This window comes from Tenrec ecaudatus, chromosome 1, assembly GCF_050624435.1.
Source record: "Tenrec ecaudatus isolate mTenEca1 chromosome 1, mTenEca1.hap1, whole genome shotgun sequence".
NCBI lineage: Eukaryota > Metazoa > Chordata > Mammalia > Afrosoricida > Tenrecidae > Tenrec > Tenrec ecaudatus.
The window spans coordinates 220,392,321-220,536,162 of record NC_134530.1 but is presented as its reverse complement, the minus strand read 5'-3'; the positions used below and the strand labels follow the sequence as shown (position 1 = coordinate 220,536,162).

The following is a 143,842-nucleotide window of genomic DNA, read 5'->3' as shown; positions in this document are numbered from 1 at the left end:
ACCATGTGCAGCAACAAGACCCTGGGGAGCGGGGATGACTCCTTCAACACCTTCTTCAGCGAGACGGGTGCCGGCAAGCACGTGCCACGGGCTGTCTTTGTGGACCTGGAGCCTGCTGTCATAGGTAAGTGGGGGTGGGGTGACGTAGGATCAGGTTTCCCTCTCCTGGCCACGCCCAGATTTCCTCCCAAGGCCACCCAGTGGAAGGACATGGAATGCTGGGAGCAGTGCCTGCCAAGGACTACACCGGGCCACTGCTTTTGTTTAGATTCGTCTTCAGGAGGGGTCCTGGGGACATCCTGTGAGAGGGGAGGTGATTCATCAAACCGCTCTGCAGGGTCTGGAGTCGGAGTGGAGGCTGCAGAGAGGGCCTGTCAGGGACAAAACGTCAGACTTCCCCCTCCCTGTCCCCAGGCCCTGAGGGTGACATGGCCTAAGGACCTGGGGGCTGTGCATAATGGCCCCTGCTCGGGCTTCACGCAGGGAGGCGCCCTGATAGGCTGTGAGCTTGGCCTTCCATTCCTGGCTCCCAGGGGGCGTTTCTTCCCTTCTGCCACTGGCTGGTCTCAGTTTTCGGCCTTCTGAAATGGCTGCCCCTCCCCAATCTTTCTAAAGCCCTGGTTGTAATGGGGAAAGAATGGGTTGAATTTGCCATTTTCTAACTCCATTTGAATTTGCTGAGTTCTAACTCCAGTCAACAGCTGCTGCGATTATCTTGGTCTTCCACTCCGATACTTCCACTAAGCAGAATGAGAAGGTTTTCCCCCTGACCTTGCCCCTCCCACCCAGGCCGAGGGGGAAGGGGACCAGACTTTCCACTGGGGCCTTTGAATGTCCCGTGTCCACGTGGGGAGGCTTGGCACTGATGATGCCTTGGGTCCCCTGGGGTGGGGAGACCAGCCTCGCTTACCTCTGCCTTCTTCTTTCCCCTCAAGATGGGGTGAGAACGGGCATTTATAGGCAGCTCTTCCACCCCGAGCAGCTGATCAATGGCAAGGAAGACGCTGCCAACAACTATGCCCGTGGCCACTACACTGTGGGGAAGGAGATCATCGACCTGGTGCTGGAGCGGATCCGAAAACTGGTGAGCAGGACCAGGTGATCTTGGCACCTGCACAAGGCCCTAACCTCCCTCCCTGCCTGGCTTGGGTGGCTCAACGCAGCTGCCTAGAAAGGGAAAGCACCGCCCTTGCTGACCCAGTTGTTGCAGGCGCTTCCTCTAGGGGGCGCTGTGTGTCCTGGGTGTGAGTTAGACATCCCAGTGACCTGACCCAACCCGCAGCTTATGGGCTCTTGAGACATCGGCACTACCTGATCCTCATGTTTTGTCAAGCCTGACAGTCCAAAGCAGGCCACCTCTCTAACTTTTATCCATCTCTGATCTCAGCGAGTAGTAGGCAAGCTGCCTTGGCAGAACTTTCCAGCTGAGTGAGCTTCCTGCTTAGCTCTTCAGGTTTCTCCAGTGTAGCCCGAGGCCCTAAGAGCCAGGAAAGTGGCCAAGCAGGAGAGAGGGCTTTGGCATTGCTCCTCCAGGATTGCCCAGAGCAAGTAAACACTCTGAGCACCCACGAGGGGCCCTTGGAGTGGGATTCAGTGCTCCTCACCTCAAGGATAAAAGGAGGATCCCGTAGGGCTAGACCGAAATCAAACGCACTGCCATCGAGTCAATTCTGACTCACTAGGACCCTGGAGGACAGGGTGGAATGAACCCTGTGAGTTTCCGAGACTGTGACTCTTCTGGGGAGTAGAAATCCTCATCTTCCTCCCAAAGAGCAGCTGGTGGTTTCAAACTGCCAACCTTGTAGTAGGCAGACCACTTCGTAACCCATGACCCTTGAGACCAGGGCCCCTTTGAGACAGGGTTTGGGTCCATGTGTTGGAGTGTGCCTTGAGGCACTTCTGAGCCAAGGCACAGCTAGAGAAGACTGGGGTGCTGGTTGGACCCATAGTTTCTAAGGATCCAACCTGAGTTGGACCTGACGTTCTGGAGGTTCAAGAGGACACCGCCACCATTCCTGCCACTAAGTAACAAACCAGGAGAGCTGGGAGGGCCCAGTCTGTGCCCATTGGTGCAGTCGCACCCCAATCAGTCACTTCCCACATTGTCGAAAACCATCACACTATGCCTAAGATGAATTGTACTTATTCATCCAGTGAGTTACACTTCAGAGTGTGTTTTTGTTTTAATGCCAAGGTGAATACAATGAGAGTGAAGTCACGTGCTTAACGCTGTGTGTCACCTCCCACCACAGACAGACCAGTGCACCGGGCTTCAGGGCTTCCTGATCTTCCACAGCTTTGGGGGCGGCACTGGCTCAGGCTTCACATCCCTGCTGATGGAGCGGCTCTCGGTGGACTACGGCAAGAAGTCCAAGCTGGAGTTTGCCATCTACCCCGCCCCGCAAGTGTCCACAGCCGTGGTCGAGCCCTACAACTCCATCCTGACCACCCACACCACCCTGGAGCACTCGGACTGCGCCTTCATGGTGGACAACGAGGCCATCTATGACATCTGCCGGCGCAACCTGGACATCGAGCGCCCCACGTACACCAACCTCAACCGGCTCATCGGCCAGATCGTGTCCTCCATCACCGCCTCCCTGCGCTTCGATGGCGCGCTCAACGTGGACCTGACCGAGTTCCAGACCAACCTGGTGCCCTACCCGCGCATCCACTTCCCCTTGGTGACCTACTCGCCCATCGTCTCGGCCGAGAAGGCCTACCACGAGCAGCTCTCCGTGGCCGAGATCACCAATGCCTGCTTTGAACCTGCCAACCAGATGGTCAAGTGTGACCCTCGCCACGGCAAGTACATGGCCTGCTGCATGCTCTACCGTGGAGATGTGGTGCCCAAGGACGTGAACGCGGCCATCGCCACCATCAAGAACAAGCGCACCATCCAGTTTGTGGACTGGTGCCCCACAGGTTTCAAGGCAAGTTGTGGCAAGGGGGAGGGATCCACCTGTGGCTTGTGCCCTTGTTAAGAAGGTGGGGGGAAGAACAAGCGGGCTGTGGGGTGGGGGAGCAGCTTTGCTACTGTCCATTGCTGCCAGCTCCGACTTGTGACAGAACAAATGGTCGCCCAGTCCTGTGTCACCCTTTGTGGCAGTTGGTGTGCTCTGCATGCATCGTCATCCTTGTGGCTGGTGTGGCAGGCCATCTCTCGGAGTCTCCTGCCACCAAACATCATGTCCTGCTCTAGCGCTTGTCTTCCCTGAGCTGGAGCCATGGTGGTGCACGGGGGGCAAGAGGGGCGTCTGACCTCATGGTCAGCAGTTTGAGACCACCAGCTGCTCGTGGGGAGAAAGACAAGGCTTGCTTCTCCTGTGAAGAGTGACCGCCTCAGAAACCCACAGGGGCCGTTCGGCCCGGTCCTGTAGGCCGCCACCCGTCGCTATTGACTCCAGGGCAGGCAGGGCATTGGTGGTTCGATTTTGGTGGTGCATCTCCCGAGGACGACATACCTAGGCGGTCTCACCCACCTCTCTCCTGAGGAGCGCCCTGGTTGTGCCTCCTCTACGACTTCGCAGGCTTGCTGTCAGTGTTCTGTGCCAGCGCCATCCACTCTTCTTGGAGGCTGTAGGAGATTTCAGAGGTTTCTAACTGGGTAGATCTGAGCCTGTCTAGACTGCTGGCTCTCTGCCAGGGTTCTTTCTACTTGAAAGCTTGCCTTTCTGAAAGAGAAAGCGTCCGGGCCATGTCACTTCGCCTGGCAAACAGGCATTCCTGGACTTGCCAGTCAAGTGAGGGGCCGGGCGGGGAGATCCAATGCACGTGTGCCAAGGGCTCCTGGGCACAGTAGGACTCCATCCCACAGTAGGACTCCTCCTCAGAAAGGAGGACTGTGGGGAGCACGGTGGGCTGCATGCCCCGCCCACTCGGATAATGGAGGAAGCATTCAGGTCCGGGACTCCTTGTGTGGGTGTCTCTCTGAATGCAGTCTCTCCCTTGTGAAGTCCTGCGGAAGACCCGGCCGCCCCCACCCTTTTACCCGCCCGCCTGCTTTCCCAGAGGGTGCTGGCGGCCGATCTCTTGCTTTAGGTTTTATGGGTTTTCTTCCAGGCCAAGACTCGGGAAGATGAAAGGTGATTGTGGTGGCATTTAGGAACCCTCTGGCTTCTCTTGCCTTGTTAGCCGGCCGTGGATGAGTGGCCACAAAGGGAGGGGAAGCAGGGACGCCTGTGGTCTGAAAGATAATAGCCGCTTGCTGGTATTGAGTTGTCCGCCGGGAGCCAGGGACACCCGCTCGCTTCCTTCTCCATATTAGGAGAGTTTCGCTGGCCCACCAGTAGGGCCTCTCCTCTCAGGCGGTAGTCAGCTTGCCTTCTCTCCCTTGAGGCGGTAGGACGCAGCAGGATGGTATTTTTTTTTAAATCACAAACCACTGACACTAAAGTGCATTCTGGTTTTCTTTGATGCTGGCTGGATTAAGGTTGATAGTGGGTGGGATTTTGATCCGGTTGAAGTTCTTCACCAGAAGTTTGATCATTGTTTACATGATTGCTTTTCTAAACCAGCGCAGGGTAGGGAGGGAGACCTTGCTGGGGTCCCCGTCACCTGTGGATTGAAGTTATTTCTACCGATTTTTCCTGCACTTTTGTTTTTCCAGTTCATTTCAGCTCACAAATAGCTCCCATGTCCCTGACATCTGAATGTCTCCCGGGGTGGGGGGGTGGGCCCTCTTCTCCAAGACAGACAGACACACACACACAGACACACCCTTCGTCCTGTTTAAAACTCTTTGTTGTGATGTGAGTGCACAATCAAGTGTGCATGCCTGAAAGCTTAGTGTTGCTGTCGAGTGACTCACAGCAGCCGTATGTGAGAACAGGAGGGGCATGGCCGGTCCTGCCTTCCCCAGAGTGAGCACACCTCCTCCTCCTCAGTCTTCAAGGAGCCCTGGTGGTGTCGGGGTTACGCGCCAGGCTGCTAACTTCAAGGTCAGCAGTTCAAACTCAGGAGGGGAAAAACTGAAGCCTTTCGGTCCTGTGAAGACGGACGGCCTTAGCAACCCAGAGGCCCCTTCTCCCATCCTGTCCTGTAGGGCCGCCAGACCTTGGTGGGTGTGCGTCACAGTTCAAACGGTCTCACTTGCCCCATGGGTTTTTTTATCCCCGAATCTAATCAAGGACCAGGCGTTTTACAAAGAGGCTCCAGAAAGTCTGTGGAAAGTGGAATGAAAGATAATGGATTTTTTCCCCACGACCATTTTGAAGCCCCATAGTATTTGTCTCTGAAGTCTCTAGTCTCTTCACGGAAAGCAGCCCCCCTTTCCTTGAGAGGTACGTTTTCTTAAGGTACAAACATGAATATTTATTTGGAACGAGAAAAAGTGTCACTGGAGAAATTCCAGCTATTTGAACAGCCAACATTCCCAGCCAACCTGATTCTGGGCTTGTTGAAGGGGGATCCAGTCTTCTGTGTCCTGGAAGGGCTGAGTTCTGGCTTCCTCTGTCTCCATGTGGTGGTTTACATGTTTGTGCCTGGGCTTCTTAGAGGGGAGCAAATGCCTTCCCAAGGTGACTGCCCCTTCTCCGGTGATGAGGGTCCTCCGCACCGGAACAGAGGACCGGGTGCCAACATTACTTTCTGTGTCTCCTCAGGTGGGCATCAACTACCAGCCCCCGACAGTGGTACCAGGGGGAGACCTGGCCAAGGTGCAGCGGGCCGTCTGCATGCTAAGCAATACCACCGCCATCGCCGAGGCCTGGGCCCGCCTCGACCACAAGTTTGACTTGATGTATGCCAAACGGGCATTTGTGCACTGGTACGTGGGCGAGGGCATGGAGGAAGGAGAGTTCTCCGAGGCCCGAGAGGACCTGGCCGCCCTTGAGAAGGATTACGAAGAAGTGGGCACAGAGTCTGTAGACGGCGAGGATGAGAGTGAGGAGTTCTAGGGGTCCCGGTCTGGGGTCCCCCCCAGTTGCGGGCCTGTCATCCCTGTGTCCTCACCCTTGCTCCACAAATACAGTCGCTGTGAAAAGCAATATGGGACTCTGTGTGTGTGTGTGGCCCAGGCAGGGCCTTCTCTAACCTTCTCAACTCCATTTCTACTGAGTTCAGGGCCAGGGTGGCTTCTGTCCCTTGCCTTTCCGGCTTCAGGGGTGGGGTGGGTTGCTTAGTGGAGGGTGGACCCTGCTGTCCTTGTGTGTTGTTGTGCAGTCTCCATGGACCCTCTTATCCCCAGGACACCTCCAGGAAAGATAAGCCTTCTGGGGGTTGCCCTGAAGGCCAAGCTGCCCCTGACAGCTAGACCAGGAAGTCTGTCTCAGCTGCAGAGCCTGAAAACTGGGCGGGGCCACTTGACCCACTGCTGAAAGCACTTCTGTCCCAGCTGTGTGAGGTCCAGATCTATCATTTGGGGATCCCATCACAGTGCAGTTAGATTGCTTCCACTTAGAATGGAAATACAAGAGCTCCGAAAGGGTTGTGGGCAGAATGGACGGGTAAGAAGCCCTGCCTGGAAGAATGGAGCATGTTTAGGTCCCGGCCAACAGAGGGTGCTGGAGGCTGAGGTCCCAGGTCCCCCTGCAGCAGCCATCTTACAGTGTGGACCCCCTGAGAAAGGCACGGGGCCTAAGAACTAGGGTTCCCTTGGGCGGGGTCTTTCTCCTGGGGCAGTGAAGAGCTGAAATTACTTTCCAAGGTACACATGTGCCGTTGGGGATTCGAATGAGAACGTTCTCAGAACCGGCCACCGACATCTTAGAGATCAGTGTATTAGCAAAATGTCCTGGCCATCCGTAACTAAGTGCTAAACAATGCCCCTTTTAGCTTAACTTGGGTTCTTTTAAAGCTCTTGGAAGGGCTCCTCAGTCGGGCAAGAGTGGCAGGTTTGTGGTCTCTGAAGAGAAGGGAAACCAACACAGGACCAGGTCCTGCCCCGGCAAGGCGTTGTAGCAGCCCGCCCGCCCGCCCAGCCCAGTGTGTCGCCCTCCTCCGGAAGCCAGCAGGCTGCAGTGACTTTTCCTCTCCTCCTTTCCTTCAGCCTCGCAGTTCAGCCTCTAGGTCGAGAAGCAATGCCTCCCTCACAGGTGCACGTTCCAAACAGGAAGAAGAAGACTGTCCAGTGAGGGTTGGGGCATCGTCTTGTCCCCACGCCCGGGACCCTCTCCTCTACTTAGATACTTAATACAGCGGATCAGTTACAAATGGGGGAACAGGGCAAGTCGTTTGTTAGGCCGTGGTAGCAATCTTCTTTCCCGTAGCCCCCAACAAAAGCAGGATGTAGGTCCCGTCACACACTCCAGTTTGGCATCCCCCCTGGCTGTTGACAAAATGGAGGAAGCCCAGAGGAGCGCTCGCCGTGCTGTTCTGGTCTGACACTGGAGCCCCCGGAGTCTGGACAAGTGTCCGACTTAGCAGTGAGCACAAAGCCAGCGTTGTGGGCCATTTCTGGGCTGGGATCCTTTTGCAGATGAAGTTACTGCAGCTGGCAGCAGATGGACTCACGTTCCAGCCCCCGTCTGAACCTAAATGACTCCAGCAGGACACCATCCTCCTCCTATTTATAACCACCGAGGACCCAGTAGCCCGGGGAAGCAAGCTCCGGACCTTGGTCACAGCCTCTACCCGCCGATGACAGGCTTAGATTATTTATAGGCAGAGGGGTTCTCAGGCTGGTAATCCGGGGAGGGACGCAGAAGGGAGTGGCCTAATGAGGGAGCGCTAGAGTCTTTCTGAGGAGTTGGCCTGTGTTAAAGGTGCACTGCCATCATGTCAGTCCCAGCTTATTTTAACCCCTTATGCCAGAGGGGGCCAGCCTCCCCACAACCGAGTGGGTCTTTGGGGCGGTTTTGTAATTGAGGGGCAAATTAAAGAAACATCAGACAAGGGAAAGCACGCAAGGGCTTTCCTCTCAGTCATGACTTCAAGAGCCAGTCCCGAGCAGCAAGAGAGGCCGTAATGTAATCTCAAGTTTCTGTGATCTGGAGCACGCAGGCCACGCTAAGTACATACGTAACAGGAAGGGGTTGTACAATAGGCATGCTCGCAACAGGAACGCACATACGTGTCAGGACAGGCGCTCATTAGAGTCAAGCTGGCAGCCTAAACTTGGGCCTCTGCGTTGGCTTGACCTTAGGTGTCTGAGCTCTGTCCTCCAGGGGAACAAGCCATGATCTTTATCAGAAGGGAGTGGGCCCTACTTAGGGTGGGACAGAATAGGGTCTGATTGCCTTGGATGGCTGACTAACTTCAGATAGATCATCTTCAAGTTATTGTCAGTGACCATGTGTTTGCAAATAGCACCTCAGAGATGGCACTACTGTGGGGGGACATCGAGGGGAACACATTTTACTTAGGAGAATGTGAGTGGGACCTATCTCCAACCCACTAACGTGAAGGTTTCCTGCACGGGAGTCTTGGCCTCCCAGACTCCTTAACGGATTAATGTTGAGAGTTTTTCCCCATACGCTCTTCCCGGTTCTGTTTTCCATACGCTGTAGGATTTTCATTGGCTAGTTTCCAGCAGTGGGTTACCAGGCTGCTCTTCTGAGGCACAAGTGGGTGGTATTGAACTGCAAGCCTCTTGGCTAGTGTCTGAGTGCTTTGACCATTTGTATCATCCAGGGGTTTCTATCTGGTCTGTATCAGAATCCACGGGCACTTTGGGGGAAACCTTAATTGTCCCCTTCTCTTTATGGTGCGGGCCTCCCACTGGTGCCCGGTTTTCAGCCTGGTTCCTCACCTGCACTCTGAGCTGTGCACCACAGACCAGATTTGCTCTGCTCTAGAGACTGAACCTCTTTAGAGATATCTCTGTCAGTTATGTTTGGTTGTCTGCCTCTTTAAGGTCAAAGTTAGGCTCTTGGGCTTTAACTTATCTTTCCTGAAGATTTTTAGTGAATCATCCTGTTCGCAGTTTTACCTCCCAGACTTCCAAGACTTCCATTCCCTCAGTCTGTTGGAGATTCTAAGATACGGACCCCTTGTGCTCGTAGGCGAGTCTTGGCTTGCGGGTGCAAGGAACCCGTCTGCTCTCCAGCTTCCAACGCCTCCCTTGTCGCTAATCTGCCATCTCCTCCTCCTCCTCTGCCGACCTTCATCCTTACTGGAGGGGGGCAGGCACTTGGTGTGACACAGAGGAAACCCCAGCTGGGGGTTTCCAGAAGGACGGGCACATGCACCAAATCCAGATGGTGGGTAGGGTAAGGACAGGACGCCTGGGTAGAGTCTGGTACAGGCAAAGGTATGGAAACTATGGGTACCGTCACCACACTATGGGTCGTCCGTAGAGCCCCTGGGGAGGCCAACAGTTTATGTGCTCCATTGCTAACTAAAAGGTTGGAGGTTTGAGCCCACTGATGCCTGGAGCCCTGGTGTTGTACTGGTTGTCCATTGTGCTACTAACTGCAGGGTCGGCAGTTAGAAACCACCACCCACTCTGTGGGAGAAAGATGAGGCTCTACTCCCCAAAAGAATGACTCTTGGAAGCCCACAGGGCAGTTCTACTCTGTCTGATAGAGTCGCTGTGAGTCAGCATCCACTGGCTTGATGGCAATGAGCGTAAAGCATGGTGCCTAAGAAGAATGGCCTGGTGGCAGTCAGCTTTTGTAAACTGGGCCACAGAAAGCATGTGGCGCCCCGTTCTCACCTGACGCACATGGAACACCATGCCTCAATTGACCTGAGTGGCTGTGAGTTGCTTACAGCTGAAATTTAGGAGCAGGGAATGAGAGAAAATTACAACATTGAATAACCTTGGTTTCTCATTTCTTCTTCAACTATTTATTGAGCGCTCCTGTGTTCCATGGATTATTGTAGCTGCTAGGGAGTCCATGGGGAGCCAGGCGTTGAACTTCCTCCTGCATAAAATCCTCGTGCCTCTATTCAGAGAGTAAGCTGTACCGAAAGCAGTGGTTCTCAAGCTGTGAGTGCTGGGGAACTTCGGGGATCATAAGCAAAGTGGCGAGGCTACCATCAGGGAAGGGGTTGAGACCAGGCCTCCTCAGCATCCTGCACAAGACCCCCAAAACCAAACTCTCAGCCACCGAGTCGATGCCGGCTCATAGCAACCCTGTAAAACTGGGGGGCTGCCCTGTGAGTTCCTGAGGCTGTGGGAGTAGAGAGCTCTGTCTTTCACTTCGGAGGGGCTGCTGGTTTTGACCTTCAGACCTTGCTCATCTCCCAGGCCAACTCTTAACCACGGAGCCACCTCACAATAAGGAAATGTCCCACCCAAGAATGTACTGGTGCTGAGTTTGAGGAACTTTGCCCTCAGGAGGGCATGATAGTTGCTAGAAGGGTAGGTTTGGGAGTAGGGGCGGAGTCTAGTAGAGAGGTAGAGGGTATTGGAGGATGCCAGGTGAGGAGCAGTCTTAAGCTGATGGCTTTCTGGTGTGATGGTTGGTTAGATCAGTCAGTCACAGTATTGACCTCTTTAACAAATGATCATGTCCTCAATTCTCTGGTGAACATTTTAGAACATGTCCTTAGTTTATACAAACAATTTCTAAGTCTCCCACACTTTTACTTTCATTTTGCTCAGTTCATCTCTTTTCTCTCCCATTTACTATAATAACCAGGGGAAAACACGCGCTCCTTTACGATCTTGCTTGGGCATCTCAGCCACATCACAAATCCTTCCAGGAAGCTTTTGGACATAGTCAGAAAGGTTCATTGCCACTGCATCGAACGTGGCGCCTTTCCTCCCCTGCCCATTTGTACGGTCATCATTTTCTTTTAAAGGAATTGCCAGAAGCACATTTAATGTCCACATTTCTAGCAAGCTTCTCGTGCTGGGGCCATAAGGAGTCTTTAAGAGAGTGGATCTCAACCTTCCTAATGCCTCCACCCTTTAATACAGCTCCTCATGTCACCACCAACCATAAAATTGTTTTTGTTGCTACTTCATAACTAATTTTTCTACTGTTTTGAATTGGGCAACCCCCAAAGGGGTCGCAACCCACAGGTTGGGAACCACTGGTTTAAGGCAATAGTTTCTCTAACTCCTTTTTGAGCCCCCACTGGGATTTCTTTGGATGGCCATAATTCTATCAAGAGCCTCTCCAGGGCAATTTAGGCTATTTCTGTCGGGCACCCGAACACGATTCCATCCTCCATCCATCTCGCAGTTCCAGATGGTTTCCACGTTTTGAGGTGTCTGTTAGAGCTGGCCCCCTGCTGCTCTGCACCAAGGACCCCCTCAGTTATCCAGGCTACTTGGACATGAGAGCCATGAGTGAATGGCTTTAACGAACAAGTCAATTTTCTTACGTGCAGGAGGCTAGAAGTCCAAATTCATGCTGTCGGCTCAAGGCCATGGCCAAGGTTATAGGTCTGCTAGCACGGCAGGGAAAGTCTTTCCTGCTCCTGGGTGCTGTCTTCATGTAGCCCGGCACCTCTTGCCCCATCTCTGCTCGGTTGCTTAAGCTCATTCTGTTTCTAAAGAGTTTGTCTCAGGATACACTTTGTACTGATCCTGCCTCATTAGCATAACGTGTCCATACTATTCCCAAATTGGATTTTAACCACAGGCATAAAGGTTAGGGTTTACCGCACTGTTGGGGAGTGCACAGTTCAGTCAACAAGTACCTGCCTCAGGACTGGTGAGGCGTGGACCCATGGTCCTTAGGCTAACGGCTGGCGTACACTGTGAGTGCTCGTTAGCGTTAGGCGTTGCCATCCCCATTTTCACCATATGTGCCACCTTACCAATATCATTACCGTACCCCACCATTGAGGGGGAGGGCTTTCTGTAGTGAGCGGTTTGCTCTGCACGGCTGTTCTCCCAATAATCGTCCTCTGTTTTTCTCCTAAGTAATCACTTCTCTGTATTTCCCTGTAGCTCTTGGTGTCCTCAAAATTACACAAGCTCTTTGGAAGATAACTCGTTCTCCGTAGTTAAGGATTCCAATTTTACCCTCAGCCAAGGCCTCTCGCTCCTTGGGCTCCTCCTCCCCACCCACCCCCACCCCCAAGTCCCCAGTATTTTGGAACCCACACAATTGGCTCGGAGCACCCGCCCTCTGGCAGGACGCCCACCGGCACAAAGCGCCCCTCAGTACCTCTCACCGACTCCCCTGCTCGCAGCTGCTCGCAGCCAGAGCCTCAGCTTCGCACCCGCTGGCTCCGAAGCTTCTAGGTAGGTCAGAGGGTGTCATTCATTACATGCAAGCCACTCAGCCGGCAGGGAGGCCCAAGTGTTTGAGTGACAGCCAGGCATGGCGCGCTGGCAGAGACACTCCCCGCCGAAAGATCTTTCGGGGGCTAATTGTGAAGGCCATGGGGGGCGGGAGGCTTGCGTCAGTTCATCCATTGCTCCGTAACTGCCAGCTGTGTCCAGTTGCCGTGCAGCGGATTCCCGGCTCCTGGAAGCCCACGGTCTCCGGGTAGCGAACTGCCCCAGAGGGCTTCCAGTGCCTTCGTTCTCGGACGCAGGTCACCAGCTGGACCCAGGGACTCTGCGTCGGAAGCAAGCGGCCCAGACTTCCTGGCTTGAAACTAGCTTGTCATCTGCCCCTTGGGCAGAGCTTTGGGAGGTGGACTTCACACACACAGCTCACCCCCCAGCTGGGCTCCTGGAGAGCCCGGGAGCGGCTGGGCCCCCCTGCCTGGTCTCTCATCCCCAGTTGTGCAGTGGGCCTTCTTCATCTGTACATACTGGTCGGACGCAAGTCTGTGAGGCCCCTTCATGCCCAGATTCAATGGGAAGAGGAAAGAAGCCACCTCGACGGGAAGGCCACAGCGTGCTTGCGCAAGGGCGCGAGGAATTGTTGGTGGCTGTCCACGCTGGCCATCTCTCCAGGGCCACCCAAGAGTGGCCAGGACAGCAGAGAGGAGAGAACTAGGACCAGGAAGGCAGAACCCAGGTTCTAGGCCGTTTGAGGCTCCCTCCATTTCCCAAGACACAGAAGGATAAGTGAAGTGTCTGTCCAGGTAAGCACACTGGAAAGGCTTGTCGGCAGATTCTGGAGTAACCGGGAGAAGGAGCCTTTCCAACAAGCTGTGAGAGGAGCCCTGTGCTGTAATGGGTTCTCTGTTGGGCTCCTAAGGTCAGCAAATTGAACCCACCAGTCCCTCCATGGGAGAAAGATGGAGACCTTCTGTTCCCATACATGTACAGCTTCAGCAACCCACAAGAACAGTTCTGCCCTGTCCTAAAAGGTCGCTGTGAGTTGGGATCAACTTGATGGTGGTAAGCTTAGTTTGCTTTGGTTAGAACAAGTTCCAAAGTGCTGCTGCTACCGCCAGCGGGTCAAGACTGCTTTGTGAAAGCACTGGTGGTAGGGCAATGTTCTCCAGCTTGCCTGCACATTAGAATTACAAGGTATCCAAATTGCTCTAGGGTGTCAAGCTATTTTATTTTTTAAGATAATTTTCTTGGGGGATTCTCATAGCTCTTGTAACAATCCCTACATCAATTGTATCGAGCATCTTTGTACATATGTTGCCATCATTATTTTCTAAACATTTACTTTCTATTTGAGCCCTTGGTATCAGTTTCTCTTTTTACCCTACCTCTCCCCCTCTCCCCCTCTCTCCCTCTCCCCCTCTCTCCCTCTCCCCCTCATGACCCCTTGATAGACTACAAATAATTATTATTTTCATAGTTTACACCCACCATTGCCTCCCTTCCCCCATGTTTTCTTCCCCTGTCCTCTCCCCACCTTCCCCCGCCCTCCTGGTATCGCTACTCCCATTTCTGTTCCTGACCTGGATTCCATGTGTCCTGCGCTTTATTTATTTATTCATTTAAACATTTTACTGGGAACTCTAACAGTTCTTATAACAATCCATATTTATCAATTGTGTCAAGCACATTTTTACATTCGTTGCCATCATTTTCAAAACATTTTCTTTACATCCATTTCAGTTAACTTTTTTTTTTAACTGGTCTTTTTTAAGATCGTTTTATTGGGGCTCTTATAACAATCCATCAATTGTATTAAGCATATTTGTACATATGTTACCATCGTTATTTCCTGAGATCTGTTATTTTTTTGTTTCTTAATCTCCCTCTTGGAATGAAATGTACTGTCAGAGTTGAGAAATCACCACTGTAGGGACATTTGAAGATAAAACTATACTGCTCCATTCTTTAAAAGAAACTGCCCACCCCCATCCCCACCCCCATCCTCAAATAACAAACAACAACAAAAAAACAACTTTAAAAAGTTTGTAGGAGGAATGGAACTTTTTTAAGCACCCCCCACCATAGCTTTAAAAGACAAACAAACCAAAAACACAGTGTTCTCTAACTTGATGTCGGGTACACTGAGCCTTTCAGCTTCTAGTCATTCTGTGGTCACTTTGTAATTGTTTCCCTTGTCCCTGTCACTGTGCACAAAGACTGCCCTGGAAAGAGGTGGCAATCACCCCTTAAAAGGAGGGGAATGCAGATCTAATGCTTTTAGGTCTCTCGGACATTGTCACAGACTTGAACAAGCACTACGAGACACAGCTCCCCAGCTGCCTCCCCCAGCTTGGTGGGTTTGGCATTGGCCACCCCTGAGCACCTGGTCTGCATCTGACATTAGTTTTCCGAGCGAGATGGCAGTTAGGAAAGAGTCCAAACCACTTGTGGTTTGTCAGCCAGGCCTCTGTGGACGCCTGTGCTTCACCAGCCCTCGGTCAAGGCCTGCAGAGTTCTCAGCTGTGTCTGATGCAGTCATGTGGATGCCTCACAGATGCAGCACCACCAGGGCTGCACCCTGTGAGCCGTCTCCCTATCTGATAGATGAGAAAGCTGGTGCCCAAGTGGTGTGTCCCATGTGGCAAGGGCTTGGGCAGGACCCAGCAGAGGATACACACTTGAGTCTGCTTGCTGTGTGCAAGGCTCTGCTCCTTGGTTAGCAGGGCGGGGGGGGGGGGGTGGGGGGGGAGGAGCAGTCTTAGGAGGGCCAAGGAGGGAAGAGGCCACAGAACAGCCCCAAACCAGCACCGAAGGAGCGGATCAGCAGAGTGCTTTTCTGGGGCCATGGGCAGGAGTAGAGAGAAAATGCCAAGTGACCCGGATTTCGCGTTTGGGCCAGAGTGGGGTGAAAGGGCAGCCCTTGCAAAGGCAGACTGCCAACAAGGGGCAGGCGCCCGGAGCTGGGGGGAGGGGCGAGGGGCAGGGGCGGCTGGTTATTCTTCCTTCAGGCTGCTGGAAAGGGGATGGGAAGTTGCCTTCTGACTCGTTTTTCTTGTTGGCATTTCTTCCACAAAGCATCAGGTGCCTTCTATGTGCCAGGTCCCCTGGCCAGGTGAACCAAACAGGTAGGCATAGTGCCTGCCCTTGGGAAAGGTACGTTCCAGTTGGGGTGACAGACCTCAAAGCAGTTGCACAACTCCTTAGCTTGTGTTGTGCAAAGGAGACGAAGAGAGTGTGGCAGGAGCAAGCAACAACCAGGAGGCAGAAGTGCTCGGGGCAGGCTGGTTGACTTCACTCAGGAGGGTAGGCCAGAGTGTGCCCTGGGCCAGAAACAGCATGGGCCAAAGCCCCAGTCTAAAGTGAAGATGGCCCAGTCCCCCTGGGAAGATCGCAGGAGCCGTGTGTCTGGGGTGGAAGGGGGTGCGGTTACCAGGTGGGGTTGCTAGCGGCTCGTTCCAACTCCTGGTGTCCAGATGTGCTTCATGTTGCGCAGTTCTGAGCTCCAACGTGGTCATCTCCATGTGATGCCCGCAGCCACCTGTGAAGACTCCTCCTGCAGCTGTGACTTTGACACATGACAGCACCCGGAGTCACAGGTGCTTGGTTTTCCAGATTCCCAAGTCTAGACCACAAACCCAGCCCCCTGCACACATGAGTGGAGGGAGGGAAAGGCAGGAGCTCAGCTCAACCTCATCCATCTTCTCGCAGTCCCCATGGTGAGTCTCTGGGGATGCCCGAGGCTCTTGAAGCAGCTCAACCAGAAAGTGGAGTGTCTCCACCTGGGAGAATTTGGGGTGAGAGAATCTGCCCCTCCCACCCACCTGGGGGAGGGCTGGGAACTCTGTGGAAGGGCCTACCTGCCTGGGCCTGCCCAAGGCTCCCTTGGAAAGAAGACAGCGGGCGGGTGCTCAGGCTCTGGGTGAGGCTGCTGGGCTGTCGGCTTCAAAGGCAGAGCCCTGCGGAGGGGGCCAGCCTGCCCTCCTCCAAGGGTTGGCCGGATGGGCTGCAGCCCATGCTCCTCCACAGGTGGGGTGGGATGGGTAGACTTGCCAGGCCCCTCCATGTCCTGAAGAGAGGGGAGTGAGGGGCTGGTGTACTGTCCCTGCAACTAATGTGTGTGATTTCATTCGACCTACATGCCAGCCCTGTGTGGGCGATGGACTCATTGTGGGGGTACAGGTTCAGAGAGAAACAGCATTCCAGGTCTCAGCTGGGGGTGAGACTCAAACCCAGGCGTGATTGAGACCAGCAGTTACAAACTTGGAACAGGGTGGGGGGACACAAGTGTTACTGTCTTGGAATTTGGGTCCGTTTACTCCCTGAGAATCTCTGAGGCTTCAGGGGAAGGTGACTTTGACACTGAGATACTCTGCTCACAGTGCTTAGAACTCAGGAGGGACTTAGTAAAGGTGGGAGCGATTGATGGCTGCTGGGGGGCCCTGGCACCGGGGGCTGGAGAAGCACTTCAGCAGTGGCATCCCTGTGGACTTTCCCCCAACTCCACAGGGGTGATGGGCTGACAGAACCGCTCCAGCCCCATCTGGGAAGCCAGCCCCTGTTTCACCGGGTGAGGGTCAAGAGACTTAAATGCCAGTGTGCCAAGAGGCAGTCGAGGACAACACAAAGCAGCTGCTTGTAAGGATAGGTGTGGCTGCATCCAGCGGAGGGGATCAGGGCCAGGCTCCCACCACCCCACCACCCACTGTTTCCTCTTCCCCCCAGTGAGGCCCCTGCTCTCTACTCTCACCAAACTGAGACCTGGCATCCCCTGAAGGGCAGGTCTAGGGACACGCTGGGTGAGAGTCCAGTGATTTGTTTTCTCTGGTTCCTGGGCTGGGGGGCACCGCCCATGAGGACTGCTAGGGGTGCAGCCTGCTGCTTCCTGGTGACTTCAGTGAGGTTTCTCAGCAGCCACCTCCGCTGGCAGACACCTCCCTTCCCCATGGCACCCGCATTTGACTAAAGGGTAGTGCCAGGAGACCTGGGGGTGTGGCAACCTCTTCTATACATATAAGATTTACTTAAACATACTGTGTTTTACAAATCTGATCTGTAGACCAGACCAAGGATCTCCTTAGCAGGGTCCTTCTGAGGAGTAAATTGGATCAGGTGCTCCTGTGAGCTTTACAGCAAGCAGGGGATTGTTTCCTCATGGGACAACCATCCACTGAGTCTGGGCAATGGAGTTCAGGGTAAAAGAGGAACCCACTGTCCAGACATCCAGTTCCACATGTCCTGAGAGCTCCGAGGAGCTGCCGTGGAGCTGGATCGGACAGAAGGCACAGGAGTGGCGACACTGTAAAGAGCCAGCAGGTTCTTGCCAGGGTGAGGAGGAAGTGGAAAGAGAGGTGGGTGGGTGTCAGAGCCATGACACCCTTGATGGGAATAACATCTTTTCCCTTTATTATTACTGTTAAGGGTGGTGGCTAACATTTAGTAAGGGCTCTACATTTTCACCAGCATCCGGTACTGTTACCCCCATTTTACCTGAGGTCCAGAGGGTTAAAGTTACCTTCCAAGGCCACTCTGGTAATAAATGACGGCTTTGAACCCTGCACCTGATTCTCAGAGCCAAAGTTTTAGCAACACGCCCTATGCCCGCTGTCCCTTGTTAGAAAGTGTCCATCCTTTTGTTCAACTGTCCCAAGCCCTCCTCCTAAAGTAAAACAAGGTTGTCTTCAATAAGGCCATCTCTCGGCTGTCAATCAAAATCCCAGTCCCTTTAGCTTTCTTTAAAAGTGTCTGACTTGACAGGGTGCGGTGTAGCACCGTTGAAACATACAACTTTCCTCTAGTTCTTAATGCTTCCTCTCCCCACCACCCCACTATCAGGATCCCAATTCTACCTTACAAATCCGGCTAGACCAGAACTTGTACATGGGTACAGATCAGAGCTGGAAACACAGGGAACTCAGGACAGATAATGTGAGACCAGGAGGGGAAAGGGAAAGGTGGGGGCAGAAAGGGGGCACCAATAACAATGACTTACCTATAACCCCCTCCCAGGTGGACAGACAACAGAGAAGTGGGTGAGGGGAGACATCGGTCAGTGTAAGACATGAAAAAATAATTTATAAGTTATCAAGGGTTCATGAGGTGGGGAGGGAGGGAAAAAATGAGAAGCTGATACCAAGGGCTCAAGTAGAAAATGTTTTGAAAATGATGGCAACAAATGTACAAATGTGCTTGACACAATGGATGGATTGTGATAAGAGCTGTACAAGCCCCCAATAAAATGATTAAATAAAAGACAAACCTTTAAATAGAAAGTGTCTGACCTGAAAGGACATTACGGTCAGCAGGGCATGAAAAGATATGGGGCATTGGAGATGGGGTGTTTATGAAAGGACCCTAGAAAGAGGGAACTGGAAAATTGACCAGAGGCCCCTGATCTCTATCTCAATGGACAAAGGATTGGAGAGGTCAAGAGGAGAATCTGTATTCAGAAAAGCCTCTTATGCCCTGATAGCCAAGGCTGCTCTTGTAGGATTCACTCCCCACAGGAAAATTAAGGCAACTTTTCATCAAACCATGACTTGTCTATCTTTTCATTGGCCCTCATCTGGAACAGGGCAAGATATCCACTTCAGAGGACAAGAGGAGGAGGTTGTGGCTCAGGTAGACCAGTCAGGACCAGTCTGTCCCTTGGTAAAGACTCTGGACCTGTCGCCATAAGCCCCTTCCCCTGGGCTTCACCTGTCTCGAGAAGAGGTGTCACTACTGGTTATCACAGTCACTGTCACCCTCCTTCTGTAATGACCTGGCTCACTAACTGCCAACCCCGAATCTGACCTCACTGTCAGCCATTCAGCTGCTTCTTCCAGGTGAGACTCTGGCTCACATGGCAGGAGACCAGCCAGCCTGCTGTGTGTATCAGCCTCTGTTCTGATTTCCATACTGCCCTCCGCAGGAGGCTGGAGTTCTCTCTTTGACCTGAGTTCCATCCTACATACTGAACTTCAATCATCTCTTTCAGGCCCTGTGAGGGATTGAAATGTGTTCCCTGCCTAATTTATCATTTTTTTAATTCCTTTTTAAAAAAAATGTATTTTAACTCCTCTCTCTGTCTTGTCGTTATAATCCCCGTTGGGGAGGGGCTGTCTTTGTTCTGTAGAAAGAGGCAAGATATGTGTAAGGTGTATCCCAAGTCAGTCTCTGGAGAGATAAGCGAGATCAAAACAAGGGTATCGAGGAGACCTGGTGTGAAATGAATGCCCACATGCATGGATCTCTCCAGAACCTGGAAACAGGAGCCTTCCCTGCAAAGCTAGAACTTGAATACAAACTCTGACCTGGGGGGGGGGAGGGGATAAGTTTCTGTCGGTGAAAGGCACCTGCTTGTAGTGTTTCTGTGAGCGCAGCCCTGGTGATACAGTGGTGACGTGCTCAGGGTCTGCAATTCTAAACCACCAGCCACTCCGGGGAGAAAGACTAGGCATTCGACTCCTATAAAGTTTGTCTTGAGAGCCCACAGGGGCAGCTCTAGCCTGGCCTATACGGTCGGCCATGAGTCAGAACACACCTAGCAGCAGAGAGTGAGTTAAGATAGACCCCTTAACCTTCAGTAATACACCCCAACCCACAGTGGCAGGGCATTCATGAATCACAGCATCCGCTGTCCGTGATTCGAGAATTAAACAGCTCAGAGGAACCAGTTCTCTAGGGAGACACTGAGCCCGCTGAGGAAGAGGAAGACCTTTAAGGAGCTGGGATGGCAACCAGGGTGTCAGGCACTGTTGCGGTGTCTGCACCGGTGGCTTCAACTGGGGAGGGTGGCACAGGATAGGCAGCGTTTATTGTTGCACTTGGGTGGCTGTGCGTCAGACCCCACTGGGAGGCACGCGACCAGACCAGCCCCTCAGCGGGTAGCTCCATAACAGGAAAGTGTAAGCACAATGGGTAGCGTCCACAACAAACTGTCCCAGCACCTGCTGAGACTTCCCTGTTCAGGAAAGGTTTGTGTTTGTGTTACCGACACAGGGTGTGTCCCAGTAATCCAGCGGAGTGACCAGGACTTCTGACGCTAAAAATGGTTGCCTGCAAGTGTCTCCAGGAAGTTTTAGCCTGAGCTAGGACTCGGTGGAATCCACGATAAAACTATCAACTTGGAAGGCCTACCCCGGCAGAGCAGCACCCGTCTCGAGCCCCAACCTGGGCAAATGTGTTTTTAAGCAGTGTGTTTGCTTTTTGTTGTGTTTTTTACACCAAGTTAGTGGTTGGTTTCAGAAAGTTGGGAGCGTGAACATAAAAACTGGGATTGTCAACTTCTCTTGGAAAACCTACAGATCTGGCCGTAGGCTCCAGCATGGCCACCATCCAGGAAAGCTGAGTGCAGCTGTGCCCGTACGACAGGGAAGCCTGCTACTAGGCTCCAACAGCAGCGGGCGTGGTTTACTCGCCGGTGTTACCTGCTGTAGGGTACAAAAGAGACCCCAAACCTCAAATGTAATTTACAGAGAACACTCATTAAGTCTTAAACAGGACAAAGATATGCAGATGAGCAAGATATGACCATGAGCAAGAGGTCATAATGGCAGCCAAGGACTGACAGAGAACCCAAGGCTTGAATACGACATCAAAGAACAGAGAGCCCATGGACATATGATTGGTGGCAGATCAATACATCAGAATTGTGGGCAGGACTATAGGAATGGGACATGATTGGGACAGAAGATTGACAAGATTGACCCCATGTCTTCTGACCTAGACTGATAAGACAGTGTCCATCAAAGACACGCCCAGGCAAGCCCCTGAAGGAGATTGCCACTCCCTGGGCTGCTTAGGGGAGTGGTGATTCTCCACTTCCTAATGAACTGAGGGCCATTTCCTATGCCTAGTTCATGGTCAGAAGGAATTCAATAAGATTTTTTTTTCAATATGTATTTTCTTTTTTATTAATTGGGAGTTAATACATATATCATTCTATTGTTCAATCACGTCGAACAGAATTGTACAATTGCTACCAAAATTAGTTTCCAAACATCCTTTTTCTTCCTGGACCCCTTGACATCGTCTCCATTTTACCCCACTACCCCCACTCCTTTAGTCCCCACCCCAAAACTCTTGTTCTATCTGCTGCCCCTCAAGGTTCTCAATCCTGGGTTTCACATACAGAAACACAGAAAAACATACAACACAGCTTCATGAAGGTGACCTCCAATGACAACACCTCTGAGATACACCCTAGGAATTCAGTAGGATTTAATCCATGTGGGAGACTCATAAATGGATTTTGGCTTTCGCAGTAAATGAGAGCCCTCTTCAAACTCAGTGCTCAGAAATGTAAACTAACCCATACGCCAGGGCCTCTATAGACACGTGAACCAAGTCTCCATGCTGGCCTACCGTAGAGGAGACGCTGATGGGACCTCAGTGTCCACACCTGCACTGTTTGCTCACACTTTGCCTGGAATCCTCTTCCCTGCCAGATTTCTACTTTGAGAGCATGTGTGTTGACTATCAAACATGTGAGGAGGTAAAGCCTGCCCTGCGACTCTGGACACCTCCTCCCTCTTCTCAACCAAAAACCCGAAGCCAATTCACTGCCCTCCAGTTGCTGCTGACTGCACATTACCTTATAGGACAGAAACTCCTTAGGGTTCCCTTTATTCCAGGGAGCAACTGGGGGGTTTGAACTGCTGACCTTGAGGTTAGCAGCCCAATGCCTAACCCACTAAGCCACCAGAGCTCTGAGCCCAAGAGGCCTATCTGTATGAAAATCCAGTGGAAATCCGAGCAGATGAAACCTTGATTATTGAGTGAGCAAGATGTAGCCAAAGCATTTTAAACAAGCATTTCCAAGGAACTCTGTTGCAAGTGCTTCACAGACTACTCTAAAAAATGTCAAGATCCTCCTCCCCCGAAAAGAATTTGTTCCAAAGGACGACATTGACTCTGCAGCTATGGGAGATGGACATATTTGATCAGAGCACACGGGAGCAGATGAAGGGGCAGGAGGAGAGAGTGGAGCACAGCCTGGCCCACCAGGCCGTGATGATGATGTTCCTGAGTAGAGCAGCCAGTCCACAGAGAGAACAACATGACTGGCCCTACTATGAGACATGATGCCCCTCAGTGACTAAGGGCGATACAGGGGACAGCACCGGAGACACAGTGTGGGAATTGCACCTCACCTGATCCCACCACACCGAGGCAAATCACTGGGGGAGTGCAGCGGAACAGCAAGGGAATGGAGTGGTAAGGTCCCCAGGGAATGCTGAAAGTGGACTTTGGGGCCAGGGCATGGTGCCCCAACAGACTGGACTGGAAAACGCTCCTAAGGGCCAGCAAATGATCCCTGAACTAACTACAAGCTTTTCTCTTGTGAACAAAAAAAAAAAAAATGTCAAGATCTTGAGTTCATGGCCGAGATCCAAAAGGTTAGCAGTTCAAAAGCACCAGCCTGATCCGTGGGAGAAAGATGGGGCGTTCTGCCCCCGTAAATAGCGAGTCTCGGAAACCCACTGGGGCAGCTCTACCCTGTCCTGTAGGGTCGCTGCGATCACCTTGGCATCAACTTGGGCTTATCTGACAGAAGCAGACCCTTTAACTGGCTCTTTTAGTGCTGTGGGTGCGTGATTCAAGCCCTCCAGCTACTCTGAAGGAGAATGATGAGGCAATTTGCTCCCATAAAGATTTACAGCCCGAGAAGCCCTACCTGAGGTGGCCGTGAGAGAGAATGGACTTGACAGTGAGTTTCCCATTTGCGCTGTGGAGATATCATGTACACGCCACAACATTCGCTCAAAGTGTTCAAGTCAAGGGTGTATAAGTACATTCACAAAGTTGTACAAACACCACAATTCATTTTACAGCAGTGGTTCTCAACCTGTGGGTCGTGACTCCTTTGGGGGCTGGAAAAACTTTTTCACAGGGGTCGCCCGATTCATAACAGTAACAAAATTACAGTGATGAAGTAGCAACAAAAATATTATGGTTGGGGGGTACGGTCACCACACCATGAGGCACTGTGCTCAGGGGTCGCGGCCTGAGGAAGGTTGAGAACCGCTGGTTTAGTGTCCATCCATTTCGAGATGGACCCGGCACCCATTAGCAGTCACTGTTCTCCCTTCCCCCATGCCCTTGGCCACTATTTCTGTGGCAAAGCCAGTTTTCCAAAGGGGCTAGACCATTTTACAATTCTACCCTGTGTGAGACAAGATCCAATTCTCCACATCCTCACTTACTGCCTCCCCACCCCCTGCCCCTGCCCCACCGTTTTAGATAGCCTATGTGGTAGTTAGATAATTTCGTGTCAGCATAATAAAGTGAAGGGGTGGAGTCTAGCCTGTCAATCAGGTGCCAGCTTGGTGACCTCATTTGGAGGTGCAACCCAGGTAAATGGCTTGCTGGAGGCTGGCCCCTCTCTTTCCTCACCCCTCCCACCTGCCTGCCTTGACCTTCCTGCTGTCGAGTAATTGGAGAGCTGCCCAAGCCACTGCCATTGCACCCATGGGACTCTGAGGCCACTGGCCAGTGGTGTTCCTGCATTCTGCATCATTGCGTGTGGCTTCGTGAGTCTGAAGAGGGACTTAGAGGCTGGTATCGGATATAGGGGCTAATATTGGACTTACAGAGTTGAGTTGGTCTGGGCTGGGATGTTTTCCTGATATACAATTACTTCTTGGTATAAAGCTCTTTCTTTTTTTTATTATATGACTATATTTTTATTGACAAGAATATTTTAAAGGCCTATGAGAAGGCTTACAATGTCCATGATATTGATCTATTGGTGATGGTACCCTCCACGGACGATCATCACTATCTAGATCCGTTATTTCATTTAGGGAGTTCATGAGATGATTCAGGAACCAGTAGGGTGGTTCAATAGGGTAATTGTATTAGGGCTCGTATTTTTTTTTCTCAACTATTTTTTTTAACAATTTATTGGGGCTTAGACAATTCTTATCACAGTTCATACATATACATACATCAATTTTATAAAGCACATCTGTACAGTCTTTGCCCTAATCATTTTTTTCTCCTATAAAGCTCTTTCTTACACACAGATGAGTGTCTCTGATTTGTTTCCCTGGTCAACCCGGCCTAACACAGCCTAGTTGGTTTGCAGTAGCTTTTGTGGTTTCGATTGTATTTCCCTGATGACTAATGCTGAGCATCCGCTTCTGGGCCCCGTGGTCAGTTGAATGTCTTCTTTGGAGAAATGTCTACCTGCTCAAAGTCTCTGTCCTTTTAAAAATATATATTTATATTAAAAGATCATTTTATTGGGGACTCCTATACCTCTTAACATTCCATACACCAATTATATTAACCATATTTGTACATAGGTTGCCGTCATTCTTTTCTAAACATTTGCTTTCTATTTGAGCCCTAGCTATCAGCTCCTCCTTTTCCCCTCCCTCCCCTCCTCTTACCCTTGTGACCCTTTGATAAATTATAAATTTTTTTTTGGCCTTTTAAAAAGAGATTATTTGTCTTTTTATTATTGAGCTTTAAGAGCTCTGTAAGTATTCTGGGCACCAGTCCCTTGTATTTCCAGATTCCTGTGAGGTATCACTATGCTTTCTTGATATTCTCTGACTTCTCTTTCTTGATCATGTCCCTTGAAGCACAAATGCTGTAAAACTTTAAGTTCAGTTTATCTTTTATAACTTTTGATATGATATGTAAGAAACCATTGCCTAATCTAAGATCATGATGATTAGCTCTTATATTTAGACTCGTGATCTATTTGGAGGTTAATTTTTACATAGGATGAAGGCCCAACTTTATTCTTTTTTTGTTTGTTTGTATTTATTTATTTAAAAACAATTTATTAGGGGCTCATACAACTCTTATCACAGTCCATACATATACATACATCAATTGTATAAAGCACATCTGTACATTCTTTGCCCTGATCATTTTCTTTTTTTTCCTCCTCTCTTCTTTTTTTACATTTTATTAGGGACTCATACAACTCTTATCACAATCCATACATATACATACATCAATTGTATAAAGCACATCCATACATTCCCTGCCCCAATCATTCTCAAAGCATTTGCTCTCCACTTAAGCCCTTTGCATTAGGTCCTCTTTTTTTTCCCCCTCCCTTCCCGCTCCCCCCTCCCTCATGTGCCCTTGGTAATTTATACCTCGTTATTTTGTCATATCTTGCCCTATCTGGAGTCTTCCTTCCCCCCCTTCTCCGCCGTCCCTCCCCCAGGGAGGAGGTCACATGTGGATCCTTATAATCAGTTCCCCCTTTCTAACCCACTCGCCCTCCACTCTCCCAGCATCACCCCTCACACCCTTGGTCCTGAAGGTATCATCTACCCTGGATTGCCTGTGCCTCCAGCCCTCATATGTACCAGTGTGCAACCTCTGCCCTATCCAGCCCTGCAAGGTAGAATTCGGATCATGGTAGTTGGGGGGAGGAAGCATCCAGGATCTGGGGGGAAGCTGTGTTCTTCATCGGTACTACCTCGCACCCTAATTAACTCATCTCCTCTCCTAAACCCCTCTATGAGGGGATCTCCATTGGCCAACACTTGGGCCTTGGGTCTCCACTCTGCACTTCCCTCTTCATTCAATATGGTATATATACATATATATATACACTCACACACATATATACATATACACACATATATCTTTTTTTTTTTTTTTGCATGATGCCTTATACCTGGTCCCTTTGGCACCTCGTGATCGCACTGGCCGGTGTGCTTCTTCCATGTGGGCTTTTTTGCTTCTGAGCTAGATGGCCGCTTGTTCACCTTCAAGCCTTTAAGACCCCAGACACTATCTCTTTTGATAGCCGGGCACCGTCAGCTTTCTTCGCCACATTTGCTTATGCACCCATTTGTTTTCAGCGATCCTATCATGGAGTGTGCAGTCAATGATATGATTTTTTGTTCTTTGATGCCTGGTAACTGATTCCTTCAGGACCACTCATCACACAGGCTGGTGTGTTCTTCCATGTGGACTTTGTTGCTTCTGAGCCCAACTTTATTCTTTTAGCATGTGGTTCTCCAGTTGTCATCGTACCATTTTTTTAAAAAAGGTTATTCTTTCTTTCATTAGATTGTCTATAGCCTTTCTTTTTTTGTCTATAGCCTTTCATAACCCAGTTCTTTGACCTGTGACTTCATCTTCTGTCCTACCCCCTCTCTAGCTTACCCTCCCCTGTAAAGGACTTGTGCTTTCCCATCTATGTTCTTTCTCTCTCTGCCCTCCTTCTCTGCATGTTTCTTCTACGAAACCTCTCCTCTCTCTTCCCACATCACCTGGATAGGTTCTCTAAGTACTTGACCGCAATCTAGACTTCATGTCACATCAGCCAAAATGTTTTCCATACGTCCCCCCAAATGGGTTGGGACCAGCATCTCCGTGTTCCCAAAGGACTGTGTGCTTCACCTCAACATGATGCTTAAGACTCACTTGCCTGCATCCCCCCCACAGAGCATCTTCCAGGAGAGGGGTTTTTGTGGCTAGTACATTATAGGCACAAAGTAACTCTCTAATGACTGAATGAATTGCAGAAGTCAAGGAAGACAGTAGTTTCCAGAAGGGAGACATCCATGTGCATTGCAGAAAGAGAATTGAGAATGCATCTAGGATTAGGCCGTGGGTTTTGACTATTTTTGTCATTACAGTGAAAATATATTAATACAGTAGTCCTGTGGGTATAGAAGCCAGAGGCGGAGTTGTGGCATGGATGGCTGATAAGAAAATGAGACGTCGTTGGCCACTCTTTAATCCCCAGTTGGTTGGTTGAGGAAGGAAAGAAGGAGATCAGCACTGGGAAAGGCTCAGAAGGAGAAAGTTCAGAGTTGGTTTTATGGCTATTGGTCTATCTGCTACTTCCTTCAACTTCAGGGAGTTGAACTCAGTGGCAGTTGGATGATTTTAGGTCAAGTAAACGCTCAGGGCTAAGGGTGGGATCAAACCTGTCAATCAAGTGGCAGCTTGATGACACCCCTTTGGGGGTGGGGCCTCTCCTATGCCTCTCTTTCTGTCACGTCCTCCTCATGGGACTCTGTGTCTGTCTCCAAGGCACCCCTGTGGGCTGCCCAACCCGACAGCTATCAGCACCCTGCCACATTTCCACCAACCTTGCATCCACACGACTGCCTGTGATCCTCCTGCTTCCTGCGTCGCCTTTCTGTGTCACCAGCCTGCAGCCAAATGCATCTGAAGAGGCTTACAGACTAGCCTGGGACTCATGGATCCCAGCTGGAAGGCTGGGATGCCTTCTTGATATATAGTTATTTCCTGGTATAAAGTTCTTTCTTACATATATATGACTGGATTGGTTTCTCTGGACAACTCGGCCTAATACAACGCCTAATGTCAACTCTAGGTACTTTCCCAATTCTCTTAAAGCCTAGTCATGCATTTTGGTAAAAATAAAGTATCCTCCCCCTCCTGCTACTCCATTACACGTAGCCCCCATCCCTTTGTAAACACACACGCACACACGCGCGCGCGCACACACACACACACACACACACACACACCCTGAATGTATGCTCATTCCAGGAATCTAAACTTGAGGGAATGACTGAGGCGTTTCCCCACCTTGGGCTAAGTTATGTGGCCCCAGCTAAGGTCCGCCGAGGAGAGGAGTCTGTTTGGGGAGAGAGAGATGGAACGGTCCCCTACTGTCATGGAGGCACCCAAAGAATCATGAATGGCTGTCCTTCTTTCCCTCCTCCCCGTGTCGCTCCCCATCACACACTCAGATAGGCTGGAATGAAATGGATTTGACATTTACTTTTCCCCACCCTTACCGGTTTATCTTTGCCTCTCTTCCATCTGTGCCTTTTCCTCCCAGAGATAGATATGCCGGATCATGAGCCCACCCACCTGACTAGCTTTCACCACCAGCCTCACACAGTTCACGTCTTGCCTCATCGTTTTTGGAAACACTTCCTGATCCAACTGCCCTTCCAAGAGTTGGCCCAGCAAGATGAACTTGCTACAGTACTGTGGCACCCCCTCAAGGCCATAGCCCAACTCTACTTGCCCTCTCTCTAAGGCCCCTTCTCCATCCACCGTGGAACCTGTCAGCACCTGCACTCTCCTCAGGTTCACAGACCGGCTCAAAAGCACAGTCAGGTGGTTCCCTACACTGACATTGCTTGTCCAGAAGAACGACTCCTCCAGACTGTAGGCCTGCCAGGGGAAATGAACATCAGAAACACTCATATCCGTGAAAATGGTTCCAGGTGGATTGTCAGGGCCGTGAGAGTCCTTTGCCTTAACTGCTGAGCTCTCGTTGCCATCTGAGGCCATGTAAGAGGCCCTCGGGTGGAAGAGGAACGGCCGGCAGAGGATCGGTTTCTTCGGAACGGAAAGGGCACAGAAGTGAGGGATCAACCTTTCCAGGGGCTTCTCCGCGTGGAAGAGGAGGAGGAACTGGGCGAGCAGCGGGAGGTCTCTGCTGTGAAAGAGTTTGCCCAGGAAGCCCATGTTAGAGAACTCCAGTAGAACCCAGGGGCGGGACTTCATTTTGGTCACCTCCCACTGAATGTGGTCGACAAACTTGGGGCCACAAAACACGTTGTCAGCTAGTAAGAGGAAGTAATCAGAAAGGTTTGCAGCGTAGCTCATGAGGAAGGCATGATCCACGTTCTGCTTGGAGTAGAATTCCCGAGGAACGTCATCCTCCCTGGTGCCAGCCACAGTGGGGTAGACGTCAGGTGGAGCATGGATCAGCAGCAACTGCCTTGCCAAGATCTGTGAGCTGAAGAGGTTTAAAATACTATCGACGGTTTTGTTGAGCCAGGTGAGGTCAGAATCGGCCAGGTGGACCAGCACTGTGAAGTGTTCCTGGTCAGCCTCGGAGGAAGCACGGAACAGGGAGTCCAATGTAGCCAACAGGTTGCTTCCCTCGGCCCATGACCCTGAGGAGATCCCCACCGTCAGCCACTCTAGAAAGAAGTCAGATAGAGGACCGTTGTCAGTATGCAGTGTGGTGATGGTTGTCAACAGAGTGGGGGGGACCTGGAAGGGAATGCTCCTTGGGGCCTTCTTCCTTCCTTTCTACACGCTCCTGTTTGCTTCCCCATCGGTTCTCTCCTTGGATGGCGAGCTTGTTTGAGGCCTGGCTATTCAGAACATCAGCCTTATCTGGAAACTTATTAGAAATGTAGATTCTCAGGTCCCATCTCCAAAAAAACAACCAGACTAAACACTCACCACATCAGTTCTGAATCACAGCGACCCTCTACAGAGTCTCCGTGGCTGTAAGTCTTGACAGAAGCAGACCGCTTGATCTTTCTTCTTTATGTTGGGTGCGGGTTTGAACTGCTGGCCTTGAGTTAATAGCCCAGCACCCAACCCACAGCGCCACCATGGCTCCTTAGCACTCCACCCCATCCAGACCTGTGCAATCACAATCTGTATTTTGAAAATACCACCAGGTGATTTGCATCCAGGCTAAAGTATGAGAAATACTAAGCTAAGTAGTTCTGAGTCTGTAGAGCAGCAGTTCTCATCCTGTGGGTCGCGACCCCTTTGGGTGTCCAAAGACCCTTTCACAGGGGTTGCTCGATTCATAACAGTAGCAAAGTTACAGCTATGCAGTGGCAACAAAAATAATTATATGGTTGGAGGGTCACCATAACATGAGGAACTGTGTTAAAGGGTCGTGGCATTAGGAAGGTTGAGAACCACTGCGTTATACTAACAAAAAGAACTCTGAAGAAGAACCTAAAAAGTACAATAACACTTATAATAGCCAAACAAAAGATGAAGTACTTAGGAGTAAGTCTAACCAGAGAAACAAAGGCCTGTACAGAGAAAACGACTAACCACTACTACAAGAGATCAAAAGGGATCTACATAAGTGGAATGTACCATAACCATGGATAGGAAGACTTAACTTTGCAAACATGTCAGTGCTACACGAACCAATCTACAGATATAATGAAGTCCTTATCCAGATTCCAACATCATTCTTTAAGGAATGGTAAAACTTGTCAATTTCTATGTAAAAGACAGGGACTCTGGGTAAACAAAGCACCACTAAAGAAAGACAAAGTAGCACCCCTCACACCTCCTGATGTCAAAGCCTACAACTACAGTGTCACAACAGTCTGGTTACTGGTACAAGGAGAGGCACATAGACCAATGGAACAGAACTGAGAATCCAGAAATAAGTCTATCACCAATTGTCAGCTGACCTTTGACCAAGGGTCAAAAGTCATTAAGTGAGGAAAAGATAGTCTCTTTAAACAGGACCTGTATTTCATGTCATAAAAAATGAACTCAAGATCGATCAAACATCTAAATGTAAAGCTTAAAACTATAAATATCAATGAAAAATATGGACAAACTTAGGGGTGCTAATACATGGCATAAATATACACCCAAACATAACTGGAAACATACAAACAATAGAAAACCAATTAGATAATGGGACATCCCCAAATTAAAATGCTTACATACAGTAAAAGATTTCAACAAGAGTCAAAAGAGGGTAATTTGGGGGGACAATGACATGCAATAAGGGACTAATCTCTCAAACTCACAGAAAAACTTCAAAGCTGCAACAAAAAGTCAAATAATCCAATTAATAAATGAATAGGGACAAAATCCACCTGTAAGATGGACAGTCCCTCACAGAAGGGCCACACGGAAGGAATGATATATCCAGCATGCAGCATAGCACTGATGAAGCACATAAATAGCCTCTAGTTCTTTAATATTTCCTCTCCTTACTATTACGGTCTTAGTTTCACCTCATTAATCTTCTGAGACATTTGAATGTTAATTTGTATAATTAAGTCATTTGATGCATGAAATCCAAGATAGATAAACCCTTCAGAAATAGTAATGAGAGCAATGATTCCATGAGGTTACAGAATGATGGGGATGGGGAGAGGGGAAATCAATAACATTGATTATAACCTCATTACAGTAGAACACATAACAGAATTGTAGGTGAACAGATACATTGGAAGGTGTAAGATATGGCAAAATTATAATAATATAAGAATAAGGGTTCCGGGGGGAGGGTTGGGGAGGGAGGGGATAGAGGGGAACTGATATCAAAGAGTTCAAGAAGAAAGAAAATTTTTTAAAAATGATTGTGGCAGCAATTGTACAATTATGCTCAATCTAATTCTAATTGAATTGTGGATTGTTATAATATCTGTAAGAGCTCCCAATTAAAAAGAAGAACAAAGAAATGGTTAGGGAATTGAAAAACAATTAACCAGAGAAGACATTCAGATGGCCAACAAACAAAGCAATGCTCTCAATCATTAGCCATTCAAGGGATGCAGATCAAAACAATGAGATACAAACCTATCACCTCGCCTCAGCATTGATAGCAAGGTTCCAGAAAGCAGAGAGCAACAAATGCTGGTGAGGACACAAAGAGGACACTTTCACACACTGCTGGCAGGGCTGTAAAATGGTGCAGGAAAGCGTGGACCCTTCCTCAAAAAACTGGGAATAGCAACACCATATGATCCATAAGACCCCACTCGACATATATCCCAGAGACCAACCAAAACCAAACCCACAGCCATCAGAAGTTATTCCAACTCATCGTGATCATATATAGCATTACCAAGACTTTGCAAAAAATTTTCCAGACTATAAATCTTTACAGGAGAAGACAACTTCATTTCCCCACCAAGGAACAGCTGGTAGGTTTGAACCACTGGCCTTGCAATTAGCAGCCTAATACCTAACCCTCTGCAAAATTTGCTAACTGAGGGGAGATACATATGAACTTGGGTGAAACTCAAAACTCACTGACATCAAGAATCAATTCCAACTCAGAGTGGAATTGCCCCTGTGGGTTTCTGAAATTGTAAATCTTTATTTATTTATTATTTTTTATTCTAGCTTCAAAATTGTAAATCTTTACAATAGAAAGTCTCATGTTTCTCCCACAGAGTGGCTGATGATTGTGAACTGCTGGCCTTGGGTTGAGCAGTCCAAAGCATCCCCTCTATATAATGCCAGGAGCTCCTTGTTACTGGGATAAAGAGGAAGGTGATTCCACCCAATCTGATCCCACCACACCGAGGCAAAACACTATGGGCATGGAACAGAACAGCATGGGGAACAGAGCAATGAAGTCCCCAGGGAATACCAAAAAACAGACTTTGGGGCCAGGGCTTGGCGCCCCAACAGACTCAACTGGAAAACACTCCTAAAGGCCAACAAATAGTCCTTGAACTAGCTACAAGTTTTTCTTTCTTGTTGCTGTGTTTTGTTTTGTTTATTGTCATTGGCTTGTTTTGTTTTATTTTGTTGCTTGGTTTTGATCTGTCTTGTTTTAGTGCATGTTATTATCTCTGCAGGTCTGTCTGAATAAGATATGCTGGATGAATAATCTGGAGAAAACTGCGGGACCGACGTTCTTGGGGGGCATGGGAGAGGCAGAGGTGGGGGAAAAGGAAGTGATGTTAACAAACCCAGGGACAAGGGACCAACAAGTGATCCAAATCGGTGGTATGGAGGGTGTAGGAGGCCTGGTAGGATGTGACCAAGGGTAATGTAACCAAGAGGAATTACTGAAACCCAAATAAAGACTGAACATGATAGTGGGACAAGAGGAAAGTCAAAGGAAATAGAGGAAAGAGCTACGAGGTAAAGGGCATTTATAGAGGTCTAAATACAGACATGTACATATGTAAATACATTTTTATGTGATGATGTGAAAGTAGATTTATGTGCATATATTTATAGGTTTAGTATTAAGGTAGCAGATGGACATGGGCCTCCATACAAATACTCCCTCAATGCAAGAATACTTTGTTCTGTTAAACTGACATTCCATGATGCTCACCCCCCTGATATGATCGCTGAAGACAAAGTGGGTACATAAGCAAATGTGGTGAAGAAAGCTGATGGTGCCTGGCTATCAAAAGATATAGCATCTAAAGGTCTTAAAGGCTTAAAGGTAAACAAGTGGCCATGTAGCTCAGAAGCAACAATGCCCACATGGAAGAAGCACACCAGCCTGCATGATCAGGAGGTGCCAAAGGGATCAGGTATCAGGCATCAAAGAACAAAAAATGATATAATTGTGAATGAGGGGGAGTGCAGAGTGGAGACTCAAAGCCCATCCTGTAGGCAATTGGCAGGGTCTCAGGGAGGAGACGAGCCAGTCAGGGTGCAGTGTAGCAATGATAAAACATACAACTTTCCTCCAGTTCCTAAGTGCTTCCTTCCCACCCCCCACTATCATGATTCCAATTCTACTTGACAAATTTGGCTAGACCTAAGGATGTACACTGGTACAGATAGGAATTCGGAATCCAGAACGGATGATCCCTTCAGGACCAGTGGTGAGAGTGGTGATACTGGGAGGGTGGGGTGGAGAGGGGGAACCAATTACAAGGATCTCCATATAAGCTCCTCCCTGGGGGATGGACAACAGAAAAGTGGGTGAAGGGAGATGTCTGACAGTGTAAGATATGACAAATTAATAATTTATAAATTATCAAGGGTTCATGAGCGGCTGTCTAAGGTGTAACTACTGGTCTCTCTCCACATCTAGAACAAAGAATAATCAAGAGAATTGAAGACATGTGATACCAACTGGTCCAATGAATGAATGGACCATGTGGTAGTTACATAATGTCATGAAATTATATACAAGTATGTATACACACACACACAAGTGTAGAGGTGGTATTGCAACCTGTCAATCAGGTCCCAGATTGATGGTACCTCCTTATGGGCATGGCCTTCTCATAAGTAGGGTCCTGGGAATCTCCCCTGTCTCTACCTTCTCCTTCCTGTTGGCTGACTCTGGTTGCTGCTGTGTGCTCACTGTCATTGGATCCACACACGATTCCACCAACCTGTGATCTTCCTGCATTCTGCATCATTTCATGTGGCTGCGGGAGTCTGAAGAGGGACTGATGGACTACTACCCGACTTATGGGCTTGATCTGGACTGGGCTGAGATGTTTTCTTTATCAATAATTACTTCTTGATATAAAGCTCTTTCTTATACATATGAGTGTCTCTGGATCTGTTTCTTTGGTCAATCCGGCCTCACCCAGACCACAAGAACATCAGCCTCCATGAGCCTGAGACCAGAAAAAGTAGATGGTGCCCAGCTCCCACCATCAACTGCTCTGAAGGAATCCCAGTAGAAGATCCTGGATAGCGTGGGAGGGGAGCATGCAACAAAACAAAAACAAACAGGTGTATTGGTCTGATAGAAACAGGTAGGCTCTCCTGGTAGGCCCTAGTTACATTTCAGGCTTGGAACTCAACTCACTCCCGTGGCTTAGTTTTCAGCCAAACAGTAGGCAGGTCTATAAATGCAACAATGGCAAGAGGATAGGTAAGCGCACCTTAGAACAACCTACCACGTGAGATCAAAATGGTAGCATTTACCCAAGGACAAAGTTCAAAAGGGATAAGAACGAAGGAATGAAAAAGGTAGCAGTGAGGAAGTTGGATAAATGACGTTATCTTGAGGGGATATGGTGAAGTAGCTACAAGGACAAAAACGTATGAATTGATGAATGGAAAACTGATGATCTGCTCTGTAAACCTTCCCCCAATTCACAATAAAATAGTTCAATGAATAAATGTGTAACTCAGCCTACATGCGTGTTCATAGCCACCCAATTAAAAATAACCAAAAGGTGGAAACAGCTAATGCGTCTATCAACGGATGCATGGATACACAAATGGTAGTTTAAGGAAGAAGAAAGAAAGCAAAGGAGACGGACCATGTCATTCTAAATTCTCTTGTCATCCTAACATTCTCTAACCGGGAGATTTCGTTTTCCAGCGACAACTAACCTTAGCCTTATTTTCTCCCACCTTTCCCTCCTACCGCTGATGTGTAGATGTCTTCCTGAGGGAACATTGCCTGCCAAACCCAAATGTTCCCTGGGAACCATCCTGACTCTTCTCCCTCTCGTCTTTCCTTCTGAGCTACATCACCTCTCTCCTTGCCTCTTGGTCCCCTGGGGTACTCCACCCCCTTCCTTGACACTTACTCCTGTCACTCTGTGCAGCATTTTTCGTATGTTTGCTAAGGAGATCGTTCCAGTTTTCTAGTGCTGTCTGGTCCGTGGATCCTTTAGACCTGGACACCTGGGGCATTGGGAAGGCAAAATATGGATCACTGTGAGTAAAAAGAACTGAAGTTGGCCTCAGGGACTCTACAGGGGAAGAGGTAAGTTAGACTCTTCCTCGAAGAAGCTGGCCACTGACCAGTGGAAGCCAGAGTGCAAGCAATACGTGTTCTGGTCCGTATGTTAGCCACACCCAAGAGTGGCCCCGGGTGCGAGGCTCAGCTTTCGAGAATGTCCCTGTCTCCACCCCCCGCCCCCACAATGTCCGCCATCCCCAAATGAGAATAAAAGTGACTACTTGGCCTTTGATGGCCATAATATCCGGATCATCTTCAATTTCCCTGGGGAATTTCAAAGTGAAGAAGAGCCACAGGGACACCATGCACACAGAGGTCATGGAGAAGCGCCTGATGGAGCACCGCATGGTAGCTGCCTCGGGATACGGCTTCTAGAGCAAAAATCAAATAAATATAGGTGAACTTCCTCTATCCCCGCCAGGCCGAGACTTCCCTTTAGTCCTCCGGAAACCTCCCCAGCCCTCAAATGGGCTTCTGCGCCCTCGTGCGCAGTGTTAGCTTATTTTCCCAGTCCGCTAGTCTTTTCGTGGGTTGGGAACCCTATGCAAGAGCCTCATTCTTTTCCTAACTGGCGAAGGCGGAGATGTCTGTGCTGGCCACCCTGGTTGTCCTTACTTTCAACGTGTCTGTTGGGGCTTCACCTTGCCACGTTTCCCTGACTCAGAATGATGAGGGGCCACTCAGGCTTTAACGAGGGATCTGGTTTATCTGAGCACACAGTCGGTCACATTTTTCCACCACCACCTTTAAACAAAAATCAAACTATGTATGAAAATAACTGACCTGGAAATGCAACAGACTGTTTTAGATGCAAACTGGTATCTTCCTTACTCATTTGTAAAGAATTTTTTTTTAATGTTTCTGCTCTTTAATCCTATTGGACTTTGATGAGAATGTGATTCTTCTTTAAAAATCGTTTATTGGTGTTGTGCTTTAATTGTGGATTAAGTGGGGATTTACATTTCAGATCATTAGATTTTTATTCAACAGTTTAAACTAGTTATCACACCTCCAAGTAGCTTAGCCTACCATGCCCTTTGACTCCGCTTCCCCCTCTTAGAGATGCCTATCCCCCTTCTCCCAAGTTACCACCTGACAGCCCTCTCCTCCATGGCTCCATCCTCCCTCTCCTCCCCTCCCAAAGTCGGTTGTTCCCTTTGCTATGAAAGTCTTTATCTCAGCTTTTTTCTTTCTTCATAACAGAGATCTCGTACAATATCTGCCCCTTTGTGATTGACTAGTCACAGTCTGCCTACTGTTTGTTGGTCTATCCATACCCTGAACTGCTCTGTGGTTTCTTCATGGATTTTCAGAATGCTATTGTGTGCATGTACCAAAGTTTCTTTATCCATTCGTCTACTGATGGGCATTTGGGTTGTTTCCGTCTTCCCACTTTTGAGAACATGGGTGTGTATATGGATGAGAACATGATTCTGTGGACATGGATTAAAAAAGAAACTTTGTGTGAGTTTTGGGCTTGTGGCTGTTAGGTTTTATGTCAACCTGAATTAGTATGCAAGTGTAGGAGTGGAGCCTAACCTACCAATCAGGGCACAGCCTGATGATGCCCCCCGAGGGGTGTGGCCTTTTCTACAGGAGAGGCACTGAGGATGTCTCCTTCCCCTCTTTGCCCTTCCGCCTCCCTACTTGATGGGATTCTGTGTCTGTTTCCAGGATGGTCCAGTGGGCAACCTACCCTGGAGCCAACCTGGGAGCTGTTAGCACCCCGCCTTATGTCCACCAACCTTGGAGCCCCACAACTCTGCACCCACTGGCCTGCATCCACTTCATCTCTCAGTCATGGGCCTGCAGCTACTGCGTCTGAAGACATCGGACCAATGGACTTGAGTTGGTCTGGACTAGGATGCCTTCTTGATATAAAGTTACTTCTTGATATAAAGTTCTCCCTTATACATAGCTGAGTGTCCCTGGTTTTGTTTCTCGGAGAACCCAGCCTAACACAAGCCTACTGGAATCCAGACTGGTTTAGCATCAAACACCTCGCTGGCCTTGCTGATAGTAACTCTTCTCTAGCAACAATGTGTTTCTCTGACGGTTTCTAGATTTTTCAGGGGGAAGAGTGGGTCATCCACGCTTGACTCCATTCAGACAGCACAGAAACAAAGGGTCGCAGAACCTGTAATACTTAAGCTCCCCAGGCCATAACATCCTCTCTTCAATCTTTTCATGGAGCCTTGTGCTTCAGGATTTGGGTGGAGGTTAACATGTTTTCTCTTATCTCCCTTTCCTTCCACTTAATCCCCACCCCCCTTTCTTATCAGGGTGAATATATTTACACCAAAACAAGCATAGGCCAGCACAACTTCCATGTTTACAGTTGCTCTGCTTACATTCTTCATGTTGTGCCATCATTACCCATTATCTCTGTCCTTTCCCAGAATAGTTCATCATGATTAACAGAAACTTAATGGCCCCCAAACAAAAACTCCCCTTTCTCCCCTTCCTTCCTTCCATAAACCAAAAACACACACTCACTGCTATTGAGTCAATTCTGACTCATAGCGACCTTGTATAGGGTTTATAGATGTTATTATAGATCTACATGGGAGCAGAGAGCCTCCATTTCCCCCCACAAAGCAACTGGTAGATTTGAAGTCCTGACCTTGCTGTTGGTAGCTTGATGCCTAATCTATAGCACTATCAGCCCCCACCACCTCCCACCCCCTCCCTAGCAGCCATTAATAATCTTTGGATATATTGATTTCATGTGAGTAGATCATACAGTATTTGTCCTTTAGCAACTGATTTCACTCAGCATAATTTTTTTTAACAATTTATTAGGGGCTCATACAACTCTTATCACAGTTCATACATATACATACATCAATTTTATAAAGCACATCTGTACATTCTTTGCCCTAATCATTTCTTTTCTCCTCTTTTCTTTTTTTACATTTTATTAGGGACTCATACAACTCTTATCACAATCCATACATTTACATACATCAATTGTAAAAAGCACATCCATACATTCCCTGCCCCAATCATTCTCAAAGCATATGCTCTCCACTTAAGCCCTTTGCATCAGGTCCTCTTTTTTTTTCCCCTCCCTCCCCTCACCTGCCTCCCTCATGTGCCCTTGGTAATTTATACATCGTTATTTTGTCATATCTTGCCCTATCCGGAGTCTCCCTTCCCCCCTTCTCTGCTGTCCCTCTCCCAGGGAAGAGGTCACATGTGGATCCTTGTAATCAGTTCCCCCTCTCTTATTACAGATTAACTCTCACTGATAAAACTAGTTTACCTGATTTCCTTGGGCAAAGACTGTTAAGTCAGTCCATAGTTTAGATGCAGACCGGGTTATCTAAGAAAAACAGACTTCTTTTCTCTTTAACCTGAGCACAAAGATACATATACTGATTAAAACAAGGGTAACACTTGCTGTTCAAAAGGTTCCATCGCCCCAGGCGTAGCTCTGGTGTCCTTTACCAGTTCCTCTGGGAAGACTGCTCAGTCACCGGCTTCTTCTGGAAGAAACAGGAGACACAGGATAAGGAGGGGCTATGGGTGGGGAGTGATGCTGATCAATCACATGAACAAAGAAGGTGAGGCCTGAGTGAACACAGTGAGGTCTCTCTAGTTCCCTGCCCTGGGGCTAAACTCCCCCTGTGATGATACTCTAGTGTCCCACCCACCTACTCCACCACCAAGGGTATGACTTCATTTGTGACAAGTGCATGCTTAATAATTGGTAGCTGCACAGGGCATCCAGGAAAGCTAAAGCCCCCAGGGCCAACAAGGAGAGTAGAGACACCAGGAGGACTAGGGGAGGGGGAGGAGAAAGGGGAAATGCATCACAAGGATCAACTAGAACCCCCTCCCAGGGGGAAGAATAATGGAAAAGTGGGTGAGGGCGATGGAGGAGGATGTAATATATGGAAAACATAATCTATAACTTATCAAGGGTTTGTGAGGGTGTTGGAGGGAGGGAGGAGGAAGAAATGGGGAGCTGATATCCGGGGCTCAAGTGGGAAAAGAATGTTTTGAAAATGATGATGGCAACAAATGTACATATGCGCTTGACACAATGGATGGATATATGGATGGTGATAAGAATTGTACGAGAGCCCCCAAGAAAATGATTTTTTTTAAAAAGAAAATGATGGCGGCATATGTGAAAATGTGCTTGACACACTGGAGGAATGTATGGATTGTGATAAAAGATTGTAAGAGCCCCCAATAAAAGAATTAAATAATAATAATGGGTGACTGTTTCCTGGAGCCCTGGTGGCGTAGGGGTTAAATGTTGGGCTTTGTGTTAGGCTGGGTTGACTAGAGAAAAAAAACCAGAGATAGTGATATATATATATATAAGAGAGAAATTTATATCAAGAAGTTATTATGGGAAAACCGATCTCGGGATCTACATGTAACCTCCTCTCTGGGGGTGGGCAACAGGAAAGTGGGTGAAGGGAGACGCCGGGCAGTGTAAGATAGGATGGAGTAATAATTTATAAGTTATTAAGGGTTCATGAGGGACAGGCAGTGGGGAGGAGGGGGTGGGAAAAAAGGAAAATGAGCTGATTCCAGGAACCCAAGTGGAAGGTGAATTTTGAGAATGACGAGGGCAACGAATGTATAAGGGTGCTTTACTCAATTGATGTATGTATGGATTGTGATAAGAGTTATATGAGCCCCAATAAAATGATTTATTAAAAAAAGTCATATGTCCAAAAAAATCCATCCCAGCCCAATCCAACTCGAGTGCATAAGTTGGGTACTAATTCATCAGTCCCTCCTCAGACTCACCCAGGCACATACAATGAAGCGGAATGCAGGATGATCACAGGAGAGGGAGTGCAGAGTCATGTGGCTTCAAAGTTAGTGGAAATATGGCAGCTCTCAGGGTTAGTAACAGAGAGTGGGGAGGGGGTGACGGGGCGAGGGTCCAGGACCCTCCTTATGAGAAAGTCACATCTCTAAGGGCATAACATCAGATTGTGACATGATTGACAGGTTGGATGCTACCCCTAGCCAAGAGTATCTAGTTGATATAAGATCATCTGACAACCGCAGGCTGCTAACTGCCAGGTCAGTATTTCAAACCCACCGGCTGCCCTGGGGGAGAAAAGACAAGGCTTTCTACTCCCATAAAGAGGTACAGTCCTGGACACTCACAGGACTCTATGGGGTTGTCCTATGGCAGTGGTTCTCAACTTGTGGGTTGTGACCTCTTTGTGGGGGTCCAATGACCCTTGCACAGGGTTCCCCAAGACCATCAGAAAACACATTTCTGATGGTTTTAGGAATGGAGACATCACTCCTCAATCCATCTCCAGGCGGGTCTGCCCACATGCAGATGTGCCCACATGCAGACACACCCACATACAAGTACACAGCATGAATATTGTTACCCATGCTACACCATGCTTCAAGACAAAATTTGTTTGTCATTAGAAATAAATATTTCACAATATATAATTACATATTTTTGTGATTAATCACTTTGCTTTAATTATGTTCAATTTGTAACAATGAAAGTACATCCTGCATATCAGATATTTACATTATGATTCATAATAGTAGCAAAATTATAGTTATAAAGTAGCAATGAAAATAATTTTATGGTTGGGGGTCACCACAATATGAGGAACTGTATTAAAGGGTCACGGCATTAGGAAGGTTGAGAACCACTGTACTATGGGGTCATTATGAGTCAGCACGGGCTTGAGGGCAGTGAGTTATTTCCTGGGTGGCAAAAATGATTGCCCCAAAGTTGTGCTTTGAACCCACGCAGTGGCCCTGCAGGAGAAAGGACTGATTACCCTTTCATAAGGATGACAGCCAACAAGCCCCATGTGGCTCACTCGTCTTTCTCACAGGAAACGCCCAACGCTGTCCCCCACCTTGAGCTCCGGCTGGTGAATCTGCAGCTTCTTGAGACACGGCTGTAAGGAATCCCATGTGGCTCACTCGTCTTACTCACAAGAGTCACCATGCAGTCAGAACCAACCAGCAGTCAGAACCAACCAGACAGCAGCAGGATGGCTCTCATCGTTCTTTCTTTCTTTCCCTTTTTTTTTTTGGTTACATTTATTTTTTAAAACTTTTATTAGGGACTCATATAACTCTTATCACAATCCATACATGTACATACACCAATTGTATAAAGCACATCTGTATATTCTTTGCCCTAATCATTTTCAAAGCATTTGCTCTCCACTTAAGCCCTTTGCATCAAGTCCTCTTTTTTCCGCTCCCCCCTCCGTCATGAGCCCTTGATAATTTATAAATTGTTATTTTGTCATATCTTGCCCTGTCCGGCGTCTCCCTTCACCCCCTTTTCTGTTGTCCATCCCCCAGGGAGGAGTCACATGTAGATCCTTGTAATCAGTTCCCTCTTTCCAACTCACTCACCCTCTACCCTCCCAGTATCGCCCCTCACACCCCTGGTCCTGAAGGGATCATCCACCCTGGATTCCCTGTGCCTCCAGCTCCTATCTGCACCAGTGTACAACCTCTGCTCTATCCAGTCTTGCAAGGTAGAATTCAGATCATGATATTAGGGCGAGAGGAAGCATTTAGGAACTGGAGGAAAGCTGTATTCTTCATCGGTGCTACATCTGCTCCCCTAGACCCCTCTGTGAGGGTTTCTCCAGTGGCCAACAAATGGGCTTTGGGTCTCCACTCTGCACTTCCCCCTTCATTCACTATGGTAAGATTTTTTTTTTTGTGTGATAATGCCTTATCCCTGATCCCTTCGACACCTCATGATCGCACAGGCTGGTATGCTTCTTCCATGTGGGATTTGTGGCTTCTGAGCTAGATGGCTGCTTATTCACCTTCAAGCCTTTAAGACCCCAGACACTATCTCTTTTAATAGCCGGGCACCATCAGCTTTCTTTGCCACATTTGATTATGCACCTGTTTGTCCTCGGCGATTGTATCATGGAGGTGTGATCCAATAATATGATTTTTTGCTCTTTGATGCCTGATAACTGATCCCTTCAGAACCACGTGCTCACACAGGCTGGTGTGTTCTTCCATGTGGGTTTTGTTGCTTCTGAGCTAGATGGCCGCTTGTTTATCTTCAAGCCTTTAAGACCTCAGATGCTATGCTATCTCTTTTGATAGCCGGGTACCATCAGCTTTCTTCATCACATTTGCTTGTTCACCCGCTTTGGCTTCAGCGGTTATGTCGGGAGGGTGAGCATCATAGAATGCCAATTTAATAGAAGAAAGTATTCATGCATTGAGGGAGTGCTTGAGTAGAGTCCCAAGGTCCTTCGGCCACCTTAATACTAAACCTATAAATATAGGCACATAGATCTATTTTCCCATCCTCATATATATATTTGCATGTACATGTCTTTGTCTAGACCTCTATAAATGCCCTTTGCCTCCTAGCTCTTTCCTCTATTTCCCTTGACTTTCCTCCTGCTCCACTATCATGCTCCGTCCCCACCTGGGTTACAGCTAAACCTCTTCGTTACGTCATCGTTCTTTCTAAAGACCAACATCACTGTCTTCTAAACATGGGCACCGAGACGGGAGTTCTCCATCTCCCGACATCTCCACCATTCTCCCTGTCCCCATGTGCACTCACACATTCCTCTGACCCACAACCAGTCATGGGAATCAAATCATGTAGCCACCGGCTCGCTCCCTAAGGACTCTTTTAAGTGTAAAAAACTGATATACCAAAAGGTAGCTCATTATTTCATAGTTAAAAATTAAGAACAATAAAAAGTTGTACAAAAAAGTGTACATAAAACTAGATTGTTAGAGGAAAGCGCTTTAAAATATTCATGAAAAAATATTTGATAATACCGGACCCAAAAACAATGAAACTATTATGATATTTCCACATTGCTTCTTGATTGTTGGGCCCACTGCAGTATTCTTCACTTTCTTTTTTTAAACTTTTAATCATTTTACTAGGGGCTCATACAACTCTTACCACAGTCCACACATACATCAATTATGTAAAGCACATCTGTACATTCATTGCCCTCATCATTCTCAAAACATTTACTCTCAAAAAAAAAAAAAAAAAACATTTACTCTCCACCTAGCCCCTGGCATCAGCTCCTCATTTTCCCCCTCCCTCCCCGCTCCCCTCTCACTCTCAAGCCCTTGATAATTTATAAATTATTATTTTGTCATATCTTGCCCTTTCTGACATCCCCCTTCACCCACTTTTCTGTTGTCCATCACCCAGGGAGGAGGTCACATGTAGATCCTTGTAATCGGTTCCCCCTTTCCAACCCACCCTCCCAGTATCTCCACTCACACCACTGGTCCTGAAGGGATGAACCGCCCTCGATTACCTGTGTTTCCAGTTCCTATCTGTACTGGTGTACATCCTCTGGTCTAGCCAGACTTGCAAGGTAGGATTGGGATCATGATAGTTGGGGGCGGGGGGGGGGGGTGGGCGGGGGAGGAAGCATTTAGGAACTAGAGGAAAGAATTTAGGAATTAGCATTTAGGAACTAGAGGAAAATTCATCATTGCTACATCGCACCCTGACTGGCTTGTCTCCTCCCTGAGACCCTTCTGTAAGTGGCCAACAAATGGGCTTTGGGTCTGCACTCTGCGTTCCCCTGCTCATTCACTATGGTAAGATTTTTTGTTCTGATGATGCCTGATACTTGAAGGGGGAGGAGAGAGAGAATGTGGAGCACATCCTGGCCCACCAGGCCATGAGGATGATGTTCCCAATCAGAGCAGCCACTCCACAGAGAGGACCACATGGCAGGCCCCGCAATTTTGACATGATGCCCCTCACTGACCCATATTCCTCACTTCCATCGGAGCATCATTGGCTGTGTGATTATCTCTAACTGTGTGATTATCTCTAACTGCCTAGGATTCCATATTCCTTTAGAGGTAAGCCAATTAGATCATAGGCATTGATATTTGGAAATGGTGACTTCTCTTCTCTGAACATACTATGTTAATCTCTGAAAAACCCCTTCCCCCATCTGCTGAATTTACAGCCTCGCCCCTGACAATACGTTGAGCTCTTGGAACACGTTGAGGAATTGCGTCATTCGCTCATCCTGTCCCGCGGGGGTCTGGGGAGTCACACACACTGAGACGAGGGTCAGCGGGCCACCCTCCGCTGGTTTGGCACGCTTTCTCTTTCCGCCCTATGCTGCTGACTGAAGTCGCAAACACACGGCATGGCCAAGTAGCATTTCATCACAAGAGCGACGAACTTGATGAAAGTTGTAGACAAATGTTACAAGCACAGTTCCGTCGAATTTTTGGCACCCGAGGACGGAATGGGCACGACGACGGGCCCTTCCTTACCAGGCGCTGTTGCTCAGATGAACGTTAAAGAGAGTCAGGAACGTAAATTGTGTGATGTCCACATCGGGCGGCCGCCCAGGTGCCACCGTAGAAAGAACCCTGATTACAAGTGCCATGTTAACCACCGGTGCCCGAACTCAACAAAAAAGCAGGAACCGGTTCTGCAGAACCGGTACGATCCAACTGCAGCCCTCCATGGTTCCTTCCGTGCTCTCTAACCTCAAGTCCTTGCTCCTGCAAGTCCTTCTCCTCTTCCTCCTCCTCCTCCTCCTCCCTTCTTCGTCTTCTTCCTCCCCCCACTCCGTGCTTGCTCCGCCCTCTCGACTGGACTCTTTCCATCACAATGGACAGGAGCTGGATGATCTCTCAGTGCCGGGAGGTGGAGACCCCCCAATAAAATCTACCCTGAATTTATGTTCTTTCCAGCTTCTGACTTGCTCCTCTGCAGCCCAAATAAAACGAGTGTCCCTGAAAACGTCATCTTTGTCATCAACTCCTTTCCTTCATTTCGTATACGCTTTCATCAGTTTCGTCCCTTGTCTCTTGACACCTTCGACCTCCCCTCCTCCTCCTACGCGTTTCCCTGGCATCAGGCTTGCTGCACTGACCACGCCTTCTGTTTCCCTGCCGGACTCTTCCTCTTGCCACCTTGTCCGTGCCCAAGGGCCCTGGGGCTCCAGCCTTGCTCCCTCTTCTCCCCCACTCTCCCTAGATACGCTTTCCCAGTCGTGTCGTTTTAAATATTACCTGGATATCCACAATGCTAAGTCCAGAATCTTTTTTTTTAGTTTTTATTTTATTATTTTTTTAATCATTTTATTAGGGGCTCATACAACTCTTATCACAATCCATACATACATCAATTGTGTAAAGCATATTTGTACATTCATTGCCCTCATCATTTGCCCTTCACTGAAGCCCCTGGCATCAGCTCCTCATTTTTCCCCTCCCTCCCTGCTCCTCCTCCCTCAGGAACCCTTGATAAGTTCCTAATCTTATCTCCAACGCGGTCCCCCACCTTGAGCTCCGGCTGCTGAGTCTGCAGCTTCTTGAGACACGGCTATAAGGAATCCTGGCCTTGTGTAGCTACTTGCCATCAAGGACTTCCAACGTTCTGTGGCCTGGTGGCGACAGGCATGGGAGGGAATGAAATGTTGCCCCGTCAGTGCCTTCTTCACAAAGATTGGTATGCTTGTGTCTGTCGTTGTGGCTGTTGTCCCACTTCCGTTGCTTTAACAAAGTCAAAATAGAGCCTCTCAAGCCTTTTCTCTCCTAAATAGCACCACGATATATCCAGAGATCCTGGAAAAATCAAGAAGTCTTTCTTTGATGCCTGGCTCTCCACAGTCAGTTCATTTAGTCCTTTTACTGTTTCCTACACGATTTAGCCAGCTCATGACCCCTCCTCACAACCGGACGGAGACAAGGTTGAAGTGGTCAAGGATTTCATCTCGTTTGCCCCGTCTTGACTGCTTCCACAATCTGTTTTCAGAGAAACAGCAACCAAGGGACCAAACGATGCACTGTGCTGAGTAAGACCTCTTGAAAGTGCTGGGAAGCAGCGACGTTCCTTTAAGGACTAAGGTGTGGCACGCCTGATTTAAGCCATGGCATTTTCCATGGTCTCGTGTGCGTGTGGAAGTTGGACATTGAATAAGGAAGACTGAGGAAGAATCGATGCATGTGCATTGCCATATGGTGCTGGTGAAGAATGCTGAAAGTCCTGCCAAAGGAACAAACAGATCTGTTCTTGGAAGGAGTACAGCCAGGGTGCCCCTTAGAGGCAAGGATGGTGAGCATTCACCTCACGCACTTCGGACGTGTTGTCAGGAGAGGTCAGTCCCTGGGAAAGGCAGCATGCTGGGTAAAGTGGACAAGAGGACGGCCCACCAGAAGATGGACTGACACTGGTTGTAACAATGGACTGAGATGTAAGAGCCATTGTGAGGGTGGTAGAGGACCAGGCCGAGCTTCATTCTGTTGTACACAGGGTCACTATGAGTTGGAACAATTGGAGGACACCTGACAACAACAACAACATGACCTCTCCTTGTCACTGTTATTGATCCAGCATTAGCACAGCCCTCACCCTATCCTACAGCCACGTGTCTCTCCTACCCACCCTTGTTCTAGTCTCCACATGACAGTCAAAGAGGCCGTATAAAATGGAAAGTCAGGTGGTATTTCTTCACAGTCTGCAGTCTTGCAATGGTTTCCTATTATAAGTAAGATGAAATCCAAGCTCCTCACCTGGCCTGCAAGGTCCTGCTCCATCTAGCCCTCTGCCAGCCCCTTTGATTTCATCTCCTTCCCTCTCTCCATCCCGTGTAAAGGGCTTCTTTGGGAATCCTTTGAACATACCACACTGTTTCTTTTTTTTTCTATTTTTTTACCACACTGTTTCTTGACACAAGATCTTTGCACCTGTTGTTTCTCTTTTGGGAACTCTCCATGGGTTTTCGGAAATAAAAAAACCACCTCCTTCCTATCATTCAAATCTGAGGCCAGCCGTTTCCTTTCCCTCCTCAGATCACTGTAGCTATAGGAATCTCACACCACCCGTCCCACTTTTTCTTTTTTAATTGTTTTATTGTGATGAAAAATATGCAACAAAGCATATGTGCCAACTCAGCACTGTTCGCCTGTACAGTCAGGGGCCAATGTGATGCTCATTGTGCGGTGCAGCCTTCAGCACTGCCAGGTTCCTAATGACTTCCCAAGTTCCTAATGACTCCCCAAGTTCCTAATGACTCCTCAAGTTCCTAATGACTCCCCACCTACCACAGACACTCGGTGTCCACGCGCGACTCCCATTGTTCCTTTGAGATTCTGTCTGGTTTCCTTGCCTCGGCAGCTATTACTTCCAGAAAACCATCCTACTGGTTTACGTGTTTCTCTCTCTCTCCCCACTAGACTAGGACAAAGACTGTTTTCTTCCAAGCCACGTCTATAGCCCTTCACAGTACCTGATCCAGAGAATGTACTTCACAAAGATGTACGATGTCATTAATTATCTGAGACTGTGCGACAGTGTTAAGTGGGCATGTCTTTACTGGACAGACATTGTGCTGGGTGATGGGGCTTCAGCAGTGCTGGGGGACTGGACACCACTCCTGAGGAGGACAACAGGGGAGGTAGCTGCAAGCTCAGACAGCTTGGGAACGGTATTTGGTTCTGCTAACCTTACTGGCCATGTGACTGTGGGCCAATGACTTAGCCTCTGGGAGCCTCAGTTCCTCATTTATAAATGAAGACACACTGACGCCTACTCTCAAGAGTTCTGATGCAGGAGGATTCGGTGAGATTGTCTACCCAGAAATGCCTGGCCTATAGCAAGCACTCAATAACTGTTAGCGCTTTTATGATGAGGAACAAGGGTCATATCGCACCCTGGAACTCAGCAATGCCTTCTTTCCCCTCTGAATTGAGAAGACTCTCCCCTGTGCTTCCGCACCATCCAGATTTTCACCTCTTGGATTCTTCTTATCCTGATGCCCAGAACACTGAGAAGCCTCTCTGCCTCCTGGACCTGCTTCCTCCCCGCTGAGAGCTGTAGCTGGGGGTGGGTGGGGATGGTTGGGGAGCTAGAGGGAAGGAAACACTGTGTTGAAAAGTCCTGACATCACCCAGTCCCCTCACCAACAAACACTGCAGGGGTGGGCTGGGGGGGGGCACTGAGGCCACTGTGCTCGCTGTCTTGGCATGTCCCAGGCGAGGCCTCTGGAGTTTGCAGGAAGACGGAGTTCTCCTTTCAGGCTAGAAAATATGGAGCAGACCCAGAGGGTGGGGATGGGGTGAACTTGGAGCAGGAGTTCACCTCTTTCTTCCCAGCATTTCTCTCTGGGCCCCTCCCAGCAGGTGCTCCCTTGACAACCATTGTTCTTTCTGGAAGATGGCATCTTCATTATCTCCTTAGCCTCTTCCTCTCAGGGCAGGTGACTTCACACAGACCACACTCTGACACAAGCACATGTGGTTGGGTTACAGGGTTTTCTTTCTTTTTTTTTAAATCGTTTTATTAGGGGCTCATACAACTCTTATCATAATCCATACATACATCATTGTGTAAAGCACATCTGTACATTCATTGCCCTCATCATCCTCAAAACATTTACTCTCCACTTAAGCCCTTGGCATCAGGTCCTCATTTTTTCCCCTCCCTCCCCGCTCCCCACTCCCTCATGAGCCCTTGATAATTTATAAATTATTATTTTGTCATATCTTGCCCTGTCCAATGTCTCCCTTCACTCACTTTTCTGTTGTCCGTCCCCAGGTCACATGTAGATCCTTATAATCAGTTCCCTCTTTCCAACCCACCCTCCTTCTCTCCTCCCAGTATCGTCACTCACACTACTGGTCCTGAAGGGATCATCTGCCCTGGATTCCCTGTGTTTCCAGTTGCAAGGTAGAATTCGGATCATGAGAGTGGGGAGGGTGGGGGGAGGAAGCATTTAGGAACTAGAGGAAAGTTGTATTTTTCATTGGTGCTGCATCGCACCCTGACTGACTCATCTCCTCCCCTAGACCCCTCTGTGAGGGGATCTCCAGTGGCTAACAAATGGGCTTTGGGTCTCCACTCTCCACTTCCCCCTTCATTCCCTATGGTAAGATTTTTTTTTTGCTCTGATGATGCCTTAAAACTGATCCCTTCGACGCCTCGTGATCACACAGGCTGGTGTGCTTCTTCCATGTGGGCTTTGTTGCTTCTGAGCTAGATGGTTGCTTATTTACCTTCAAGCCTTTAAGACTCCAGATGCTATACCTTTTGATAGCCGGGCACCATCAGCCCAATGAATAACGTACTAACCCACCAGGACTCCATCCCTCCCACAGCACTCACTGATGGATGCTTCTACAGTTGGTTGCAATGGCCACACAGAGCTGACAGTTAATAGGATTGTGGGGGTTTATTAGAAAAATTAACATGCTACAATTCAGAATCAGAAAAATTCAGGCTACAGGATACAGTTCTTCAATCAGGAACTCTTCTGAGTTGGCCCACAGGCACATCCCTCTCTTCAGCCTGTCAGTCACAAGGACCCTTAGCCTCTGTCTGCCAGAAGCCTTAGTCTGAAGGCACTCAGTTCTAGCCACATGGGTGGCTAACCTACCTCCACCATTACATCCCTAGAAGCATGTCTCGCTGCTTTCTCTGGGTGCTGCAGCCTCTGCTGCCACGGCTTCCCCACCACTTTCCTAGGCTCTCTTGGATTGAAGAGGTTCAGCACAAAGGGGTCTCAGGAGACCAAGCACGCACTCCACTCCTGGCTCTTCTTTCTTGATGGTGGTGCAGTTTTCCTTTTCCGTTTCTCCCATGGCTCATTTTAAACGAAGCAGGATGGTAAAACTGACCAATCTCTACCTTAGAGTTCCATACACCTTATTTGCCAAATCCCACCCACATACCGCTCAGTAGGAGGCACTAGAACCATTCAGGGAGGTTACAGAAGCAGATACCTACACCTTATCCTGGATCATTAGTGGGATAAAACTTCATGGTACAGAAGTTTTTAATTGCCTAGGGTGTGTGTGTCTTTAAATATTTTTTTTTCTGAAAAGAGGTGATAGGACAATAAACTTGTTCACTTTAACTGTGTGAATTGTATGGTATGCAAATGATATCTAATAAAGTTGTATAGGAGTCTCTGAGTGTTGCAAACTATTAATATGCCTGACTACTTACCAGAGCTTGGAAGTTCCTGCTAGTTAGAAGGTTGGCAGTTTGAATCCACCCACAGATAACTCAGAAGTAAGGCCTGACAACCTACTTCCCCAAAAACCCAACCCTTGAAGCCCTATGGAGTTGAGGATTTTTGAAATGACAAACATGCTGTTCCCTATCTATTTACTACAGTTAAGGAAAAGAAAATCCAGCCTTGTAGAGCAGAGTTCTACTCTTGACACACATGGATGAGGTCACTCGAGTCAATCCCCTCAGTGGCAATTGGACTAGGTTAAAACTGTGTGTGTGTGTGTGTGTGTGTATTAAAAGATGGGCACAATGCCTGGGGCTGAATGGTTGAAGTAGACATAGGAGGGAAGCGAGTAGAAAAGTTGAAGATGCGTGACTGAGGAACAGCGAAGACCTAGAGGAGAGGAGAGAGGCCATCACGGCTCTGGTGCACCGTGCCTGTGCTCCGGGCACGGTCTTTGCGCTCCAGTACTGCTGTAACAAAAAGACCACAGGTGGGAGCCTTGCACAAACAGAAAGGTACTTTCTCACCGTGGAAGGGGCTAGCAGTCTGAATTGAGGGTGCCAGCGCTAAGGGAAGGCTGCTCCTCTGTGCGTGGGCTCCGGGAAGGTCCTGGTCTCTGCAACATTTGCAGACTTGCTCTTCCTTGAAGGCGTCCATCCATGTGCTCTGACATCAACCTTCTCTCAGACCCAGGAGGTTCATAGCACAGCGGCCCTGGTCCACGGGCTGCACTCTGCTCTCAGCTCTTCTTGCTGGTACTAAGTTCTTTCCCTCTCTCTCCATCTTTCTTCTATTACTTGTACATAAAAGTGACCTCCCTCACTGCCATCGATTCTATTCTGACTCACAGCAGGCCTATAGGATAAAGTATACCTGCCCCTGTGGCTTTCCCAGACTGAATGTTTATGGGACCGACAAGGCAGCCTGTGGAGCAGCTGGTGAGTTCAAACAACTGATCTGGTGCTCAGAACCTCAATGACACCACCAGGGTTCCCAAAGAGTGATGCAGAAGGAGGCAAAATAAGTAAAATGGAGTTAGTTGTACATGACATTTGCCTGCCTTTAAAAAAGGGGAGGGTGGGCTGAAGACCAGTGGAAGAGCATGTCTAAGACCTGTTTGAGGTGGTGGAGACCACTGAGGACCAGAAGCACCAGACTGTGCCATGGAGGTGCAGAGGAGCAGCACTGAGACTGCAGTGACTTCTCCATTGGCCCAAGACTATGGAACTGGGGACTCAATAAGCAGAAGCCAAGGGACCATACTGGTGGCCTAGTGGTTACGCAGGGAGCTGCCAACCACAAGGTCAGCAGTTTGAAACCACCAGTCAGCTCCTCTAGAGAAAGGGAGGCTTTCTATTCCCATGAAGACTTACGGAAACCCACAGGGGCAGTTGTTCCCTGCCTCATAGGGTCTCTCTGAGTCAGAAGTAACTTGATAGCATGAGTTTGGTTTTGTGATTTATTCCGAGTGGGGGAAAAGGGTGGGTTGGGGTGCAGGCCACGCCTCACGGAAATCGATATAAAATCAGGACAGTGACCTAATCCCTCACAGCGGCTCACACCATGGAGGACAATTACATCGTTGCACAACCGCCAAACCACTGAGCGTCATGGTCCGGCCAAGATGGCACATATTTTGTGGGGGAGACATAGTTCAATCTATGACAGGTACCTGCTGGGAATATGAAGGGTAAGGGGACAGGGGCAGAAATTCAAGACTAGCTGGGAATGAAGAGTGAACCAGTTATACCTTTATGAAAACTACCCAAGTGCTGGTAAAGTTAACCTCAAAACAGTATATTTCAAACTGAGGACCACCATCCGTTTAACAATTCATCAGACTGGATCCCAGGGCAGGGAGAGTTGCATCAGCATGCAAAGGTAAGTCTTGTTTGGTGAAATGCTCTCCTGCTGTGGGACAAAGATAATGTAGATCACAGTCCAAAGGGTTTGAAGTCACAACAACCTAGTGGGGAGAGAATGGCTTCTTCGCAGGAAATGGGATTTGAGATGAGTTTTTGTGTCTCTTTTCCTCAGCTTTAGGGCCGCCAGCTTGGTGTCTGGAGAAGATCAAAAACCCTCCACAGAAGATTACAGTCCTAACTCTGCTATTATCGTGTGTGACTTTGGCTAATTAACCTTTCTGAGTCTCAATTTCACAATGTGAAAAAATGATGACAATAATGTGTGCCTACTTTACAGGGTTGATGTGTTCAGTAGACGGTAAATTACGCCTGGCCAGTGACCCTGTCTGACTTCGTTCCAACAGTATTTCCAGTTGATCACGTATGTCCACTTCCCCACCTCCTTGCCAGGGAAAAGCAGCAAAGGAATCGGCATTTAGCATGTAGTGCTAGAGACTGTGTGTGACTTGACCGAACATGGCAACTCTCAGATGGTCATGGCGATGTGGTCCTGCTCAGGATGTTCCGTTGAAGCCCTTTCCATCCCATGGGAACACTTTCATCCCTGATACCGAGAATTCTAAACAGTCCAGCTCCCCAAGACCATGGAGCATGCTGAGAGAGGCCCCCCTGCGGTGGTGGTACAGAGCCCTGAGTTAGAGGTGGTGGCGTGGTGAGGACCTGGTAATGAACCCCAACTTCACTTTCCTTCTCAGTTTCTCACAGGAGCTCAAGTCCTGCAGGAGTTTCTAAAGTGGCCCAACCGGACCGGGAGGAAACACACCCTGAAGCCCTGCTGTAGGTAACTCTGCTCCTCCCATCCCCCATGGGAAGGGCTGGCAGCACCCTGAGAATGTCCCACTTGCCAGCGCCTGTTGGAGACTCCTGGGGGGAGGGGGCCCAGACATGGGTCTAGCCCTCTGGGCCCCACACCCAGGTTAAACCAAAGCCCAGAACTGTGAGCTCAGTGACCTGTGGAGCCCCTTGGACTGAGTCAGCAAAAAAGGATGACAAGTATTTCATTACCAGGTGTCATGGCAGCAGAAGGAAAAGACCCTTGTCAAAGGTGTGACTGATCCCCAAGGACCGCCCTCACCCGCTGGGGCTAGCGTCAACACAGGGAACACCAAAGTTCCAGGCAGGAATAGACCCTGCAGCACAGGAGGAGTGGGAATTGGCTCCAGGGACATGAGCAGGGGAGGGGAAGGGTGGGGGAGGGGGAGGAGGGGGCAGGAGGGGGGAGGGGAAGGCGGAGAGGAGGGGGCAGGAGGGGGAAGGGGCAACCAGCCAAGGTTGATTTCAGTTGTGGTGGCCACCCATGGAATGGGCTCCCCCAAAATCCTGGTCCCATCTGTTGTGGGTTCCTGTCCTGCCTCACCTGGATAACCAGACCCTCTCCCTGTCCTACCGGAAGCACGGATATCAGCCGTCTAAGACACAGAAATTGAAGTCAATTTCCCCGCCCCAACAACAAATACCAGTGGAGCATCTACCATGTGCTTAAGGGGCCCTGGTGTCAGGGGTTACTCCGTGGAGTGTAAATGGCGGGATGAGTAGTTCAAACTCGCCAGCCTCTCCTCCACTTTTGTAACGACAGTCTCAAGATTCACTGAGCGGCAGTGAGTTGGGGTTGTTTTGTTTCGGTTTTGGTCTCCTGTGTGTCTAGTGCCGAGATTTAGACACGAACTCTTCTCTCCTGTAAAGCCTGGTTTACAGCCCCGTGGGAGAGCCGTGTGCAGAGGGAGAGGGCAGGGGCACCAAGGGGTGTAAGACAATTTTACCGACTTATCAGTGCAGTAAAATAGAGGAGTAACAAGACAGAGTGGGAGTACACAAATAAAACGAGGCCCCAAAGACAGCAGCTCCTCCCGAGAGGGGAGATCCCAAGGGTTTGTAGGTTTCCCCTGGGGGACATCTGAAACAAGCATTCCAGGGCACCGGGGGTTGTGGTTTTGGTGAGAGATGGCATTGAAATGGAAAGACACAGTAGCAGTGGAGTAGAGGCCAAGGGCAAGCCGGCGCCCTGGGGGAGCTGGGGAGAGGAGGAAGACCGCTGGATTCCCGGGGGGCTCGCAGTGGAAGGCTCCCTGGTGTGGTCTATTCCGGAGGCTAGAGGTCAGGGCGGCAGGAGGTGCAGAGCTGACACCCAGAACCCATCAGGCCGTCGCAAGGAGGCCGCGGCGGCGACCGAGGGGGTGGGGGACCAGGCCCTACACGTGCGCTACGTGCTGCGCAGGCCGCCGGGGAGCCGGGCCTGCCCCCACCTCCCGGGCCCGGGCTCCGCGATCTGCTTGGGGGCCGGAGAGGAAGTGGCTCCCCTTAGTTGGGAACCCACGAGCGTGGGCTTCCCATTGTAACGGCCGGGAAGAGCTCCGGCAGCGCCTCGTCCCGGGAGGGCGAACCTTGGGGCGAAAGCTGCCGACCTGGGGGTGCTGGCCCAGGGGTAGGGTGGAAGTGCTAAGTCGGGGTGGGGGTGGGGGTGCGGCGCTGAGAAGGCCGGATCGGGGTGGAGACCCCTGGGTGTAGGAAGCGTGCCAAGGAATCTGGGGCTGCACAGATGGGGACGATTTGGGGGACGGAGGCCCAGGTGGGGGGCGGAGTGTTGACCGAGAGTAAGGAGGGGGTTCCTGGAGACGTGGCACTCGGAGCGGAGCTCGGTTCCGCTCCGGCCGGCCGCGCTCCAACCCCACTTTCCCCGGGGAACTTGAACCTGACCCCGCCCAGGCCTCGCTCCCGGCCCTCCGGGCGTCTCTGCCTGAGCACCTCCCGGCAGGGGTTACCCAGGTCCGGCCTCTGGGGTGTCCAGCCGGCCCCAGACGAGACAATGCGGCCCGGGCCCCGCCCCCCGAGACTGATGCGGCCCGCGCCGCGGCCAATCACAGCCTGCGGCTGGGCTCTTTAAAAAAAGAAGAGCCGGCCGCGGTGTGGCTGTCAGCTGGAGAGGAATCCCTCCGCCCATGTAAACACACATCATAAAGGGCAAGGGGGAGCGTCTGCTGTGGGGTGGGGGAGTGGTCGTCTTCCCCGAGAGCCCCCTCGGTCCTTGGGTTCCCCATCACTACCCTGGCAACCGACCCCCCTTCCTCAACGTCACGCCAGGCCCGCGGGGAGCCAAACAGCCGCTGCCCGATCTGGGAGCAACAGCATCTCATCACTTAGGGTCATTACCGGAAATGGAGGAAGGGAGGCTGGGAGACCTTAGGAGTTGAGAACGTGAGGGAGCCCTCGGACAGGGTTTTAAACTGGGAAAGACTTTCTTAGGCTTGTTCTTCCTGTCCACCCTAACTGAATGACGGCCATGATTCGTATTTGCAGTGTTGCTCTAAGTTATATCTACCTGGCTGGTAGGATGCAGACGCTGAAAGGCGAAACTAGTCTGGAAGTCTCCACACTCTCCCAAGAGGGAGCACATGACAGGAAATCAACTCCATGACGGCACTGGACCCACAATGAGGAGCTACAAGGATGATTTCTCTCCAAGAGTTGATCATGAAAAAGTTTCACATTTCCGCAAAGTTAAAATGATTTTGCAAGGAATCCCTGTATACGCGCTACCTAAAATTGTTCATTTGACTGCGATACTAGCTGCCCCTTGGCTTGAGCTGCCATTGCCTGGGGTGCAGAAGCAGATTTCAAACTCTAGGGTTAAGGATTCCCTTCTCAGAGGACCTTTCTGAACATTAGGGCGGGGGGTGTCTGGTATCTTGGAGAAAAGTTTATTGAGGAGGATGCTTAAACAGAAGACTCCCTGAGAACGAGACTTCTTGCCTGTAGTTGCACGCAGACGCAGGCTCCCTTGACTCCTCCTAAGGAAGCTGGGAACAGTCCGCGGCTTTGGTTACTTTCTAGATTAAAGAACTTTACAATGTTGCAGCTATATTCCTGCCTCCCTTTCCCAGGGCTGAGCAACATGCCCACTGTCCAGTGTCTCAAGAGTGTTCACATGTGTCTCCGTGCCTCTATTGCTTGCTTTCCAAAATGGGGATGAGTGGTACCTACCCGGTAGCTTTGTGGTGGTGACTCACAGAGCATTGAAAACAATGCTTTATACATGGTAAGCATTAGAAAAACGATAGTTACCATCCTTCCTATGCTGAACCAAAACTTACAGCCATGACTGACATCCATGATTCTGACACATCGCAACCCTGGAGGACAGGGTAGAACGGTCACCTTTTAAATCTTTTAGTTTATTATTCATTGGAAATTCATACATACATCATTCCATAGTTCAAGTAAAATCGTGCAATTGCTACCACAATCGGTTTCCAAGACTGTAACTCTTGATGGGAGTAGAAAGCCTTATCTTTCTCCTGAGGAGTGGCTGGTAGTTTCGAACTGGTAACCTAATACAGAGTGTAGCCCTTGAGCCTGCTCAGGCATCTGATGACTTATGTGCACCATAAAAAACCGAAACTCCTGCTATCAAATCCAGTACACCTCAGCGACCCTATAGGATAGAGTAGAACTGCCCCCTTGGGGCTTTGAAGGCTAAATCTTTATGGAAGCAGACTGCACATCCTCTCCCAAGGAGCAGCTGGTGGATTTTGAACCTCCAGTCTGTTGGAAGGAAGCAGAACGTTTATCCTGGGCTTGGCCTTAGGAATAAAAGAATGAAGTGTTGACTAGTCCCGAGCCATCCTTATGATTGTTGGTATGAGTTCCACTGTTATTGGGTCAATTCGTTTCATTTTTCAAAAATAAGCTTCCCCTTATTTTTGATGTTCCCTGCTAGCAATTCCTCCTCGTTCCTGATGGTGTATCCAAAGCCTAAACCCCTGACTTCTAAGCAGGGCTTACAACTGGTTCCAGAAGGCTCCATCGGGCACAGGGAAACAAGGGCAGCACGCTAAGTTTCTTGTGCAGTGATTTTTGATTGGAGTAAGAGCCTTGGTAAGGAGCTCTGGTCACACAGTGGTTATGAGTTGGGTTGCAAACTTTAGGGTCTACAGTTCAAAACCACCAGTTGCTCCAAGGGAGCTTTATGTGTCACCATAGACTTGATGGCAGTGGGTTGTTTTGTTTTTGTGGTAGGATCCGTGGTGGTGGTGTGGCTACACACTGGGCTACTAACCTCAAGGTCAGAAGTTTGAAACCACCAGCCGGTCCACAGGAGAAAGATGACATTTTCTACAACTGTAAAGAGTTACAGTCTCAGAAAATCTCAGGTCTCTATGCATCAGAATTGGCTTGATAGGAGTGAGTTTTGAAGGCTGTGAGGACACAGGATTGTTAGGAGTCAGTCAATTGGATGGCAGTGAGTTAGATTTTGGTTTGGGAGGAACCACGTCATGATGCCCCACTCAAAGACAGTGGCCAACTGAGCTGCTCTGAATGTGTGTCAGCTGCCATCTTTGAGGGGAGCACCTCCACCTATTTAGGACTTGGGTCAAAATCGAATTCAAGATGCTTGGTTACAATGTATCTAGCTTGCCCTTCTTCCTAAGGACTCCAACAGCTGTTTAGAGCTGGTTTGAAGTTGTGTTTCTTTCTCTTGTTTTTGAAGTTTTGTTTTTAAGGAGTATCCTGTTTTGTTTTGTATTTCTAAGACTGATTTGTTCTTTCTTCTGGAAGTTCAATAATCTTCTCCAACACCACAGTTCTTATCTATCAATTCCTCCATCTTCCTTTTTCATTTTCGAGGTTTTGCCCACATATGACACAATGGAAAAGATCTAAGTTGGATCAAGGGCACCTTAGTTATCAGAGCACCATCTTGTCTTTTCACACTTTCTAAAGGTCTTTTGCAGCAGATTTGACCCATGTAATACGGTATTTGATTTCTAGACTGCTGCTCCCAAGGACATTGATTGTTGGGTCAAGCAGGACAAAATTGTTGATAACTTCATTCTCTCCCCCCCTCCATTTACCAGGATGTGATTTGGTCCAGTTGTGAGGAATTTTATTTTCTTCACGTTGAGACACAATCCATATTGAAGGATGTCACCTTTGACCTTCATTTGTCAACACTTTCAGTCTTCTTTACTTTCTGCAAGTAAGGCTGTGTCATCTGCATATCAGCAGATTCTAATGTGTCTTCCTGGAATCTTGAGACTGTCCCCATCTTCATGATGTCCTGCACCACCGATTTGCTCAGCACACAAATTGAAAAAGAGGTGACAGGATACAACCATGTTGTATGACATTCCCAATTGGGAACCAAGGTACAGTCACAGTAACTTGGCTGCACAAGATGCACAAGGTGTCAGACAAAACCGAGCGCTCGCATTTCAATTCCCGGAGTACTGGTGTACTGTGGATGCTGCTGAGTTGAGTGCTTGCCCCATCCGATGCATACACTTCAGCCTTTGGATCTGTCTATTATGTCTCAGAACACAGGACTGAATCAAATCCAACCTTGTTATATTGTGGTAGACCACTTGCCCCGCCCCCCCTTCCAATAGACTATCATGCATTGTATTAGCTGTGTAAAGGACTTAATCTACCTGTGGCTCCAGATCCTCCCGTTCCTTTCCAAACCCCAAACCACTCTTTAGACGATTGATTAATCCCGCAAAAACACTTAGAACAGTTCTTAGCACAGGCGAGGGATCAGAAATGCAGTTGTCACCGTGGTTCTAGGTCCACGCGGTACTGGTGGGCAAACTATCCCCAGAAAGGGACATCTCCCCTTTGCACAGTACTCTTTCTCGCGTCCCCGGGCGTGAATTCACTGTTTCTCTCAGGGCATCTACCTCGGTGCACTGACATGATTGAAATCATCGATTTGTGTTTCCCACCCTCTCCGCCAGACTATTAACTCCTTGCGGGCAGGGACGCTGGCACGTAGGGCATAGTCCTGTGCACGTCGTTGGCCCAACTGAACCGAAAGACTATGAAGTCTTATCTGCAGGCGAAAGGTCCCGGCCCCGCCCGATCCGGGGACGGGGCGGAGCGCCGGCGCGGGGGGCGGGCGGGACTCTTTTTCCTCGCCGTGGCGGCGGAGGCGCACGGCGTGGGTTAGCGGCAGACGTCGTTGGAGGAAGGCTGAAAAAGCCCCAGGTGCCGCCGTTGCCTGTACAAGTCGGACGTGCGGCCGCCCGAGTCGCGTGTGCCCAGCGAGCGGAGCCCGCCGCCGCCGCCGCCGCGGTCCCGGAGCCGATCCCCGCCGGCCCCTGCCCAGCCCGTGGCGATGGAGCCGGCCGCCGCGCTGCCCCCCGGCCCGCGCCCGGCGCTGCCCCTCGGGGGCCCGGGCCCGCTGGGCGAGTTCCTGCCTCCCCCCGAGTGTCCGGTCTTCGAGCCCAGCTGGGAGGAGTTCGCGGACCCCTTCGCCTTCATCCACAAGATCCGGCCCATCGCCGAGCAGACCGGGATCTGCAAGGTGCGGCCGCCGCCGGTAAGTCGCTCCGGTAGCCCCGATCCTGCTCGCGGCCGGGAAGGGGAGTCCGCGGCGCGGGGCCGGGGTCGGGCTGAGGGGACGTGAGGGGGCTCGCGGCGCGGGATGCGGGCGCCCGGAGGCCGCGTCAAGTTTGGCGCTGCCAGCCGGGCGGTCGCGCTGAGGCTGGGGAGCAAGGCGAGGGCTTCCCCGGGACGGGCGACGAGGGACCGGCGAGAGCGGGGCTCGGTCTGTCTGGGGGCGCGACCCCGAGGCCAGGCCGCCCGCCGCGGGGGTTCGGGTTCGGTTCCGGAAGGAGTGGCGGTGGGCGGTCGCGGGGGTGCTGGCTGCGGGAGTCGGGCGGCGGCGGCGGCGGCGGCGGCGCGGGCGGGGAGGGAGGCTGGGCTCGGCGAGGCTCGGCGGGCTGGCGGTCGCCTCCTCCCCGGGGTGCGGGGGTGTGTGATGGGGTGGGGGTGGGGGACTTGGCGAGTTGTCGTGTGAGGAGGAAAGTTTTCAATATGGCGGCGGGAGCCTCTGGTCCTTTGTGTGGAGGCGGCGTCGGCCCGGAGCGGCCCTCACCTGGGCGCCCCACCCTCCGGACCGGGGCACCCCCGCCCCCTCGACCCTGGGCCTGCGGTGTCCCCCCGGGCTGCGGTCGAGGAGGGGGCGTCCGGCGCTGCCCGGGGCGGGGGAGGAGCCGGGGTCTGGCTCCGGAGCGGATGTGTTGTGGGGGGCGTAAGTGTCCTGGGGGGCGCTTTGGGGGGCTGTGGGGGGCAGGGCCTGCGACCGTGGGCCCCGCAGCCCGCGCTGCCGTTGGCTCGCGCGCCCCGCTCCGGCCCACCCTGGGGGCTTCCCAGGGGAGGCCTGGCTGCTGGTGAGGGCCGGGTGGGGGGCGAGGCCCTGTTTATCAGGGGAGACCCGGAGCTTGACGCCCGCTTCTCCGGTCCCCATCCCCGGGGCGGGGCGAAGGGGCGGCTGAAAAACAAGCACCCACCTCCGGTCCCCAGGCCCTGTCTATAGCGCCACGGGGTTGGGGGGCCGGGTGGGGGGTGTTGTTTGGGACGGGGTCCCTAACGGCTGCAACGTCCGCCGAGGAGAGGCCGACCCCCCCACCCCCCAAGCTGCGCCCCTACATCCCTGTGTCTTTTTGCCCACCTTTAGGAGTGGTCTGCGCCCGGGCTGGCCTTAAAACGGCGGTTGGACTGACTGCAACCGTTGGGGAGGACGTTTAACTGCCTTTCCTACGGTCCCCCCCACCCCGCGCTCCCCGTCCCTGTGTCCCCCCTTCCCCCGCCTGTGGACTGTGGAGGAAGTTCCCCTCCCATCCCCTTTCTCCCGTAAGATTACTCTTTGTAATGACATTTTGAGTTGAAGGGATCCCGTATGTAATCACTTTTGGGGAAAATGTGTTTTGAAGAGAGATCCCAGCATAAGTTTTTCTTAGGCCTTCTTGCCTCTCCCTTTTTAATTTTTAAACACAAGACACCCCACCCCAGGCCCCCCATAGTTGGACAAGCTCTGAAACTGCAGATAAAATACATACCTCGGATAACCGGCCAGCTTATATGGAGGAAATGCCTGAAAATAGCTCCATTTCTCACCATGAGGTGAACAGGGTTGATTCTTGTTGAAGGAAAGTAAATTTCGAGTGCAAAGGGGCCTGCAGAAGTTACTTAGCCCGCTGGTCGGAACCAAGATTTTAATTCTTCTTGGAGGATAGGTTTAATTTTCAAACAAATCCTAGCAATGATGAAAATAGGAATCTTGTACATCTGTCTTATTGGCATTTTGTGTCAGATTTTCTTAGGCCACTTGAGCAAGTTCTTGGTAGCCTTAATGAGAGGAGTCAGGCCCCAGGGAGTTGTCCTCCATGTTGGTATTGTGGGGCTGGGCTTTAAACCCTTCCAGGGCTCTCTAAGTCTGTGCTTGTGATATAGGGCCTTTTCCCTGAAAAAGTAGCATTGCTGGGGGCGGATTGGCGACCCATTTCCACATCTTGGCCTGAATATTAATGGTCAGCTTTGCAGAATATGTGGTTGTTTCCTTTTTCCCACTCTGAACATGATGGGCCACCATTTTGTACTGAGAGCACTGCGTACCACAGGCTGGGGAAGGGTGTCCGAGGCACACATCATGTACCAACACCACAGTCCCACTTTGGGAGACTGCTTTTGTGTGGAGGGGGCTTACCTTCTCTTTGTTTAACAAAGTCCTGTGCCAAATGGAAAGAGTCTGGGAATATTTTGTTGTTGATTTAGCCACCAAAAGGGAAATCTTTCCAGAAGTTGTAGCTCTTGAAGAAGGGTTATGTTGGAACAAAGGCTTCTTAAGAGATAGATGTAAACAGTCTTTGTTTTGGAAACTGTTTTGATTTTCTGGAAGCCTATCTGTGAACAAGTGGTTTCATGTAGTTGAATATGTAACAACAGCAACAATAACTTTAGGAGGTATGAAATATTTTCCATGGTGATAGCTATATAATAATGCCCGTGTTTCTAGATTTTTGCTCACTTAGAATTTTGTAACACAAGTGGCTATACTGAAAGGGAGACTGGGCCTATTGATATTTTACCTGTTAGGAAGAAAGGGTAAGAATTATTAAATGTTTTAATTTCCTTCTGCTCTTGTTGCATTTTTAATGCTACTTACATAGCTTCAATTTATAGCTGCTTTCTCAGTTGAAGGAATACTCCTGCTTGGTTTCTGAACACTTGAGATTTTAAAAAATTTTGGTTTTAGGGAAAAGAGGTTCATAGAAATTTGTAAAGACATAGTAAGGTAAAGTCATAGTAAGACACAGTAAGTAATAAGTCAAAAAGATGCTACTCAAATTCTGATGTAAAAGTTTAAAAGAAATAAACCTTGGTTTCTAATTACATCAAGTATAAAGAGGCTTTTCAGACTTATTGTCTTAGCTGAGACCTTTTAAAAAACCTAACTAGTTTCTGGTTTTCTTACCTTTAAAATTTATATTTTTGTTTCTTTCTTGTTACACTTAGATGTCTGCTTACGGGCAAATTAAATATTTCAGGTCACTTTGTGGTATTTGAGGATGATTAATTTTAGGCACGTAACTATTTGACAAAAAAGAGTTGACTTTTTAGTAAATACTTTTTTGAATCATCCAAATTTGATTGGAGTATTTTTTCTTTCTTTCTTGCTCTCTCAGACTGCAAACCATGGACTGCAGATGAGGATTCTACACTTTTCTTGGCCGTATCTGAAAGTGAGGGATCTTAATCTAGCCGTAGACACGTATTTTCAACTTGAACTTCCTGTGGTCACTAGTGTGATCCTTTATAACCAAAATATACAATTGTCTTAAGTCTTTTAATTCCAGTCGGCTTCGTTGAGCCTGTTGATTGCAACCATTTATGGGCCAGTAGGAACTGAAATATACGCTCAGACATTGAGTGGGAGAAGGAGCACTAGTGGCGGCAGTGGTTTAGCATTTGCTTGCTAACATGCCAGTGTGCCAACTGAAAGATGAGCAGTTGGAGCCCCCGGTTCCACTGGGAAAAGTTGGGGCAGTTCTACTCAAGCCTGAAAGCCAACTCATTGCCACTTATTCCCAGTGACCCTATCTAGGGTTTTCAAGATGTTGAAAACAAGTCTTTATGGAAGCAGGAAAGCTTCATAATTCTCCCAATGAGTCTTTCGTTGGTTTGAGCTGACAACCTTGTAGTTAGTCAACGGTACCACCGGCACTCCTTCCCCTGCCATATCGGTCTCCATGTTCCAGCACGCTGGCCAGAAGTTTGGCTTAGTTTTGGTTGTAAGACTTGTGATGTGCCCTGGAGCTCATTTATTTCCGATTCTCATTCATCCCATTTCTGGGTCAGCTTGACGTTGGCCTCTCCCTGTTTAACCAATTTCACGAGTTTTCGTAATGGAATTTGAGGGATTTTGCAAATACATGACTCTACCCTTACTAGCAAAAACTTCCTTTCCTATGACTATAAACATTGGACAGTTAACCAAGAAGTTTACAGGTTGAAACCCACTTGCCGCCCTGAGTGAGAAAGATGAGGCTAGACTTGATGGCAGTGAGTTGGATTTTTTTTTAAATGAGTATAGGGCTTGTTTTTAGCATACAAACAACCATTTTATAGAGCTAAGTGATTAGAGAATTCCCTTTGAAGAATATTAATTCATGTTCTGTATGAAAGTCTGTGTTTGAATGCTTTCCTTTTTTTGAAGGACATTAATAAAGAATAAATTTATTAACCCTTTACTTTTTGTTTCTAAGATAGCTAACTTCCTGTATTACCTGTTGGCCTAGACTTATTTCTGGTTGGGTGAGTGAAAGACAGTGTTTAATTTGGGTCTGCAGTGAATCGACAGTACCACCTTACTATCTGTGCTATCGGGCCACCATATTCCAGCCCAGTGGCAGGGTGTTTGGATTGGTGCTTGGTTGTATGGAAGACTTGTTAGTGTACCGTGGAGCTCATGGCAGCATCGTGGAGTCCAGGATGTTTGGGATACCTTTTGAGTGCCGCCAGGCAGTTGTAGACCATGCAGTCGAGCTTGGTGCATGCGTTGTGATGGGATCATCTTTTTTGGCTTTGACAGACGTTTCTTTTTCTCATAGTTTAGGAAACTGGGCTTATGAATTCAAGGCATTCGTGCTAGGCAAACCTTTCTCCTGACTCTGGGAGAAGGTCCCTGGATGCAATGGGATTTTGTTGCAAAAATACCGTTGTTTTAATTGGGCTCTATTAAAGTTGACTATAGAAAATGGTAAGGGACAGGCCACAACAAAAACGAATGGATGAATTGGGCTCCTTGTATTGTGTACGAAGTCTGTTTTGTGTACCAATTTCAAATGCCAGCTGAAGGTTTAGAAAATCACCCTACATGACCTCGCTTCTCCTCCTTGCCTTAATGCTTTTAGCTTGGTGTATGTTGAGGTGGTGGGTCTGTGATTTCTCTAAGAGATTTGGCTATTCTCTGGGGATTGTACTAATGTACCTGATTTAAGTGCAAAAGATCATTGCCAGAAGAAGAAAAAGAAAGTGAAGTGGAATAAATGTTGGGGACTGGACAGCACTCTGAAGTTTCTTTTAGGTGTGGGCCTGAAGAGGAGTGCTGAGGTGTCATGACATTCCTCTGGGGGAGACGGGGGGGGGGGGGGGTGACATCTTGAGAAAGCTACTTCTCTGCTGTTCTCCTTATAGTACTCCCGGTTAGCATTTGATTAAAATTGGCGGAGAACTTTTAACTGGTTTTGAAAAAAAAATCAGGATTAATGAGTAATTTTAGAGAATTGTATGCAACCTAACAAGCATATTTAAAGCATTTATTAACCATTATACCCGAGGACAGGAGTAAAGAGTGACAAGATACCCGTATACGGTTCCATGGTTGTAAGGTGTTTAATGTAAACTTTAGGTGTCCCATCCCCACGCCCCCCCCCCCCCACACTGAGATTTACCATTCCTTGCTCAGGGTGTGACTGAGTGATTAGGACTCAATTAAGAGTTGAGCTTTCCTTGGACTGCTAACTGCAAAGTCATCAGTTCAAACATGCCAGCTGCTCCAAGAGAAAAAGATGAAGTTATCTGCTCCAGTCAGAATTTAGTCTTGGAAAATTAAATAGGGTCATGAGTCAGAATCAACTTTATGGCAGTGGATTTAGTTTTGATTTTTGGGTTTCTATAATCTTTAGTGGGAGAAAGATGAGGCTTTCTATCATAAATCGATGCAGTCTTGGAAACCCATGGGGGGTGGGGCAGGGCAATTATAAATTGTATAGAATTGCTTATCAGTTGTCATCACCTTGATGGCATTGAGTTGTTTATAGTCCTTTAGTAAATGATGGCAAGTCTGCAGAATTAGACTAGGGCATGTTTTCGTAATCAGTGGCTTGGCTATGCCAAATATTGGCTATGCCAAATATTGGAATTTATGGAGAAACTATACCATCTTCAGATCAACCCTAGACTTGTAGAGGTTTGGTCCTTGTTGTAAGGGGATGATGGTTACAGGACATACTTTGTCAACATCATTCCATTTCCTGCTAGTTGTTTATTTTTTGTACTGTCCAAGCCCTATCTCTATCTCAACCTTATTTAGAAGGGGCCCTTCTGTCAAGTGGCCAAGGTGGACATCTAGCTTGATATGACAGTTGGAAGTCAGTCAGGTGGAACCAAGAAATAGTATAACATCTTTATTTTTTCCTAGAAAAAAAGTTTTAAGGAAACAGACTCAAAAGAACCTAGTGAGTTAGTTGTTGGTTAGTTTGTTAGGTTCATTTTTTTTTCTGTGAAGAATGACGTAGTTCCATTTTTCAGTGTTTGGTACTATTTTCATGAACTTGAAAATTACTGTTATTAGTTGCAGTTGATTCTGACTCTGGGTGACCCCTGAATGCTGGGTAGAACTGCTCCGGTGGGTTTTCAAGGTTGACTGTTCAGGAGGCAGAGCCCTGGCCTGTTTGGTGGTTGGGCTTGAGTACCATCCTTCTGGCAGGTAGTCCAGTGCCTAACTGTTAAATCACTTGAAATATAATGGCTTCATCTATCCAGTAGGTGACTGATCTAATTATAACTACATCAGGCACAAAGATCTCATAAAGAATGGCTTTTTTGAACGTTTCACTTGGCATTTTACATGGTAATCTCGTAAAATGTAAGATGAATGAAGTGGTAATGAGATTATCAAGGGTGTGTGCGTTTCAGTTTGTTTTAAAAGCCAGTATCTCTGTTAGATGTACAAGGACAAAAAGGAGGGATGGTGTTTCCAGTTTTTAAACTTAAGAGGGTAGAGTCTTGAGTTTTATTCCATCATGACCCTGAGCAGTCATTTTACTCCAATGTATGCCTTCTCGTCTGCGATAAGGGCTTCTGACAACTGACCTAGGGCGGCTGTCCAGATTAATTAATTGATGGATTGCAAAGAGCTTATATCGCAAAGCTTTATTTGCTCATTGCTAAGAAGAGTCTGGGGACAGATTTAGAGATACAAGGGTTACTGCCAAATGCATATCTCTCATTTTCCTCTACAGTGGAAGGATTTCTCTTTCTTTGCGGGGTTTTGGGTTTAAAAAAATAATTTTATTGGGAGCTTGTACAATTTATCACAATCCATACATATATCCATTGTGTTAAGCACATTTGTACATTTGTTGCTCTCATCATTCTCCAAACATTTGCTTTCTACTTGAGCTCCTCACCCCCCACCCCATGAACCCTTGATACTCTATATTTTGTCATGTCTTACACTTTCCAATGTCTCTCTTCACCCACTGATTTTTTTTTTTAAGTGAAAATTGAAAAGGTAAAAGGCCAGGGTAAAAACCATGGAAAGTAACCCTATTGATTTTTGGATGAAACTTTTCTATACCTGAATCTTTACATTTTAGTGAGAATAAAAAGAACTGATGTAAAATACCTTAGAAAATCTTTAGATGAGTGTGCATGTTACATATATCTTTAGTGTGTGCAGAGATGGAGGAGTTTGTATTTAGTGAGCTTTGTGCTAAGATATTTAAAAACTATATAGATTTCCCCCAGTGTGGGATGATGGTGTTGCTGTGTAGACTCGGAAAATAAATTTAGGTAACCCCAATTCCTATCTGACAGGTGGGATCAGTAGACTGAATTCTGTTCCTAGAATTGCACTACTTGTGAAGGGGCGGGGAAAGAAGAAAAGGGAGGGGGGATAAAGAGTGGCAGCAGATCCTACATTGTATGAGTAGAATCAATCCTTTGAGTTGGTGTATTTCACTATATACTCAACAACAAAGTAAAACTAAAAGAAAAAGAACAAACCCCCACAAAATGATGCACACAATCAGACTCCATCTTTTAGGGGAAAAAAAAAAAAGAGAAAACAAAACACTAGGGACCAAACCAAAAACCTCCCTGCCATCAAATATAGATAAAGTAGAACTGCCCCTTTGGGCTTCAGGGGCTATAAAGTTTTATGGGGCAGAGAACATACTTTGTGCCTTATCAATAATTTTAATAAGCCAATTAAGAACTAGATAATACTATTCATACTCAGACTCCAATATTTTTTTCTTCAAATGTTTTATTTTGGACCTGGTAACATGCCCTCCTGTAAGATGACCAGACGTCCCGCTTTTTAACAATTTTTCCCGTGTCCTGTGGTGTTTTAAAAAAGTCCCAATTTTTGGAAAGAATGCACGACAAGCTTGGGTATATGGTTTTTGGCTGCCATGTGGCTATTTCTCCAGGATATGAGTTTTATCAAGGGTGTGCTGCTGGTGTCCCGCTTTACCAATGTTAAAATCTGGTCACCTTATTTTGGGTGAACCCATATGTACTACTAGTATAGCTTGCCTTGAATCAAACGGTTCACCCAAAATGCTCTTGGGTGCCATCGAGTTCCTTCTGACTTCACTACTGCGTGGAACTACGGGGGTGACTGAGGAACTGCTCCGGAGGGTTTTCTGGGGTAGAATTTTAGGGGAGCAAATTGCCATATCCCGGTCCTGCAGAGCCGCCGGGTGGGTTCAAAGTACCAACTTTGGGGTTAGTCGCTGAGCACTTAATAGCTGGGCATTTAACACCAGGGCTCTTTACTGCCTTTTTTTTTTTTTAAATATGCTGCTTTCTAAAAATTTTACAAAGTATCAAAAGTATTACAATGTTCTTCAGTGACGTACATCTACACTTGTTGGATATCTTTATGTGGAGCAGGTAGCTAGACTGAGATTTCTTTTCCCAGCTCTGCTTACGTGACCCCAGGCTCACAGTGGGCTCAGACAGACCGACCTTTGTGAAGCTGGTGCTGGCTGTTTTGGTCTGTTGGTGGACTCCTGGGACCTCACTGCCACAACCACCACAGCATGCGACTTCGTGCGTCCTGAGGCATTTCCTCCCCCACCCCTGAAAGAGGGACTGTAGGCCAAATCTGGGAACCCAGGAAGACGCAAGTCCTAAAGTCTCCTAAACTCGTGTTCTGAGCACTTGGTGGGCTGCTTTTATTAAGCATGTATTTCTAAGGCATGCATATTTTGGATTGCTAATTTAGAAATGTTACCACTTTAACCCTGATCCCAGAACTCCAGAAACAAAAGAACAAATCCCTATCAAAATCAGTCTTTAAGGCAAGATCCTCCCAATTTTCTGTGCGGTTGCACTAACATCATTTGGTGATACTTAAACCAGAGGGGGATGTCTCATCTTCAAGAAACAGGGAAAGTAGACTTTGTGGGAGGATAGCCTCTACCTTTTCATTTGTAGGACAGGGATTGAGGGGTTGAGATGGGAACGGATCTATAATGAGAGAATTGCTGGAATGTGGCCCCCAGTTTGTAAGAGCCTATATATTTTAAGCCTCCCAAGGAGGCACTTATCCAATATGATGATACATTTTGGACAAATTCGAGAACAGCCACCAGATTTTCCAGTGGGAGGCTGGCTTCAGGGATTTGTCCAGTGTGGTGTTTTTAAAAATGTATGAAGGTGAGGGAGAAAGGGGGAACAGATTCCAAGGATCTACATGTAACCTCCTCCCTGGGGGATGGATAGCGGAGAAGTGGGTGAAGGGAGACATCCGATGGTGTAAGATATGACAAAAATAATTTATAAATTATCAAGGGTTCAAGGGAGAGTGGGGAGCGGGGAGGGAGGGGAAAATGAGCTGATACCAAGGGCTCAAGTAGAAAGCAAATGTTTTGAGAATGATGATGGCAACATGTACAAATGTGCTTGACACAATGGATGGATGTATGGATTGTGATAAGAGTTATATGAGCCCCCAATAAAATGATTAAAAATATTTATTTGATGGCAGCCCACTCTTCTGGATTCCTCTAGAACAGCAGTTCTCAACCTGTGGGTCGCAACCCCTTTAGGGGTCCTAACCCGGCTTGCAGTAATGAAGTAGCAAGGAAAATAATTTTATGGTTGGGGGTGGGTCACCACAAAATGCGGAGCCTGTATTAAAGGGTGGCAGTGAGGAAGGTTGGGAACCACTGCTCTAGAACGAACCTCATTTTTCTTTCCCACTGCTAACTTTATTGCTTTTCCAGGCTTCCATTTGTAAAAGATCTTTGTAACTTATATAATAGATAACATTTGGGAGGGGAACAGGGTTTATTTAGGATTTGAAGATGTCAGGATAATAGATTTTTGGTTTTTAATATCTGTGTACATGTACTGTAAATACTGATGATATAAAATATACATTTTATAATTAAATTCACAACTACCATTTAAAACTCTGAGTACGATTCAGTAGTGTTAAGTACTTATATAGTGTTGTATAATCACTACCATGTATTCAGATTCTGTCATTCCAAATGGAAAATTTTATACCCATCATACAATAACTCTTCGTTATCCCCTCAACCCAGCTTGGTAGCCTCTGTTTACTACTTATTTTTTTCTTTTCTAGATACATTGTATAACTAAAATGATACAATATTTGTTCTTTTATATCAGGATTGTTGGTGATTTATGGGTAACACAGACTTGGCAGTGTTTCTGTTTGGACTTACCGAGAGTGGGGGCAGCAGCTAGCAAACAACAAATTAACTAACTAGGAGATGGCATCTGTAAGAGAATAGAGGTTTTATTTTTTTTGGGAGGGTGTTGGGGAACTTGAGCATTTTTATTTTCTTTATTTTTTAATTGTAAAAATAAATGGGGGCCAGGTTCAGCATTTTTTCAGTTGTACAACTTAGTGATGTCAGTTACGTAAATCAGCTGCTTCCTTGCAGTTTGGTCTCCAACCTTTTTGCTAGTTCTTAAACCAGCTGTTCCTCCCATGACCTCTTCTCCTTGGGCTGCAGATCTCGCAGCATCTCCTCAGCATACTCTCATAGTTCTAGAACTTAAATAATAGTTTACAACTTCAAGTCAGAAATGACTCTGGATTCTGCTCTTTGATCCAGATAGCTTTTTTTCGGCCAGGCCTTTTTCTGACGCTTCCTTGTTAGAAAGCTCTTCTGCTCTCCCTGTAAATATCAGAGCTCCCCCAACCCCCCCCCCCCCAGCTGAGCTCTACCAAATGTATGTACACCACGGTTTTCAGTAGCTCATTTTTCAGACCTAAGTCTCCTGACCTTGCTTCCTATGCATCTGTGTGGCGGCTGGACCACTAACTCTAAGATAACAGCTGAGTTCAGTCCTGGTTTGCCCTGCCCATGGTCTCTGTGGCTCTGGAGACAGTTGTAATATGGGCAGAAGGGTCTGCGAGGAGGATTCATCTCACCTGAGTCAGAGTGAGGGTGAGTGGAAGAAAAGGGGTACAAAATGAGAAAAAAAAATCTCTATAGAGCCCCCCGAAACACCTCCATTTAAGGAAAGGAAATGTCCTGAGAAGCCAAGGAGGCAATGCAGGTTTATCAAAAGCTGGTGTTGAAAATGGTTATTACATGGCAGTGAATTCTTAAGTCTGAGCTAGAGACATTCATTTAACCCAGCTCTATTTAAGATCTGGAAAAGTGGATAACCGCAGCGTTTCTGACTAGCATATCCCATTGATGACAGGTAGGAACCAGACTCTAACTCATATATTTTTAGGAAAAGAATTACCTTGAAGTCAAATTGGTTTTGGAATATGGCAAGTAAATGTTTAAAAGAAATAATAAAAACAACTGGGTAGTACTAAACCTAGGTGCAAAAACATAAGATACATTTAAGATCATAAGTTTCAGATCTTTTATCTGCGACCCCAAATTGTGCCTTGGTTGAATAGTGGGTTAAGTGCTAGACTGCTAATTTGAAAAGCCAGTGATTCATAGCCACTGTGTGCTACATGGGAGAATGATGAGACAATCTGCTTCTGTAAATGATTTGCAATCTAAGATGCCTACAGAGTCAGCTCTATACTCTGCCCTATAGGATTGCTATGAATTAGAATTGACTTGGCATTGGGTTGGGTTGAGTCACTGTGGTTTGGAATTGACTTGACAGAATTGGTTGGGTTTGGCTTTTGGGTGGTTTTGAGTTAGACTCAAAGCACTGAGGGGTTTTCTTAATGGAGAGGGCTGTGTCTGTGTGTGTATTAGTACATCTTTTTCTTTCAAACAGTTGAGGTAGCCTTGAAACTTGGTCAGTTATAGCATACTCGTCTAGCAGGTTTACTTTTTGTAAATATTAAACAACCTTTCAGTGGTCTATAAATGGAGGTTTTGTAGCAGTACCAGTCAGGGTCAAGCCTCAGGTGTTTGTTTTTGTTTTTTTCATTTCAATACTCTCACTTTTATTTGCTCACTAAGTCCTAAGCAGCAAGCAAGTTATTAACATGATCTTCGTGCATGTTGCTTTCTTTTTAAAAAACTACTTTTATTGGGGGCTTTTGCATCTCTTATCACAATCCATATATTCCTCCAGTGTATCAAGCACATTTTGCACATATGCCACCATCATCATTTTTAATGCATTCTCTTTCCACTCGAGCCCCTGATATCCGCTCTCTATTTGTTCTCCCCCACCCTCCCTCAAGAACCCGTGGTCAGATTGTTTTTTCCTGTTTTTGTTTTTCTAACATAGCTACACGGAATCATCAAGAAAACCCATTTGATTTTGGTTCAAGGTGACCCAAGAGTAAGACTGAGCTCCAAAGAGTTTCCTTGGCTCTAATCTTGACACAGCAGATAGCCAGACCTTTCTTCCTTAATGCATGCTACTGGGTGGGTTTGAATCGCCCTGTGTGAGTAATGTCTGTTAGGGATCATACATGTTCTAAACTTATTTCAGCTTTTAATGTTGGATTAAACATTTACATCTGTTGAACTGGTGACTTTCTGTTAAAAAAGAAATACCTCCCAAATGTGCCTTTAGGTGGAGCTAACATTAAGCACAACAAAGATGTAGCAGCCTTTCAGGACTTCCCAGGTCCAGGTTGATTTTTATTCTTCGTACTGCCCCTTTCCTGACCCTGGTTTTCAATCTCTAGGAGTGACCAGTTGTGGAGGAGTAAAGGTGGAGCATGCGTTTACAGATCTAATGAGGCTTTAAAGCTGAGGAGTAGGGTGTATGCTTGGTCTGCCCTTGGTGCCCAGATAGAATGGGGGTGTTCCTGAGGGAAGGTTGAGGGGCAGAGTCCAACCTCTCTCTAATTATAAATTCCCCCAAGCCTTGTCCCCCACAGATTACTTTAGGAATATTTCAGAAGTGAGTATAATCTTTCACTCGCTTTTGCAGCTTTCTATATTCTTCTACCTTGGGATCCTAGTTAGGACATAACATAATAATGATTTACCAAATGACAAAAAGTAGCATTATAGCTACTTGAACATAACATGCTTTGGTGTAGAAATACTGAATAATCGCATAATCATAATTGTAGTCAGAGAAGAGATCTAAAATTTCTTTTGGTTTCATTCATTGATGATGTTTGTTTCCTTCTGTGTGTGTGTCTGAATGACTGAAAAAAAAAAAACTTTTCCTGTTCATGCTTCTTTTTTGACCCATACCATGATGTTAGCTACTGAAATGGAAGGAAACCGTTTCAGAGTCCTTTTTGAAGTCACACTTTAAAAAGGATATATTCATTATAGTCATGGTTAAATAAAACCAACATTAATCACTTTATAATGGGTGACTTGGGTAGAAGTCTGGGGCACTTGGGGGCTTGTAACAAACCCTGGTAGTGTAGTGAGTTAGATTGCCAACTGCAAGGTCAGCAGTTCAAAACCACTAGCCTTTCAGTGGGATAAAGACGAGGTTCACTTCTAAAGGGTCGCTGTGAGTCAGAGAGGACTCGGCAGTAGGAAGTCTCTGATACAGACAGGTAGGCGCTGACTTGAGAAGAGGTGCTGCCCAGCTGACTCTTAAGTAGGTATTCCTGTTCTGATAGGAGCCAATCGCTGACTAGTTTTATCACCTTTTACTAGTGTTTGCTTACATGTAATTTTTTTGGTCTCAGGACAAAGAGTACACAGATGCAAGAGAATGGTAACAGCATCTTATGCATTGTATCACTGCACATACTACCAGGGATAGGCAAACCCACCCCTCCCCAAAAAGACAGTCACAAAGTGTACTTCCTCCTGTATAGTTATTTCCCGTGATCTTTAGTTTATGCAAGATGATAGTTGGCTAACCAGGTGGGAGATGTCTAGAAGTCCACCTTTTTCCCCAGAGGACTGGACCACCACCAACCTTGGTGTAAATGTGTTAACAGTTGCAGCACCCTAGCACTCCCAGTAATTAGCAGGCTTCTGGAAGGTGCCCAAAGGGAAATGGTGTTTTCTTTGACATTTGGGAAGGTTTCCAATCTACAACAAGACTTGTACATTTATATAATTTGTGTGGTTTGAGTGTGTGATAAGTTTATATCATTTTGAGACTTTACAAAAACAGGTTATTGCCTGGTTTTCTTAAGGTGTGAAAGAGAAATCAAGAATAATAATTACCAGGGAGGGAAAAAAAAAGAGGACCTGATGCAAGGGGCTTAAGTGGAGAGCAAATGCCTTGAGAATGATTGGGGCAGGGAATGTATGGATGTGCTTTATACAATTGATGTATGTATATGTATGGATGGTGATAAGAGTTGTATGAGTCCCTAATAAAATGTAAAAAAAGAAAAGAGGAGAAAAAAATGATTAGGGCAAAGACTGTATAGATGTGCTTTATACGATTGATGTATGTATATGTATGAACTGTGATAAGAATTGTATGAGCCCCAATAAATTGTTTAAAAAAAAGAATAATAATTACCGTAGTATATCACTTTTGTTCCAATTTTAGTATATGTGCTGCCGAAGTGAGCACTCTTTTTTTTTTGTATGTCATCAATAGTTGGTCTATGGAAACAGGTGTCTTTCCATATATAACATCTTCTGAAACTGATAGCTCTTACCAGAATTTACTATATATGAGAGTTTACACCCCAAAAACTGGAATTTTTTTAAAGCTATGTATTTAAAGTTTTTTACAAAACTACTTTTATCACCTTCAAAGTTCTCTCCATTACACTTAATGCATTTGTCAAATCTGCGATTCCACTTTTGGAAACATTTTCACGCTCATCTGTTTGGATGGCTGACCTCTCCCTCCTTTTTCCCTTTACCTCTTCTTCATCATGTCCCTCTTCATTCATGGAAACAAAAAAAGTTGTATGGAGTGAGGACAAGTGAGTCAGGTGTGTGGGGCAAGAGAGGCATGCTGTATTTGCCAAAAACTGGCGCAATAAGATGGCTTGTGTGAGCAGCAGGTGCATTATTTTGGTGGCAAAAGACCAGTCTGTCACAAATCCGGCCCTTTTTTTTGTTGTTGTTAAATCCGGCCTTTTTTTTGTTGCACACTGTTTCACAATCTTTTCAGAACACCTAAATGGAAAGTTTGATTAACAGTCTGATCTAGTGGGACAAACTGGTGAGCTGCTTCCCCCAAGGACCCGGAAAACCAAATGGGTCACAATGGCCATGAAACTGCTCATAGACTTGGTGGCTTAGATGAGGAATATGTGGTTTCTTCCATGTGCTGATTGGGTGGAGAAGTCTGCAGAAGATCCACCGTCCCTTAGGGGAATTCTTTCTGAAGCGGGACCCAGGACAGTTACAGGCTTCATACACACTTCCCCATTTCAACAAAATATCTGTGAGACCAGAGTTTTTTGATATGCTTTAATCAAAACAAGCACCCGATTGCAGAGCATTTATGAATACTCAGGCTGATTTTTATTAAGCCAAATGTTTAAGGCAAATTTACAAAATTGAAAAAGAAATTAGGGCTACTCTTAGTATTTAGTGTTTATTAAGTGAATTAATAACTTTTGATATCTGTTTTAATTGTGATAAAAATTGATAGCCATAGCCCACATAGGCTGAAGCTATTGAAATCTTCCATTTTTAAGGGTGAACTCTTAAAAAAAGGCCTTAGGCCACAGTGTTTAGGCCTTGAAATAGTGAAAAGGGACACTTGCCGTCTACAAAGGTTTACCTCAGTTGGAGTGAATGGAGGATCTATGCATAAGTGGTCTCTCTCTAATTGTATTTTTGTGCTAATCCTTTGAAAGAGGCTTTTATAAACCAGCAGAAGGTTCTGTAAAAAACTCAGCAGCTATTCTTCACTTAATCTGTTACTTCTCTGAAATGAAAATTTAATGATTTTTTTTTAAAGGGCAAGCAGTGAGTTTGCTCATAACAGATAGCAACTGAAATGTGAGGTGTGCCTTTTCTTAGTTTAGCATGTAAGATTGATTGTACTTTGTGAGCCTTCTTTATTGGAGTCAGAAAAAGTGGACACACAAAACATAAAATCCCAACTACTAACCAATGATTGGTTGATGGCAGTCTGAACATACCCTAAAGTACCTAGGAAGAGAAACCTGGCTTCTAAAAGTTGCGTGGAGTACAGCCGAATTCTGATAACAGATTAATAGCAATTGACTTGATGGCAACCTTAACAGACATCTTTTTGATGTGGGGTGGTGGTGGTCAGTTTTAGATTATCTGAAAATGAGTTCACATTTAACATCCTTACATTAATGTGATACATTTGTTAAGAATAATGAGTGAGCCAGTTTTGACATAATTATTGAAACCCATAGTTCATTCAGATGGCCTTTCTTTTTGTTTGTTTTCTCTTTTTAATATGATTTTTAGAGATTTCAGGTTTACAGAAAAGTTGAGAAGATATGTGTTTCCCTATAATCCACACCCAATTTCCCTTATTAACGAAGTATATTAGCATGTTATATTTGTTTCAATTGATGAGCCAGTGTTGATAGATTGCTGCTAACTGAAGTCCATATGTAGCTTTAGATTTTGTTTTCACTTCTCTTTCTGTTCCAAGGTCCTACTCAGTACACTAAACAGTTTTCATGCATTGTTCAGCACCTCTTCTCTGTGATAATTTCTCACATATATCTTGCTTTTTGGTTATCTTGAGCAGATGTGAGAGACATACTGTCTAGGTACTTTGTAGGATGCCCTCACTATGGGAATTAATGTGTTTTTCTCCTGGTACCACTGGGAGTTTTGTTTAACAGTGACTTCTGGAAGGATTTAAACATTAACTCTGTGGGGGTCTTTTTGTTATCAGCCTAACTCTATGGTAAACCCTGAGCTACAATATGAACAGCCCTTGACATAAGTACCCATGTTTCATAAAAAGGGAGCATGCTGTGTTTTCAAAAATAGGTTTTTTTCCTTTGTTTACAGTTTCGTTTCCAAGATTTCTTCATTGCAGATTTTTAGCAATCAGGACTTTTATTTAACGTATGCTTTTAATCATTCTCAGCTTTATGGAGACAGTTTAAATTAACCTTTATTAGAATTTTTACTTTTTCAGTAACATCTTTTAAAATTTATTTATTTATTTTAACAATTTATTGGGGCTGATACAATTCTTTTCACAGTTCATATATATACATACATCAATTGTATAAAGCACATCTGTACAGTCTTTGCCCTAATCATTTTTTTCTCTTTTCTTCTTTTACATTTTATTAGGGACTCCAACAACTCTTACCACAATCCATACATATACATACATCAATTGTATAAAGCACATCCATACATTCCCTGCCCCAATCATTCTCAAGGCATTTGCTCTCCACTTAAGCCCCTTGCATCAGGTCCTCTTTTTTTCCCCCCCTCCCTCCCCTTCAGTAACATTTTAACGAACATTTCTAGCACTGCATTAAGGCAGTCTTAATTTTAAATTGCTTCTTAAAACCCATTTTCATACTTTATAACTGGTATTTTATGAGAGCGCCAGAGTGATCCTTAACTCTTACAGTCACATGCTACACGGGGGTTTCAAAAAGTTTGTAGAAATTTGGAATTGGGAAACAATGGGATTTCTCCACCAACTTTTCGAAGCCTCCTCATTCTGTGATAATCCCATAATTGGGATATGTGCCTTTAAGCGAGACTAAAACAAAAGCCAGCTTCCTTGTAAGTAGAGATTTTGTTTATAATTTATTGGAAAGTAAAGGAAATGACCTAAACAACCAGTAATGGAAAGTCTTAGAATTTATTGATACGTAAAACATTAGATGGTTGCAGTATAATAAGTAAACAGCAGTCTATAGTGATAATAAACCTTTTTTTCCCCTTAAAATTTATAAAAGTAAACATAGAAAAGACTAGCAAGATAGGTTATAGCTTGCTCTGGGCATATAGCTAATTTTCTTGAGATGCATTTTCTAATGTTTTAATAATAAGCATTACTTCCCCTCTCCCAATAGTTTATTTATTGGCATATAATTCATGTATCATATAATTCAGTAGTTTAGTTTGATCATCACAGTCTGTTTTAGAGCATTAAAAAATCATTTTTTGGGGGCTTCTACAACTCTTATCACAATCTATCCATGCATCCATCCATCCATCCATCGTGTCAAGCACATAAGCATTTCTTCATTGTCATACCCATTTCCCCCTACTATCCCCCAACCAGGAACCATTAATCCAGTTACTGTCTCTATTTTACCTGCACTTTGCATACAAGAAAACATGAAAAATAAAAACCAACAACAAATTAAAACATAAAACAAGCAATAAACAAAGCAAAAATAAAACACGAAGCAGTTTGGAATGGTGAACACACGGGAAACTGAGTAGTTTAGCTCACAGTTTGTGCCCTCAAGGTGTTTAGGCAGGCCACCAAGTCATCTCCCCTGCTGCTGCCTGAAGCTGTGCTCAGCCATTGTGTCACCAAGGTTCCATTATCTTTAAGAGCACAAACTTGAATTCCATTGTCACCCCAGTAGTCTCAGGTTCAGCAAATCATTGCTTATTTATTATCTACCTCTACTCTTCAGTCAAAATGGCCTGATGAGAAGCTCTTCAAGCACACATAACTACTTATTCTACTTTAACATTCCATTTACCGGAGGGGTCACTTTGACACATTTTGATTTCCTCAACTAAAATTACAGAAACCATTCATTCTGACTTATCCATTTAATGAGAGAAATGTTTATCCAAAATTTCACCCAAACTTTCTAATCTAGAAATTCTCTATGATATACCTATCTCTGAGTATTTGACATGAATGTAAATGGAATATTAATCACACCCAGTAAATCAGTTTCATTAATGAACGCATTATTTCAGTATTAAATAAGAGCAATCAAAAAATTGTTCAGATATCAGATGTAAAGACAGACAATGCAGTGGAGATATGCATACTGACCACCCCTCGCCCCAAGTAACAACTTCGAACCCAGTATTTCAGATATCGTATAAGGTTAAATATTATAAGTTTTTATAAAAATATATAGTGTCACATAGTTTCATTTATAAGTTAATAGTGTATACTTATGTGTGAATTTGATGTACATCAGTAAAAATAGGTATATGAGAAACATCTGTAAACCTGATGTTTAAAAAAAAAAAGATTGTTAGGTCCCCAGGAAACTAAAGCTTTGCAACATAAATGTTTCCTAAATAACAGATGACTTAAAAAAAAAAGGTTTATATTCTGTAAAGCTCTGACACCTGCACCCAGGCTTTACCTTTCCGTGGAGATGGGACTGTTACTCTGGTGTTGAACAGGATCTTGCTGAGAATCTAGACTAACGACACAGAAGATGAAGAAAAGTCTAGTAATCTATTTCAGAAATCCAGTCATGAAAAACCAGAGGGACGACAGGACCAGGGTAGAGCATTTTGTTCCATTATACATGGGGTCACCCTTAGTTGAGGCTGACAGGATAGACAGGGTGATAGAGTAATTGGTACAAGGCCACAAAGTAGAGGCAGCATCTGAACTTGGGCAGTGTGACTGGGTGGCACACAATAGCTAACTGCTTGTGGACTAGCCATGAGGTAGGTGGTTCAAACACCCCCAGGGGAGATTTAGCAGCCAGTTCTGTAGTCTGCTTATTGGAAATCCTAAGGAAGGCACTGATAACAGACTTGAGAGTTTCTTTGTACTCTGTGAGGGACAGGTGATGATTTCAGGAACAGCAGGGTGACAGCACCAGTGTGTTTAACATTAGAGGGCAGTGAGTTTGAGTAGAGCTGCTCCTTTGTCTAATCAGCGCTTCTAATCCTGTAGGACTCTGACCCCTTTGGGGGTCTAACAACCCTTTCACAGAGGTCGCCTAAGACCATTGGAAAAGGCATTTCCCATGGTTGGGAGTCACCACAACATGAGGAACTGTATTATAAAGGGTCCAGGCATTAGGAAGGTTGAGAACCACTGGTCTAACTGGTGGGTTCCAGCTGTTGACCTCAGCCTGGGAAAACAGGAGAGTCCTTTACCTTGTGTTTAGTAGGTCTTGAAACAGCCTTTGCAATTGTGTGGCTAATTAAAGGAAGCTGCAGGCAAGTGTCCTGCTAAGGTTCTTAAGAAGGAAAGGGAGGAGTTAGCATTTCATTTCTATTGGAAGATGCTGAATACAGGCCTTTGTATTACAAAGTTTTTCTGATAGACACCCATCAGGGACAATTAGGCTTTGGAATGGGCTCAGGTAAAGGAGCTTTTTTTTTTTTTTTAAAAAGAGATTTGTAATGGTTTGGGTGTGCTTGCTTGTACCCTTAGCATTTCTGCAGATGTTTTATGGACATGAAACCATTAAATCAATGAGAAAATATTTTAAGTTACATTTCATATTATGTTATGTATTTAGCCCAACTTGAAAAGTTTTTAGATTATCTTTATTTTTACTAAATTTTCTTTTGTCAAAAAATTTAGTGTTTTATCGTGCCAAAGTACCCCAACCCCAAATATTTCAATTTAAGCAGAACATTTGTTTAGTTTCAAAAGAGACACAGACACTTTATCTGGAGGAGGGAGGCCATTTTCATGAGGTCACAATGGCTTCTTTGGATTCTTTCCAGTCAGGATTCTTGGGACAAAGGAAACTCACAAATTCCTGATTGGTGGCAAATCAAGACATCATAATTAGAGGTGGGACTACAGGAGCATGACAGGACTGCGATTGAGACACAAGTATGTAAGCAGGCGGTGGAGGGCTGGCCGAGTCTAGGCTAGGGCCTTCCAACCAAGGCAGCTAGGGCAAGAATGACTGCAGGACTCATGACTTTGTGACCCCTTGCACTGTATCATGACCTTCACCAAGGACACAGCCAGGCAAGCCCCCTGGAGAGACTGCCTCTCCCTAGGCTGGCTGGAGAAAGTGAAAGTAATCTACTTTCCAAGGCATTCTGCCCGAGGGCAAGATTCTTTATCTACAACCTAAAGGCCATAAAGAGTTCTGTGGCAGCTTATGGGGACACTGCAAATGGATTTGGAGCTGTCACTGCCATCCATTGCCTTTTGTAAACTGGAGATACTCAGAACCTAAGCTCTAATATACCAAAAAAGAAGAAAGTTGATTTAAAAAATTAGTTTAGAAAATTTACTACATTTATCCATTATGTTAACCTGGTAATTGCAAAAAATGGATGAAATAATGGCACTAATAAAGCTTTGGTCTTTAGGTAATATTATTCTATGTAAGCTAACAAGAATGTGCTTTTGACACCAACTTTTAATTGGTTTTGCCCACAGGGAGTCACAGAACCAACTTACTAAGCCTCCTTAGAGGATATATTTTCTCATTTTGCTAATTATCAGATCCCAAAATGATAATTCAAACTCAAACTCACTGCCATCGAGTCAATTCTAACTCATAGCGACCCTATAGGGCAAACTGATTTCTGAGTAGAAAGCCTCTTCTTGTTCCCTGAGGAGCTGTGGTGGTTTTGAACTGCTGGTCTTGTGGTTTACAACCCCAATATGTAGCCATTGCTCTGCTATTAAAGGGTAGATTTTAGTAGAGCATTATTTTCAGAATGAATTTTCATGGATTAAAAAAAATCTTTAGCATCCTTTTGGAAGTCTGTTTGATCTTATTTTTGAAACTTCCTTCAGTTCCATGTGATATAAATTGTTGCTAAGTTAGTGTTTGGGCCAAGGAAAATATTTACCTGGTGTTTTTCAGGCCTCTCCTGAGGATTTTTACTTAATTGCCTTCCCAAGGAATACGTGTTTTTTTTGTGTGTGCTAAAGAAAACAATTGATCTTTCAAATAAATGGTTGAACTTTTTTTAAAGGGTTAAAAAGAACTTTTAAGTTTTTAAAAGAAAGTTAAAAACTAAACTTTCTCAGCAGGGAATTTTTATTGCACAGCTTAGAGATTACTACCTATTTGGTATGGAAATGCTGACCATTTATGATGAAAATATATTCCTGCTCTATTTTATTGGTAGTGGTTAGTTAAGTATTTTATTCCCCCATAGCCCCTTGAGATACATACATACATACATACGTACGTATATACGTACATACATACATACGTGTTAAACCAAAAAAATTACCTTGTTTCTAAATGGTTACCTCATTGGCTGTGTACGGATAGTTTTTTGTCCCCAAACACTAGCCCATTAGAGTATTGTAGCCTTTTCACTGACCAAAACCACCACATCTGTCCTGTCTATCCATCCACCCTATGCCCAGGCTAGACATCCACTCCACCTCCACCCCCCAGGCTAGACTGTGCTAAGACTAGCTAGGTTTTCATATGACAATGAGTATTCCAAATGCAGGGAAGTAGAGCTTTGTAGCTAAACAAAGATCTCAAAAATGACACACAGTCTTTCTCTCATTTTCTATTATAGCCAGGAGGAAACTACACGTACATCAATGAAGCTTTTAATGAAATTATATGCTCTGAAATGATTTCATTAGTTTTTTTTTAACATAAACTATTAACTTTGTACACCCTCTAAAAGGCCAGCAGTTCAAACTCACTAGCATTCCTTGAGAGAGCTGAGGCGGCTTCTGAGGCTGTCTGCTTAAATAGGGAAACCCTGTTTAATGTCACTGTCATCCAATCAACTTGATGGTAGTAGGGCTTTTGTTTTTAATACTCCCAGTAGCAGCTTCCATAGTTACAGACATACATTGATTCTCTGTACATATTTGAAGTGGGGAAGGACATAAGAGAAAATGATACTGCAGAGGGTGGAATTGTATTAGAGCTTAAATCCTAAGCACTCCATTTGCATAAGGTTATCTGTATGACAGTAGGAGTGCTGGCTGGTAGTGGAGAAGTTAAATGTTGGCTGTTGGCTGCTGACCTCAAGGTCAGCAGTTTGAAACTACTAGCCACTCTGCAAGAGAAAGATAGGCTTTCTACTTCCAAGTAGAATTGAACTCACAGGAGCAGTTCTGCCCTGTCCTGTCACTGCCACCAAGTAGATTCCGACTCATAGATACACATAGGGCTGGGTAGAACCCCTTCTCTGGTTGTAACTCTAAGGGAATTAGAAAGCCCTATCTTGGCTGGCAGTTTCAAACTGCTGATTTTAGGGTTAACAGTCCAATGCTAACCAGGGGCTGCTACCACCCCTCACTCTGTAAGTTGACATTGACATCTTGGTTGTGAGTTTAGTTTGCTTTTTGGTATGAGTGACAGTGAAATTCCAAATTCCATTTGCAGATTGCCCAGCATCCTCACCCAGCTCAAGCCTCCATTGAATTCTTTCTGATTTTCCTTAAGAATGTAGTTGGTCTTGTTATCAGGCAGAATGTACCACCCTCTGCAGCCAGCCTAGGGAGGTCAGTCTCTTTTAGGAACCTGCTTGTGTGTGCCTTGATGGGAGGTCACCATATAATAGGGGAGAGTAAGGGGAGTTGCATAGTTATAGGGCATGCTCTATCAGTCCTTCCCTGTTTGCCTTCCAGAAGGCCCTGGACCAATCTTCAACTTGTAAACTCTTCTAGCTGATATTATGTCCTAGTCATGGTCCTGTTCCTACTTGTGTAGTCCCATCTGTAACTGATTTGTTGTTCTGCCACCAATCATAAATTAGCGACATTTTCCTTGGCCCTGAACCTTGCTTAACTCACAACCTGGTTGTTAATCCTTAGAGGCCCTTTTGGGCCTCCTCATAGTGGTCTCCCTCATCCAGGTGATGGATGTGTCTTTGTCAGGTTTTAGACTTCATAACTGCTTTACCACCAAAGACAGCAACCATTGAACTTTTACTGTCTGTATTACTAATGTTTCATTTTTCTATCTTAAAGCTGTTAACAATAAGAGCAATCCTACCACACCAATAGAGATCTGTAACAGCCTAATCACCATACCTTTTTATTATTCTTTATGTGGTAAATAACAAAGTTCTTCCAGGTTTCTCCATTTATATAGTTTGCACATTTTTCTTTTCTGATTATGTCTTCATCATAGCCATTCTTCTAAAAAGCTGCCAGTGGATTTATTAGGGAGAATTTTACACATGTATTTGGGTGGCAGTAATTTGCCCCAATATAATTTATCAATTTTCTAAAACATTATGCCTAGATTTGAAAAAAGTACATGGTATTTTATAGATAATTTGACAAGATTTTAGTTATATTGAGAAATAGATGGAAATAAAGAAGCCAAAGTCTCATTCCCCCAGGAGAGGGATTTGTTTATCAGTGGTAGGCTACCATGACATGTCCTGGAAGCAGCAGAGTGCAGGGGAGAGGGTCTGTGTGTAGGTCACATCTTTCATTTGGGGAAGAGCACTCATATTTTTCTGCTGCCCAGCTGGAAAAATTGAGAAACGGATTAGAGAGGACCTGTTTTGTTTCATTTTCCATAACCTGGGTTTTCAATTCTAATGTAATATCTAAAATGTCACCAAAACCTACTAATGAAGCCTTTGCTTTCCCTGCAGGATTGGCAGCCACCCTTTGCATGTGATGTGGACAAACTTCATTTTACCCCACGTATCCAGAGGCTGAATGAATTGGAGGTAGTGCCCTGACCTGTTTGCTTACTTGTTTGTATTCCAGAGGGGACCCGGACCTCTTTGAAGAGGCTTTGATACCAATCTGGCAATTTTACAGAAGCCAATAATGAATTTTGTAGGAAAGCAAATGTCAATAAAACCCTCCCATCAATTCTAGTTTCCTTTTCCAAGCTCTGCTCTTTTTGTCTTTCATTGTATTTTGGTTGGCTAATTAATTAATTACTGTACTTAAATCCTTTTCAGTAACAACTACTAGTGTTCAAGTTTTGATTGGCATCTACTTTGAAAAACCACTTAATGAAGAATAGTTCTCTAGCTCTTTCCATAATCTAACTTAGGTTTAATAATACATTATTATAGTTCCCTAAGGAGGGGTGGAGTATACAGGAGATAGATACTCCAGAGAACAGACAAATCTAGTTTGTTGAAACCTGTGGGAGTTGGAAGGTCTTGTTTTCCTGGCCATTGGAGGGTTTCCATCTAGGAGGGTAGTTCTTATAACTGTTCTATGACTCTTTCTTAGTGGAAAATATTTGTGTGTTCCTTCTCTGACATGTCTTTGCTTTACACAGGTTCCACCTTTCACAGCCAATTGGTAAACTGCTAGTAAAAGTGTGAGGTGGATATGATGGGGATGCGATATTGAAAATCACTATTTGAGAGCATCGCTCACAGATATGATTTTAGGTGTTCAGCATTATTTTTATGCAGAACTACACATTTGTTAGTTAAGTGGAACATGATGGTACTCTGGACTTGGATAATATCTCGTTTGAGCAGTAAGCAGGTTAAAATGGAAAATGCAAAAAATATATAAATAAAATGGAAAATGCTTAAGCAGGAAAGCTAAGGAGGTGAAGTGGGTGCTAACCTCAGTCTCAGGATGTTATTTAGAACTTCTGAACATTGTTGGAGAAGAGGAAAGAAAAAGACAATTTTGAAAACAATGACTTGTTACAATGATGCTTTATGTTGCTTTTAAAAATATCAGGGGTTATTAAAATTGATAATAAAATCACTGTTTTGAGAGTTAAATTTGTGGAGAATATAGCTTTAGCAAAATATTCGGTTCTAAAAAGACCAAGCTGGGCATACAGATGCTCACTTATATAGTTTTAACATTGAATGTAAAATTTACGCCTCTTTTGATGTGAGGTAGCTGTTAGAGTGCTTGCTTACGTCATGCGAGGTTTACAGAATGGCATCTGATGAGGTGGAGTTCTCTGTATAAATAGAAGTCTAAATATAATTTACAAGCACCTATAGCTTTAAAATAAATGAGGTTAAAATCAAATTCTTTGTCTTTAGGCACAAACTCGTGTAAAATTGAATTTCTTGGACCAGATTGCAAAATACTGGGAATTACAAGGAAGTACTCTAAAAATCCCACACGTGGAGAGGAAGATCTTGGACTTGTTTCAGCTCAATAAGGTAAAAGGTCTGCGATCCCTTTAGTTAATAGTAACCCTGACAAAGTTAATTTGAACTTGTCTTTAAAGGGCGTAGCTGTTATTTTAAGCACATAAAGTGAGGTTTTTTATTCAAGGATTAAGACCAGGATAGGAGGGTGGACTTGTTAGGTTTGGTGGAAGGCCTTATCTTTTAGAATACCTGCATTTTATCACTTCAAAACAAAACAAAAGAAAACAGCTTGCTGTCATGCTTCCTAAGTGCCTTAGTTTACAGAGATTTTTGTCAGTATAACCAAGCAAGCCTCTATATTGGGGACAAAATGTTTTGAAGATTTGCCTAAAAGAGATGAACTGATTTTCCACCTTAAAATGTATAATGTAAACTCTCTGACCCCCAAGCTGGGATATGTATTTTGAAAATATTTTTTTCAGCCTTGAATGGCCATGGCTAATGGTCCTTGGAGTTATACTAGCATGAGGTGATGCTAATCTCCTGCTACTTTATTTAACAGCTAGTTGCTGAAGAAGGTGGATTTGCGGTGGTTTGCAAGGATAGAAAATGGACCAAAATTGCCACCAAGATGGGCTTTGCTCCTGGCAAGGCAGTGGGCTCGCACATCAGAGGGCATTACGAGCGAATTCTGAATCCCTACAATTTGTTCCTGTCTGGAGACAGCTTGAGGGTGAGTGCTGGGCCCGACGTAACGGTTTCATTTCATGGCTTCCGGGATGCGCTCATGCTCGGACGAACCACAAAGCCTTGATCACATCTGCAAGACACGTGTTTCATGGATTCTTTAATATTCAGGGTCTGTTTTTGTTTTGTTTAAAAATTTTTTTAGTATCTAGGGTTTTTCTGTGTTGAGACCAGATATTTAAAAGTTTGTTTTTGGAATGAATGGAATTGTACAGAAAATGGGCTCCTACTGTGAAAAGCTAGCAACTCAACCACAGGCCTTTGTTCTTATCAGGACTATTTGCTGACTGTGTTAGGGCTTTTAGTTTGCATTCAGGCCCGATGGTTATCATATGCCGGGCAGGTTTTTCAGGGTTGTCATCTTCACAGAAGGTCGCCACACCTTCACTGTGGAGCAGTGACTGGCTTCCAACCCTTTTGGCTAGTAACCCAAGTGCTGAGCCAACTCCCCACCAAGCTCCTTTTAGAGAAGACAGTAACCTGTGGAAGCATTGGGTGGCTCTGTGCCTAGTGTGCAGACACCACTGGGGCTCATACAACCTCAGATGTAATTTGCCTGTCTCTTCTGTCCACTGAGCTCTCCAGGAGATTTTCTGAGAGAATGTTGATATTGGGGAGGGATAAAACCAAACCCACTGTGATGATCCCTACTCTGAGCACCCCTGTTACAGGGTTTTGGAGACTATGAATCTTTTCAAGGAATGGCTGAACTACCAACTGCGAGGTTAGCAGCCTTCCATTTATTAGTGCCATCGGAGAATTCATACTTCAGTAAAGCCTTTCTTAGAGTTTCTGCAATAAGTGGCATATAGTACACACCCGACCTCCTCTGACTTTGTTGCCACGAGGCAGAGGTCAGACAAGCCTCCATGGTCCATCTTCCTTTACCTACTTGGACACCAACCATTTGTCCCACGCCACTCTACATCTACACTGGGTTTGGTAATTCATTGCAGTGGTCACATAGAACGTAGAGAAAATACAACAAAGGGGGTTTATTAAGGAAGTTTAATAGCTTACCACAAGTCAGGATCAGCCAACAGTAAGGATATTGGTCTCTTTAGCCGCTGGACAAGTTTCTTGACCTGGCTTTAGCCTCCAGAGGCCAGGAAGCCAGCCCACCTGTCACTTGGTCTCACAGTTCTCTAGTCTTGGTCAGGTAAAGGAGAACATGTACCCTGGGGGAGAAAGGGAGAACCGATCACAAGAATCCACATAGAACCCCCACCCTGGGAGATGGACAACAGAAAAGTGGGTGAAGGGAGACACTGGACAGTGCAAAACATGACAATAATTTTTAAATTATCAAGGGTTCGTGAGGGATGTGGGGACGGGAAGGGAAGGGGAAAAAGGAGGAGCTGATACCAAGGGCTCAAGTAGAAATAAAATGTTTTGAGAATGATGGCAACAAATGGTACAAATGTGCTCGGCACAATGGATATATGTATGGATTGTGATAAAAGTTATATGAGCTCCCAATAGCATGATTTAAGAAAAAAAGGAGAAACGTACCCAGTAGTAGCCCTGTTCCTGTCAGTCTCCTTTCCAAAGCCTGTGGTGTCTCTGGTCTCAGTGCCCTCTCCCACTTCAGACTGAAATCTTCAACATGTGTTTAGACACACACTTTCAGAAGTGAGAGACCTTGGGGTCTCTCCCTACCTGTTCATCCAGAATGACTTATCCTTATAGCCAGGGCTTGGTAAGAAGACCCAAAAAATTCCTTTTGTTAGTTACACACACACTGTGAGCACAGTCCTATCCAATCTTTTGGTGGGAGTTCCAGAGACCTGGGTAAAAGAAACATACTAATAAATTTCACTCCACAGTATGTATTGAATGATTTTTTTGGTTACCTTTAAAAAGTGGTGTTTATTTTTTAAAGTCTTTTAGATACAACCACTTGCAGGAATAAAAATAAAGCTATTATTTAGAAACTTCTCGCTTATTTCAGGCCTTGTTAGAATGTAATATCATACCCTTTGAATTATTTCCTATCGTTTGCAAAATTGTGACTGTACCATATGTCTTAAAATTAGAGAGAAAGAAAAAACAACAAAAACACAAGTACTGAGTAAACTCTCATAGTGATGCTGTAAGACCAGGGTAGAATTGCCCCTGTGGGTTTCCGAGACAATAACTTTTTTTTTAAAAAAACATTTTATTAGGGGCTCATACGACTCTTACCGCAGTGCATACATATACATACATCAATTGTATAAAGCACATCTGTACATTCTTTGCCCTAATCATTTTCAAAGCATTTGCTCTCCACTTATGCCCTTTGCATCAGGTCCTCTTTCCTCCCCCCCCTCACTCCCTGCTCCCCGCTCCCTCATGAGCCCTTGATAATTTATAAATTATCATTTTGTCATATCTTGCCCTATCCGGCGTCTCCCTTCATCCCCTTCTCTGTTGTCCCTCCCCCAGGGAGGAGGTCACATGTAGATCCTTGTAATCACTTACCCCTTTCCAGCCCACTCACCCTACACTCTTCCAGTATCGCCCCTCACACCCCTGGTCCTGAAGGTATCATCCACCCTGGATTCCCTGTGCCTCCAGTTCCTATATGCACCAGTGCACAACCTCTGCTCTATCCAGACTTGCAAGGTAGAATTCGGATCATGGTAGTTGGGCGGGGGAGGAAGCACCCAGGATCTGGGGGAAAGCTGTGTTCTTTATCGGTGCTACATCGCACCCTGACTGACCCATCTCCTCCCCTAGACCCCTCTGTTAGGGGGCCGAGACAATAACTTTTTATGGGAGTAGAAAACCTCTTCTTTCTCCTGCAGAGTGGCTGATGGTTTTGAACTGGCTTTGATGGCTTTGATGTTAGCAGCCCAGTGAGCAACTACTAGCACTTTAACACTAGGGTTTTTTACAGCTGAAGATGGGAAGGTAATATAGTTTCAGACAGCAAGCCTCTAATCAATTGGCCTTTTGCATATCGCTTTGCAAGTTGACCCCATCCTATCTTTCTGCAGTAGAAAGTCCTGGAAATCTGCTCAGTAAAGATTACAGTCAAGAAGCCCTGTGAGGTGCTGTGAGTAGGAATCACTCAAGAACCTCTAACACAATGGCCTTATCACCACACCATTTGTAATCTTTAAGTCCTGCCAGTTTTATTGCATTGTGTATCTTCCCTTTACTGCAGATGAACTCTCTTTTTGTTTAGGGAAAGGTGACCAATCTGACTCTTAAAATGTTGTTGGCTTAATTTTAAGAATATTTAATGAGGATGAAATTTCTTTAAACACTGCATGCTTTTCATAGAGCCAGATATAGTTGCCTGTAGTAAACTTAAGTTTTTCTTCTTCAGTTCTTCCCATCTCAGTGTGGAAGTCACAGTGGATAATAGGAGAAAGTGCATACTTGCTGTGTGGGTTCCAGCATTTTAAAAACATATGATTTATATTTGTAGAGAGAAAGTAGTACCAGCATTTAGACAACCAGAGCAATCTGAAAAGAATAGCTACAAATAGAAACCCTTTGATGAAGAACACATACATGAATGTTAAAAAAAGAAGACATATATGGCACATAATCATTTATTGAGATACTGTGTGCAAAGTATATTCTAGACACTGATGCATATTCACTGTAAAAAGGCTACAAACCCCAGAAAGTTTGACGAAAATAAGGTCACTCCTGTTACTTTGTTCAAGGTTATTTTTATACACACATGTACATATACCCAAATAAAGTATCTGCAAAATTGAGGGTTTGCTTTTCTTTTTTTTAAATTTTAACAATTCATTAGGGGCTCATTAAATTCTTATCACAGTTCATACATATACATACATCAATTGTATAAAGCACATCTGTACGGTCTTTGCCCTAATCATTTTTTTCTCCTCTTTTCTTTTTTTACATTTTATTAGGGACTCATACAACTCTTATCACCATCCATACATATACATACATCAATTGTATAAAGCACATCCATACATTCCCTGCCCCAATCATTCTCAAGGCATTTGCTCTCCACTTAAAGAGGGTTTGCTTTTCATAGACAGTATTATATCCAGTTCTCCTCCCACCACCACTGTACACACCAGGAACATTTGACTATCACTGACAGTTTTGAAGGCCCCTACTTCCCACCGCTTCCTTTTGGGGAAGACACGGTTTCTAATGGCTATAGTGCTGCATTTTTATGGCCAGGTCTGGGCTTGATTTTCCTTGTTGAGTCTTTATGTTGCCTCGATTTTTTTTCTCTCTCTCTCTGTTACAGTAATCTGATGATCATTCTCTGTAAATCTTTGTGCCTATTTCTGTATGTTGAAAATAAATACATAGGGAAAAGTAGAATTGGAGACCATAGGATGTAGTTTACAAAGAAAAACAAAATGTACAGTGAAGGAATTCCTGCAAAACGCTGAGCTCCAGCCTAGCGTCAGTGGGGTGACGTCCTGGTCCAGTGGAGCAGATCCTCACTCCTATCACCACACAGGAGTGCTCTATCTCAGTAGGGTGCTAGGTGATGAGAGCAATCACTTCCAAATCCCTTTTTTTCATGTAAAGATTACAGTATGCACGCGAGAGCATTAGATGTAAAACAAACACATTAGGTGTCCTTTTTGGGGGGAGGGGGTATTTCAAGAATTTTATTTCCTTTTGTAAGGTATTTATTATTTTTCATTAATATTTTTAGATTTATTTACTTTTAATAATTTTATTAGGGGTCCATACAAATCTTATCATCATCCATCCATCACTTGTGTAAAGCACATCTGTACATTGATTGCCCTCATCATTCTCAAAACATTTGCTCTCTCCCCTTAAGTTTTTGGCATCAGGTCCTCATTTTTTCTCCTCCCTCCCCGTTCACCCCTCCCTCATGAACCCTTGATAATTTAGAAATTATTATTTTGTCGTCTTTCCCTGTCCGACGTCTCCCTTCACCCACTTTTCTGTTGTCCGTCCCCCAGCGAGGAGGTCACGTGTAGATCCTTGTAATCAGTTCCCCCTTTCCAACCCACCCTCCCTCTATCTTCCCAATATTACCACTCACCCCACTGGTCCTGAAGGGATCATGCACCCTGGATTCCTTGTGTTTCCAGTTCCTATTTGTACCAGTGTACATCCTCTGGTCTAGCTAGACTTGCAAGGTAGAATTTGGATCATGATGGGGGTGCGTAGGGGGGGTGGGGCAGAGGAAGCATTTAGGAACTAGAGGAAAGTTGTATTTTTCATTGTTGCTACATCACACTCTGACTGGCTTGTCTCCTCCCGGTGACCCTTCTGTAAGGGGATGTCCTATAAGGGGATGTCTGGTTGTCTACAAATGGGCTTTGGGTCTTCACTCTGCACTCCACCCTTCATTCACTATGGTAAGAGTTTTTGTTCTGATGATGCTTGATACCTGATCCCTTCGACACCTCGTGATTGCACAGGCTGGTATGCTTTTTTTTTTAATGTTAAAGTCAAATATCTGTTTTAATGAGTTTTTATAATTTTTTTAAGACACAAAATCATAGACTGCAAAAATTAATGAATTCTCATTTTCTGTTTTTTTAAATCGTTTTATTAGGGGCTCATACAACTCTTTTTTTGCCTTTTTAAGAGAGTTTATTTGAGTGGTTCTTACAAAGGTTGTTGCAATATGAAAGTCATTGTTCTGAAAAGAAATACCAAGCTGTCTTGTCAAACACACTTAAGTAACCCAAAAATACATTTTAGAGCTCACAGAACTTAAAAAGAGCAAAGATTATATGCAACCAGACAAAACCTATTTCTGCATTTCCTATTTCCTGCTCGGACTGCTTTGCTTACCAGACTGTCAGTGAACATGGAAGGAAATGCAGGGACTCATACAACTCTTAACACAATCCACACATACATCAATTGTGTAAAGCACATTTGTGCATTCATTGTCCCCCATCAGTCTCAAAACATTTGCTCCCCGCTGGTGTGCTTCTTCCATGTGGGCTTTGTTGCTTCTAAGCTAGATGGCCGCTTATTTACTTTCAAGCCTTTAAGACCCCAGACGCTGTATCTTCTGATAGCCGTGCACCATCAGCTTTCTTCGCCACATTTGCTTATGCACCCATTTGTCTTCAGCGTTTGTGTCAGGAAGGTGAGCATCGTAGAATGCCAATTTAAATAGAAGAAAGTATTCTTGCATTGAGGGAGTACTTGAGTCCTTCTGCTACCTTAATACTAAACCTGCAAATATATGCACATAGATCTATTTCCCTATCCTCATATATAAATATGTTTGCATATGTACATGTCCTTATATAGACCTCTATAAATGCCCTTTGCCTCCCAGCTCTTACCTCTATTTTCTTTGACTTTTCTCCTGTTCCAATATCATGCTCAGTCCCCACCAGGGTTTCAGCAATTTCTCTTGGTTACATTATCCTTGATCATGCCCTACCAGGCATCCTACACCCTCCTCATCACCGATTTGGATCACTTATTGTTCCCTTTTCCCTGGGTTTGTTAACACCACTACCTTTCCTCCCACCTCTCCCTCTCCCATGTACCCCCATAATTGTCGGTCCTGTTGTTTGCTCCTTATTTAGACAGACCTGGGGAGAGAATAACATGCACAAAAAGACAGAGCAAAACCATGCAACACTCTGCAAAAAAAGAACAACAAACCAATGACAACAAAACAAATCACAATAAGAAAGAAGAGCTTGTAGTTAGTTCAAGGATCATTTGTTGGCCTTTAGGAGTGTTTTCCAGTCCAGTCTGTTGGGGTGCCACGTCCTGGCCCCAAAGTCTACCTTCACATTCCCTGGGGACCTGGCCGCTCCATTCCCTTGCTGTTGTGTTGCACCCCCTTAGTGTTTTGCCTTGGTGTGGTGGGATCAGATCAGGTGCAGTTCCTACACTGTTTCTCTATTGTTGTCTTCTGTAGTGCTATCTATGATAGGTCAGTGAGGGGCTTCATGTCTCATAGTGGGTACATTCATGTGGTCCTCTCTGTGGACTGGCTGCTCTAATTGGGAACATTGTCAGGTATCCTTTTAAATGTTAGCTTGAAACAAAATAATAAAGCTCTTTATATATATATTCTTAGAAAATGGGTTTGATTATAGTTTTCCCCAAAACCCTACTGATTGAAGTGGACCATAGATGATGTTAAGTGTTAAGTGGAACTTTAAAAAGAGGTGTGAAGGCAGGGACCACATATTTGGTATCTGATTTTCTGACCATGATATTGAGGAATTGATTCAACTCAATTGCTATTTATTTCCCCATTTCACTCATACTTTCTGGTGTTGAATATAAAATTAATCAAAGATATAGTCACAGAATTGAAGGCACTGACCTATAGCACTAGAACAAAACAAGCATTTTCTCTCCATTTGTATTAGTGTTTATTCTGTGGTAAAGCTTTTCTCAGGCTTCCAAGAATCAGTAATGATTTGAGAGTTTCTCAAATGCTACAGTTTTTGGCGTATCTATATCCTACCTGTATGTTACTTTAAATTCTTATTTTAAGCTGACTTTTTGTAAGATCTATTTACATGGGCCATGTGTAGTGTATAGTCACATTCCTCGGGCTAAGTACAAATTTTATAAGCCTCCAAGGAGCCATTCTGCCCACAGAATTAGGGATCTGTTTACCTTTTCAGGTGAGATCAATCTATGTATATTTTAATGAAAATGAACCAGACTATTTAGTAATCATAGATGATTGTGCCAGTGCTAGATTCATTACTTAGGGCATCAAGTAATATGTGCCAGTAGAGTATTTGCTTTTCACAGTGCACCATATTTCTGCAACGCTAGCACTAGATTTTGACTATTGGTTGCTTTGTGCTTTGTTTGGTTCTCTTGTTGAGTCCCTGGTTTCACCCTGCAAACTATGTTAATGAAAACAGTAGGATAGCTGTGACCATCAGAATCTAGTACGTAGTTTGGAAAGGTTCTTAATTCAGTGTCTCTTTGTACAGGTATAGCTGATCAAATGTCAATGTGGCTACATTGGGACCCTGCTTTCAAAAATACCTTTGGTGGTCTTTTTGTGTCCCCTTATGAGTACTTGTGTGACATTAATATCAGGTTCTTTGGTAGTATTTTATTATATTTCATTGCATTGGCCCTAAGTACCTTTTCACAACCAGTTTAGAATCAAACTAACAAGAAAAAAAGGCAAAAGTGGGCATAGATCCCTTCCTGATCAGAACCAAATTTTAATGTGGTGGGCTCCCCACTAACCTTTCCTTATGTCAAACTTTGTTAGGATTTTGTTAAAGGTAAGTGGGAGCGCTAGTAACTTGGGAAGAATATTTCAGTCAATTTTCTCAATTAAGATGATACCCTGACTATACAGAACATGGGTAAGGATGTTTAAAACCACAGATTCATAAAACCTAGAAAACCAGTATTTGCTATTTATTGCTCCAACCTCCCCACTTCCCAGAATATTCTTAATCGGTGAATTTTAGAGGTAGAAGACCTTTTGGGCCTTCAGTTAATTGACACTTGCCCATACAAATAAACTGGGAGTACCATGAGTCTGTTGTAACCTGGTGACAACAGCAGTTAAAATGAATTGCTGGTGAAGTAATACCATTCACCCATTTAAATAATATTTAAGCCCCTGAGAACCTAAATGTTGGCAGTTTCAGCTCACCTCCCCAGCAGCTCATACGGAGAAAGATGTGGCAATCTGCTCTTACAAAGTCCTTACACCCTTGAAAGCGCTGCGGGGCAGTTCTGCCCTGCCACACAGGGTCACTGTGAGTCAGAATCAACTGGCAGCCAGCTGTCGCAGCTACAGCAGCCACATTGTAGAAGTTGGTGTGAAAAAAATGGAGTTACAAAGAAAATGGGATTTTAAAAATTGAATTCTTGAAACCGCCCCCTGTTTTACATGTTTGTAAAGTGCTTTGTCTTAAAGATTCCACTTGCTTAGTTTTCTATGTAAATACTAGTAAAATGTACCTTGCCATAAGAAAAATCCAGTGAAATTCTCTTAGAATTTCTAAGAAGGGCAATTCATCTATACAAATGGTGTTTTATTCTAGTGTCTGCAGAAGCCAAACCTGACCACAGACACAAAGGACAAGGAATATAAGCCCCATGATATTCCCCAGAGGCAGTCTGTGCAGCCCTTGGAAACATGCCCTCCAGCCAGAAGAGCAAAGCGCATGAGAGCGGAGGTGAGTGTTCCTGAAGTGGAGCTGGCATGTTTGTTCTCAGGTCCTCGTCCCATTGCCTCTAATGACCCTAGATTTGGGGCACACATATGCTCCTCATCATTTTGAGCCTAGTTACCCTTTTCAGTGGGGTGTTGTGTATGTTGTAGCTTTTCCACTTGGGAGAACTGTGTCTTCTAAGGGGCAAAAAATCTTGAACTCTTCTAGGTTTATGCTGCCAGAACAGACAGAAGTTTAATTGTTTGTGGTCACAGCTTTAGGAGGAAGAATTGACATTCTTTGTGATGGTATTTAGATTGCACAAAGGTAGGCTATGTTGATCAGAGGTAAAAGCCAGAAGATAAGGGAGATAGGTGGTGAAATGATTTTTAAACAGGTTAGGAAACAGTGGAAGCTATTTTTCACAATTGTTGCAAAGAAGTATTGAATGAGAGGCAAATATTTATATTAAAAAAATGAGCAGCAAGGGGATTTTAAATGAAGAAAGTAGACCATGAGGGAAAACAATCCAAGAGCAACAAGAGGCTTAAAAAATGGTTTCAGATTCTTCTGCTGTGAGAGGTTTCTGCTGAGAACGGAGCCGTGTAGTTTCCCACCCCACTCCCACACCAGGCTGGTGGAGAATTAGTATGCAGGGGTGGGTAGTGTGGGCGGAGCATTTTAGAGCTGAACGTTTTTATATTGGATTCATTGGTCTTCTAAATCAGTCTCTGGAATTTTAATCACTGGTAAAGATGAAAAGTTCTGATATTTGTTTTCTGAAGAAATGAACAGATGTGAGAATTGCTTTTCATTTAGGCAAGTTGGAGATGAAAAAATTTAATGATGATATATTTTCTTCAATAAAGGACATTGCCTTAAAAAAGGTAAACAAGGTTATTTGAAGCCTATAGCATGCTGCAAGTCCATTAATCAAACATCAGTTCTGGTTGCAGCACTGTAAATATGTAAGACATGCTTTAGATGCAGCAGTTCTCAACCTGTGGGTCGCGACCCCTTGGGGGAGGTGTCTAACGACCCTTTCACAGGGGTTGCCTGATTCATAACAACGATAGACTTTTTATTCAAAAGAAAATGAATTCTACAAATGCTTTCAGTGTTGTAAGATGCCAGTGTCATTTATTTGTTCTACCCATAAGTATCAGTACTTCAGGCTTAGTAGAAGTGACTCTGGCTTAGAGATATTCAATGAGGAGAAGGAGGTCCGAGGTAGGATAACAATCTATTGAAAAGATGATTAGGATTGAATAGGAAATCATTTTGGAAGCAAAATTTTTCATAAGTACCAGCAAACTTTGGAGGGCACCAATAAACTCTTTTGGGCTAATGAAATTTTAATATTTTGGAAGCGTGATTGATGATGATTGAATAAAACACAAGAGGAGTCGAAGGAATAGGAAGAAAATAAGAGTTGTTCCCAATTTATGTATTAGAATTCCTTAATTTGTACCCAATTCAGTCTTAGACTTATTCTCATTTACTTTGAATCCCTGAAATCCTTTTTTTTTTTTTCCTTTTGCAATCCACTGATTTTGTGACCTTTCAAAGTGGAGAATACTCTTGTAACTTCTAAGATTCCACATCTATTTCTTAGTTACAGCACTTTTAAGAGTGAGAATGCCCCCACTGATGGAGACCTGGAAGCTCCACTAGAGTCCTGGTTGACTGCCGGGCTGCTAACCCCAAAGTCCCTGGTTGCAACCATTTGGCTGCTCCTTTGGAGAGGGCAGTTTTTCCGTCTCCTTTGGTAGTGGTTCTCAACTTTCCCAATGCCTTGACCCTTTATTTAATATGGTTCCTCATGTGGTGGTGATCCCCAGCCATAACATTATTTTTTTGTTGCTACTTCATAACTGATTTCGGTACTGTTAGGAATCATCATGTAAATATCTGATACGCAGGATGTATTTTCATTGTTACAAATTGAACATAATTAAAGCATAGTGGTTAATAAGAAAAACAATAGATAATAATATATTGTGAAATATTTATTTCTAATTACAAATAAATGAAATTTTGTCTTGAAGCATGGTATAGCATGGGTAACAGTTTTCACACCGGGTACTTATATGTGGGCATATCTGCATATGGGCAGACCCTCCTGGGGATGGATAGAGGAGCGGTGTCTCAGTTCTGAAGGCCATTGGAAATGTGTTATCCAATGGTCTTAGGGACGACCCCTGTGAATGGGTCGTTTGACCCCCCCCCCCCAAAAGGGTCTCTACCCACAGGTTGAGAACCACTATCGTATGGTGTTGGAAGGAAGTTAAAATTCATAATTGATGATGGGTTGCTTATTCGTAGTAAAAATTTAAAAGATTCCACTTGTATTTTTTAAAGTAATTTCTTCTGAAAGGAGATATTAATACATATATATATATATATTTAGGCCATGAGTATTAAAATTGAGCCTGAAGAGACACCAGAAGCCAGAACTCATAATCTGAGACGTCGAATGGGATGCCCAACTCCAAAAGGTGAAAATGGTAAGACAGTTAGTTCATCCACAAATAACAGTTTAAAAAAAGACTAAAACTGTTAGTGAACAACTCAGCACCTATCAATACTAAACACTGGGTTGGGTTTGCTACTTATATCAGTGTCCCTATCCTTTTATACTCACTTGACCAGGGAGGGAGATAAACAGGTGAATTAAATCTATCAGGAAGGTAGTTGAGGATATCAACTGCAGCTAGTTACTGCTATTCAGATTTGATTCAACGGCATTTGTTGAAGAGAAGTGATTTGCAACAAGCCAGGGTTAGGTAGGCAGACATACTTTGCAAATTTGAGTTTTAGCTGTTAGTTGCTTGCATTGGGTGTCAGTGAGCATGAGAATTGATGGGAACCTCAAGTAAGACAAACCCTATACCAGCATGCACAGGGAGATCAAGAAGTTATTAAAAATGGGCTACTCTTGTAGATTGCTTGGTGGAAAGGCAGCACAATGTAGTGAAAAGTACGTAAGAATTTGATTATTCAAAGCTCAGACCTGAATCTGAATTTTGGCTCAACCATCAACGAGTTGTATTAGCATAGGCATGTTTCTTTGATGTTAGTGGATTTGTTGTCAATGGATTAAATTTTTGTAAAAACATTTAGCACATTACCTTTCACATGATAAGTTTATTTGATAGCCAGTTTTAATAGTCTTTTTTTGGGCTAATATATATTAGGGCTTAGGTACTGTGTTTTAGACAAAATTCTCAGTTGTGTGCTAGAAGTTGGGGAGCTAGTAACCTTAGGTCATGGGGCGGAGGATATTGTGTATCAAGGAATGTGTAGCTGATGAATTGTCAGTCGTTCAATTGTCAGTCATGATCAAGAGCCACTTGCTTTCATTAATATATATTCATTGACTTGGAAATTTTTAAGACAATACAAGCTTTTCTAAAAACAATAACAATGGCAACAACAACAACAAAGTAATAGCAGCACTACCTCTAGACTCTCTTCCACATCTGTAATACTGGGTTCTGTTGCTGCTAAAATAAAACCAAGGATGAAATCATGTTTGTGTTTAGTGTGTGGTTTGATCGTTGTGGGTGACAGAGGAGGCAGAGTAAAGCAGAAAGCACTAACTTTGGGGATTGCTTACTGTAGAGAAAGAAATGAAGATCAGTATCAAGCAAGAACCCATGGAGAAGAAAGAATGCATTGCAGACAGTGAGAAGGAAAAGCCCAAGGGTCGATCTAAGAAAACCACCAATGCTGTGAGTTGATGTCTTCCTTCTTCCCTTCCTCCTTCCTCCCCTCCTTCAAGCAATTATTTTGTTTTGTTTTGATGTTTTTATCATTTTATTGGGGGCTCCTAGGATTCTTATCACAATCCATACATACATCCATTGTGTCAAGAACATATGTACATTTGTTGCCATCATCATTCTCAAAACATTTGTCTTCTACTTGAGCCCTTAATATCTGCTGCTCATTTTCCCCTCCCACCCTCTTGCCCCTACCTCATGAACCCTTCATCATTCATAAATTATTATTATTTTCTCATGTTACACTGCCCGATGTCTCCCCCGCCTTCTTCTCTGCTGTCCATCCCCCAGGAAGGAGGCTATGCGTAGATTCTTGTAATCAGTTCCCCCTTTCTATCCCACATTCTCTCCACCCTTCAGGCATCACCACTCTTACCACTGGTCCTGAAGGAGTCATCTGTCCTGGATTGCCTGTGTTTCCAGTTGCTATCTGTACCTATGTACATCCTCTCGTCTAGCCAGATTTTTAAAAAAACACAACATTTTATTAGAGGCTCATACAACTCTTATCACAATGCATACATATACATACATCAATTGTATAAAGCACATCTGTACATTCTTTGCCCTAATCATTTTCAAAGCATTTGCTCTCCACTTAATCCCTTTGCATCAGGTCCTCTTTTTTTCCCCTCCCTCCCCACTCCCCCTTCCCCCCTCCCTCATGAGCCCTTGATACTTTATAGATTATTATTTTGTCCTATCTTGTCCTATCCGGCGTCTCCCTTCACCCCCTTCTCTGTTGTCTGTCCCCCGGGGAGGAGGTCACATGTAGATCCATGTAATCAGTTCCCCCTTTCCAAACCACTCACCCTCTACTCTCCCAGTATTGCCCCTCACCCCCTGGTCCTGAAGGCATCATCCACCATGAATTCCCTGTGCCTCCAGCTTCTATATGCACCAGTGTACAACCTCTGCTTTATCCAGACTTGCAAGGTAGAATTCGGATCATGGTAGTTGGGGGGGAGGAAGCATCCAGGATCTGGGCGAAAGCTGTATTCTTCATTGGTGCTACATCGCGCCCTGACTGACTCAGCTCCTCCCCTAGACCCCTCTGTGAGGGGGTCTCCAGTGGCCGACAAATGGGCTTTGGGTCTCCACTCTGCACCTCCCCCTTCATTCACTATGGTAAGATTTTTTTTTGATGATGCCTTATCCCTGATCCCTTTGGCACCTCATGATCGCACAGGCTGGTGTGCTTCTTCCATATGGGCTTTGTTGCTTCGAGCTAGATGGCCGCTTGTTCATCTTCAAGACTTTAAGACCCCAGGCACTATCTCTTTTGATAGCCGGGCACCATCAGCTTTCTTCGCCACATTTGCTTATGCACCCGTTTGTCTTCGGCGGTCATATCATGGAGGTGTGCAGCCAATGATAGGATTTTTTGTTCTTTGATGCCTGATAACTGATCCCTTCGGGACCACGTGATCACACAGGCTGGTGTGTTCTTCCATGTGGGTTTGTTGCTTCTGAGCTAGATGGCCGCTTGTTTATCTTCAAGCCTTTAAGACCCCAGACGCTATCTCTTTTGATAACCAGGCACCATCAGGTTTCTTCACCACATTTACTTGTTCTCCCGTTTTGACTTCAGCAGTTGTGTCAGGTGAATGAGCATCATAGAATGCCAATTTAATAGAACAAAGTATTCATGCGTTGAGGGAGTGCTTGAGTAGAGGCCCAAGGTCTTTCCGCCACCTTAATGCTAAACCTATAAATATAGACACATAGATCTATTTCCCCATCCTCATATATATGTTTGCATGTACGTGTCTTTGTCTAGACCTCTATAAATGCCCTTTGTCTCCTAGCTCTTTCTTCTATTTCCCTTGACTTTCCTCCTGCCCCACTATCATGCTCCATCCCCACCTGGGTTACAGCTATACCTCTTCTTTACGTAACCTTACCCTTGATCATTCCCCACCAGGCCTGCCACTCCCTGCTCACCACCAATTTGGACCCCAAATTGTTCCCCCCTTTAAGCAATTTTATTGCAACGTTTATATTTTTATGTTTTAGGAAGATTAATTAGTTTAGTGGCTGACAAGAAGGAGGCCTTTTAAGCCAGTTTAACAGTGTCAATTTCTAAATGTGTTTAACACCCCACGTGTGATGAGGATGGTGGTAAAATCTGGGAAGGATTGATAGCCGTTCTTCTGGAGTGTATTCAGTTCATTTTAGCACTTGATCTGTTGGATCATTGCATAAACTTATTGATAAACCACTAACCTATATCTCATTGAGCTCAAGCAAAAAATTCCGGGGGGAGGTTTTCTTGGTGTTTTCCCGCTTTGCTTTGAAAGGCAGGGAGAATGGAGTGAGCTGGAGTAAGGAAGGACAGGATAGAAATGGAATCTTAAGTTTTGTTTATTGTCACAAACAAAAAAGTACAGGTAGTTCATTGTGAAGGATCGGGATGTTTTTCATCCCTGACTCTTTCTGAGGGCGCAGAGGGTGGTAGCTTGACTACAGTGCCCTTAATCTTATAATTTGAAATTTGTAGTTAAGCATTGATTATTCTAAAAGATCATCATTGTAAATGAGGAGGAGTGAAGAGTGGAGACCCAGGGCCCATCTGTAGACAACTGGACCAATCCCCTTACAGAAGGGTCACAGGGATAAGACGAGCCAGTCAGGGTGCAGGGTACATACAACTTTCCTCTAGTTTTTAAATGCTTCCTCCCCCACCCACTATCATGATCCCAATTCTACCTTACAAATCTGGCTCTACCAGTGGATGTACACTGGTACAGATAGGAGCTGGAAACACAGGGAGTCCAATGAGAGGAGAATGGGGGGTATTTGAAACATTGTGAAATATCTCTAAGAAGGATTTCCAGGGGGAGTGGGGAGGGAGGGAGAAAATGAGCAGCAGATATTAAGGGCTCAAGTAGAAGGCAAATGTTTTGAGAATGATGTTTTTGACACAATGGATGTATGTATGGATTGTGATAAGAATTGTACGAGCCCCCAATAAAATGATTTTTTAAAAAAAGGATTTCCATCTGAAGCTCCGTGGCGAGGCTAGATTGATTTTTTTCATTGGAACCAGCAACAATCCATCCTCTGTCCATGTTGTTATTGCTTCAGGTGGATCTGTACGTCTGCCTCCTGTGTGGGAGCGGCAACGATGAAGACCGGCTTCTCTTGTGCGATGGCTGTGATGACAGTTACCATACCTTTTGCTTGGTCCCACCTCTCCATGATGTCCCCAAGGGGGACTGGAGATGTCCCAAGTGCTTGGCTCAGGTAAGAATTTGTGGCAGGGGGGAGAGGCGAGAATAGTCATCCACCCTTTGTTCTATTTGTGTATAGATTGAAAAATACAATTAAATAATTTTAGTTGTCGCTTTTTCATTTATAAATATGAGGGCACATACAGAAGTGGAAAAATTTCATTATCTCCCATTTTATATTCATCAAAAATTTTTTTTCCCCATTTTCAATTCATAATGACATTTGTATGCAGCAAGTGACCATGGGCACTATTCGTCACTGATGACGAATAAAGCTGGTTTTCCCTGTGTTTTATAAAGCAGTTAGTATGTTTTGTGCATGCGTGCATATATGTAGTATGTATGTGCACATACAAATGTACACATGCGCATGTCTGTGTGCATACTCTGTTAGATAGAATAATAATAGCTCATATAATAGGAATGATGTTGTCAGCCTTAAACATGCCCACCCTGTACTATCTGCTGTCTCTACAGCTCCTCTCCCCTTTGCCCACTGGCATTATTTGAGGAATGTCTGGTGACCCTAGTGGTGTGGACATTGAGGCCTTAACCACGAGGCCAGCGGGTGGAGCCTGCAAGCCATTCCACGGGGTAGATGAAGCTATTGGCTCTCGCAGTACCAGAAACCTAAGCGGGGGCGTGGGTGGGTGGTAAACAAGTCCACTCTGTCACAGAAGAGAACTAGGTAGCAGGGGGTTTGACTTGTGTAGGGTTTTAGTTGATCAAACATTAGTTAAAGGAGTCCTGGCAGCACTTTGGAGCAATAGCTGCGAAGTTGGTGGTTCCAAACACTAGCTCCTCACTGGGGAAAGTGTATGCTCTTGTGTATATTTGCCACCTCAGATACTTGAATAGACTCGTATGAGTCGGAATCAACATCAACGGCATTGAGTTTGGATTTCATGTTTTGTAGCATTGTGTGAAACTATTGTTGCCACCCAATGATTTGTTTCTCTTGGCCATTCTGTGTGGATTTTGTAACTTCCATGGGGGAAGGAGGACATTGCTTCCCCTGTTTCCAGTATTGAAGACATGACTTGATCTTGATTGGGACCTTGAGTCTTTTTAATAAATATTCAGATGATTCCATGTAGTGGTTGTTACAAGTCCCAAACAGAGCTGGTGCCATGGAGCAGAGGCCAACACAGGGCCCCTCCAGGTGTCTACTGTGGGCTCTCATACCCAGCAGGTGAGATGACTTGGTGGCTTTAATCTACCAGCCTTATTCTGCTGGTAAGTTTGTTCTAATGTGGACCTAGCCTAGAAGTAAAACAAAAGTTTGTTTTTTGATGAGTAATGAGATAGACTTGATACTACATTTAAGTGTTATTTCAATAACTGAGTAGAAATCCCCCTCTGCCACCTTTTCTCTCCCCTTTCAGGAGTGTAATAAACCCCAGGAAGCCTTTGGCTTTGAACAAGCAGCCAGAGACTATACCCTCCGGACTTTTGGAGAAATGGCTGATGCATTTAAATCTGATTATTTCAACATGCCAGTCCATGTATGTATATATGTACTACTTTGATATGTGATTTTAATAACCCGTGGAGAAAATGTCTCTATTGCTTGGTAGTAATTAGATTCTGCACAATGAAACGTTTATTAAAAAATGGTACTTTAAATGTATGTACAGATAAGGATTTCTCTAAAGACAGGTCTTCCACAGAAATAGTAAATCTACCATAGGAGGTGAGTACCAAGAATTAGAAATCACCTTTCTGTTCAATAGTTTTAATTAAGAAAACAAAACAGAAACTTGACAAAATATCAAGTGTTTGCATGCTCTCACTATATACTGGGATTGTATTTATCATATATGGCTACAGCAGCACAAATTAATCTTGTCAATCCATTGAACTCTCTTGTATTCACTTAGAATAATGGTTCTCAACCTGTGGGTCTCCACCCTTGCCCGATTCATAACAGTAGCAAAGTTACAGTTATGAAGTAACGACGAACATAATTTTATGGTTCGGGAGGTCACCACCACATGAGAAAATGCATCAAAGGGTCGCGGCGGCATTAGGAAGGTTGAGATCCAGTGATTTAGAAGCACCAGCATGCTTCCTTCAGCATTTTCAATAGTTCATCAAGTGAATGCACCTAAATTAAATGGTTTCCTTTCATACCTGTGGATATTGAAGCTGTGCTTTTTTTTGGGGGGGGGGTTCTGTTTACAAAAGGCTACAGCAATCACTTTACGCATGTAGTTCTCTTTAGTTGATTTTATCATCCAATTGAAAATTCTCCCACCCTCACAGCAGTGTCAATTCCTGAAACCATAGCAGGGTAGGAGTAAACCAATTTTTCCAAACCACACTAATTTGCTATTTGTGGTACTTAAAATACTTGCTTAATTAATGAACTTAAATTTATAATCACAGCGATTTTTTTTGGGCTTTGTTTTGTGTTTTGATTCCCCTAGCGCATGGTAGTATTTCTCCATGTGTTTGCTGTAGCCATTTCTGCTGATGCTTGCATATGCCTTTTAAAGATGCTTATTTATGATCGACTTTTTATTCTCCTTACAAGTTGAAGACATGCGTTACTTGGGTTTGGACCCAAATTAGCAACAGATCCTTCACACTCTTGTCTGGTGGCCGTTTATGTAGGCAATGTTGCAGTGTAATGGCTTTTGTTGATATTCTGCATCCTATCTTTTCCATCATAGCTGCCTACATTGCTCTCAGTCAAGTTTAGTGATAAGAGTGAAATGATGGTTTTGCACAATGTGTTTGAAAGCATTCATGCAAACACAGGTAACTATTACTATGGGGTAATCCACAAAATGAAACTAGAGATGATTTCAAAGCACAACAGTTGTGCTATTTCTACGGATCAGAATTTTTTATTTCCTCAATTCCCCTTTGTGATAGAGTCCAAGTCGATAAAGGAACATAGATTCTTAAATACTTCATAGTTGCAAAATTTGTCAGTATTCAGAGTTCTAAAATAAACTCATCATAGTTTTAACAGTCCTTTTAGAAAATAAAGTTTTTGCCCTGCATTGCATGTGATTAATGATCAAGCTAGCGTTTAACGAACACAATTTTTGTTTGGCTTCTGTGCACTTGGCTCATCTAGTCAACTGGTCACAGACAGTTTGTGAGTATCCGTCAAAAAAAGTTCTCTTTCCTCTTTGCTTATATTTCTAGATGGTTCCCACAGAGCTGGTGGAGAAAGAATTTTGGCGGCTGGTAAGCACTATTGAAGAGGATGTCACAGTGGAATATGGAGCTGATATCGCATCAAAGGAATTTGGTAGTGGCTTTCCTGTGCGAGATGGGAAAATCAAACTGTCACCCGAGGAAGAGGTATGCTCAAGATGTCAGGCCCTTTTATTTGGACAGAGCAACCAGTACTTACAGCTGGTAATTTAGTATATCCTTGATCCTTAATATTGGATTAATAATTGTCTTCTGCTAAATAATATATGCTCATATGCCATGTTTGAATATTGAGTTAATAAGTGAACTATGTGATTGTTTAAAGTAATTTATGACTTTCAGCAAATTGTAACTAACAGATATTTTTAAGAAAAACAAAGTGCTCAGATATGCCACTTGGTGGATCATAGTGATATAGGAAATGAAATAGTCCGTAATTAATTTCCACTTTCTGGGTATTGTGCTGGAGGGGTCAGTACTTAAAAGAATTGGATCTAGATCCAAGTAGTTTTGAACGTTAGAGTTTATTTTCCATACTAACAAACTCCTAGGAATATTTTGTTCCCATCCTGGTAGGATGTCAGATTTCTTTTTAGTATATTTTAGTTTTAATATAAATGCATCTCATATACATAGTCCTATGTTCGTGGTTTCTTTAGCAAAAACTAAAAACACCTATGTAGCCAGAAGGAGACCAAGAAATGAAATAGAATGTTCTTCACACCCCAGGAGCCCCTCCCTTTAATAGCCCTGTGCCCTCAAAGTCACCACTGCCTTAGCTTTTGACACCAGAGGCTAGTTTGTCTGACTTACAACTTTGCACAAATGGAGCCACACTGCCAAAAACAGACAGGCTCAAATTATTAAAAGGTCAAAAACCGCCAATATCAACGTATGCTATCGGAGGATGCTGTGGGTGGCCTATCTCCCCTGATGTTACCCTTTTCCCTTCCAGATTCTTTTAACCCAACCTCCAGGAATGCCAGTAATTAGCATGCTGGTAGCTAACCCCGTGTCCTGGTTTGTGTCCCTGTTCTTAGGAATATCTCGACAGTGGCTGGAACTTGAACAATATGCCCGTGATGGAGCAGTCTGTTCTCGCTCACATCACTGCTGACATATGCGGCATGAAGCTTCCTTGGCTGTACGTGGGCATGTGCTTTTCTTCCTTTTGTTGGCACATTGAGGATCACTGGAGCTATTCTATCAACTATCTGCACTGGTGAGACGTCATCAATGGAACCTAGGAGCAGATTGGGAAGGAATAGAGCTACCTGTTCACCTCAGACTCATCCTTCCTTTTTAAATCAGAGCTTCTATAAGATTCTTAGGCAGCCCCGAAATGATAGACATAGTTAGTGTTTTACAGGTATCATGATTCTGGAGGGAGGGAAGATAGGGTTATCTTCTCTCAGAGGAAGAGTCCAAACCTCTGAGGACTGCTTTTCCTGTGAATGTGTGTCCCACTTGGCGATTGGAGTAGCCCAGACATCCCTTGGGGGAAGCTGCGGAGTTTAGGTACCATATTGTCGCCTAAGCCTCTGTGACGACGAGTTTCTCTCTTGTTGGTTTGAATTCTGACATCACTGTCCACAGCAGAGTAGGCCCCGTGCTCATGGGGGTGGGGTGGGAGGGAAGCAGATCCTTGGGCTTCTTTTCAAACTCTTCAGCCACACAGGCATTCTTCGTTCGCATCTGTTCCCCACATCAGCCCCCCCTCCCCTTGCTTTTTTAAGTACAAAACTATTTGAAGATCTGTGACCTATTCAATTCCCCACCCAGGAATTTGAGGATGTGCCACAAGAAAGAGGGAGTTGGAATGTATATGTATAGCATCAGTCCTGCATCCTCTAGACAATCAATCCCAGCTGTAAAATGAAGATTATATTTACCATGCCCACACAGGGATGTTGCAGATTAATTGGTTAACTGTTTAAAGTGCTTTGAAGAACAAGAGCTCTTTAGAAATGCTAATTGCCTTATTAGTGTTTGATTTAACCTCATCTGCCAGAATGGGCAAGGGGAAAAGAAGACTGCCATTGCCAGCCCTCATCCTCTCTAGGAAACAGTGTAACCACGCATCCTGTAGCTAGCACCATACCGGACAGTCTAGGAATGCTAGGAACCTCCCTTTTCCAAAGGAGTAGGTAAAAAGAATGAGCTGCGAAGGCTCACGTTTTAAACTTGGAAATAGAGTACATATGTTCCGATTGCATTCCTAATGGTATTTCCTTGGTTGCCCATATCTGTGCAGCATAGTTTTTCTGTAGCAACACCTGGAAAACAGTTTTGTTTGTGTCAAGTGTTTCGGATCAATTTATTTTTACTGTTTTTCCAGGGGTGAGCCCAAAACCTGGTATGGAGTCCCAGGGTATGCTGCTGAACAGCTGGAAGACGTAATGAAGAAGTTGGCCCCTGAGCTCTTCGTTTCCCAGCCGGATCTCCTCCACCAGCTTGTGACCATCATGAACCCCAACACCCTAATGACTCATGCGGTGCCTGTACGTTGGACTTCATCCTCATGCTAGTTCATTTCTCCCCTCCTAGCTGCTTCTTTAAAAAGAACTTGCTGTACTTAAGCATTTCCCATAGCATAACTTGAGAGCAGGAACAGCTGTCTGCTGCAATTTTGTATTACATTGCATCAAGCCAGTGGGGCTGGATTCTCAAACACCCTAAAAATCAATTTGCTTCAGTTAATAACGAGATTTCTAAGTAGTCTCTCTTTTATCCCTGAACTGTTTGCTTCAACGTTGTTGATTGATTTATTCAAGTTTATTTAAGGTCCCCATTCAATAATGTATATCCCTTTTTTATTGTGACATTGGTTGCAAACCTTCCTCACTGGGCTCCCCTTGCTGTTCCTCCTCCACTGCTGTTCTTCCTTGCCTGGGGCAAATGCTGTCCTCTGGGTCTTGTCTGCTTGACTGCTTCTCATGGGTGATTTTTTGTAAGTCTGTCCATGGTTGCACTGAAAAGTGATCCTGAAGTTGGTGGGATGGGGATCCCTTTGAAGTCTGAGGGATACATAAGGACCACAGTCATCCCTCTATCTGACCAGCAATTCTTGTCTCGTAAAAAAAATGATTTTAAAACGTAGTTTTGCTTTCTAAAAAACACATCTTTATATGATTGTTTTATTCTACAGTTTTCTCACACTCTATCTAGGTCCTTTTGTTACGACTCTAACCAATGGTGTTAGTTGGTCCTTGTAGGTGTACTGAAAAAGTTACATATATCGCCAAAACTTTAGTTCTAGAATACAGCAACACGAAGACATTAAAAATGAAATCACCTATCAGCATGAACTGCTTTTCTTGTGGAAATGGCTAATTTTTGTTAGACTTGGATCACTACGTCAGTGGCAGAATCCTTCACATTACTGTTCCTGCTTCACGAATTGAAAAAATTGGATATGCACCATCTTCATGGAAGTAGCATGCTTACTGAATCTCAGTTATATTGTACCCCATTCCTAATTAAGCTTATATTAAAATGTAATTTCAAGATCTTGGTTTTAGAGGTTAGGATTCATACACTAGTCCATAGGGGGTACGACAAAAATTTTCTTTGAGAGACCAGAAATTATCCTTAAACCATAGTTTACCAGAAAGACCACCATCTGCTAATTGTTGGGATTACATTTTCATTTTATTGTGCTTCAGGTGAAAGATTACTTACTCACTCCTTTCTAATCTGTAGTTCAGATGCAGATGTGCCCTGGGCGTTGGCTGCAGGTCTCAGTGTGTCAGTATGCCGCTCTTTTCTTCCTTGAATTTGTACTAGTTTCACTATGCTGCAGGAGGGTGACCAGTGCCATGGAGTATATGGAAGGGGGAATCTGTTAGGTTACTGAAGCACGTCTTTGGAGGAGGCAGAATATGAGAGTCCTTTCAAAGTTTGTACATTGTTAACTCCACATTTTAAATGAACTTAAAAAAAAAAAGCCCTTGTATGTTTGGCCAAGGACATGGGAGGGAGGAGCAGTAGCTAAGGTGGAAGCTAGAGCGGTGCTCACACTGAAGCTTGCATCAGAACCCTGGGCACTTGGCACAAGCCGGACGGCTCCACACTCATGCCCAGAGGGTCTGCTTCTATCGTTTGGGCTGGCAATGTAGAAGTTCTCAGTCGGGGCTCTTGGCCGCTGATCTGAGGACCATACTTTGGAGAACTGTGAGGTAGAAAAGTACAAAGTCCTGAAAAGCGTGGTGTCGCCAATAGTCCAGTGTGAGGCTTTGTGTGCTTGGAGCAGATAGGTAACTCTGGAGTAGGGGGGTATATATTCCAGGAGACTTCAAGCAGTTCTTGGGAAAATGGAATGAGAAGGATTTTTTATGAACGCAAAAAATGTTTTGTTGAAGAGTTGGGTGATCATTACCACAATACATACATTTCTGAACATTTATTTCTCATACATTTTTGTTGGTTCCCCATTTCTCTCTGTCTCTCTCTCTCTCTCTCACACACACACACACACACACACACACACAGCCCCTTGGTAATTGTTAATCCTGTCACTGTCTTTCTAGATATACTTGACCTGAATTTCTTATATAAATAACCTGGCTCACTTTTAATTGACCAGAATGTTGGGAGATAGGTTTGAGGTCGAAATTAGCTCTGAGATTTTGGAAATCGAATGGGATTTCTTCAATTGCTGAATACTGGTTGTGTAGTAGGTCACGTGTTGTGCTGCTAACCCAAGGTCAGCAGTTTGACTCCACCAGTGAAACTACAGGTAAGGATAAAGCTTTCCATTCCCGTAAAGATTTGTAGCCTTGGATACTGTAAAAGGCAATTCTACTCTGACGTACAGAGTTGCTATGAGTCAGAATTGACTTAGTGGCTCTGAGTTTATTATAAAGTGCTGACAAGCTGATTTTTAAGCTCTCATTGCCAATCAGCCAATGCTGATTGCTAGTGACCATATATAGAGGGTTTCTGAAGCTGTAAATCTTTATCGGAACAGACAGCCTCACTAACCCCATGGTTAACTTTAATCACTACCAGGGCATGCGCATACAACTCACCAAAACAAAGCACCACCAGTGAGTCTATTGAGATCCACAGCTACCCTTCTGGGATGGAGTAGAAGCACCTCTTGGCCTTTCTAAGTTTTTAAGTATTGTGGGTAGCAGCCCCATGCTTAAAGCTGTGCTGCCAATCCTCCTCACAAATGCATGTAAACAGAACAAAACACTGGCTCCAACTTCACCGTTTTCTTGAGTTTTGAGATGCTTCAACCCATTGTTGTGGACTCAGTATTTTTATTGTCTTTCAACCCAAGGTCTCATTTTTTAACCAGATATTGGTCCTTATTTTGTTATGTCCCATTGAGTTTTTTATTGGCCACATTTTGGAAAGAGATCGCCAAGTCCTTAGTTGTAGTCTGGTTCTGTCTACCATGAATGGACTCTGATCATATTTGAATTGCCCCAGTGACCTAGCTTCTAGCACATTGCCACAGGCAACCTTCTGAAGCATTTACAGTAAACCACGGTGTCAGTTGGTTTTAGGGCATCTTAATTTAAAGTAATATTAGGTTATTTTTCCTTATAGCTGTAATTAGAAAAATATGTGATCCTGGATATAACCACATATTTGGTAGTATTAGCCATGCTTTCTGCTCAGATAGTGATCATAATTTCGGGTACTGCTCCAACTTGTGGCAGAAAATGACTAACTCTAGGTCATAGGTCCTCAAATTTATATTTGGTCTGCTGTCCCCTTTTCAAGAAAAGACATGTTCTCACACAATTTTATAAGCCTTTGTACTAAAACCCATATTCCAGGATAACGTGCTTTTGCAGCCTCATGGATTGGTCTGTCATTCCCAGGAGCCAGTCAGTAGTACCCATTTTGGGAAACATTACTGTAGGACAGCAGTTCTCAACCTGTGGGTCACGTTCACAGGGGTTGCCCAATTCATAATAATAGCAAAGTTATAGTTATGGAGTAGTAACCAAAACAATTTTATGGTTGGGGGTCACTACAACATGAAGAACTGTATTAAAGGGTCGCAGCATTAGGGAAGGTTGAGAACCGCTGCTCTACGAGATATTTTGCTATAGTTTAAACCTCCTCCTAAAAGATAGATGAATCAGTACCCTGACTCACTTTGAGTTGACCAAAAGCTACCTTTGCTGAAGAATCCTCAGTCCTTATCAAGGGGTCATTCAGATATTTATAACAACACTTGAAAGAGGTAGTCGGCAGACATTTAACCCACTCACCTAATGTGGTGGCAGGAACCACTCTTTGGCAGAATATGTGATGTTAGCTGGTATTGATGATTTTGCAGACTTCTTGCACTTGAAGACCAAATGTTCCCGTCCCACTGTTTCCAGCTTTCCACACACAATGTCTGTAGTGAGGATGACCCTGTCTGAAACCTAAACATCTCTCATTTCCCTTCCCCTTAGGTTTATCGAACCAATCAGTGTGCTGGGGAATTTGTGATTACTTTTCCAAGAGCCTATCACAGTGGTTTTAACCAGGGCTTTAATTTTGCTGAGGCGGTTAACTTCTGCACCGTTGATTGGGTATGTTATTACAATGTATCAAGTCTTTTCAAATGTATTGTCTGCCTGCTTGTTTTTCTGGGGAAATGATGTACAATGTTTTGAAAGTACTATATATATGTATATAGCACTAAAATGACTGGTGTTTCACATTGTTACCAGTCCACAGTGAAGCACCGCATTCTAAATCAAGAATGTACTTTTCTATGGGTACTAAATTCTGCTTTTAATTTTAACATTTTAGTGTAAATTTTTTTTAAGAAAGGAGTTTGTTGATGTATACAGGGGTTACCCCCCAAAACAAAAACAAAACCGGAATTGTACTGAGCAGAGCTTTCATAGTACCCACTTTCCCCGCTAGGTTAGCTAGGCTAGTATCCAGCTACTCTCTCTGGTCACAGTGAATTTTTTAAAAAGCAGTTTCCTTAAAATCTCATTTTTTGTATCTCATTTTTTGTGATGGCCAATTTAAGAGAACAGCATGAGGCTGTGAAATTTTGTTGCCTGCTCAGGAAAAATGCCGCAGAAACTGTTGTGATGTTGAACAGTTTACAAGGACAGCACGATGGGAAAAACTCTAGTGTAGGAGTGGTTTTCTCATTTCAAAAAATGTGAAATGTCGATTGAAGACAAACCTCGTTCTGGACATCTGTTGTCAACTTCCCAAGTGGATGAAATTGTAGTGCATTTGGAGTTTGTTCCACCAGGTCAGATTGTTAATCAAGTGTTTTATTAGAGGTTCTGAAAAGATTGTGACAAAAAAGGCCTGACTTGTGGTAGACAGGGGTCTGGTTTTGCCACCATCACAGTGTACTTGCTCATGCAGCCATCTCATTACACCAGCTTTTGCCCAAAAAAACAACAACATGCCTCTCTTGCCCCATGCTCCTGACTCAGTGCAACTTCTTTTTGTTTCTGTGAATGAAGAGGGACATGAAAGGACAGCAGTTTAGCAATGTAGAAGAGATGAAGAAAAGAAACATCAAATAGATGGGTTTGAAAAAAATCTTACCATAGTAAAGGGAGGTGGGGAGTGCCCAAAGCCCATTTGTCGGTCACTGGAGATCCCCTTGCAGAGGGGTCTAGGGGTGGAGATGACCCAGTCAAGGTGCGATGTAGCAATGATGAAAAATACAACTTTCCTCTAGTTCCTAAATGCTTCTCTCGCTCTCCCTCTCCCCCCAATTATCATGATCTAAATTCTACCTTGCAAGTCTGGCTAGACCAGAGGATGTACACTGATACAGATAGGAACTGGAAACACAGGGAATCCAGGGTGGATGATCCCTTTAGGACCCGGGGGGTGGGGGTGAGTGGTGGCAATATTGGGAGGGTAGAGGGAGAGTGGGTTGGAAAGAGGGAACCAAATACAAGGATCTACATGTGATCTTCCCTGGGGGACGGACAACAGAAAAGGGGGTGAAGGGAGACGTCGGACAGGGAAAGATGACAAAATAATAATTTCTAAATTATCAAGGGGAGAAAAAAATGATTAGGGCAAAGACTGTACAGATGTGCTTTATACAATTGATGTATGTATATGTATGAACTGTGATAAGAATTGTATGAGCCCCAATAAATTGTTTTAAAAAAATAAAAATTAAAAAAAAATTATCAAGGGTTCGAGAAGGAGGGGCTAAAAATGAGGACCTGATGCCAGGGGCTTAAGGGGAGAGAGCAAATGTTTTGAGAATGATGAGGGCAATCAGTGTACAGATGTGCTTTACACAACTGATGTATGTATGGATTTTGTATGGACCCCTAATGAAACGGTTAAAAGAAAGAAAAATGTTTTCAAGAATGGAATCAGATGTAACAAATGTATTAAGTGTAATGGAGAGTACTGTGAAGGTGATAAGGTTGTTTTGTTTTAAAAAAAAAGTGAATAGCATTGAAAACATTTCCGGTTTTTTTTTTTTGGCGGGGGGGATACCCCATGTATTCAAATTCAAGCTCACTATTGTACTGATAACAAATGGTTTAGTATCACATGTACTAGAACTAAACCATTCTTTTGAGGTGCATGTGTAAATTTATCTTTTTCAATTACTGCCTACATTTTTGTGGCTGTCGTCTATTAGAACATTGTTCATATATTATTGCCTCTGGGTCTTTGAAATGCAGAGACAAATACAGCCTAGGACCTGACCTAGGAATCTTAGGGTCTGGTTGTAGGGTTAAATTATGAGATGTATTATGATGAAAAATGTGATGTTTGCTACTTTGATAATAGTCGTCAGTAACCTCGGGAACCAGAAAGGAGGAGACACACGTGATTTGTTTCCCTCTCTTGGTGCAGCTGCCTCTAGGCCGCCAGTGCGTGGAGCATTACCGCCTGCTACACCGCTACTGTGTGTTCTCCCATGATGAGATGATCTGCAAAATGGCGTCTAAGGCTGATGTGCTTGACGTTGTCGTGGCTTCCACTGTCCAGAAAGACATGGCCATTATGATCGAGGATGAAAGGGCGTTAAGAGAGACTGTCCGCAAATTGGTAAGGTGTCTGGAATTATATGCTACAAGGTATTGTATGCTACAAGGTATTAATTTGGTGAAGTTGTTCTTAGCTTTAGCAACATTTTTAGAAGACTTCTTTTGTTTAAGGCATCATAGGTCATTCTTCTAGATACACAATAGCATCTCATTGTGGTTTTAATTTCCATTTCTCTAATGACTAATGAATGAAATGCTCACTATGGGTTTTTTGCCACTCATCTGCTTTCTTGGATGAGGTGTCCAAATCGTTCACCTGTTGTTCCTATTGAGTTATTGTTAGAATTCTGTATCTATTCCATATACCAATTCTCTTGCTAGTTTTCTGCAAATGATTATCTTCCCTTCGGTGGTGTATCTTCATTTTTCTAGCATTGACTTACAAAGAGTAGGATTTTTTTTTTTTTGCCTTTGATAAAGTCCGTTCTTTTGTGGAAAATGTGGTCTGAGACAGTCTCACCTGTACCAAAGCATAAAGCCTTTCTCCTGGACACTCCTAGAGAGTTATGGTTTCAGGTTGAACTTATTTTAAGTAAATGTTACAGACGGTACAAAGTTTAAGTCACAGGTAGCCATTTAATATATGGATGTCTGCTGGTTCCAGTACCATTTCTTGTAAAGACTTTCCTCTCTCCATTGAGTTGACTTTTCTCTCTCCATTGAATTGCCTGGTGTTTTTTAAAATCGGTTGCTTACATGTGCATGGGTCTTATTTTTGTACCCTTCCTCGGTCTATCCTTTTACTAGTCTTTTGTGGTCTTCTTGTAGTAAGTCTTAAAACCAGTCAGTGCGAGCCCTCCAACATTATTTATTTTTGTTTTATGACTTAATTCCATTGTTTTTCAAAATAAAATTTAGAATTAGATTGATTTTTTTTTAAAACATCTTCCCCTCAGCCCAGCACACTCACTCAGTGAAGGTTGTTGGATATCTTCACAATATTGAATCTAGTCTATAAGTATGGTTATCACTGTACAGAGTCCTCTTGATTTAGGTCATCAGTAATTTGTAGGCTTTATTGGATCTATAGGTATCTTTTGGTTCTTGCTTTGTAAAAGTACCCAGCAGCTTTTTTTTTTTTTTTTGGTAGCTGGTGTTAAAAAGCTCCTTTAAAATAGTTACTTGCAAATAGACCCACATTCAGGCTGTGGGCTCATTACAGCTCTTCAAGTTACCACCCACCTAACTCTGGCCCGTATGTTAGAGTGGGTGAAAGCAGTGCCCACAGATCATGGTTAGCACAGTTTGGGAGCAACAGGAAAGAATTAGTTTTCCCAGGTAGGGAAAATGGAACAATTGACATATATCATTCTTAACAAACATCCTTGAGCTAATTCTTAATCTTAACTTTAAAGGAAAATTTCAGCCACACCAAAAATGACTTAAAAGTAAGGTTCTATCTTGTCTAATAGGAGAGAATGTCAAAAAGATGTCCCTTCTAGACAAACAACATAGATTGGCTTGCCTCTGTTTGCTAGGTGATTATTCCGTTTTTTAATCGTGCACTCCCTGTTTTATTGGTGGTGTTGTTAGAAGTTGATCTGCTCTTTGTCTTGGGCTCTGGTTGACATTATTATCCTGTGGAGGTTTCTGAGGTGTACTTTCTTTTAGGGCGTAATTGATTCAGAGAGAATGGATTTTGAGCTATTGCCAGATGATGAGCGCCAGTGTATAAGATGCAAAACGACATGCTTCATGTCCGCCATCTCCTGTTCCTGTAAACCTGGCTTGCTTGTTTGCCTGCATCATGTAAAGGAATTGTGTCCTTGTTCTCCTTATAAATACAAGCTGCGGTGAGTAAGAAGGGTGAAATCCTTTATGGAAACGCCAGATCTTCCATTAATACAAGCTCCGTGGCATCCCTGTTTCTGGACTGAAATGTTGAGCGTGATACTTCCCCAAACCCACACACCTCCACGTTTAGTTGGCTGTTCTGTTTTCAGGTATAGATACACTCTGGATGATCTCTACCCCATGATGAATGCACTGAAGCTTCGAGCAGAATCTTACAATGAATGGGCCTTGAATGTGAATGAAGCTTTGGAGGCAAAGATCAACAAAAAGAAAAGTAGGTGGTATTCTACTGTAGTATGACTTCATGCTCTGCAAATTTGGTCTGATTGCCATGCAACCAACCTAGTTAACATGAAACAGCCCATCCCAGCCGCATCCTGTGTTAACCCCTAACCCCTCTTATAGACACAGAACATTCCTGGAGAACATGTAGGTGGGCGCAGCAGACACCTTTCCCTCAAAGTGAAAGATCTAGGAACTGTGCAAGGTCATGGATGTAGGGATGATCACATGAAGAAGAGGCATTTAATATTTTAGAAAAACTTTTTCAAAGCTTTTATTTATTTATTTATTTTACATTTTATTAGGGGCTCATACAACTCTTATCACAATCCATACATAAGTTGTATAAAGCACATTATGGTTTGTTTTTAACCAGATCTGATGACAAAGGCAAAAGGACATTAAAGGTGGTGTTTCTGGAATAGTGTTTCATCATTTGATTGTGCTAGTTAGAGTCAAGGCCGCTGTCACTTCAAAATGCTTTCCTTTTTGGTGCCCACCTGAGAGAGTCTCCCCTTTGGGAATAGGAACACTCCCTGCCTCAACATACCAGTCACATGCCAACTGCAAAGAGAAAGAAAGTCAAGACGAGATGGGCCCAGCAACAATTAGAGATGTTTGTGTTGCTGTTTTCACAAACCAATTATTTTCTATTTTCTGTATCGAATAGTATTTCAGGTCTAACATTTTTCAATTAAAAGCTTATTCCTGCTAGACAAAAACAACAAAAAACACACCAAACATGTTAAATATTTATAGCTAACAATTAACAAGCAAATTACTCCATTGTGTTTTACCCTGGCAGCAATAAAGCATGCGCACTGAAGAGATTTTCTTCCTCTGTTTGTAGGTCTGGTGAGCTTTAAGGCTTTAATCGAAGAATCTGAAATGAAGAAATTCCCAGACAATGATCTGTTGCGTCACCTGCGCTTAGTCACACAGGACGCAGAGAAGTGCGCTTCTGTGGCTCAGCAGCTGCTTAATGGCAAGAGACAAACCAGGTATGACGTTTCCTGCTACTCTGGCTCCCGCCAGTGTCCGAACCAGGGAGTGGTGAATGTTCTCATAAGGCTTTCCTGTTGGTCTTTGTCTTCATAGATACCGCTCAGGTGGAGGGAAATCCCCAAATCAGCTGACTGTGGATGAGCTCCGACAGTTCGTGACTCAGTTGCACGCTCTTCCGTGTGTCCTCAGTCAGACGCCGTTGTTGAAGGTAACCCTCATGGGTTATGTGGAGAGGGCGCTAGCGATCCGATGTTGTGTAAATACACTTAGCTATCATGATTATTCTATTTCCTTTAGTGGTTAATATGTACATTTGCTTTCAAATATTTTAAATGACATAACCATCACAGTGTCTTAAAAATAATAGGCTAGCAGAGGATAGAGTGAGCTGGAAATTTTTTCGTGGAAAATGGCTGCTGGTTAGTTCTTGCCGTTGGTGTATAATCGATTGTAGTCGCTTGTTACGCGGGCAACTTACCTCCTTTACCCAGGTTCACCCACACCGAGTGTGTGTTGAAGCCTCCAAGTGGGAAAGGAGCCGTCTTCTCATGTGACAACCTGTGTTTTATAGGATCTCTTGCACCGTGTAGAAGAGTTCCAACAGCACAGCCAGAAACTGCTTTCTGAGGAAATGCCCAGCGCTGCTGAGCTGCAGGACTTGCTAGACGTCAGTTTTGAGTTTGACGTTGAACTCCCCCAGCTCGCTGAGATGCGTATCCGCCTGGAGCAGGCCCGTTGGCTGGAAGAGGTGCAGCAAGCTTGCTTAGACCCCAATTCCCTTACTTTAGATGATATGAGACGTCTCATAGACCTTGGGGTGGGGCTGGCTCCCTATGCAACGGTGGAGAAAGCTATGGCCCGGCTGCAAGAACTGTTGACAGTGTCAGAACACTGGGATGATAAAGCCAAGAGTCTTCTCAAGGCCCGGTAAGAAAATCAGCCCCCACCTCTGAGCACACTCCTCTCTGAGCACAGAACATACACATATTCAGTGAATGTTATTTGCAGTTCCACGCGTCCATGTGGACATAGTTCAGTTAAAGGGTGGTGTTTTACAGTGTGGTTAAATATGTTTCCTCTTTACTTCAGTGATGGAGATGAATGAATTAAACTACTCATTGTTTCTCAACGTGGGTAACACCGTGCCCCTCCCACCCTGGGGTGCTGGGCCAAACCAGTGGGGGGTCCTGAAAAAGCAGACAGCTGCCTACAATCTATTCTAGATTTGGCTATAGTGAAATGTATCGAATTGCTAGGGGGATGCTGAGGAATTCCGTTTCTATAAAGAGGGCAGTAGACTGAATGAGTTTGGGAACCATTGATTGGACATGCCTTTCTTAGAGAGTTGGTTTAATGAAATTTCCCTGGACCCATTATTTCTCTCATAGAGAAAGGTTTGAATCATTCAAACCCACAGATTGTGTGCCCTAAGGATTCTTAAGGGAAACAGGTCTGCACTTTTCTGACTAATAGAGATGATGTTGTTGGATACTGGTAAGTCAGTTTGAGCTCCTAGTACCCTGATATGACAGACAGACCTGCTTCATAAGACTTTCTAAGCCATGTCTCTAAGGAATCGGACGGCTAAGTCTTTATCTCCCACAAAGCTGCCTGTGAACTCGAGCTGTACATGTTTAGGTCTTAGTCCAGTGCTCAACCATTTGTGTGTGCCACCCGGGCTCCTGACAGTGAAGCTGTAGTCTATAATTTCTAACAGGAACAGGATTATGCATTTGTAATTGAAGGTACCTTACCTGTATGTCTTTAAAAAAATGTTTAATTAAAAGATCATTTTATTGCGGACTCTTACAACTCTTGTTACAATCCATACATCGATCGCATCAGGCGTGTTTGTACATATGTTGCCTTCATTCTTTTCTAGACATGTATTTTCTATTGAGCCCTTGGTATCAGCTCCTCTTCCCCCTACTTTAAAAAAATTTAAAAATAGTTTTATCTGTATATACTTCATGGGTTATAAAATGTTATCATTCAGTAGTATTAAGGTTTGTTAGCATTTTTTCTTAGCGTTTTTTAATTATACTCTCATTGTTAGTACTCCATTTCCCTCTGCCAACCCCTAGGCCAGTGGTTCTCAACTTTCCTAAATGCCGTAACCCTTTGATACAGTTCTTCATGTTGTGGTGACCCCCAACCATAAAATTATTTTCGTTGTAAAGGAGTCGTTCAACCCTCAAAGAATCACAACCCACAGGTTTGAGAACTCTGACCTAGGCAATATGAATCCAGTTAATGTCTCTAGATCTTCCTGACCTGAATTTTGCATACAGAAAACCACACAGAACACAAAATATACATAGAAAAATTCCCAACAACAACCAGACAAAACAGAAAAACCCGTATCAAGAAGAAAGCAGAACAAATTAAAAAAAACAACTTGAAAATGAGACACGGGAGATAAAATTAAAAGGTATTACATTTTAATCTAATTACACCTGCCATCATAGACTTTAGAATACTTTTTGTCGGATAGGAAGGCTGTGTCCCTTGAGTGGTCAGAGGGGATTCACAAGAGACTTAATCCAGATGTGTACCCTGCAAATAGATTTTGGGCTTCCATTGTCTACAGCCTTCTGAAAACCAGGTGTTCACAATTTGAACTTGATACTATTCATGTTACTTGAATTCTTTGATCACACAGATACTGGTGGGCTGCCGTGGGGACTTAGTTGGTGTTGTCTGTATTTTTGAGAGATTTAGTTAAACACAGAGGAGGCATCTGAGGAGCAGAAGTGAATATAACACTGTCCTGCCCCTGATGGATGGTAAATGGGTTCAGCTGACACACAAAAGCATTATCCAGGTTGCAGATAGTTTCGTAATTTTTTGTTGTTTTTAAAAAAATCATTTTATTGGGGGCTTGTACAACTTATCACAGTCCATGCATATATATATCAATTGTGTCAAGCACATTTGTACATTCATTGTCCTCATCATTTGCTCTCCACTTAAGCCCCTGGCATCAGCTCCTCATTTTTCCCCTTCCCTCCTCCCTCACGAACCCTTGATAATTTATAAATTATTACTTTGTTATATCTTGTCCTGTCTGACATCTCCCTTCACCCACTTTCCTGTTGTCCATCCCCCAGGGAGGAGGCCACATGCAGATCGTTGTAATCGGTCCCCGCTTTCCAACCCACCTTCCTTCCACCCTCCTGGTGTCACCACTCACACCACTGGTCCTGAAAGGATCATCCCTCCTGGATTCCCTGTGTTTTCCAGTTCCTATCTGTACCAGTGTCCATCCTCTGGTCTAGTTTGTTTGGTTTGTTTTATAATTTTAAGGAGCAGAGGTGCCCCATTAAATTTTGATTTTATTGGTAAAACGGATGTAATGAGTTTTGACAGTGTATCTAGCCAAAACATCAGGAGAATTAGCACCGAGTTACCTTCTGCAAATGGATGTTTGTGATTGGTTATATCAACTTAAATGCTTCACTGGGTCATAGGCTTTCTAAATCTTTGGTACTTTGAAACTCTTAATGCAGCCATTGAAATGTTAATTGGACAATCCTAGTCGGCTGTGCCATTTGAAAAACATATTTGTCATACGGATTTCTTTTGAATTGATTGCCTCCCCCTGGGCCCCTGGTAACCACAACCATAAAGTGCAAAGTAATGTTTCTGGTTTTATGTTCATAGACCACGACACTCAATGAACAGCCTTGCTACAGCAGTCAAGGAGATTGAGGAGATCCCTGCCTATCTGCCCAATGGGGTGGCTCTAAAGGACTCCGTCCAGAGAGCCCGAGACTGGCTTCAGGACGTAGAAGCCCTCCAGGTTGGTGTCTCAACCCGTGTCCTGAATGCCATATGTGCATCTGTTGTGTGAGGTGCCAGTTCTTGTGACATCCTCACCGTTGTTGTTGTTGTTGTTGTTGTTGTTGGAGTCCATTGTTGGCAACCGTAGTTCCGCTCCAGCTGGTGGAGGGCTTCTTCCTTTTTTGTTTTTGCTGCTCCAGTGAAAACACTGCAGACTTAAGACGTTGGGTCTCAGTCTCCAGATTTACTATCTTTGAGCTGTCCAGATCTAGACTTCTGTCCAATTGATGTACCTTCTAGCTATCATCCTGAGCAGTTGGGTCATCTAAAATGTAGATAATGGAACCACACTTTTCTGGAAGGTGGAGAGAAAAGTTGAAGGTTGGATTGGGAATAGAAGAGAGCTAAAAATTAGGTAGGTGAGAAGGTATAGTATCTAATCCTTGAATAATGGAATTTCCTAGTGAAGATTTGTTGACTGGCCAACCACGTTCGTGTTGAGCCGCAAGAATAGCTCATTTACTGGGTGTAGTTCCATGAATATTGCTAACCCCAAAATACCCATTGCCTTCAAGTCAGTTCTGACTCATAGCAACCCTATAGGACAGAGGCAAACTGCTCTGTAGACGGCCTCCCCTTTCTTCTTTGGAGTAGCTGGTTGTTTTGAACAACTGGCCTTGCAGTTGGCAGCCCAACAGCTAAGCCATTGCACCCCCAGGGCTCCACAGCCCTGCCAAAGAAGCAGCAACAAGAAAATACATTGCGACTCGTTACCATCTTTGTCTGGGTTAAATGTTTTACTCACTTGCCTCTCAGTGACAAACAAAATAAGTCTACCTGTGTCATTAAAATACAAACAATTCATTGTATGGTTTCTCCCAGTTTTAAGCTAAGTAATTTAATCTAAGAAGGGATAGGAGAGCTTTTTCCCATTTTCTTCTAATCATTGTAAACCATGAAGTCTTGTGGATCCAGTGAGATAAAAGATGTTTGGATTATCTAAGGGGTTCAGTTTATATGATTTTTTAAAAATTATGTTTTGTTGAGCCTATCAAATGCTGTATGGCTTTTGGGATATTTGTGCCATTTTATGTGGTGTTCATTGGCCAGATGTTAACAAGTAACCAACAAGACAGTTCTAGACAAATGTTTATAAGAAACCGCCTGGCCAGCTGTTCCAGTTAATAGGAAAGAGAAGACACTGGTTTGAGGAGAGGCGAGAGAACCGGTGCCCGTCGGCCACCGATGTACCTATAGCAGCTTGTGTGACTCGGTCCTGGAGGCGTTCCCTGTGGCCACAGTCTAGAAGGGACGGGACTGCAGTGAAAAGAGGCTAACCTGAAATCAGAAAAAAGGGCATGATAATAATTTAGTCTGTTTGCTCCTTTTCCCCTTATATAATGTATATGCTATTTCGTACTTAGCCCTATGCTCATAGAGGGTAAAAGCAAATGTTCATTTCTGAAATATAGCTCGGCCTTTACTTAAATCCTGTATATAAGGACTAATAGGGAGGTGTAACTAACAGGAAACAAAATTCTGACCTGGTAGATTCTTTCTTTTTAAATGTTATTCCGTATTCCTGTTTTGTACATAGAATATTTCTAAATCACACTGTAAGCAATAACATGTAATGTGTGAGACATCCTTTCATTTTAAGGGTTATGTCCAACAATTTTAATTGTCTAGGAAAAAATATCAAAGGTAGAGGGCTTTCAAGCCTCCCAGACTTTTCCCAAAAATACTCCTGCTGACATGTCCGTTAATCGAGTGGAGCGAGTTATCCTCCATTCCCTACTTTCTTTCATCCCCAGTTACGCTGTGGTTTGGTGTCTACGTACCGCATTTGCTCAGTCGGTTCCTTTAGTGCAGCGGTTCTCAACCCGTGGGCTGAGACCACTCTGAGGGTCAAATGACCCTTTCACAGGGGTTGCCTCTTTCCTAACAGTAGCAGAATTATAGTTATGAAGTAGCAACGAAAATAATTTTATGGTTGGGGTGGTCACCACCACACGAGGGACTGTATTTTAAAGGGTTGCAGCATTAGGAAGGCTGAGAACCACTGCTTTAGTGTATTCTATTACCTATAATTCCTATGAATTGAAAGTTGAGAAGCCTAGATGGGTATGTTTTGGCCTGGTATACTTGCATCTTATCAGTTGCACCCATCATTTTATTCAAGCAACACCCCTGGCCCACCACTTGCCGCCATACCCCAATGCTGTTGTCCTTGAGGTATGGCCAGCCCATCGATGCTCAAATTGTTACCTCAGATAAACAGCATTAATCAGCACAGCTGGTTTGTTTGAGATGAAATTGTCTCCTGGAGGCATACTTGTTAGTGATGCAAATTCATAGATATGACTGTATATCCTGAAACGGAATGTTTGAAGATGGAGCCCAGGAATTTGTGTTTAAGTGCATTCTTCAGATGATCCTCGTACATTAAAGTTTGAGAATAACACTTTCAATTCATACTCAAGTTTTCTGAATCATTTATGCTGTACAAATTGCTGTAACCCATCAGTGGAGAATGGGATGGAATAAAAAGGCTGTTTTGTTGCTTTTTATAAAAGCCTGAGTGACCTATAACTTTCTGTGTAAAGTTTTTGAAATTATCCACAGGGACTGAAATGACAAGATGTGAAGTTGTGAATTATGAGCTTCATATTCTTGTTCTTATTCCTGTCCTTAGAGCCGAGCATATGTCCGGCTTTCTAACTATTGGTTGTGGGATTGATCCCCTGTCAACACATCAGCACCACCACTAATTGGTCAACTACTAGACCCTGTTGACTTATGTGATTTTTAACTTACTGAGATCGCGAAATGAAGCAGGCCCAGTGTGAATGATGTCTACCCCCGCCCCTAAATTGTTGTAACTTTTCTCCATGTATTTCAAGGCTGGAGGACGTGTGCCAGTGTTAGACACACTCGTAGAACTTGTTACCCGAGGTCGAGCCATCCCGGTCCATCTGAGTTCTTTACCAAGACTGGAGTCACTAGTCACCGAGGTTCAGGCTTGGAAAGAATGTGCTGCTAATACATTCTTGACCGAGAATTCAACTTATTCTCTCTTAGAGGTAAGTTTACAACCAGTGCGCACAAGTGTGATATCACTGATTGATCTGCTCTGTTCTGTGAGTCATTTCAGTAGAGCCAGGGGCATCTTCTAAGCCTCTGGTGAAATGACCTTCTAAAATGCCTTTTTTGGTGTGTTTAGGGTAGCAGCCATGGGGTCAAGATGACCGTTTTCCCCAGTGTATGGAGGAAGTTCCGTCAGTATTGAGACAGACCTTGATCTTGCTTCACCTCCTGCAGTCGATGCATGAACTCCTCAACTCACATAGACGGCTTCAGTCCTCTACTTTCTGTTTCCTACTATGAGTTGTGCTTTGTCATTGGAATTGACATAATAGTATACCATTAGTTACTGAATTTTGAATCTGGGCTCAAAGCCAATCTTGTGTGAGTTTCCCCCTCTCTTTTAGGAGGTCTTCTGCCCTGAAGGTTGCAGATCCCAAAGAGAACATAACAGACACGTACTTCTTCCCACATTTGATCAGTGTGTGTGCTTGTCCCACATTAGGTCCTGTGCCCTCGATGTGATATTGGCCCTTTGGGGTTGAAGAGGAAGCAGAGAAAGTTAAAGGAGCCCCTTCCAAGTGGGAAGAAGAGAAGCCCCAAATTAGAGAGTCTGAGTGACCTGGAGAGAGCTTTGACCGAGAGCAAAGAGACCGCTTCCGCTGTACGTTGTGGGGGACTTCTCTGTTTTTCCTGCTCTGGGCGGGGAGACGATTTCTGGCCCTTCCCTACTTGCCAGGAATTTTGGGAAGGCAACTCGAGGAATATACGGAGGTGCCATGCAGTGAGTGCAGAGGAAGGACTTTTGTACATTTTGTTGCGCTGGCAGCCCTCCCAGTTCCTATGGCTGACTTCGGAGATCTAGACTCAAAGAGAAGGTGAAACGGCAATCCCTACCTATTGGTTTACAAGAAGAAATATACTTAAAGCATATACGGGATATGCTTGCTGGAACCACATTAGCATTTAGTAACCATGTCAGTGCAAACATGAGATCATGTGCAGGAAGCTGAAGAAGCAGGATCTACCTGTGGTGTAGCGAGCACCTGGCATCAGCGTAAAAGACAACAGCTGTGGGTTCTGGCTGCTTTTGATGGCTTGAGGCATCGTTCAGTGTTCAGAGTAGCTGCTCCTACTGCTAGGGTGATGGCAACCCTGAGCCAGGCAGCTGTCTTCCCCTATGGTCCGTAGCTGTCAAACCCTCCTGTGAATGATTTATCCTTTGTTAGGCCATGTTTTGTGCATTCAGTCAGAATCTGGGGAAAATTTTGCTTGAGTACCATTCTGGTCTCTATTCCTATGTCTGTGGTTCTTTTTTGTGAAAACTTAGAAGGAACTTATATTCCTCCTCACCCGAAGTGCCCGCGATTTGGCTGGCGCACAGTCCCTGAGCTATGAGGTGCTGCCCACCCACAGACCCCTGGTTTGAAAACTGCGTTACTTGTTGATTTCATGGTAGAACTTTGAATGGTCAGCAGGTTGCTCTCTGTTTCAGGCACACATGCACCTCAGCTCAACAACACCCCCACCCCTCCACCGCTTGCCTGCAACATTATATTTTCCTCTAATATAATGGCTGGGTATGTGTGTGTTTGTGTGTACTGCAAGTTTGTAACATTGTCTACTCATAGAACTTTTTGTTTCTTTCCTAATCCCTCATTTATACATTTTGTAACCTCCGAACCAAGGGGATGATGGGGAATTCATTCTGGTCTTTGCAGTCAGAGGCCTCACCTGGTGAATCATGGTAGGCAGATGTGATCCTTAACATTTTAATGAAGTGAATGTCGAATTTGGAAAAAAGCACTAGGGTCCACAGTGGTACCAGACAAAGACTTGGTTGCCAATTTTTTCTAGAGATACCCTGGCTGGTAAAACTGGACATTCAGTTGGTCAGGTGTTAGTGGCCAACTCTGACTTTGATTTAAATGTGCTACCTATGTAGTCTGCTTTGAGAGTAGGCGGGCTCCTCACATATCAGACTCCTGTTTATGTGGGAAAGGGTTTCATTTATGGGCAGCTTGTCAACGATGGGATCCTGCACTTTCTTGTAACTTGGCTCTCTTGAAAGAGGATAGGGGTTACAATTTGGGTTTATTACAACTTTCTGCCCCAAAACAACTTTATATGAATTACTTGCTCTTTGCTTTTAACCAGTAATCTTGTTGTTGGAGTGTATTTAATAAGTAATGGATAGTGAGGTGTTTCTACTTAATTTTTAAAGGTGTTTTATTGTCAGCTGGGTGAAGGTTACAGAGCAGGCCACTTTTCCATGCAACAGTCATGCATTCACTCGCATTTCTTTCCTGTCACTGACTGCCACCTCCTGCCGTGTAACATCTGTGTGTCCTTCTCTGAACTCAAGCGGCTGACTTCCAAATGACCACGTGAACGTGCGCTTGGTTTTCTACCAGTGCTGCTGGTGTCCAGCACTCACAGAAAGCCCTGTTGTTGGCAGGTGTCTAAGAAGGGCACAAGAGTTAATGGCACTGGGCAGCAAACGGAGACCCTCTGGGGTGGTTCCATAGAGTGCAGTGGTTGTCAACCTGTGGGTTGAGACCCCTTTTGGGGTGGGGTTTTTTCAAAGGACTCTTTCACAGGGGTCGCCTGATGAAGTAGCAACAAAAATAATTTGATGGTTGGGGGGGTTCACCACCACATGAGGAGCTGTATTACAGGGTTGTGGCATTAGGAAGGTTGCGAACCATTGATAGAGTGCGAGCAGCCCTTTATCTCCAGAGTGATGGACTCTCGGGACAGATAGCAGGCAAAGAAGCAGTGCAGTGTGTGTTACTTGCTCCCTCTGGAGTTCACTGTGCCCTGGGCACACTGTGTTCCTTGAGCTGGGCACTGTTAGTATTCCTGTGTTTCCCCTGCAGAAGTTGCGCCACAGGGGGGCATGGCGCCCGTATTTGCAGAACTAAAAGAACGTGGCTCATGTACTCTAAGAGCCAGTTCTCTGAGCTGGCCTTGTTTTCTGTGACATTGTCCTTGATTTGTCACCCCCTTTCAGATGGCAACGCTTGGCGAGGCTCGTCTACGGGAAATGGAAGCCTTGCAGTCTCTCAGACTAGCCAATGAAGAGAAATTGCTATCGCCTGCCCCAGATGTGGAGATGAAAGTCTGCCTGTGTCAGAAGGCCCCAGCTGCCCCCATGATCCAGTGTGAACTCTGCAGGGATGCTTTCCACACCACCTGTGTGGCTGCACCCACTATTTCCCAAGGCTCCCAAGTCTGGCTTTGTCCCCACTGTCGGAGGTCAGAGAAACCTCCACTTGAGAAAATCCTGCCCCTACTGGCCTCCCTGCAGCGCATCCGAGTCCGCCTCCCTGAGGGAGATGCACTTCGATATATGATCGAAAGAACCGTGAACTGGCAGCACAGAGCCCAGCAACTGCTTTCCTCAGGGAATCTAAAGTTGTTGCGGGACCGAGTGGGGTCGGGACTATTATATAGCAGATGGCAAGCCTCAGCAGGACAGGTGTCAGAGACAAATAAGGTGAGTGTGGCCTCTGCTTGGCCGTCGTGGGAACGGGCTTGGTGTAGCCCACACGGTACCAAGCCCGTTCCGTTGCTCCCTTCATCATGATGCTCACTCTATCATTCGCTCCCCACTTCATCTCTCCCACTCCAAGGGTCGTGTGTATCTACTTTGTGGGGGTTTTTGGGGATGGTGTGGAGCTCTTAGTACCCAAGGATTGCTTTTCAGGGCCCCCTATTCTAGCAAACAGGGGGCCCCTGTTCTTGGTTTTGAAATGCGTCTGAGTGCTAGGCTACTAGTGGACTTTGATTCTCTTTAAACGTTTTATGTGCTGTTTGATAGTTTATTTTTAAACTCTTGTGACTGGAGGAAAACTTTTCCTTATGTAAATGAATGCTAATTGTTCCTTCACTCTGTCATTTTGGCTTACAAAAGTTCTGTTAAGAGCATTGTACTCTCAGATATGGCGGGAAACCTGTGTGCACATAATTTTCCCATTTATAAGTTGTATTTATATACTTAGCATGTGTGCATACATACCTATATATTTTTTAAATTTAGCCATGATCATAAAGCTCTTCTCCCTTCCTTCTCTGACTGAGTCACTGAATGAAAAGGGACTCATCTGGCACTGGGTGCTTTGTTGTTCTTTGAGGAAGAAGGCATTTCGCAGGGATTTATGCCCTCTGTATGTGGCCTTAGGGTAAAACTGTGATTCTTACCACCCGGTCTTAGCAAAAGCAGCCACACTCTTACTGCCCCTGCGATGGGCCAGCCTGGCCTTTCTGTCACCTGTAGAAGGTGGCTGCTGGGAAAGTATGTGAAGGTAGCAGTTGGAACCTTGGATATGGCCAAGCTGATGGATGACTTGGGCATCCAGCACAGATGTCTCTACTATAGATGTCACAGCTCCATTGTGTTAGACCAACACCGACACGAGGTTTTGGCAATTTGAATGTTCAACAAACCAAAGGTAAAGACCAAAAAAGACTATCTGGTCTTTGCGGTCTCCCCTGCTCCCTGGCTTCTGAACTGTAGTGCCTGGCTCAAAGCAGATAAGGATTTGTTGTGGATTTAATGAGTTATGCTGTTTGGTCGACCTTAGAGCTGTATTTTTTACCCAGAGTATATTAGGAACTTACCATTATTAATAAAGAGAAAGAATTTACTTTTGAATTGAGCTATACTGTGAATTTGAAGGTTTACTGAGCAGAGGACCACTCTACATTCCCCTCAACGTCCCATCCCTTTCTCTATTTCCTTCCTGGGTTTCCCAGTTTCCTGCCTCTTTCTTGCCTAACGGAGGTGCTGCCATTTTGATGTTAAATGGTCGATTGTTCCGCTGCCAGGGGAGTTCAATTCCAGACCTGAAGAATTGACTCAGGGTGCCATCAGTTTGTTTGGTCCACATTTCCCCCACTCTATCTTGGGACCTTCTTGAGCCAGTAGACACTGGTGCTTATATGGTCCATTAATTAGTCTATTGGACTAATTGTTTCCATAGCTCTTTCGATTTTTCTTAGTCTTTTCCCTCTTGGATGGGGAGAAATATAGCCGGCTAGCTGCTCATGAGTATTCAAGGCCCAGTGGCTAGTTAACAAAATAGATGTGTAGAAAGAACACGGCCTTGGGAACGGAATTGACCTTGTTGAAAGGACACACTGCGCTCTGAAAGTGTTCCTCCTCGCCCTCTTTAATAATCATTGATGGCAGCACGGTGTGTGTGTGTGGGGGGGTTGTTTTCTGGCAGTCATAGTTGGTATATGCAAGGGGATGTATGTTGACTGTATTTTCCCAATATGGAGAATTACATATGGCTTAAAAGACTTACACAGAGAATGAACTTCTCAATGGTCTAGAAAGTGTCATCTTTCTCCTTCAGATGAGCTGGTGGTTTTGAATTGCCAACCGTGTGGTTAGCAACCCGACAGGTAACCACTGTACCACAAAAGGGCTCCATTAGAAAGAGGAAAGGCTTGGTCTTCAGGAGAATAATTTGGTTAGATGTAAGGTGGCACCAGTGGTTAAGCACCCTCACCAAGTGCAGTTCCATTTTATCCTGTAGAATCACTATGGGTCAGAATCCAAACGGTTTGATTTGGGTTTTTGGGAGGTGAGATGCCAGAAGACTCATTAGCAAAAGTAACTCCTTCTCTTTCCTAGGTGGGGTTACCTGCTCTATACAATGCAGGCTCTTGTCATTGGATTGATGGGACTATTTTTAATCCTGGAAAAGTCTGACTGCGCCATGTTTTTCTGTCCATTAGGTTTCTCCACCACCTGGTACAACATCCTTTTCCTTGCCCGATGACTGGGACAACAGAACCTCGTATTTGCACTCCCCCTTCTCGACTGGGCGCAGTTGTATCCCCCTCCATGGTTTGTACTTTGAGTTACTTTGAGGGCTGGATGAGAGCAAATAATGTTGCCTCTGGTTTTTTTAAAAATCATTTTATTGGGGGCTCATACAATTCTTACCACAATCCATACATACAGCCATTGCCTCCATTGTTGTTGTTTTTAAGAGCCATTCAGGCTCTTAGAAAAAGGCTATTGCTTAATAGAGAATATGAGCTATTGTGGATGAGCCAGACTGGGAAGGATTATACTGGAAGGTTTTAAATGCAAAGGAAATGGAGGGGGGTAGGCTTTTTGCACTTTGCTTTTAGACTAAAGGGTTCATCCCAGTACCAACTGATGATTAAATGCCAGCTCATGGGCTACCATGTTGCCTCATGTGACCCAGGTTTGAAATCTGCCTCTGTTAACCCAATACTTGGTTGTAAATGGCTTCCATGTGAGTTCTGCCCAAAGCTAGACGGGCGTCTTGAACCTGTCCCACAGTGGCAGTATGTATCTAGTAATGACAGAGCTACACGAGCCACTCCAATTGCCGTGCTGTCGACTCTCCTCTAGTGTCTGTGCGGTCTACTAAAGTCCACCAAGGCAGGTGTGTGTACACGCTCTCTTATGCCTCACCAGCAAAGGCAGAGGGAAGAAGGCTCTGGGTTGGAGTTGATGTGTCTTAATGACTTGTTCTGGTCTTTAACAGGCATTAGTCCAGAAGTGAATGAACTATTGATGGAGGCCCAGTCGCTGCAAGTGTCCCTTCCTGAAATTCAGGAGCTTTACCAGACTTTACTTGCAAAGCCAAGCCCTGCTTCACAAGCTAACCACAGCTCACCAGTCAGACCCAGCAGTGAGAAGGTAAAGGCTGAGAAGGTTGTGTGGTGGGATGGAGGGATGTTTAGATGCCATCCCACCTAAAGCATGGGGCTGATAGGAAGGCTGAGCTGAGCAGCAGGAGCTTGGACTCTCTTAGACCCTTCTGAAGTTGAGTGTTTTCCTCTTAGCAAGCTGCTTATCCTCAGTTTTCTCTCGTGGTTACAGTGATGACCACAGTCACAGTTTTCCTCTTCCTTGAGAGGGATACTGTAGAGAAAAAAACATAATCATAAATGACACATTGGCATTTAAAGCATGCCTTATTGTACCCCTAAAACCTAGTAGAACAACTGGGCACATCGACTGAGGATGCCCCGTTTGTGTACTACGGCTTGCCTTGCAGTATGAGGAATAATGCCCTATTTATTTCTCTGTATAGTGTACATCTTCCTGAGCGTAATCTAGCTGACCTAGAACATTTAAGGAGGGCCCTGGTGGCACAGTGAACTAAGCACCATACTGTTAACCAACAAGACCGACAGTTCAAAGGCATCACCTGCTTTGAAGGAGGAAAATGAGGCTCTATAATAATTTGTAGTCTTGGAAATCCTGGGCAACAGGTTCTACCCTGTAGCAGTCCAATGGGGTCAAAGTGACTCTTGGTCATGTTTGGTTTTCCTTTGGTTTTGAGATGATGATCAGGAGAGAAAACTCTTGGTATAGTCAGGGAAGAGCCTTACTGAGGACAGCTGGTGTGGACAGGGAAGATTTTCATTTTCATTTTGGTTCCAACTTGTTTAAGGGAATCTCCAAAAGTTTGCGTGAAAACGGAATTAGAAAAGATCACGTTTTTTCCACAAGCTCACTGAAGGTACCTCCTATTGCACTTAGTGTCTTCAATGAATGCACCTGACTCCTGTTAGGGGAGTGTATGTGAGCAGATGTTGGCAGTGTTGTCATTCCTTAGGGACCCTTGAAGCCAAAGGATAACACACACACTTAAGAAGAAACTGTAGAGTAGGGAGAACCAGGCTTTGGGGCCTCCTTTGTTTCGTCTTCAGGTGCTGCTTGGCTTTATGGCAGTGATTCTCAACTGGTGGGTTGCGACCCCTTTGGGGGGGTTGGGGGGTGGAAGGACCCTTTCACAGGGGTGACCCAATTCATAACAGTAGCAAAATTACAGTTACGAAGTAGCAAAGAAAATAATTTCATGGTTAGGGGTCACCACAATGTGATGAACTGTATTAAAGGGTCACATTAGGAAGGTTGAGAAACACTGGTCTAGGGAGACAACTTTACTATGTCCCTCCTCCCAGTGGACCCTCAGTGGAATTCACACTCGGGGAAGGAGTTAGTTCAGCTCCAACCAGGGGGTTGTCGGAAACCCTTAAAGGCTGCTGGTGGCGCCTCTGCTTATGAATACATGGTTACTACTGAAGGGACGAGTTTTGGTGAGGGCAAAGCTTTAACCGACACTTTATAACTATGCCCCCTCCCCCCACAGAATGATTGCTGCCGAGGGAAGCGAGATGGGATGAACCATCTGGAGAGGAGACTGAAGAGACGCCTGGAAAGAGAGGACCTATCCAGCGACCGGTGGGATCGAATTAAAAAAATGCGGACCCCCAAAAAGAAGAAAATAAAACTGAGCCACCCCAAGGACACGAACAGTTTCAAGTTAGAGAGGGAGCATAGCTATGAATTTGCCCGTTCTGCTGAAACGCATTCCCTGCCCTCAGACACATCCTACTCTGACCAGGAGGACTCTGGGGACGAAGATGCCATCTGCCCAGCTGTGAGCTGCCTGCAGCCAGAAGGAGATGAGGTCAGTGAGGTTTGGGCCATAGAGGACATGCTTTCCCTTCACTCAGAAACCCTGTAAGCTAGACCTCACCTCGCCGGGTCTTTCTCTTCTGCTTGTCTGCTCTGAGCTGATCCAAATGGATTGCTCAGTCCTCCCCCACTGATCTCTCTGCTCTTCCGTCCGTCGTTCTTGGGGCTCCTCCCTTTGCTCGAAGAAACTCGTTTTCCCCCTTCTCCTTTTCGTGCTCCTCCAGCGCTCACCATCGCGGCGCTAAGACGGTGGGAGGGATGCTGATGTCCTGCCCTTTGGCTTATCACAGGGCGACGGACGCTGTCTTAACCCTAAAGCAGTCAGGACTTGAAGAATGGCTTTGACTTGGTTGCTTGGCTGGTGGGCCAGCTTCATACGTTTGGCGTAGCTATTGGCCAAGGTCCCAGTGGTGGGACAGTGGCCACTAAGTGGTAATCGGCCTGAATATCTTGCGGCTGGCCTGCCCGTGTGACTCCTGTTTGTCCTCTGAAAACCCCATCTCCCTGCTCTTTGTAACCAGGTGGACTGGGTCCAGTGTGATGGCAGCTGCAATCAGTGGTTTCACCAGGTCTGTGTTGGTGTTTCTCCAGAGATGGCAGAGAAGGAAGACTACATCTGTGTGCGCTGTACTGTGAAGGACGCACCAAGCCGAAAGTAAAAACCACAAACACAAACCCCCCTCCCTCTCAAAGTCATTCAGGACTCCAACCAAGACGATTCCTTCAATTGCTCAGCAAAGCGGCAGGGCTGGCCTTCACGCCAGCCTGCAAACGGTGCTATTTCTATTCCTCATGGGATCATTTTTCCAGAACTCTTTGAAAAAAAGAAAGAAAAAAAAAAACAAAAAAATTTTTTTGACACTTTTTGTATTTTTTCCCTTAAGAGCTGTTTGTGGTTGTTGAGATTTGAACTGCTGACTTTTTTTGCAGGGGTTCCCACCAGTTTGGAAGGCATTGAAGCTTTGCACCTTTTCATTTATGGCATTAAAAACCCTTACCTCGGTCTGGGGTTAGAGTCCACCTCGGTGTCCGTGTCCCGGAGGCACCAGAAGGTCTAGGAAATCCTCCCTCAAGGAGGAGCCGTCGCTCTCTGTCACCACATCGGGGAACTTGAGTTTTTCACTTTGGAGGTTTCTGTTGGTTTCTTTCTTTATCCCCCCACACCTCCCTCCCGGGTAGACTAGGTTTATTTATCTGAGCAATAACTTCTATGTCTGGTTTCAGTGGCTGGGATTAAAAGGAAACAAAACAAACTTCCACACAGTGTGTTGGTGCTTTAGCATTTGCTTGATGTACAGACCGCAACTGTCTAGTTTCTAGTGTCACTGACGAGCTAGTGATGTTGAAAAGAGACTGCTCTGTAAGTAAAATCGCCACCGCTGTATTTTGGCTTTCTCCATTCGGGGCACTCCCTTCCCATCCTTGCCACCCTCCCCTATTTTTGGGTAGCTTGTGTCAAATGTTGCCGTTTATATCGTGGAATAAATCCTTGGTCCTAACATCACGCTACATGCTGGTTATTGAGAGCCGTGGGACTGCAGCTGCCTGTGCCGCTTCCCGCTGGGCTGCTCAGCTTGAGGGCCTTTGCGCCACCAGGCTGCGCGGCCAATGACAACCCAAGGATGCCGCTCTGTTGGAGCCCGCTCGGTGGTGGGCCCCAGGCCTCTGACTCCCCCTAATTAATCACCCCCTGTCAAGCAAAGCCAGGGTGGATTTCAGGTCATTTCCCCCGAATGTTGGCATTATCATGTCACCCTCTCCCGAGTTCTCCTTGGGAGCTTCCTTGATTGTGTCCGAACTGACAGGGCAACTCGGTTGAGGGCTCCCGCGGCCACAAGGAAAGCACAGGCTGGTGAGAGACTCCTGGACATCCAGCTCCGCCTGACTGCCGGCCTCCCTCACAGCAGTTACCTGGCGGCCCATTGCCCAGAGACACTATTTCCCAGCCTCTTGTTTATTTAACAGGTTCTGTTATTCTGTGCCCAGAACAAATTCTTGCTTGGTTTCGCTCTTCTGTTCCTAAATGTGTGCCGCCCCACATTCGATAGCCATAAGCCTAGAATGGGCAGAACCAGTGAGTTTTTAATAAAAAACAAGACAACAAAACACACACGCACACACCTGTACCCATTTTGTGTTGTAATGGTGGTTTAAATGTATATCCCCTTTTATGCAATCCAAGTATTAAATTCTCTGTAAGAATGACTCCTGTTTGTCTGCAGTCTTCCCACAATTGTTGTGCTGTTTCTCCCTGTCTAATGGGGGTCTGGGGCCAGCAAGAAGAACACAGGCTCCATCTAAGCCATCTATATGAGTCTAAGTCAGCAGTTCTCCACCTGTGGGTTGCTGATTCATAGCAGTAGCAAAATGACAGTGAAGTAGCAAAGGCAATAATGTTATGGTTGGGGGTCACCGCAACATGGGAAACTGTATTAAAGGGTCGTGGCATGAGGAAAGTTGAGAACCACTGGTCTGAGTGGTTTGGCCTTGTTAGTATGCAAATTTTTGGAGCTTGGTGCTCTCCCACATCCCACTCGCACACCTCACAAGTGGACAGAATGCCAGCTGTCCTTGGTATGTGCCCCTCCCCCCGTCTGAGAAAGCCCAGGGTGGCATTATCAGAAGAGAAAACACTTTGCTCATCTAGGGTACACGCCCCCCCCCCCCCCTGCCCCCATAGACTTTTCCTTTTAGCTGTAGGTCACACACGGTACCTCCGCGGTACCTAGAAAGTAGCAGGGGGGAGGAAAGGAGACCATATGTGGAATCACCCCTCCCACAGTGGCAAGCCACTTGTCACCTATGGGCCACCTCTAAAGTTGTGGAAGACGGCTGCCCCAGTTTCTACTGGTAATTGACAAAACCTGTGCTACCACGAGTGAGTCCCACTGTCTGCATACTGTACAGCACGGAGCCCTTTGGCTGTGTACCCAGAATGACCAGCTGCTGGCCATCTCTGATCCATGTCTCGGTGTGCATGAGCTGCGAAGCTGCCTTGGAGCTTAGTGGGAATGAAGATGCAAGAATGGACGTTTCCAGTTTGCTCTCAGCAGTCTTGCAGGCACATGAGGTGGGAGAGGAAGGGCCCTCCTAGACTAGAACCGGAATCCCTTGAGTCAGTCATTTGAGGAACTGGGCACCATTCCTTTGTTACCGACTCTAGGGCAGTAGTTCTCAGCATGTGAGTCATGACCCCTTTGGGGATCAGATGGCCTTTTGCAGGGGTCGCCCAATTCAGAACAGTAGCAAAAATACAGTTATGGAGTAGCAACAAAAATCATTTTGTGGTTGGGGGGGGGTAGTTACTACCACATGAACTGGAGTAGAGGGTCATGGCATTAGGAAGGCTGAGAAGCACTGCTCTAGGAGGTTTCTTACCCTGAAAGGGGCTTGCTCAGTTCCTGTAGCCTAAGGAAACAAACGCTGCCAGGCAGTGCTGACTCAGGACAGAGCAGGAGTCCAGGCTCTATGTCTTTATGGAAGCCAGCAGCATTTTCCTTCAGAGGGGCCACTGGGCTCGAACCACTGACCTCCCAGGTAGCAGTCAAGCACTCAACCTAGTGTACCAGCAGACACCCCCACCCCCCGAGCTTAGACTAATGAAGGCTGCCATCCCTGTCATCTCTGTAAAGCACATTTCTAAGGCTTAACTTCAAACTGGAAGTGTGTCTAGGTGGTAAGGATTGGTTAACACCTGGATTTCCCACCAAGTGTGAAAGAAATAAGAGGCTATTTCAGCCGTGGAGCCTGCATTTTGGCTGAGGTCTGAAATGCCCCAAGCCCTCATGGTGTAGTACGCATTGGGCTGTGACTCTCAAGGTCAGCAGTTTGAATTAGCAGCTCACCTGAGGGAGATGGATGAGATTTTCTACTGTAGTGTTTGTTTCGGAAGCCACAGGGCCAACTCTCTGCTTTAGAGAGGGCTGCTGAGTCGGCATTGGCTCCCTACATGGTGAGGTTGGTTTGTTGGGGTTTGTTGGCCCTTACTGCCCCTGACAGGGAGCCCTCAATCCTTGGGCAACAGTGCAGATTGAACCCCGAGGAGCAGGAGGGGTTCCTGCTCAGCAGGGAGGACGAGGCTCGCTCCTGCCCCTACTGTGTTCTGATGCTGCATGCCCACCCCCCAGTGGTGGGCTTCTGCCTCTTCCTGTCACCAGCTGCCTTGGTAGGCTATAAGACTTGATTGTGGCTTAAAGCTGATGGGTATCTGGTACCCACGGGTGTCTTCCTGGACTTGATCCTGCGTCGGTTTCCTGCCTTCCAACAGACTGGAATGGATTGTGGATGCTACATACCTGTAACAGCAAATGGGATTGGTCAACAAACGTTTAATGATCCATCACATGGTTGCCAAGGGTTAAGCCAGAGCTGTCATTGACTGTAGGCTAACGGTGGGGAGGGGTGGGGAGGGGGCAGTTCCAGCCAACCCATGGTCTTCCTTGCCTTACAGTGCGGAACCCCCAGCCTCTTCTGGTGAACGTTTCTGCTGGGAAGACTAGCTGGAGGAAATGTGAGCTCATTGTCAATGTACGTTTACTTCCACAAGAGGTCCCAGAGTCCTAGGGGGCCTGCACAGTTTCTGACTGGTGGCTACCCTCCGTTCACGCCCGTGCCAACACCCCCTGCTGTGCAGATGCCTTAAACCTGTCGGCCTCCACAGAGAGATCCGCCTGTGACCTGCCGTAGAAATGGTACTGAAAAGCTTCCCCTGCCCCAGATGGATGACATGGGAACTTGTGTAAAAACCACACTTTTGTAAGTTCGTTTTTATGGTATTGATTTGTAAAGTGTATGTTTTCACTCGCCTTCCAAAAGAGTCTGAAGTAAAGTTTGCTGGGTCAAGCTTGCTTGCTTGGGAATGCACCTGAATCTGTATTTATTCATACGCAGAGACCATTGAAAGCCACCAATGGGACAGAGTGTTTCTTGTTGGGGTTGTGGGTTCCAGGACGAAGGGCTGGACGCTGGTGAGTTGGGGGGAGGTTTCACGTCTTTATTTTCAGGGTAACCAGCTGGCGGTGCTGCTGTGGACTGGCGTGGGGAGACTGTGTGCTGTGTCTCCAGTGAGTGCAGAGGCCAGGACGATTCCCTGGACGGGCAGATAGAACCGCCTTTCACAGGAAACCAAAATTACTTGTTCTACTTAAAAAACAAACACATACCCTGCTCTGGTCCTCATCCCCCAACCTGCCCCACCCCTAATGACATAACCCGATTGCACACTGGAGGGGACTGCAGGTCTACCACCACCTCCACATGGTGGTGATGGTAGCGGTGGTGGGTGACCATACATTCTTGTGGGTGTGACTGGAAACTAGTACTTGGTGGCAGTGACTAAGGGCAGGGAACGAAAAAGGTACATGTCCTTTTGATAAACAGCATATTTAATAGATAATTTAAAATCCACAAATTAGCTTGGGGGTGTGGGTTGGTCTGGGTGGTGGTACACAACCACAGTGCATTATCTATGATTTTTAGTTTGGGATTTATGAAAGTAGGCAGTTTGACCTAATTTGACAGCAGTTTTCTATAAGCAACCCAAATTTGATTTTCAGAAAATCTTGCGCATTCATCTCACTGGTTTATGTCATAGTCAAAACATTAGTCGTTTGGCTAGTCTATAGTTAAGAACAAACACTGCTCAATAGGTAAGAACAAAAAAGAACAGACTACAGATACCCAGCAGACCAAGACTGGGTGCATTTATAGAACAGATGGTGGAGGTGAGTTGCATAAGAAGGTGCATGTCTCAGTTGCAGGCTATTCTAAGCTCCCAGGAGATGTTAAAAAACCAAACATCTAGTTTCTCATTTCTGAGACAGCTAAGCTATGGGAGTAGAAAGCCTCACTTTCCTTCCATGGAGCAGATGGTGGTTTTGAACTCTTGATGTACTTAGCAGCTCAAGGCATAACTCTATGCCAATAAAGCTCTCAGGAGATGGGTCTTGGCCCCACTGACCAGTATGACACACAGAGGACCTGGTCACAGACATTTCAGGGTGACTGTCCCATAGGTATGAAAATGGAAATGCACTGCCGTCAAGTCGATGCTGACTTGTCTTTCATGAGATTAGAAAACCTGTTTTTCAGACTGATTGGTGGTTTTGAACTGCTGACCTTGCAGTCTGTCCAAGGTATATCCACTATACCGCCAGGGTTCATATGAAAATTAAATGTAGTAGCTTCCACACTCCAGTCCCTGGGAAAGGTGAGGTTTGTGATGTGAGAACTGTAGTTGAAAGTGGGTGTGTACTTTCCCGGGGACTCTGGTTCTCCAAGAACCAAGTATTGGTCCTGGTTGGAGAGCCTGGTTGTCCCTCTGCCCTTGTTCGTTCTCCCTCCCGAAGGAGGCGGCCAGAGTGGGAAAGGTGGGCCAGAATGGATCTTTCGGTGCTTCTGACGACTCTCCTTCACCGGTAGAAGCACCCATGGCAGAAGCATGGTGTGTTCTGGAACTAGGCTGGCCCGATCACACCCAAGGGAGGGCCAGTCTGCTCCCAATCAAGCACCTCACAGGAGGAGGCAGGCAGGTCCTGGACAGGGTCCTTTGCCCTGTTGAAGCTTGTCGAGCAGAGGTAAAGATTCTAGACACCATTTAACAACCCCCTCCTCCTTCCAGCCCCGAGAACTCAAGGATCAAGAGCGAACAGTGCCAATTACTTGGGTGTCTGTGAACCAAAGCTGAGAGTAGGAAAAAGGACGGAGCCTTTTCCTGTGTTCGCTCTCAACAGTCTTCTGCTGATTTCATCCACTGCATTTCCCCTAAGGCTGTTTGAACTGCTGCCTCAGGCTTGGCCACCAGAAGGCACTCTATACAATCGGCGCACACCCTACTGCAGGTTTGACCTGTTGCAGTGAGAGCTGAGAGTGAGTTAGACAATCTCCAGTAAGGCTCTAGGGGCTAGCAGCCCTTCCTAGAAGAAGCACCCGTGGGTCTTTGCACGTTGCTTCTCTCCCACTTGCATCTCTGCCTGGAGGGTTTAGATTCAAGGCAATGTGATGGGTAGAAATCGGGACAGGCTGTGGGGTAGCCATTGTAAAACAAATGATGACTACAGCAAGATGCTGGCTCTGATTAGAAATTTGAGGTGTGCTGACTGTGACCCCCCCACACATCGTCTCCCCCCCCCAACTCCCCAGTTGTGCTCTGGATAAGGGTCCAGCAGCATGCATTACTGAGGTTTCCAAAGACTCCACAATGGACGGGTCCTCAGGAATGTAGCAGCTCTGCTAGGAGGTGTGCTGAGCCCAAAGTGCTGGGGAAGGAAGCCGCTGGGCAGGACGTGGGGCCCACCTCGGGCATGGAGTGAATGGCAGAGCAGATCTTCACGGAGCAAAAGCTCAGAGGCATGCCCCATGGATGGGGCTACTCCCACCCCTCTCCCATCTCTGCCACTTCACACGCACTTGAGGACGATTACATTTTCAAGGGGACAAAGACAAGACACACCATCTGGATGAGGTCATGATTCAGCCACGGGGAAAGAGCGCTAGAGGGGTCAGTACTTCCTGCTAGGACAGTGGTTCTCAGCCTTCCTCACAAGCAGCCCTGTCACAGTTCGTCATGTGGTGATGACACCCCCCCCCCCAATAACATGATTTTCGTTGCTACGTCATCACTGTCATTTTGCTGCTGTGATGAATCTGGCGAACCCTGTGAAATTGTCGTTCAACTCCCAAAGGGGTCGCGACCTCCACAGGTTGAGAACTGCTGTACTAGAGGTTCTAAAACCAAACCCGAAGCCACTGCTGCAGAGTTAGCTCTGCCCCCGCACCCTGATGGGACCATAGAGGCCCCACATCCCGACCCAACCCTGCTGCCAGGCTCCTCTGGCCCAGAAGCTTTCCCTTTTGCTGTTGAAGCCTCACATCACTTGGCCAATAAGGGCGGCATCTCGATGCCAACATGTGCACGGTTAGAGCTTGCAACGAGGAGCGTGTCTAGGTTCTCTGGCTCCACATCTGCCCTATTCTCTGAGGGCAGAGACTCCTGGGTTCTTAAGGGAAGGCTTCGCCCAGGAAGAAGATGATTTTCCAGTCTGGACTGATGAACGGTTCTCTTTTCTGGCTTCTCATCTTAATCTCCCCAGTGCCCCCTGAAACCAGGAGCCTACTCCCACTCATTGTGGGTCTATAGAACTGAGAAGTGGTGCCCCTTTGGGCTTACCAGACTGTTACTCTATGGCCTCGAGGCAACCTCAGCTTTTTCCCATGGAGTGGCCGGTAGGTTCGAACTGTTGACCTTGCCGTTACCAGCCCCAAGTGTAACCCACACCACCAGGGGCCCTGTGGAGGACAGGAGAGGAGAGGAGAGGGCAGCTCTGTGTTTTGTAGATTCTTTTGGGAAAGCGCGATGGTGTGGAGCCAGTTGGGCTGGGTGAGCATGTTCGGCAGTTTGGAGCCAACCAGCAGCTCCGAGGGAGAAAGTCGGGCCTTTCTGTTCCTCTGAACAGGGACAGCCTCTCTGTCTCTCAGAAACCCACAAGGGATCCTTGTCAGTTGGGTTTGGGGGTAAAGCCAGCAGAAGGTTCTAAAAAGCAACAGAAGAGGGCAGCAGAGGACCAGGATTGGGCAGCTTGCTTTCTTGGCTCGCTGGAATGGGTTCCCAGGCGGTGGTAGGGAGACCCAATATCCCCTTGTCCAGCCCTGCCTTAAGACCAGAGGACTAGAGAGGTCTTCCGAAGCATTTCACCCCTTACACACAACGTTCTTCAGTCCTTTCTCTGACTGACTGAGCCTTGAGGGCTTTGTTCTGTCGACCATCGGACGATCAGTCAGGCTGTCGTTTCTCATTCTCCGTGAAGCAAATCCACTTTCTAAGCTAGCTAGGACGCCAGTTTGATGTGCTGGGCCCTCCGTTTTGAAAAGCCACGTGCTATTGGGCCGGTCCTGACTCCGGGCAGCCCACGGTGGCAGCGTGGGATTGTGCTCCACCGGGTTTTACTTTCAACGCCTACCTTGCTGGAAGTAGACCCACCAGGCCTTTCTTCCCAGCTGCTTCCTGGTAGATGTAGACCATTACCCCCTGGGTGCGTGGCTCAGTGCATAGCCATTTCCAGTGTCACAGGGATTCCATGGGGCGCAACGGTCATTGTGACGAGGAGCTTCTCCTTAGATGTCACCAGGTCAATTCTGACAGCGACCCCATGTGGTCATGTGGAATTACTTCCTAGGGGTTTCTTGGCTGTGCACAATATTATGGAAAGCGACTGCCCCATCTTTCTCCAGTGGGTTGGTCCAAATGCTGTCTGTCTGTCCAGCTGGAGGCCAGGTGCTAGCCGGCTCACCTGAGAAAGATTGCTGTGGGACTGCATCTTTCTAGTGGCCTGCTCCCTGCTGGCTATGCGCGATTGTGTTGGAAACAGACTAAGCCTTCTCTGAGTGGACCCTTGAAATAGATGCTCGCCTAACTGGCTCCATGGCCTTCCTGAGGACAGGGGCTTGGCACAATCGAACTAAAACGGGTTGGCAAGATCCGCAGGGGCACTTTGGTGGTACCCTTTTCCTTCCCACATAAACTGGGGTTGCCTGCATCGCCCTACAGTGAGCCAGGGGCCCTGACCTGACCTTGTCTAGGGAATTGAGGCACGTGTGTGTGTGTGTGTATAACCATGGAAATAACCAGGGGGGGGGGTCTGTGTCAGCACCTTCAGGGAGCTTGAGGGAGTCTGTCTAGAGCAGGCCAAGGACGAAGGCATGTTCCACACAGCATGGGTGGCAAAGAATAACGGCCAACACTACACTTAGTACACACCAGGTTTGGCTTGGACTGCTTTGCATAGGTTAGCTCATTTCCCAGTCACAGCCTTCCCACAAGGTCGGTGCTCTTGGTACCTGTTTCCCAGAAGGAAAGGGTTCAGAGAGGTGAAGATGCAAGGCCATCCCAGTGGTAGAGCCAGTCGGTTCCAGCTCATAGAGACCCAGTGTGACCAAGTGGAACTGCCCTTGTAGCCCTGTGGCAGAGTGGTTATGTGTGGGGCTGCAAACTACAAGGTCAGCAGTTTGAGACCACCAGCCGCTCTGAGGGAGAAACTTGGGGCTTTCTACTCCTGTCAAGTTACAGTCTCAATAACTCTTACTCATGCAGAGTCACAGGGTGGGGCCCACTCTGGGGCCCACCCCCCAACCTGGAAGAGTCACAATTAAAATACGTACAATCTGCTTCCTGAATCTGGACCATTAATAGCAGAAGACAGAGCGCCTGAGTCCCCTTATGCCTGCCCGAGATATGTGGCTTTTCGGAGCAGCACACACTTCATAACACCCCACCGCCCCCGTAGCTGTTGATGCCCCTGCACACGCAACCAGGTGGGGGAAGCACATGAAGTCTTCTTTCCGGAGAACCACGTCAACAATCCCTTTTCCTAAACTGGTTTGGGTCAATTCAGTGAAGAAGGAAATGCATTTCCGCTGCTGCTGTAAGAGTCTTGGAAAATCCTCCATCCTCCCGGGGGCGAATGCTGTGAGGAGTCACTGTGAAGCTTGCAGGTCTCCTGGGACTAGGAATAGTGACGACAGCGTTGTCCTTCTGTGCTTTCAAGTGGATTCTCACAGTGGCCCACGTGAGAGTAGAAGTGCCACGGGGCTTTTTGGGTGGTCGTCACTTTGGGGACAGATGGCCAGGGCTTTCTCTTGTAGAGACGCAGGTAGGCACCAACCTTTCTGTCAGTGGCCACGCACTTCCACTGTGCCCTAGGGCTCCTTAATCCCCATGCTACCTGCGTGCGGACTATGTGTCAGGCAGGGCCTGTGCTAAGTGCAGACACTCTCGGTGGATCCAGCGTCCCCACGAAGTGAACGTACCTGCTCAAGGACTCATGACTGGGTAGAGGAGAGCTGGGGTTTGAACCCAGGCCACCTGGCTCCAGAGCCCAAGCTGGGGATCACTACGTGGTCTCTTCTGAAAAGCAGGGGGAGAAGGGACCTTACAGGATCCCCAACTGCAGTTGAGAGTGGTCTGTCTAAGCAAAACCAGCTTGGCCCCCAGAACGTATCATCACCTTGCCTTTTGAAAC

The 143,842-nt window shown here is 45.6% G+C and overlaps 3 protein-coding genes across 3 annotated transcripts in view; 2 read left to right on the top strand and 1 right to left on the bottom strand.

Moving 5' to 3' along the window:
• Positions 1-5,987, top strand: part of LOC142437322 (tubulin alpha-1C chain-like) — a 7,726-nt gene extending 1,739 nt beyond the window's left edge. The window contains exons 2-5 of the mRNA XM_075540535.1: positions 1-124; positions 936-1,084; positions 2,253-2,933; positions 5,604-5,987. The exon at positions 1-124 is cut by the window's left edge and continues 99 nt beyond it. Of these exons, the coding sequence (XP_075396650.1) occupies positions 1-124; positions 936-1,084; positions 2,253-2,933; positions 5,604-5,897 (1,248 nt within the window). The 3' untranslated portion in view covers positions 5,898-5,987. The remainder of the gene's footprint in view (positions 125-935; positions 1,085-2,252; positions 2,934-5,603) is intronic.
• A 21,830-nt stretch (positions 5,988-27,817) lies between these two features.
• LOC142439592 (alpha-1,3-mannosyl-glycoprotein 4-beta-N-acetylglucosaminyltransferase-like protein MGAT4E) lies at positions 27,818-55,344 on the bottom strand. Its single transcript, XM_075542083.1, has 3 exons — positions 55,331-55,344; positions 54,735-54,940; positions 27,818-28,956 (listed from the first exon to the last, which is right to left on the bottom strand). Exons 1-3 carry the CDS (start codon positions 55,342-55,344, stop codon positions 27,818-27,820), a joined length of 1,359 nt encoding a protein of 452 aa, XP_075398198.1.
• Positions 55,345-59,016: 3,672 nt separating this feature from the next.
• Positions 59,017-137,686, top strand: KDM5B (lysine demethylase 5B). Its single transcript, XM_075528972.1, has 27 exons — positions 59,017-59,380; positions 83,916-83,993; positions 85,299-85,421; positions 85,915-86,085; positions 95,087-95,221; positions 97,608-97,704; positions 98,822-98,931; positions 102,070-102,228; positions 103,601-103,720; positions 105,375-105,533; positions 106,427-106,608; positions 107,725-107,887; positions 111,809-111,928; positions 114,207-114,401; positions 116,012-116,193; positions 116,344-116,468; positions 117,327-117,477; positions 117,575-117,689; positions 118,053-118,408; positions 121,145-121,283; positions 124,168-124,347; positions 124,854-125,012; positions 127,362-127,847; positions 130,097-130,208; positions 130,882-131,036; positions 132,499-132,819; positions 133,349-137,686. Exons 1-27 carry the CDS (start codon positions 59,177-59,179, stop codon positions 133,484-133,486), a joined length of 4,635 nt encoding a protein of 1,544 aa, XP_075385087.1. The 5' UTR covers positions 59,017-59,176; the 3' UTR covers positions 133,487-137,686.
• Positions 137,687-143,842: the final 6,156 nt, after the last annotated feature.

Excerpts from the sequence above, each read along its gene's own strand:
- LOC142439592 (XM_075542083.1), bottom strand. Across the intron at positions 28,957-54,734 it reads GTTCAAGTTCCCCGGGGAAA|AGTGGCTGACGGTGGGGATC; the intron begins GTGGGGTTGGAG and ends ACTTCTTTCTAG.
- KDM5B (XM_075528972.1), top strand. The coding sequence starts at position 59,177 with ATGGAGCCGGCCGCCGCGCTGCCCCCCGGCCCGCGCCCGGCGCTGCCC. Across the intron at positions 111,929-114,206 it reads ACTTCTGCACCGTTGATTGG|CTGCCTCTAGGCCGCCAGTG; the intron begins GTATGTTATTAC and ends CTCTTGGTGCAG. Across the intron at positions 117,478-117,574 it reads AATGGCAAGAGACAAACCAG|ATACCGCTCAGGTGGAGGGA; the intron begins GTATGACGTTTC and ends TTGTCTTCATAG.